The sequence below is a fragment of the Lepisma saccharinum genome, chromosome 1, assembly GCF_977018435.1.
Source record: "Lepisma saccharinum chromosome 1, izLepSacc3.1, whole genome shotgun sequence".
Classification (NCBI taxonomy): domain Eukaryota; kingdom Metazoa; phylum Arthropoda; class Insecta; order Zygentoma; family Lepismatidae; genus Lepisma; species Lepisma saccharinum.
Genome location: NC_139229.1, coordinates 184,367,258 through 184,511,436, shown reverse-complemented (window position 1 = coordinate 184,511,436; position 144,179 = coordinate 184,367,258). Strand labels below are relative to the sequence as shown.

At 37.3% G+C, this 144,179-nt stretch overlaps 3 protein-coding genes across 8 annotated transcripts; 1 reads left to right on the top strand and 2 right to left on the bottom strand.

Annotated features, from left to right (window-relative positions):
• Window positions 1-24,197: 24,197 nt before the first annotated feature.
• On the bottom strand, window positions 24,198-47,628 carry LOC145990650 (protein arginine N-methyltransferase 3-like). The gene is made up of 7 exons (XM_083126265.1): window positions 47,494-47,628; window positions 38,958-39,311; window positions 33,759-34,090; window positions 31,991-32,178; window positions 28,804-29,030; window positions 27,541-27,900; window positions 24,198-24,413 (listed from the first exon to the last, which is right to left on the bottom strand). Exons 1-7 carry the CDS (start codon window positions 47,510-47,512, stop codon window positions 24,304-24,306), a joined length of 1,590 nt encoding a protein of 529 aa, XP_082982391.1. The 5' UTR covers window positions 47,513-47,628; the 3' UTR covers window positions 24,198-24,303.
• A 5,839-nt stretch (window positions 47,629-53,467) lies between these two features.
• On the top strand, window positions 53,468-65,036 carry Vps2 (vacuolar protein sorting 2). 2 transcript variants are annotated; one of them, XM_083126263.1, is made up of 5 exons: window positions 53,468-53,587; window positions 56,209-56,386; window positions 58,377-58,552; window positions 59,635-59,769; window positions 64,461-65,036. In XM_083126263.1, the coding sequence occupies exons 2-5, from the start codon at window positions 56,213-56,215 to the stop codon at window positions 64,642-64,644; spliced, it is 669 nt and encodes a 222-aa protein (XP_082982389.1). In that variant the 5' UTR covers window positions 53,468-53,587; window positions 56,209-56,212; the 3' UTR covers window positions 64,645-65,036. The 2 variants fall into 2 exon arrangements, with proteins under 2 accessions (XP_082982389.1, XP_082982390.1); XM_083126264.1 differs by having other exon boundaries at window positions 53,487-53,587; window positions 56,113-56,386.
• Window positions 65,037-87,319: 22,283 nt separating this feature from the next.
• On the bottom strand, window positions 87,320-141,743 carry LOC146004999 (ETS homologous factor-like). Of its 5 annotated transcripts, none has more exons than XM_083144115.1 (9): window positions 141,529-141,743; window positions 108,054-108,124; window positions 106,895-107,027; window positions 104,600-104,875; window positions 103,319-103,471; window positions 98,863-98,970; window positions 98,131-98,332; window positions 96,520-96,658; window positions 87,759-87,853 (listed from the first exon to the last, which is right to left on the bottom strand). In XM_083144115.1, the coding sequence occupies exons 2-8, from the start codon at window positions 108,120-108,122 to the stop codon at window positions 96,550-96,552; spliced, it is 1,050 nt and encodes a 349-aa protein (XP_083000241.1). In that variant the 5' UTR covers window positions 108,123-108,124; window positions 141,529-141,743; the 3' UTR covers window positions 87,759-87,853; window positions 96,520-96,549. The 5 variants fall into 5 exon arrangements, with proteins under 5 accessions (XP_083000260.1, XP_083000241.1, XP_083000250.1 ...); XM_083144124.1 differs by lacking the exon at window positions 141,529-141,743 and adding an exon at window positions 138,262-138,384; XM_083144108.1 differs by lacking the exon at window positions 141,529-141,743 and adding an exon at window positions 116,355-116,553.
• Window positions 141,744-144,179: the final 2,436 nt, after the last annotated feature.

Genomic DNA, 144,179 nt, shown 5'->3' with positions numbered 1-144,179 from the left:
TTTCTAGCACTTCCGTCAACTAAGGCGATGGGGGATGATTAATGAAGTTATGAAATGGATGATAGATAGGACATGATGATCTATGCTTAACACAAAATTCTAAGTTGGGGCTAATGCCCATCGATTTGTCAAGTAGTTGTTTTTAACTCTAATCTTTTCCAAGGAGTTCTGGGTTGACAGCATGTGTGTTGCACGATGACGATTTGATGAAAACCACCACTTCAGTGAACTTTCTTAACAATGACTCTAATATCAGTAAAGAGAACATTTTCTTACGAGTAGTTGTTATTAAGAAATCAATTGCTGAAACTTTTTCTGGAGGTCTCACGGCACCCAGCTGTTGTTTAGGGCCGGGCCTGAGGGTATGTCAGTACTCAAGCGTTCCCGAGAATCCACGTCCATCAGCGACAATTTTGGTATTTGGGTTGCATAGACTTTAAGATATTATGATATCGTAGGTCATGTGGCCCACAAAATATTTTCTCCGACTGTATATCCCTACATATATGTTTACATATATACAGGGGTGTTTTAAAAGTCCTGCATGATTCTAAAAAGCTATACATAATGTTAATTTTCTTAATGGTTTGATAGAGAAAATTATGACATTTGGGCCCCCCAAAACTAATCAACCTAGCTACGTGCCTGCTCGCGAGTAAATCGACTCTGGTGCAAAAGGTCGACTGTGCTGATCATGTGAATGTGCACGTCCAGAATATCGCCTTGGAATTTCCGGACAGTTGACCGAGTATATTGTAGAGAATAGTCACATTCAAAATTCAGGATATCACACAATATCACCACATCTGAGGACAGTGGAGGGTTAAAAGCAATAGTGTCAACTGGTTCTGTTTCCAAGTGATGGGAACTTGTTCCTCAGTGTTAAGAAAAGTGTTTCAAAAAGATTTATGAAAATGTAGAGAGGAGATGCAAGTATGTACAATATGTGTAAAGAGGGGGGGGAGGGAAGGGGGAACTTCATTTATTAGAAATCGACCATTACTTTAAAATGCTCCTCATACACAAGACAATAAGAAACTGAATCACACTAATAAGTTCCAGAATAGTCCAATGCATTTTATACATATGGAATCAACGATGCTGCAAGTCTCACCAGAGACGTCACTGCAGTGGCCTTCCGAAACTTCCCCATGCCTGTTTTTAAACAATTTAGAATATCCACGTTATTCGCTATATATTTTAATCTATGGCTCACATCTCCTTAATCTGCAGGTTTATAGCCATTACTTTTATCAATTATCAATATTATACATATTTTATTACATTGTATCAGACTTGGGAGGTGTGGAGAGAATGATGGAAGACCGAATGCCAAGAAGAATGTTAAGAAAAAAGCTTCACCAAGAATAAAAGGCAGACCAAGACTTCGACAGATAGATGATGTCGCTGCAAACTTGCGGACGATTAAAATTAAAAGATGGAAGAGAAGAGCTGATGATAGAGTGAAATGGAGGCTGCTTGTAGAGGCGGCCAAAGCCCACCAAGAGTTGTAGAGGAAGAGAGAGACTTTTACAATTATCAATATTATACATATTATATTTCATCTAATTTTTCTTCTGTGATGATCTGGGGGGATTTTAAAATTGCCTTTCTCAGAAAGCCAGGTTTCTTCTTACCCACCTCTCTCTCTCTGCTAAATAGTTGTCCTACTTTGTTTAGTGTGTGCATTTCAAAAGTGCTTGTTTGCAGCATCAGAAGTTCCATTACCAAAATGCATAAATGCATAACAATCTTTTTGGCAGCCAAATCTACTAACAAAGAATAGTAGGTAGATAACTGAAAAACAATAGACTAGTGTTATGCTGACAGCATTGTTGTAGAGCCAAGATCGTTCTTTGTTTTCATCAAATGTTTCACATTCCATGGTATTGTTTTTGGATCTCATTTAGCAGCTTTCCATATTTCCCTTGCTTTCTGTTTTCCCGAAACTGAAAATTCTAGAATTTGCCATCCCAACTTTTTGATAAGCATGGAATTTCTAGTTGCCCACCTGCCTGACAAATAGACATTTGGGGTCCACTGGAAAGCCATCCTGATTACCCCTACATTGCCTGGCAGTCAAAGTTTACTGGCACTGTGAGCACATCCTGTGGACAGAAGCAGATTCTTCCATGCCTGGGTGGTGTTACGTAACGGAAGAACCTTTCAAAACATGCAATGAAAGATATGCTGCACTCTTAAAACAGAATTCGATTTGGCACACCACCACATAGTAGCAGTGAATTATGCTCCATTCTCAATCTGGACTCCATGCATAAAATGTAAAAACTACATAAATAAGCTCTAATCAAACATTCACTTTTCAGCACTGAAAATCCCTCCTCTATCCCGCCACTGGAACGTACCATCCAACTTTACATATAACTAACAAATTTCTTATGACATTAAGTTGAACGACACAGTTGCACAATTGCAAAATTGCACAGCTGGGCCACAAGTGATACCCTCCCACCCTACGCACGCCTACCACCCTGCCCTACCAGTTCCCACCCACGCATCCCACCAATGAAGTCAACCAGGAAAACGCCTGACGACTAACTTCTCAGCTTCCGAATGCTCACCAAAAAGCGAACTGAGTGTAGGTCAATCGAGGGACCCGGAGAACCCACTGGGATCCAATATTAGTTGCAAATAGATATTTGGCATATCCATCCAACCAATTATCTCACTTTGTGACTTAGAGCCCTCCCTCCACTCTGCACGCGGGCCACCCATAACCCTCCCAAACAGCTGGGCACATGTCAATTGTACACCCAACCAACAAGCTGATCAACATCATCAAGTTGGCGCTCCCTCCCTATCCCCACTGTGTCATTTGGATTAATCTCGAGATTATCTTAATTACTAAACTGATCAGTTTTCAAACATTTATGGACTAAGTGTAGGAAAATTAACGATCTACAAAGACATAATTCAGTTGATGATGCACCCACCACTCCCCACCAGTAATCTCAACAATGCTTATGACAATGATGTGTAGCTGCTCAGCTTTCTACACTATCAACACTGCACTGCAATTGAATAAATATTACACAATCAAACTATGTTACTACATACACATGTCTACTAATACTAATAGCCCACCACTAATCCCACCAGTAAGATCAGTATCCAGACATCACTTGGTGACTGATCAAGTTTCAAATATTTATTCATTTTTGAGCAAACCATGAATAAAGAAATCAATAGACACCTACTGATGCCTGGGGAATTAATTCAATTGGTTAATCTCCACTAGCACTTAATAAATATAGTCACAAGCTCCCATTTTACATACTTCTGCCAATTAATACTCACAGACTTTCATGTAGCCTACTATCATGCTCAAACATGTAAAGAATGTAAAGATGTAAAGGATGTAAAGATGTAAAGAAACTGGCAATGAGGAAACTGAACATAGAAAACTGATGAATTGTAGTCCCCCTGAACTTTTGTTGGATGACATTTAATTTTAATCTCTCGTGCTACGACAAGTTGTGTGTACTAACATTGTATTGTGGTTATCCAACTATAATCAACATGTTATGTGAAGAAAATATAACTAGCAGTTGATAATCACTAGAGGTCACATTTTAAAGGGAAAAAATTTACTCTAAAAAGGACAAGAAAAGGGAAAGTTATTGCCAAAAGAGGGAATGAAAAATCTATAGTTTATATTATTTTAAATGAAAGCACAATATGTACCATTCATTTATAAAAAGGGACACATTAAATTTTGTATGAAGTAAAGTAAAAAATGCAAGAAATTTAATGTATCTCTTTTTATACGAATATGAATGGTATATATTGTGTTTTCATTTAAAATAATATTTTTAGTGGAGTGCAAAAATAAACTGTAATCCTTTTTCATTTCCTTTTTTTGAAGGAAAAGTACAGCAAATAATCTTTTATCTGTTTCGACGAAATCTTCCTTGAAACAGCTTATGACATTCCACTTTTACCTGGCTTCACCATTTCACTAACACTCAATACTGTCTTCACTGTCACACAGTAAAGTTAAAACTATTCTAAAAAACTTCACAATAAAAGTCTACATCTAGGAGATAAGTACACTTTCAACTCAACAGCATGCTGCTTACAATGCGTTTGTTACTGCTTAAACCCAGATCGCATTCTTGCATCAATCGCTGCAACATATTTCCAACACTTGTGGGACAATTGTTGAATGTTTTGTTTAGGGAAAATACAGTCATACAAAATATTTGATATCTTGTCAATAAAGGGACGAAGGAAGATGTTTTTTAAAAAGGATAAAAGGGGAATAGAGGCTAAAAAACTAGTCAATAAAGGGCCCACCCAGGAAGGAAAATGTTTTCATGAAGGGGGAAAAGGGAATGTTGGCTGAAAAAGGTAAATATGTAATCTTGTTGATGGAAGATAATTATCAACTTCTTGTTATTTATTCCATGATCTGTGTTGAAAAATAAAAATAAAGGAATTCACTTTAAAATCCATCTCTAATAATCACATATCAATTATCACTGTCAATAACTCATTCAAATCATCTTTTAAATACTTGTCAACTAAATACTGGCTCACTCAAATGCAAGACATAACTGCTTTCAACATCTACAAATAAAAGATACTAAAGAATTTCCTTTTCTCATAGTTTTCTGGAGAAGGAAGCAGTGACCGAAAGATGTAACTGCTTCCTCAAGTGAATACTGGAAAAGGTGTATACGCACAATGAAAGTTATGTTGTTGATTGTCATCATCATGTTTGACCCCCTGATGGTCAGTTTTGTACTTGGTTAGTTAATTTCACTTTTCTGCCTCTTTAGGTTAAAACTGATGAAGAACATAAATTAGTGATGTGACAAAGTAGGAAATTTACTAATTCCAATATTAATTCCAATATACACATCATCAGCGCAGCCACTGGAAAGCAAATTCAGCCTGTTTCATTCTCATTTATCAACATACATCAATTCCTTTGCAGACCTCACCACCTAATACTAGTTGCTTTTATTTGTATTTCACTTTACATTTCGTTTACAAAAAGTATATAATACCTATCAATTGGTTCTGATAATAAATTGACAATTGTGTGAAATATTTCCATTGTCTATGAAATCCTTACATTGTTGGTTATGTTATAGACATAACCACAGGTTTCTTTTTCCAATGTATGGATTCAACTAACATTGATCCTCATTATTGCCACATAGTTTTGTTATCTTTGTCAAATTTTTCTATAATTAATGTTTTATTACATGAATAAATGTTGTATTCAAATTATGTATTTGGCAATTGTTACTATATAAGTCAAACAAGTGGTAAAAATCCTAAGTTGTAGACTCAAAGGAGAAATGAGAAAAATTATTAGCAGAATTTTTAAAACTGTTGGATATAAATTATCATTTCAAAATAAAACATTAAATAATAATACGAGAACAACATTTTAATAAGTGAAATATTATAAATGCAAATGCTCCTCATACACAAGAAGACAATAAGAAACTGAATCACACTAATAAGTTCCAGAATAGTCTAATGCATTTTATACAGATGGAATCAAGGAATGTCGCCAGTCTCACCAGAGACGTCACTGCACTTCCGAAACTTCCCCATGCCTGTTTTTAAACAATTTAGAATATCCATGTTATTCGCTATATATTTTATTATATATATAGCCATTACTTTTTCAATTATCATTATTATACATATTTTATTACATTGTATCAGAGTTGGGAGATCTGGAGAGAATGATGGAGGCAGACCAAGACTTCGATAGATTGATGATGTCGCTGCAAAGTTGTGGACGATTAAAATTAATAGATGGAAGAGAAGAGCTGATGATAGAGTGAAATGGAGGCTGCTTGTAGAGGCGGCCAAGGCCCACCAAGAGTTGTAGAGCCAGAGAGAGACTTTTTCAATTATCAATATTACACATATTATATTACATTGTATCAGTTTCTCTTGTTACATCAAAATTAAAATAATATAGACTGGGCACCTGCAGGAATTTTTTCAGGGGGATAAGGGGGATTGACAGAGTAAGATTTCATATTTTGCCCCTCATAGAAACTTTGAGTTGGTGTTGAATTGACTTGGTGTTTTAATTCCACTTTATGCATAGTAAGGCTAATTGGGACTCGGCCTCCAGTTTAAAGTGGGATCCAAACAACTATGTGCCTCCACCGGGTATCAAACCTAGGACCCCTTGATTACAAGGTGACGATGCTACCACTGCGCCATCGGGGAGGCCAATTCATAGAAACTTATTATTATTATTACAGTAGGTATCGTTGTTTTTATTATTACTACTACTTTACAAATCATAAAATTCAAATTTAATTGAAAATACTTTGGCACTTGTATACAAGTTCAGACTAAAGTCTACTATTTAAATAGAAACTGGAATAGGCTTACTTCCTTCCTTTCCAAAAACATCTATCATTTTGTTGATGAACAGTTATGTGTCTTTTTGTACTATTTCACAATGCACAGGTATCAAACACAAGACGATTTAATCTACTGTCCTTCATGGCACCTCTGATCCATGTTTTTACATGGCGAAGGCCATTGCTATGTTGGGACCATCAAGATTGAATGTATAATTCAGGAAATTGTAAAATCAAGGTTTCACTGTATATAGAAACAAACTGAATTACTTCTATTTGTTGCTGAATATTGTTCCAAGAATTATTTTGTCCTCATATTGCAATTGTGGAAGGAAATGATTCTTTTCTTTCCTAGAAAGAACCTACATTGTTAGCATTAACCATTTGTAGGTTAGTTTGTTGATTGACTTTATTTTACTTTGCTTCTTGTGCCACTTTTGGCTAATTTGCGAAGATAGGGATGAGTGATGATATGATGAAATTGATGAATGGACATTCACAAACATCTATGCCTAGGCCAGGATTTGAACCCGGGACCCCTGGCATCCTAGCGTAATGTGCTGACCACTCTGCCACGGGTGCCAGCTTTTGTAGGTTAGTGACTTAGGATTTGTTGCCAACTTGAACATCCCCTACATTCATTCCCATTTCTTTACATAGTTCACTATTTGTTAATTATGCTGAATTGGTAAATCAATTTCTTGAAGTACTAAGTCATCTTCCCTTCCACGTTCCCTGTCAGACTGCCAGAGCACCTACACAAACACACAATATGACTTAACTAATTAGCCTAATAAAGGTAACTTAGGATCATTACCAAAAATGTTCCCGACTGTCTTCCTGATGGATTTCTTCTGGCGTAGACTACTCGCTGCCCTTCACAACACAGCACATGCCCTGCTTGCCCTTCCCTAGTTGCATCCCTGAAAAGTGAAACATGCTGGAAACTCCAAAATTAGCAAGCACCTGAAACTTATAGACGGAAGCCCATGTGGGTCCAGGAAATGATTTCACACTAAACACACCAAACAGCTGTGAAAAAGTGGGCTAGTAGGCATGTAACACAACTATATTTCAGAACTTTTCTATTCACTTTGGTGAATGTCACAGGGGCTTCCTCAAGGGAAATGTTTCTCAAAAATCTAATTTTTCTTCTGTGATGGTGTGGGGGGATTTTAAAATTGCCTTTCTCAGAAAGCCAGGTTTCTTCTTACCAACCTCTCTCTCTCTGCTAAATAGTTTGCCTACTTTGTTTAGTGTGTGCATTTCAAAAGTGCTTGTTTGCAGCATCTGAAGTTCCATTACCAAAATGCATAAATGGATAACAATCTTTTTGGCAGCCAAATCTACTAACAAAGAATAGTAGGTAGATAACTAAAAAACAATAGACTAGTGTTATGCTGACAGCATTGTTGTAGAGCCAAGATCGTCCTTTGTTTTCATCAAATGTTTCACATTGCATGGTATTGTTTTTGGATCCCATTTAGAAGCTTTCCAGATTTCCCTTGCTTTCTGTTTTCCCGAAACTGAAAATTCTAGAATTTGCCATCCCAACTTTTTGTTGAGCAAGGAATTTCTAGTTGCCCACCTGCCTGACAAATAGACGTTTGGGGTCCACTGGAAAGCCATCCTGATTACCCCTACATTGCCTGGCAGTCAAAGTTTACTGGCACTGTGAGCACATCCTATGGACAGAAGCAGATTCTTCCATGCCTGGGTAGTGTTACGTAATGGAAGAACCTTTCAAAACATGCAATGAAAGATATGCTGCACTCTTAAAACAGAATTCGATTTGGCACACCACCACATGGTAGCAGTGAATTATGTTCCATTCTCAATCTGGACTCCATGCATAACATGTAAAAACTACATAAATAAGCTCTAATCAAACATTCACTTTTCAGCACTGAAAATCCCTCCTCTATCCCGCCACTGGAACGTACCATCCAACTTTACATATAACTAACAAATTTCTTATGACATTAAGTTGAACGACACAGTTGCACAATTGCAAAATTGCACAGCTGGGCCACAAGTGATACCCTCCCACCCTACACACGCCTAGCCACCCTGCCCTACCAGTTCCCACCCACGCATCCCACCAATGAAGTCAACCAGGAAAACGCCTGACGACTAACTTCTCAGCTTCCGAATGCTCATCAAAAAGCGAACTGAGTGTAGGTCAATCGAGGGACCCGGAGAACCCACTGGGATCCAATATTAGTTGCAAATAGATATTTGGCATATCCATCCAACCAATTATCTCACTTTGTGACTTAAGAGCCCTCCCTCCACTCTGCACGCGGGCCACCCATAACCCTCCCAAACAGCTGGGCACATGTCAATTGTACACCCAACCAACAAGCTGATCAACATCATCAAGTTGGCACTCCCTCCCTATCCCCACTGTGTCATTCGGATTAATCTCGAGATTATCTTAATTATTAAACTGATCAGTTTTCAAACATTTATGGACTAAGTGTAGGAAAATTAACGACCTACAAAGACATAATTCAGTTGATGATGCACCCTCCACTCCCCACCAGTAATCTCAACAATGCTTATGACAATGATGTGTAGCTGCTCAGTTTTCTACACTATCAACACTGCAATTGCATAACTATTATACAATCAATTATCTTACTACATACACATGTGTACTAATACTAATAGCCCACCACTAATCCCACCAGTAAGATCAGTATCCAGACATCACTTGGTGACTGATCAAGTTTCAAATATTTATTCATTTTTGAGCAAACCATGAATAAAGAAATCAATAGACACCTACTGATGCCTGGGGAATTAATTCAATTGGTTAATCTCCACTAGCACTTAATAAATATAGTCACAAGCTCCCATTTTACATACTTCTGCCAATTAATACTCATAGACTTTCATGTAGCCTACTATCATGCTCAAACATGTAAAGAATGTAAAGATGTAAAGGATGTAAAGATGTAAAGAAACCGGCAATGAGGAAACTGAACATAGAAAACTGATGAATTGTAGTCCCCCTGAACTTTTGTTGGATGACATTTAATTTTAATCTCTCGTGCTACGACAAGTTGTGTGTACTAACATTGTATTGTGGTTATCCAACTATATTCAACATGTTATGTGAAGAAAATATAACTAGCAGTTGATAATCACTAGAGGCCACATTTTAAAGGGAAAAAATTTACTCTAAAAAGGACAAGAAAAGGGAAAGTTATTGCCAAAAGAGGGAATGAAAAATCTATAGTTTATATTATTTTAAATGAAAGCACAATATGTACCATTCATTTATAAAAAGGGACACATTAAATTTTGTATGAAGTAAAGTAAAAAATGCAAGAAATTTAATGTATCTCTTTTTATATGAATATGAATGGTATATATTGTGTTTTCATTTAAAATAATATTTTTAGTGGAGTGCAAAAATAAACTGTAATCCTTTTTCATTTCCTTTTTTTGAAGGAAAAGTACAGCAAATAATCTTTTATCTGTTTCGACGAAATCTTCCTTGAAACAGCTTATGACATTCCACTTTTACCTGGCTTCACCATTTCACTAACACTCAATACTGTTTTCACTGTCACACAGTAAAGTTAAAACTATTCTAAAAAACTTCACAATAAAAGTCTACATCTAGGAGATAAGTACACTTTCAACTCAACACCATGCTGCTTACAATGCGTTTGTTACTGCTTAAACCCAGATCGCATTCTTGCATCAATCGCTGCAACATATTTCCAACACTTGTGGGACAATTGTTGAATGTTTTGTTTAAGGAAAATACAGTCATACAAAATATTTGATATCTTGTCAATAAAGGGACGAAGGAAGATGTTTTTTAAAAAGGATAAAAGGGGAATAGAGGCTAAAAAACTAGTCAATAAAGGGCCCACCCAGGAAGGAAAATGTTTTCACGAAGGGGGAAAAGGGAATGTTGGCTGAAAAAGGTAAATATGTAATCTTGTTGATGGAAGATAATTATCAACTTCTTGTTATTTATTCCATGATCTGTGTTGAAAAATAAAAATAAAGGAATTCACTTTAAAATCAGTCTCTAATAACATATCAATTATCACTGTCAATAACTCATTCAAATCATCTTTCAAATACTTGTCAACTAAATACTGGCTCACTCAAATGCAAGACACAACTGCTTTCAACATCTACAAATAAAAGATACTAAAGAATTTCCTTTTCTCATAGTTTTCTGGAGAAGGAAGCAGTGACCGAAAGATGTAACTGCTTCCTCAAGTGAATACTGGAAAAGGTGTATACGCACAATGAAAGTTATGTTGTTGATTGTCATCATCATGTTTGACCCCCTGATGGTCAGTTTTGTACTTGGTTAGTTAATTTCACTTTTCTGCCTCTTTAGGTTAAAACTGACGAAGAACATAAATTAGTGATGTGACAAAGTAGGAAATTTACTAATTCCAATATTAATTCCAATATACACATCATCAGCGCAGCCACTGGAAAGCAAATTCAGCCTGTTTCATTCTCATTTATCAACATACATCAATTCCTTTGCAGACCTCACCACCTAATACTAGTTGCTTTTATTTGTATTTCACTTTACATTTCGTTTACAAACAGTATATAATACCTATCAACTGGTTCTGATAATAAATTGACAATTGTGTGAAATATTTCCATTGTCTATGAAATCCTTACATTGTTGGTTATGTTATAGACATAACCACAGGTTTCTTTTTCCAATGTATGGATTCAACTAACATTGATCCTCATTATTGCCACATAGTTTTGTTATCTTTGTCAAATTTTTCTATAATTAATGTTTTATTACATGAATAAATGTTGTATTCAAATTATGTATTTGGCAATTGTTACTATATAAGTCAAACAAGTGGTAAAAATCCTAAGGTGTAGACTCAAAGGAGAAATGTGAGAAAAATTATTAGCAGAATTTTTAAAACTGTTGGATATAAATTATCATTTCAAAATAAAACATTAAATAATAATACGAGAACAACATTTTAATAAGTGAAATATTATAAATGCAAATGCTCCTCATACACAAGAAGACAATAAGAAACTGAATCACACTAATAAGTTCCAGAATAGTCTAATGCATTTTATACAGATGGAATCAAGGAATGTCGCCAGTCTCACCAGAGACGTCACTGCACTTCCGAAACTTCCCCATGCCTGTTTTTAAACAATTTAGAATATCCATGTTATTCGCTATATATTTTATTATATATATAGCCATTACTTTTTCAATTATCATTATTATACATATTTTATTACATTGTATCAGAGTTGGGAGATCTGGAGAGAATGATGGAGGCAGACCAAGACTTCGATAGATTGATGATGTCGCTGCAAAGTTGTGGACGATTAAAATTAATAGATGGAAGAGAAGAGCTGATGATAGAGTGAAATGGAGGCTGCTTGTAGAGGCGGCCAAGGCCCACCAAGAGTTGTAGAGCCAGAGAGAGACTTTTTCAATTATCAATATTACACATATTATATTACATTGTATCAGTTTCTCTTGTTACATCAAAATTAAAATAATATAGCAAGGGCATCTGCAGGAATTTTTTCAGGGGGAGAAGGGGGATTGACAGAGTAAGATTTCATATTTTGCCCTTCATAGAAACTTTGAGTTGGTGTTGAATTGACTTGGTGTTTTAAGTCCACTTTATGCATACTAAGGCTAATTGGGACTCGGCCTCCAGTTCAAAGTGGGATCCGAACAACTATGTGCCTCCACCGGGTATCGAACATAGGACCCCTTGATTACAAGGAGACAACGCTACCACTGCGCCATCGGGGAGGCCCATTCATAGAAACTTATTATTATAATTACAGTAGGTATCGTTGTTGCTATTATTACTACTACTTTACAAATCATAAAATTCAAATTGAATTGAAAATACTTTGGCATTGTATACAAGTTCAGACTAAAGTCTACTATTTAAATAGAAAGTGGAATAGACTTACTTCCTTCCTTTCCAAAAACATCTATCATTTTGTTGATGAACAGTTCTGTGTCTTTTTGTACTATTTCACAATGCACAGGTATCAAACACAAGACGATTTAATCTACTGTCCTTCATGGCATCTCTGATCCATGTTTTTACATGGCGAAGGCCATTGCCATGTTGGGACCATCAAGATTGAATGTATAATTCAGGAAATTGTAAAATCAAGGTTTCACTGTATATAGAAACAAGCTGAATTACTTCCATTTGTTGCTGAATATTGTTCCAAGAATTATTTTGTCCTCATATAGCAATTGTGGAAGGAAATGATTCTTTTCTTTCCTAGAAAGAACCTACATTGTCATTAACCATTTGTAGGTTAGTTTGTTGATTGACTTTATTTTACTTTGCTTCTTGTGCCACTTTTGGCTAATTTGCGAAGATAGGGATGAGTGATGATATGATGAAATTGATGAATGGACATTCACAAACATCTATGCCTAGGCCAGGATTTGAACCCGGGACCCCTGGCATCCTAGCTTAATGTGCTGACCACTCTGCCACGGGTGCCGGCTTTTGTAGGTTAGTGACTTAGGATTTGTTGCCAACTTGAACATCCCCTACATTCATTCCCATTGCTTTACATAGTTCACTATTTGTTAATTATGCTGAACTGGTAAATTGATTTCTTGAAGTACTAAGTCATCTTCCCTTCCACGTTCCCTGTCAGACTGCCAGAGCACCTACACAAACACACAATATGACTTAACTAATTAGCCTAATAAAGGTAACTTAGGATCATTACCAAAAATGTTCCCGACTGTCTTCCTGATGGATTTCTTCTGGCGTAGACTACTCGCTGCCCTTCACAACACAGCTCATGCCCTGCTTGCCCTTCCCTAGTTGCAGCCCTGAAAAGTGAAACAAGCACCTGAAACTTATAGACGGAAGCCCATGTGGGTCCAGGAAATGATTTCAGACACTAAACACACCAAACAGCTTTGAAAAAGTAGGCTAGGAGGCATGTAACACAACTATATTTCAGAACTTTTCTATTCACTTTGGTGAATGTCACAGGGGCTTCCTCAAGGGAAATGTTTCTCAAAAATCTAATTTTTCTTCTGTTAAGGGGGGGGATTTTAAAATTGCCTTTCTCAGAAAGCCAGGTTTCTTCTTACCAACCTCTCTCTCTCTCTGCTAAATAGTTTACCTACTTTGTTTAGTGTGTGCATTTCAAAAGTGCTTGTTTGCAGCATCAGAAGTTCCATTACCAAAATGCATAAATGGATAACAATCTTTTTGGCAGCCAAATCTACTAACAAAGAATAGTAGGTAGATCCAAAAAAAACAATAGACTAGTGTTATGCTGACAGCATTGTTGTAGAGCCAAGATCGTTCTTTGTTTTCATCAAATGTTTCACATTCCATGGTATTGTTTTTGGATCCCATTTAGCAGCTTTCCATATTTCCCTTGCTTTCTGTTTTCCCGAAACTGAAAATTCTAGAATTTGCCATCCCAACTTTTTGATAAGCATGGAATTTCTAGTTGCCCACCTGGCTGACAAATAGACGTTTGGGGTCCACTGGAAAGCCATCCTGATTACCCCTACATTGCCTGGCAGTCAAAGTTTACTGGCACTGTGAGCACATCTTGTGGACAGAATCAGATTCTTCCATGCCTGGGTGGTGTTACGTAACGGAAGAACCTTTCAAAACATGCAATGAAAGATATGCTGCACTCTTAAAACAGAATTCGATTTGGCACACCACCACATGGTAGCAGTGAATTATGTTCCATTCTCAATCTGGACTCCATGCATAACATGTAAAAACTACATAATTAAGCACTAATCGAACATTCACTTTTCAGCACTGAAAATCCCTCCTCTATCCCGCCACTGGAACGTACCATCCAACTTTACATATAACTAACAAATTTCTTATGACATTAAGTTGAACGACACAGTTGCACAATTGCAAAATTGCACAGCTGGGCCACAAGTGATACCCTCCCACCCTACACACGCCTAGCCACCCTGCCCTACCAGTTCCCACCCACGCATCCCACCAATGAAGTCAACCAGGAAAACGCCTGACGACTAACTTCTCAGCTTCCGAATGCTCATCAAAAAGCGAACTGAGTGTAGGTCAATCGAGGGACCCCGGAGAACCCACTGGGATCCAATATTAGTTGCAAATAGATATTTGGCATATCCATCCAACCAATTATCTCACTTTGTGACTTAGAGCCCTCCCTCCACTCTGCACGCAGGCCACCCATAACCCTCCCTGCATGCGGGCCACCCATAACCCTTCCTGCACGCGGGCCACCCATAACCCTCCCTGCACGTGGGCCACCCATAACCCTCCCTGCACACGGCCACCCATAACCCTCCCAAACAACTGGGCACATGTCAATTGTACACCCAACCAACAAGCTGATCAACATCATCAAGTTGGCACTCCCTCCCTATCCCCACTGTGTCATTCGGATTAATCTAGAGATTATCTTAATTACTGAACTGATCAGTTTTCAAACATTTATGGACTAAGTGTAGGAAAATCAACGATCTACAAAGACTTAATTCAGTTGATGATGCACCCTCCACTCCCCACCAGTAATCTCAACAATGCTTACGACAATGATGTGTAGCTGTTCAGTTTTCTACACTATCAACACTGCAATTGAATAACTATTATACAATCAAACTATCTTATTACATACACATGTGTACTAATACTAATAGCCCACCACTAATCCCACCAGTAAGATCAGTATCCAGACATCACTTGGTGACTGATCAAGTTTCAAATATGTATTCATTTTTGAGCAAACCATGAATAAAGAAATCAATAGACACCTACTGATGCCTGGGGAATTAATTCAATTGGTTAATCTCCACTAGCACTTAATAAATATAGTCACAAGCTCCCATTTTACATACTTCTGCCAATTAATACTCATAGACTTTCATGTAGCCCACTATCATGCTCAAACATGTAAAGAATGTAAAGATGTAAAGGATGTAAAGATGTAAAGAAACTGGCAATGAATAAACTGAACATAGAAAACTGATGAATTGTAGTCCCCGTGAACTTTTGTTGGATGACATTTAATTTTAATCTCTCGTGCTACGACAAGTTGTGTGTGCTAACATTGTATTGTGGTTATCCAACTATATTCAACATGTTATGTGAAGAAAATATAACTAGCAGTTGATAATCACTAGAGGCCACATTTTAAAGGGAAAAATTTTACTCTAAAAAGGACAAGAAAAGGTAAAATTATTGCCAAAAGAGGGAATGAAAAATCTATAGTCTATATTATTTTAAATGAAAGCACAATATGTACCATTCATTTATAAAAAATGCAAGAAATTTAATGTATCTCTTTTTATATGAATATGAATGGTATATATTGTGCTTTCATTTAAAATAATATTTTTCAAATACTTGTCAAATAAATAGTGGCTCACTCAAATGCAAGACACAACTGCTTTCAACATCTACAAATTAAAGATACTAAAGAATTTCCTTTTCTCATAGTTTTCTGGAGAAGGAAGCAGTGACCGAAAGATATAACTGCTTCCTCAAGTGAATACTGGAAAAGGTATACGCACACTGAAAGTTATGTTGTTGATTACCATCATCATGTTTGACCCCCTGATGGTCAGTTTTGTACTTGGTAAGTTAATTTCACTTCTCTGCCTCTTTAGGTAAACATAAATTAGCAATGTGACAAAGTAGGAAATTTACTAATTCCAATATACACATCATCAGCCCAGCCACTGGAAAGCAAATTCAGCCTGTTTCATTCTCATTTACCAACATACACCAATTCCTTTCCAGACCTCACCACCTAATACACCCACAGCCCCTAGTAATTGTTGCTTTTATTTGTATTTCACTTTACATTTTGTTTACAAACAGTATATAATACCTATCAACTGGTTCTGATAATAAATTGACAATTGTGTGAAATATTTCCATTGTCTATGAATCCTTACATTGTTGGTTGAAATCCTTACATTGTTGGTTATGTTATAGACATAACCAGAGGTATGGATGCAAGTAACATTGATCCTGATTATTGCCACAGTTTTGTTATCTTTGTCAAATATTTCTACAATTAATGTTTTATTACATGAATAAATGTTGTATTTAAATTATGTATTTGACAATATATATAAGTCAAACAAGTGGTAAAAATCCTAAGTTGTAGACTCAAAGGAGAAATGTGAGAAAAATTATTAGCAGAATTTTTAAAACTGTTGGATATAAATTATCTTTTCAAAATAAAACACTTTAAGTAATAATACAAGCACAACATTTTAATAAGTGAAATATTGTAAATTTGTTACTTCCTCCTTTTTTCTCATTCTTTCATTATTAATAGCAATCAATCTGCTGCCTTCTTAGCAGTGGCCCAAAAAAATTGCAAAAGTCATGCAAATATGGTCCCCTCTCCTAAAAAATTAGAAATAGTAACATAAATGGAGCAAAAATTAGTACAGAATTCTGGGGGGTGCTGTGGAGTAGCACTTTGGATTTGCAGCAAAACCACAGGTCTGTCATAGGGTCAATTTCCACCACCAGCAAAAATAAATTTGTTCATCTGAAGATAAAAGAAGAGATGTTCTCTCGAAACATAGTAGTGTTAGAATAAGTATAGTTTAAAGCACTGACAATGGATAATGTCCAATTAACATTGCATGCTAATATAGAACCATTGTCACGAACATTCAGAGAATTATAAGAAAATGCTATTGTGCACCAGAGTTGCATTACAGTCTACAACATATTGTGATGTGCGTATTACTCACAGCTAAATAATGAAGAACTTTAAAAAAAGATCTAAGATCAATTACTTAAATGTGCGAGTACAATTTTTCGAACAAAACAACATTTCAGAGGTCAAGACTGCCTCCTTCTTCAGGTTAATGCGTATTCTTAGGCACCAAACATGGTGTCACATTAAGAAAGTGTTAGTTGAGGATACAGGTTAAAGGTTATGGTAAAAAACACTTATTGAAAACTCAATGCGGGTTCTTCAATAAGTGTTTTTTTACCATAACCTTTAACCTGTAATTAATCTTTTTAAAGTTCTTCATTATTTTTCATTACAGTCTATTGCTAAATCGGCATTTGAAAAGTAAAGCTGGAATTTTATTTTATAAAATATACAGGGTGGCACACATGGAATCTATCAATTTCAGCTAGTAACCCTGTCTGAATGCAGACATGCATACAGAGAAATCTCCCATGGCTAGGCAGCTACAAGGCACGCAATCAGTCAGCCTTCACCTAAAATTATACTTAAATTCTCTGCCTAAGGAAAGATATGTGGTAGTTTGGAATATAGCTTGGACCCAAGGACGTATTTAGGGAGGGGGGTCCAGGGGGTCTGGACTCCTCCCCCCGAAAGATTTATCATGTACTAAAATTACATAATGAAAAATACACTGCTCTCCATAAATTAAGCAACAAATGGTGATCATCCAATAGAATCCAACACAAGGCCGGAGGGTGTACATATTTTATTTGTAACGAAAGTGACCGTTGTCTGACACTAATAAGGGATATGATCCCTAACGCATTCGTTGCTTTCTTTCAGCGTGCCCACCACTCTTCTTCTCTTTTCTCCAACTGTTTTCTCTTTTACCTCACATTTTCTTGTTGTTGCTTAATTTCTGGAAGGCAGTGTACATTATTTTAGCCTTTGTTGTACAATTTCCTCTGAATTATTGAAAGACAAGGATAATATTGAGATTGGTCTGGAAGCTTTAGCTTCTTCACCCGTTATGGGGCTGAAGGTGAAGGTTTCTTGAAAACAATTGTTACTGGAGATGAGACCTGGATTCAGTACGTCACCCCAGAAACAAAACAACAGTCAAAACAATGGATGCACTCAAACTCACCAAACAAACCGAAGAAGTTCAAAGAACCTTCAACAACAGGAAGGTTATGGCTACCGTTTTTTGGAACCACAAAGGTGTGTTGAGTTTATGGAACCGGGGACTACGATCAGTGCAGCTGTTTAGTGTCAGAGGAGCTTCAAAACACCGTTCAGGCCCATCTCACATCACTGGCAGCAACGTTCTTCGCAGATGGGATCGGAAAGCTCGTCCCACGATATGACAAATGCCTGAATCTTCACGGCGATTATGTCGAAAAGTAACCAGGTATGTACACAACTTTTGATAATAAATTCATTTTGTTACTTACACTTATGGTCCAACAGAGGCTGAAAAAAAATGGCCCTCGTACATGTAACATTATTTTTGTTATTCGATAAATATTCAATTATTCATCTATTTGACATTAATTTCATTGCTAGGGCACTTGCTTTTATGTAAATTATTCCGATCTTAACTACAGGTAAGGTACGTAATGAATATGCACTCTTATATTCTTATACAGTCTTTTTACCTATTAGTGTAATAATAATATAATATTAATATCTGTATTGTAATCAGTATTAATTTTATTTAATATAATTATTTTAATTTGAACATTAATATTATTCCTGACACACTTGGTTCGGACCCCCTCCCCCTCCCGAAACATATTACTAGATACGTGCCTGCTTGGACCATAGAATTTTGGCAGTGTTAAACCATTTGCATTAATCAAAGTGTAACAGTATGACACACACTAATCTTACTTTGTTTCACATTAAGACATAAGCCATGGCACAATAGACGGTGAGGGTCAGGGCCTACCTACCAATTGCCGGCCTCACTCCCACCTGCTGAGGTGGGAGATCATCCAAACAGTTACGGGGTGATGTGTGGTCAGCACAATGAACCCCCCAGTCATTGTTGTAGGTTTACATGACTGGGTTACGCTACTCAATCGCAGCTCCCCAATTTCCTTACAGTGGTGGGGTGGGTGGCCAACGGTCACATACGCAGGCCGAAATCTCACGAGAAAAGTTGTTAAGCAATTAGCTGTCCTGCATTAGTGAAAGACTACAACATAGGCGCCGACTCCATGGGGCTTGGGGGGGGGGGGCTCGAGCCCCCCCCAATGTTAACGATGTGGGGGCAGAGCCCCCCAATAATTTTGCTTAAGAGGATGTAATTTATTATTTTGCTTCTCTTGTAAAGTTTACTCTGAATTGTGCCACATGATCTTAACTTTAAATACACATTTGAAATGTTCTAGACCATCAACTTTGGGGGGCTGAGATCACCAACCCATCAACTTTGGGGGGGCTATGACCGGAGACAGCAAAACACATGACTTATTACTATGTACTAAGAATATAATTTTCATATATTAATCAGATACATAATAAATTTAGCCAACGACTTCTTCGGAAGTCGGACCCTGTGGCCGAGTGGTTAGCACATCGCGCTGCGACGCTAGGGGTCCCGGGTTCGAATCCCGCTAGGGCTTGGTTGTTTGTGAATGTCCATTCATCAATTTCATCATTTCATCCCTCATCCCCATCTTTGCAAATTAGCCAAGAGGCACAAAACGCGAAGTAAAGTAAATCAAATCATAAACATAATCATTCTTCAAGACTGTTTGGGAATCCCCTAAAAGAATGCAAATATTTAGGAATATTATTGATGTGAATGGCCATACTGGACTGCGACCACTTTGCCCTCGTTGAGAGCCTCCAGTATGCAACAGATCTTAAGGAACTATGAAAACCTTCTCAATTTTTTTGAGAAATTTTCTGAAGAAGATTCTACTGACGCAGCATCAAAATGTGCTGGATACCTGGTTAATGCTTCACTTCAAGACCTTTTTCTTTCTCTGCCTCTATTGCCATGTGAATGGGTTCAATAGAAGAGGTAAACTGTAAGATTCAGTTTCCACACATTTATGCTACAGAAGTGGGATGAAAACTAAAATACTTGACTGACATCTTTCAAGAAAAGCGAATGGGTTTTGAGCAGTTCTGGCAGAGGTCAAAATTCACAGAGGGCAAACCCAGCCTCGTTGTTGAGCCAGAATTGCCCCGGCAACGTCACGTCCCTAAGAGACTTGAAAAACCTAATGCTGCCAAACCTCACAAGTTCTACACTCCAAAATAGTATTATAAATCAATATACACTGACATGTGTAACACAGCAAAATCATGTGTTAAACAAGGACATGAATCTACAGGACTACAAAAAGTAACAGCCGTAGAGAAAGAATGCATCTCAGCTGTGAACAGTTGCACAACAAACTTTCAGCAAACGCGACAATTCTTTCGCCAAGATTTGGATGCCGATAGGCTCTCCTTACCCATGTCCATGCTTGGTGATATCGCCAAACAGAAGAAAGTGGTTCTAACTACCATGCGTGACATAAGGAAGTTTCTTTTGGCAGACAGTACCCTCCAGGAGTTTCTGCCTGAAGTTGCCAAATTCATGATGGTCCTCTGCACTGTACCAGTGACGACAGCCACAGCCGAAAGGTCATTCAGTGCTATTCGCCGACTAAAGATATATTTGAGATCCACAATGGGACAGAAGAGACTAAGCAGCTTAGCGGTACTCCACATACATCAAACTGTGCTTGATAATTTGGACCCGAGACCGCTTATTAATGGAGTTCATAAAAAAATAACCCAGTGCGTAGAGCAAATTTGCTTTATTTTTACATCATGTTCATATGTTTTTGTTGTGTATGTCACTTTATATCTTAGTGTACATGATATTTGTTTTTATATTATTGCAAAATTAAATTTAAAAAGTTAAATATTGTAGCAAGAACAAAAAAGTAAAACTTATTTTCCTGTTATTTGTGTTAGCATTTATGTAAATAATTAAATAAAACTGTTAAATATTGTAAATATTCGTTATTTTATGGATACGTCAACACTAAGGTTATTTGCAACCCATCACATGTCTGTTGCAGACATTAAAACACACCCATGTCCTCGCCGGGACTCGAACTCGAGACCACTGGATCAAAGCGAGTTGAGTCGACCACCCAACACGTTCGGCTAGCGAAGCCGGCATAAAACTGTTAGGTTGGCCTCTTAATGTAAATACATACTTTTCAATAAAAATGTTAATTGTTATCTAAAAAAAAACAAATGAGCAGACACAAAAGACATAAAGCGACTTTGAAACATTTTCTAAACGTTTTTCATGTTACATTTCATTTGCATGAGGAATATAATATAATATATATAATATAATAGCTGCTTAAAAACTGCTATACGAAGATGTAATTTTTATTTTTAAAAAAGGGAGGGAGTGAGTCATTCATTTATTTCAGTGATCAGAGCCCCCCCCCCAATAATTTTGACAAGTCGGTGCCCCTGGACTACAATACACACATGGACATAGCGGACAAAGGCTTATGAAAGCAACAGGAAGAGTAGAAAATTGTGGCTCTAAATTTCCTGGCATTTCCTGAATGTAACATTAGTAAATGCTTACATAATTTAGGAGTGACACTGAAGGATGTGGTCTTGTTGGTGCACCACAGGAAATAACTCCACTAGAGGAAGGAAGCCTCAACAGCTGCAGCAGCACTGCAAGCCATGTGTAATTCCTGAGAAAAAAGGTTCGACAAAGCACGTCATAACATTTTTTCATTACGTCTGTTCAGAAATGGCAGTCATATTTCTATCATGGAGCATAGGGTTTTCAACATTTGGAGACCTTTACTCCATTATCAATATCTATGTAAAGCCTCGACACCTGAAACCAGAATTAACCTCATCAACAAATTTTGATGAGCAATTCATGTCATTACAATAACTTCTGCAAATCGCTTCCTAAAATGACATAATTTATTCTAAAATACATCAAATTCATTAAAGTGTGTTTGACACCCACCACCCTTGTCATTTTTTTCCAAATGTCATACTGTACTGTGAAAAAAAGTTTGAGTCCTGAGAATTAAGCCCTTCCTTTGATAATCCTCCTCTAAAAAGTGTTGTTTAAGATAAACAACATGTGCTGTTCGACTAAATTAAGCCAATTTAAGGAAGAGATTTGCAGAAATTATTATGATGACATGAATTGTTCATTCTTAATCCAGAGGTATAGATTTTACCAATCCAGAGATACTGATGATTGTGTAAAGTTTGCAAATGTAAAATTCACTCTGTACCGTAATGAAAACAAGGCTACCATTTCTACACCAAATGTGAAAGAAATACAAATAAAACATTATCAATTTTGAATAGGGTTGAGCTGATACCGATTTCCGATACCGATAAATCGGTATCGGCCGATACCATTGTTTTTGAGTCGCTAGAAGCACGGCCAAAAGAAAAATAAGTTCCCTTTCAAAGGTTCATTCAACAAATTTGTTGTGCATTTGTTAAGTGAACCTGTACTCATGTTTCCGTGAATAGCAAGTACGTGACACAAAGATCCTTATGCAGATAAGACTCGCGGTCAAGTATCTTGCAAATCAAGGGTAACTTGAAATTATCCCCATAGGAGTTCCTTCGAAGTCTACCAAGCTTTGTTCCTACAATAATCCCAATGAGGTTCCGGTAGCTAACGAGGCACCTGGTGTATTGTGGACATCTCTCTCTTTAGAGACCTCCCGCAGTCAAAAGAGTCATGGCCCACGTGATTGGTGGACGTGTCTCAGACATAGTACATAGCATATTGCTGGAAATTCAATACCTGGGCTAAACCCCCTTTTCCTTTCCAACTTTAGACTTTTGTTTGTCCAGACCTGGTTAACTGGGATTCAACAGGCATGTTTTGGTGGCACAGGGATCGCAACAAGGGAATAATTTTCTTTGAACGACAGTAGACGGCACTTACTTTCTGGAAAGTGTAGTGATGTGTTTGGATTTCCTTCCACGCCAAGTGATAGGACTTTGCATTTTTATTTTTAGAAATCCTTTTCCGATAGTATAATATATCAAAAACAAAGTCACGTCGAAATATCACTGTTCTGAAGTCGATCGGCTGATATAGAAGAAACAGACTGGTAACTTTTCATTCTCTCCTTAACTTTAGTTTACTAATTTTTATTCTTTTTGATAAAGGACAAAAAAGAGACGAGATTGGTTTTACATTACAGCTTTACTGTCAGTTTTAGATGTCGTGTCCAGGGCTGGTAAATTGCAAATTATTCTTGCATTCACGGATGATTTAATGTTAGTTTTGGAAGAGTAAGTCCTTAGTTTTAGAGGAGGTTGAACATTGGGGGAGAGGGGGAGGGTGACGACGACGACGATTACCTCGCTCTTAGTTGCACTTAATATTTCTCACATACTTGAAACATCTGATCGATTGTCACTTATCTAAAAAAAATACTGTAGAGTTGAGTTAAATCGTTGGAAGAGAGAATTGTTTGGTGGGTTAATTTATTCATCGCCCCTTGTTAGAAATGCATACGTATAAAATATAATAATAATAAAAATTAGACAAACACACGCACGCGCATGCACGCACGCACGCACACACACACACACACACACAAACACATATATAATTATCCTTTTTTATTTTAAATTGAAATTATATAAGTATCGGCATCAGTGAGGGTATCGGTTCAAAGTGGTAATAGCTCAGCCCTAGTTTTGAACTTTAGTTACATAAGCAAAATCTTACACAAAAAATATATACAGTATTTTTTAAAAAAAATAATTAAAAACTGGAGAATATACTACTGAAAGTTGCATAAAACTGTAGATTTATAAATATGGTTTGTCATACGTGCCCAAATGTAGAATATAATTTGATGGAAAACATTAGACCATGATAAAGAGAGCACACAAAATAAGAACAAACCTATGATGAATATTCACACAACCAAGATATTTCCACAGAAAAACATTTCATGCCTTTCACTGGTTTGTTATTCTTGAAAACAAGAATATAACATAATAAGCTTATGTTTACAACTATAACTTCTAAAGCAGCATATTAAGTTATGCTGACAAATTAAATTAAAAGCATACAGGTTAGATTTTTCTATGAGCTTTAATGCAATTTTATCAACAGAACAATTCTCTCTAAAAACAGTATAAAAATTGTAATTTACCAACAGCGTCCCATGTAAAATCATTATTACGACAGAATATAATTGAAAGTTCTGGCACCTAGGGTAATCCTAACTTCCAAAGAACGAACTTCTTTCCTATGACGTCTGCAAGTTAACGATCCTTTCAGATTCTCACCTGGAAAAAACAAGATCACTCATAAAGCATCCAAAACTCAAAGAAAATTTCTCACTTCTGCACAATGAAAACATTGAAAATACTGTTGTGTCTGTTGAATTATTTGGCTCCTATTGCACAGTAGAAATTTTGGTGTGTGTCATTATAACACATGGCAAAAATTCCTTAGATCCTCGTGTAAATAGCCTTCACAGATGATGCAACAATTAAATTAAATTCAAGCAATCTTGATATCTTTACTGGCAGATAAACCAAGCATAAGTAAAAGTTACTACTGAATTCTGGGGTGTGCTGCAATCATTTCATAGCAATGACTCATTTCTCATGGTAAGGATGTCGAATCGACCCTTCCTAACAGAAATATGTATGACACATCAATGGAAAGGGTATGAATCAAGGATTCCAGAAATGTAGGATACATAGTGTGGAAACAATGGGAAGTGGGAAAAAACGTAGTATTAAATTTGAGAATCCTCCATTATAAATGAAACATAATCAGCCTAATTTATGTGCAGATGCAAGACTAAATGCCTAATTAGTAGGGGCATGCATATTTCATTTTTGACGAAAAAACGAAATTTTAAAAAACACATTGTAGTGTTAATTTTTCATGTTTTTGAAAGGTGTGAGATGCATTTTGTGACCATGTTTTGTCACGAAATAATGCGAAATGAACTGCAAAAAGCGAAATTAACTCAAACATGAAATTTACCATTTATATACAGACTCTACACTTTCTGAAGTCTGAAGTATCCTGTGAGTTATGCAATTCGCGGAAAATTGATTAATTCTGTTGTTAATATTGGAGAAGCAAAAATTGACTCCTTTACACAGAAATAAACTTAATACTCTTATAACTACATAAATGTGCTATTAGAAGTGAAATGTTAATTCTGTGGAATAAGTGTAGTTTTTTAATCAAATTTAGGATTATATTCACAATTTTAAAACCAAAATGTCTTTTTATATACCACTTATCATCCAATTTTTCACCGCTATAACACCGATATTTCATTTTATTTACCGCTTTTGAACCCGAAATTAACTCTGTTTTTGTACCGAAATTTTGCTTTCTATTTACCAAAAATATGTGCCTCTACTAATTAGTTATGTTAGGCATGTTGAGTATAGTTTTCTTAGCATAAATAATACATTTACAATGTATTTATGCTAAGAAAACGACACACAACAGAAGCGGCAATATGACAATAAAATACCGAAAACCCATATATTTTCCATACAAATTGAAGAAAAACAACTTGAATTATCTTGAATTTTCAAAAGATGACAGTGTATGGTAATAGAATTAACCTTGATAACAGAATATGACCAATATATCTACAATGATGATCATGATGAAGTTTCCATTGCTGTAACTGTAACATTAATGAAACTAAAAATAAATGTCTGTTGAATGAAACTTGTATTCTCCTGAATTTTTAGGGCTGAGCTGATACAGATGCCAATGTATCGGTTGGGATTCATCTACCGATACTAAGCCAATACTTTTCCAGCATATTGGTCTATCATGGGGTACACAAAAATGTCGAGCGACACTTTGCAAATTTAAATAATCCTGGAAATTATGCAAAATTCAAACTTCCTTTTTATTTTGAACAAAACCTAAATTTTTGTAATTACATGGTTTGTATTTTAATATTCTGACGGAATTATTGTACAGCAAATTTCTTGGTAAATTGATGCTTATAATTGGAGAAGATTATTTGCACACCAATATTGATCAATATTTTGAACAAATTTTAATTATTGCAATTTTAAATTATCGGTATCGGTGGGAATCGGTAAGAGTATCGGTATTGGTTCAAAGTGGCTGTCCTAGAAATGTTACAACAAAAATTATGTTTACATGGTTGTAACAACCATACACTACAAAGAGAAATAATAATGACCATGGTTGAGAAAATTATAACTATAGAATTAACATACTGTTGTATGAATTTTGTGGGTACATCCATAAAGAAATGCTTCTTGTTGACTGAAAAGTATTTGTCATGTAAATCTGTACACTGGGTCGATAAATGCACTCAAGAAGGCATAAGTCAATCTGGAGGTGATCATTTGGATTGACAGGTGAGTAACAATAGACAGTCTAGACTCTGCAACAGGTTGCTCTCATGGCTTATCCTACTGAACTTCCAAAAAAAGAGAGCTCATGGCAAATTGTGCCATTCATATCCAAATATTTTAATGCTAGAAGTTCCAAGGCGTTGATTAAACTGTGGTCAAGTGCATGATTTTTGACAGAAATTATATCCAGACCTATTTCACAGCATTTTTTCATTAAACCATTTGTGACCTATTCACTGACTTACAGTTGCCATTCTGTAATAGCTGTAATAGTCAGTTCAACATCAGAAAATTTTATATATCAATACTCTCAATACTACAGTATAAATAAGATATACAGCTGAACTTCGATTATACGGTAACTAGAGTACTGCATCGGACGACTTTTGCTCACTCAAACTCGTTTGAATCTCCCACACTCGAGCATGCTACCCTCGAACGTACCACACTCGTAGTGGAATGATTGACAATGTCCTGTATTGTAGAGCTTCCTAATATTTCGTATATTTCGCTCGTTCGGTCGTTTTTCACTCGAGCGGAAGAACTATCAATTCTGTGTGCCATCTAGCATTGCCTGTGCAAATTATTTGCCGTTTGAGCAAAAAAAGCTCATTGCAGCACTCTAATGGTAACACTATTGAGCCTTGTTTCCATGTTAGAAAAATAAAAAACAGGATGACCAAGGCAGTTTTTATTCAATTATGTGTTTTTCATGGAACTGTGGCCTAAATGTAGAAAAATATAGTGTATATCATAATAGAGTAAACACCTTATAAGGTTTATTATTTAAAAAAATGAACTGAAACACAATGAGAATATCTTCAAGTTTTGTTTTCATGCGCAAGAATTTCGTAAACACTGTCATTGTAGCGCTGGTGTAGTGTTAAAGAAAATGGCGACTTTCACAGGTGCAGAAAGAGCAGGCAATTTAAAAAATAGAAAAGAAAGGTTTTTTATCTTCATTATTAACCTTGCCAATATAATATACAACAAAAGTAACTCTTAAAATATAAGAATATACCTAGCCTAAAAAACATACCTGCAATAACTTTAATTGGATCATTCACGAGAAAGACTGTTTGCTTCCAGTGGGTTGCTTCAGATTCCGGCCCAGTAGAAAATGATACAGGATGGTCTAGGTCAAAAAATATATCAAAGTACCCAACAAAAGATGTCAGCACTGCACTCCTTGTTACTTCCAACACAAATTCACTTGAAAACTCAGAATCCTTTACCCCACAGGTCATTAAATTGAACTCCTTAAGGGTAACTGGTTTCGTAATCAACACTTCTGGTTTTACCACTTCGACCGATGGTTCCCGCACAACTTCAGTTGATATGCTGGTCATTTTAAACCCATACACATCAGACCAGAAGGTAATCAACTGCTTGTGTCTATCTGAAAGGAAGAAATAAGAATGTAAAAAAAAAAACCTAACTAAGATACACAGATTACATAAAAGTTTACTCTAAAAAATATTCAAGTTATGCAGCAAGAAAGACAATCAAACAAATCATCAATTCTCCTCCCTACCAATTTTTCAAATATGTTTTTCTGACAAGAGCATTTACTTAGCCGTAACCCAGACATCTTTGCAATTCTCATTCACATATTTTTTCCATCAATGTATTGTCAGTTGTGAACATAAAAGCAACACAGCTTTGTAGTTACAAGTGTTTTTTTTTTTTCATAGAGATGGGCCTATAAAAAACTTTGCCAGATACTAATAAATAATAAGTACCAATATCAAATTTACCGATACCGATTACTGATATAAAATTCCAAATGATCCTTGAAGAACCTGAATGGTTCTTTGACCTCCATAATAAATGTGCATTTCGAGGTGACTGCAGTGCAAAAAGATGTTGCACATTTAGACATTTTACTTTCTTAAAAAGAAGGGCATGGAGATATCCATAAAAATTGGCACAATTCTGCACTAAATTATAAGATTTTAAAGATACATCAGATCAGTAAAATAATTGGTAATTCTACCCATAAATTGATACACTAATATGCCTATATCTGTCCCATACCTAATGTTTCATATTAGAAGTCAAAGATTGTTTTTAAAGTGCAATTAATGCTCAGATAGGTTAATCAGGGACCCACAGTTTAAAGTGGAATCCAGCCCGCTGTGCAATATGTCTCAACCAGGTATTGAATCCAGGGGGCTCTTAATTACAGAACAAGAGTGTAAGTGACTATGGTGGAGGCCCTTGTTCATATGAAATAATACCACATGGTGACTGGTTGTTCCAGACGAAATACTCTTAAGAAACAAACAGAAATAGAAATTACCTTCATCTCCACATCCCACTAAATGCATTGAACATCGGTTGGGTAACAGAATTCCTCCCTTGTCTAGATGATGATCTCTGGCATAGATCACGCTATCCAACATTCCCTCGAACAGAAGAAAGTACCCCATCCACTCGGAAACTATGATATTCACCTTCTCAGTCGGCAATTTGGTATCTTCCAGCCTTCCCTTTATAGGAGTTATTTTCTCATTCAGATTATTTTCTCTGTGGGGTAATGAAATGAAAGATCAATTGTAAAGAACAGAAATCAAACTCACAGGGGGAAAGAAAAAGTATTTTTGTCAGACATTATGTAAGTTTAATAAATATAAATAATAATGAAAAAGATACAGGTTGTAGAAGCATATGTGAGAAAAAGATTCCTATAATGTTCATTTTGAATTATTATAAGCATGTAGTATTTACTGCTTGGAACCTGTGGATTTGCAGCCTACATACAGCACCCCCCATAATACATATCTCTTGCACTTAACCACTATTTTATTTTTGAATATGCTCATAAGGGGAGTGAAAAATGAAAATTTTCAAAATTTGAGTTGTAATAGCAAAATGATGTTGCCCTTTTGCTTCCAAAAGACCACGTTTAAAATTTCACCATTGGTATGAGCCTTAGAATAGAGATATTGACATGACATTTTTAACTCGTCTCTTTGAAGGAAAAAGGCAACATAATTTTGCTATTATAAGTCCCAATTTTTACCTATGTAATGGATTTTTTAGTGCCTATAAATGTCTATTTTGAGAGTTAGTGACTATTTTAGTCAGTAACTGCTTTTGACAAACCTACAATACTTGTATTGCATTTAAATTTAAATACGTCAGAGATCAGTATGTGCATAAATGAATATCTGGAGTCATGTGCTGTTTGTCTCAAAAGGGACCAGCAGATATAAAAGGCGTAAGGCCGGTTCACATGCTATGTCATACGGTACATCTTGCTTGTGCATGCACGCACTGTGCATGCAAAACATAGTGTGTGGACCGGAAGACTGGGTAAATTTTAGAACTACACACACGCGGAAATTGTCAACCAAAGACTGAGCCCAAGAGCATAGATGTCTGCACAAATCTCAAACATCTGCGCAAACAAGTCTGTGCGTCTGGACGCTCCCCTCAGTCTTTTGTGCAACTATCACTCGCTCAGTTTCCCTTCTACCCTAGTGCTGAAACACTATTAACAAAGTTCGAAAATCTTGCTTTCTTTTTTTCTTGATAAATTCGTTTTTGTGCAACAATGAGCAATCTTCGCCAGTGTTCACATGAGTTTTAGCAGAGTTCATTGAACTCTACAAGAATTTTCATGTTTGTTGTGAGTAAAATCAAAGAACTACAGTAAAGAATTAGGCCTAGGAGAGCTTATTTAAAAAATACAAAGAGGTTGACATTTCAGCAAACAGAAATACAGTAGTAAGGGAAATCAATTCCATGAGAACTGTTTACCGAAAAGTTGGCCAAAGTGAACAAACCAATCAGTTCGATCTGGTGCTGGGGATAATGATGTTTACAAGCCAATGTTAAGGTATTTTAATTAATTTGGATTTTTGACTGATCAAGAAACTATGAGAGAGTACGAATTCTTCTCTGACTTACCAGGCTAACTGCAACGATAATTTTGTTGATTTTATTAAACCAATGTAGTCTCCGACAACGTAGTGGTAACTCTGTTGCCATATAATCAAGGGGCTCAGAGTTCAATCTCTGGGTCGGGCACATTAAACACTTTCAGTTATAGGTCTAGTCCGGATTAGCCTAGCTTAATGTCTGTGGTGGAGTGGTTATCATATAGTGCTATGACTTCAGAGGCCCCAGGTTCGAATCCCTAACCTGTGCATGGGTGTCCATCAATTTGATCATACATCACCCAGATCAATTTTCGCAATTACCCAAAAATAGCAGGAAAGCAAAGTAAACTAAGACAAACCACAAATGGTAACAAGGTTGTACTTTTTTCAATCCCGCAGGAAGTGTGTTTTAATAACCTGGCAATAGTCCCAAGTTCGAACCATGGTCATAATCCCATCATCACTTAATCACTTCGTCATCCATTCATCGCGATTAATCCAAGAGGTAAAAAAGCGGCATAAAGCAGTGCAAATATAAATAACTTGTACATTGTTATTAATTTATTATTTATAATAGAAATATTTTAAGCAAACTGGATTGTAAATACATTTTCATAAGAGAATCATCAAGAAAGGGTAGTTATGTTAACTTTTGATTTTTGAACATTGAAAAGTATTCTACAGAATTAGGAAAACTAATCTTACTGAACTATTGGAATAGTTTTTGTAGGTAGTTATAATATAATATTATACATTTACAATGAAGGTTTATTTATTTATTCACCACATGTATAAGAGGACATGGGCAATAAAGCACAATGTTTCTCACCACGCACTTCACGAAGTAGTGTCACGTGAGAAAATTGGTGCATTTTCAGTGCCTGAACCATCCTGAATGTCTCGTGCTCTTATCCCTTAAACAGAAACATCGGTCTGCGAGACCTTTAGTGTCTTGTAGTTCTACAGTGTGGCAACACTTATTGAGCTGTCTCTCCCCCCCTCCACAGTACCTTATTATCAACCACTTGCCTACACTCTGCACATGTTACTGCTCAGTTTGTGACTGTTTGTTACGAGAGACTTGTTGTTGTTTGAAAACGTGCAGACTGGGTGTTTCGCATTACGTATTCAATGCCAAGGTTGGAAGTGATTTACATAATACATTTTCTTAGTTTTGTTTCCATGTAATTTTAGTTTTCAATAAGTTTGAGTTACTAATCATGATTTTGCTCTTTTATTGTCTAAAAAACTTTAAAAAATGTAATAACAAATATTAAAAAATAAGGTCTCTCAGACCGGATGTTTCTGCTTAAGGGTTAAGACATTTAATTTGTCTTCTTTTTGGAAGACAAACTGCAAAAATTGACCAGAGTAGCACTTCTTCCATAATGGACTTCGTGGAACTGAGTAGGAAACTCTGTACAGCAAGACGTAGGGTGTGGACACACCAGAACTGAAACATCTCTTCCTGTACAGTTTTGAACTGCGCAAGCAAGACGTACTTGAAGACGTAGTGTGTGGACCGGCCATTATAGGCGTTGGTCTGACATGGGATCAGCAAGAATTTAAAAGTTAAAAGCAACTGCATGGTTATGTGTTTACCTAACAATATCCATTGTGTGATATATTACATCTGACTGGTCTATTGCAATAACCTGCTTAGCTCCTGCAGAGGCAGCAAACATGGACAAGATGCCAGTGCCACAGCCCAAATCCAGAACTGTCTGATCATGGAACACTTTTGAATTGGAACAAATAGCTTCTTTATACGAATTAGTCCTTACTTTATCCTGAAAAGATACATTAAAAACTGCATGAATAATTTCCTTGGATACAAATTCAATGGGTGCATTGGCACTTGCATACACTCAACAATATTAAGTAATCCAGTATATTTGTATGCAAAATTATCAACTATGAATGCATCAATATGAATTTCTTGTGACATGGCAGTAAATAATTACAGAGAAAGTTAGTACTCACGTTTTCCACAAAGCTGATTACAGTTTGTTCTATTCATTTTCATGGCCACTGTCACCTTCCTTGTTGGAACTTGTGTGGTTGCTTGGCATGCAACAGTCTCTTTCTTGTGTAATTTGACAGCAGGCTAACTCGTTGAAACAACAGTCGTTAGCACTATTAATGATTTGAAAATTATCCATTTTGGCATGGTGGTTAGTGTTCCTGTCAATTAAATTGGTGAACATGCGCACGTTCTTGGCCAGAATTGAACTATATTGTAAATCTTGGCTAGTCATTATGGGAGTGTATATTATTTATTATTGAAATCATTGTGTGTTTACACTGTTTTATCACAACACTTTGAAGAAGTGGGTTAAACCTTTTGACATTTTCAGGTTGAACTTTCCACAGATATCTGTACCAATTTTAGCACTTAGTGTGGCTCACCACTGTGATCATAAGTTTGTTATTGTGTATTTAGCTGCTTTGTGTGTTACTTTGAAATTTGGAAACAATGTCCAAGTATTAACGATATTTTGGAATGGATCAAATCTGGTAGCACTGGCTAGAAAAAAAATAATAATCCCATTAGTGTCATAAGCCCTCTCTTAGAAGCACATCACTGCTTGATTTCCACCCACTGGCTTGGAATTGGGTTATTTGCTGTTATTCAAATTCAGGGCCAGATTAAAGGGGGAACAAGGGCACTTACTCAAGGCACTGCATTCATATGGGGGCAAAATTGCCATGTTTTTCTTCTTCTTTTTTCAGCCAGAAGGAAGAGTTAATATCGAAAAGATACATATACTGCTTTCAATTATCTCATTGTAATCAAGAGGTTTTCAATTTGATTATGTGTTGAAGCACAGTTCAGTGGTTCAGAGGTTGTGGTCCTGTCCCAATCAGGCAATGTGGACATAAAGTGTAATTAAAAGCCGGTTTTGTCCAACAAATTGTATTAACAAATTCTATTTGAAAACTTCTTGTATTTTGCTACTTATCTGTCAAAATTCCCTCTTCGGTGAAAGAAAAAATCCACATAAAAACATGCCCATGGAGACCAGTGTGAATATCGATCTTAATTTTTCAAATTTTAATCATATATTTCATGTTAAACTCTGACATTAATATCAATGTTTTATTTATTTTTTAAATATTTACCAAAACTTAAGTATATCACAAAAAAGGCAGATCCTTATGCCAGAAAGAATTAACTGAAATTTCTACATTTTTACTGAAGTTACAGAATATTTCATGTTTTTCATTAAATAACAACAGATACAAGAGACTAGAAACAATTAAGGAAGATGATAAATAATATCAACATATCAGTATCACTCCTGCCATAAGTACATCATAAAACTGTAAATATTTCCTTCAAACTACAAGGATATTGATAAATACCTACTGACAGCATCTCGTGGTGTATTCCAAAATGGGCATAAGTACTGAAGTAGCCCTCGTCTTCCTCCACAGTAAGAGATTTCACAGTGTTTTCTAATGGTTCCACATATGTGCTATGTACCACCTGTTGTGTAACCTGCTTCATGTGTTCCATATCCTTCCCCATCCTTTCAAGCACTTCATTCTTCTCCCGAATATCAGCTTGTAAAGTCTGTATTCTTTTCTGTAGCTGTTCATAGTGTTTCTCCGATAGTGTCACACAACCATCCTCCGCATTCACTATAAAGTAATCCTTATCACAATTCAATGGTGCAGGAACTTCCAGGTCCTCAAAATCTATTAAAAATAAAAAAAATCTGATATTACTTACTTATATTTACAAATATTATTTACTTATTAAATACACACTGTAAAAGTTTTATTAAAAAGTTGGGTGAATGGTCCGATATACCAACAGCAAAATGAGCCAGGTGTGCGTGCATGCACATGTCTATCCAGAGACATGTCGAGAAGAGCCACCTAGCATGGAGAACACGTGGCCATCAGGGTAAACCTGCTGTGTGTGGCAGTCAAACATAGTCAGTGTGAGAGGTAGTGTCACAGTGCAATGGAGCAACGAGTGAACATCCAAGTTCATCCTCAGTCGTTTCCTTCCTGTTGCAAAACAATTTGGACAAGATGTAAACACATTTTCTGCTCATGGCTTCCATCCTGTACACTTGAACCAACATTTGATGCACCTGAGGACGTTTTATGTTTCCCCGCCTGAAGAGCGTCATGAAAGGTGCCAAAAGTGTGTTGTGGTGGATGGCGATTATTTTGAAAACCAATAAAGGTAATTTATTTGTATCCTTTGTTTTGTTTGTTTTCTGATAACATTCACCAAACTTTTTAGACACAGGGTGTATGATTGACCAGTGCTCGAAAAATATTCTTCAGAGCTAGGTGCCAACTCTGAAAATCAGGTGCCAGGAAACCACCTACTAGCAATTGTGCATACTATAAGAAGCAGGCACCCGTGGCAGAGTGGTTAGTACATCGCCCCACGATGCTAGGGGTCCCGGTTTAACTCCAGCCTGGGCATGATGTTTGTAAGTGTCCATTCATCAATTTCATTACATCATCACTCATCACTTCGCAAATTAGCCACAAGTGGCACAAAAAGTGAAGTAAAATAAACTACAAAAATCAATCACTCTATAAGAAGCTGAGAATCACCGTATTCAAAACATCCTTAAATCATGTGAGAAAGTGGGAAATGGGGGGTTTGGGAACAAAGAGCAAAAAATAGTTACTGATTCTATGGAATGTTTAAAATGTAGATAAAAAAAAATCATTTGCTAACTTTCGCTGTACTGCAATTTGAACTTAGACTCTTCAAAATGTCGTACATGCAAACTTAAAAAATGGCAATATTATAGCAAAAGATCACAGTCGCCATGCGACCGGGGTTCTTCGAGCCCTGTGATTGACCCATTGATTTATTCGCATTTCTGCCACTTTTGGCTAATCTCGAATATGAGGATGCCATGCTAAGTCAGGATTCGAACCCGGGACCTCTGGTGTCATAGCATGCTGTCATATTGCTGTAAATACAACAGATCATTAAGGAATGCAAATTATATTATTTTTTCTTATGTCAACATATTGCCAACTGAATGCTGTTTTGTCGTATCTTCACTTTTCGTCGGAGATGAGTTGATGACATTATTGTGATCCTTAAAGATTAATTAGTCAATTTCCGAAGCAACATATCTGGCTGTCAAGTGGTGTGAATTATCAAAATTAATAAAATGTTTGCACAAATCTTGTAGCGAATTCAAAATCCACATGTGTTAAGTTTAATCAACTCTCCTGCAAATTCAGATCAGATGGACATACAGCAACATAGTATTCAGCTGGCGATATGACCATACCATCCACAATCTTGTCTCTGATTCAATGCAATTCATTTCTCATTTTTCTAATTTGTTTGCCCCGACTATTTCTTGAATGATATAAGATATTGAAGGGTCTCTTGAAATTATAGAGCTTTATTAATTTGTTATTTTTTTTAACTGCAATAAAAAGGCACACATATGCTAGTTGCCTAATGTTTCAAAATCTAATCCGAGACAGATTAGCCTACATACAAATATTATTATTACAATTAAAGCAAACATCTACAAATAAATAAAAATGTATTAAAAAATCAGCCTTATAATTGTTTGCATAACACATTCACAAACTACGTATTTGGCACTAAATAAAGCAAAATACAAATAAGAAAATACATCATCTTACCTGCCAATGTACATTTGAATAACTTCAAGAATTCAAATATTGATGATGTGAAGTATTTCATTCTTTAACATGAGAATGGTCGCAACGAGTCACCATTACCTGCATGCTCACATTTTCACTAGCAACCTAAAATATTCTTGACATGACACCCCTTACTCTATCAGTCTCTCCTTTCTAAATTACACAATAGCCATCACTACTCGGTTTTGAGTGCAACAGGTATCCACGAAAGTTCTGTGCAAGTACGTCATTTCATGTGTTTTTCATCGTGTTTGTGTAATGGATCAACAACAACCAGACCAAATTCTTACTATACATACCGAATTAATCTTCTTCTGAGTTTTATTCTAATTAGTAGGGCTTGGGTTTGTATGTAATTACATACTCTTTTCCTTTCTAGATACATACCATGAACAGGAAAATGTCAACGAATTATATAACTGACATGATTTTGCATAAGTTTTACGTTACATACTTTTACATACGTATCTGCCAGGATATTAGATATTTTACATACAGGGTGGTCCAAAAGTCACAGAACTATCACATATCGTGAGAAATAAACATCGAATTGGAAAACGAAAAAATACATGTTTAATAAGTGAAAGAAAGCTATTCAATGATATCACACTTGATTCCCTGCCCCCTGGGGGTGGGATGGGAGGCAACTCTGAAATTTTAAATGGAAACCTCAATTTTGTATTGTACAATAGGAAAGAGGACTTCATTCCAAGTCCAACGAGCTATCAACCATCCTCCTAGCTCAATTAGGAACGGAGATATGGCGATTTAAAATTTCCGTGGGGAAAAAAAAAATAATTGAAAATTTTCATAAAACCCAAAATTTTTTCAAAGGGACTGAGCTAGACTGAAAGCGATTGCAGATTCGGAATCTGCACATCAAGACCTTTCAATAGAGTATATGGTAGACCCCCTTCCATATACTCTATTGAAAGGTCTTGATGTGCAAATTCCGAATGTGCAATCACTTTCACTCTAGCTCAATTAGGGGCGGAACGTCGCTTTAATTTATTTATTTATTTATTTTTGGCAAAAATTTAAAATCGACATATCTCCGTTCCTAATTGAGCTAGGAGGAAGGTTGATAGCTCGTTGGACTCGGAATGAAGTCCTCTTTCCGATTCTACAATACAAAATTGGGGTTTCCATTTAAAATTTCAGAGTTGCCCCCTGCCCCAACATTGAGTAGCTTTGTTTCATTTATTAAACACGTATTTTTTTGTTTTCCGATTCGATGTGTATTTCTCACATCCTTTTCCCTATGTTTTCGATCTCTGAAACATGAAGAAAATGTGTAGCTCATGTGATGTCATATTATCACTGAGATGCTTAGTGCTTACCATCACCTGAAATTGACTGCCATGTCGACAGACAGGCTGGAAAAAAAAAAAACGCGAACTGATATTTATCGAAAGATGCTGGAATCCCTCCCCCCCTCCTTCTGGATATATATTTTCATTTCGCTTTTAGGTTTAGGCAAAGCACCTTCAAACACTGCATCCGTGGACAAGAAAGCTACCTTCCTGTATGTGGCGAATTACACAATATGTTCCCTTGCACAAAAAGTACAAAAGTAGCTATGGATTTTCATTCGATTGTTCTTTCTGTAGATGTTTCCCTTCTCAATTTGTTTCGAAGGTTACAAAGAGCTCTCTTACATATTTATATGTTACACAATAATTTACGATGTAAAAAGTAATTAATATTTGACAAAATTGGTTTCTTAAATATGTACACATTGCTATGTTTTTTTGAGTTTATAAATTTGATACAAATTTTATATAATTTGAAAAACTTATGACCTTAAAATTAAGTTGAATATGTGCAAATAAAAAAAAATATCTAGCAGAATTCTTGAAATTGCTTACTCAATTGTTTTTAATATTACATATTCTCTGATACTACATATTTTTTTGACAATACATACTTAGGTACATATCTTATCAATTATTGTTACATATTTATGTACATATTTTGTACTTTGATATTACATAAAAATCCGGAGTCTACTAATGAGAAAGCCAGCAAATGAAAAAATAAACCGTGTGCTGTTTAACCCTTGTTATCTCCAGTGGGTTTGATGGATATATCAGTCTTCAACCTTCTCTGGTTCAAAGCTCCTGCGTATGACGAAGTACGAACCTGCTTCTTTCAGTATTGAGTTAATTCGAATTTCTGCCACGAGATGTCACTCTTCTGAATCTCCAGTGTGCTTAACTTGGTGAAATAACCATGAGATGTAGACTCTGCTTACAGGTTGGCACTTTGCTGCCTGTGATTATCATGCACTTGAATATAATGCAGTATATAATATGTGCTTGGACCCAGGGTGTTTGCCAATTCAGGAGCAGAGTGAGCATTTTTCTTGATTGATTGATTGGATTAGGTTATCTTACTGTCACTTTTGTGCTAATTGCAATGATTAGGAAGAGTGATGATAAGATGAAATTGATGAAGGGACACTCGCAAAGAACACCTATGTCCAGGCTGAGACCACTGGCTTCTTGCATTTCGAAGTCTTGCTTCTTTCTACGATGGCTCAAAGTAGCAAAAGGAGTCATCTATCTTCTTTGAGTATAGAAGACTCACTTTGCATAGTGATAAGGAATTGTAATTTTTAAAATTAACCACTACAGAAGAGATTTAGCATGTGCAAATTATCCACTTACAGTAAATAAATTTGAAGAACTACATTAAATCCAAAGGGCACAGAGAAAATTCAATTTAGTTTGCAAATATATTTTAAAGCATTTGTAAGATTTCATTACATTCCTTGTCCACTAATTTAAAAAAAAGTGAGGTATATATTGTTTGACAGGTATATAACAAAATGGGAATCAGAAAATATAAGAACAACTAAATACAGATTGGCACTGTTCATTTAAAACACACTACTCACCAAACATAAGCCATGGATCATCCTGTATAACAGGTTTCATGTATGCATCATTGTCCCATACTGGTTCCTTATAGCTCATTATCATATCTGGTTCCTGTTTGTGGAATCTGATAAAGTTTACAAGTTTAATAAACGAGTAACAGTCCATATTGTGGTTCTCTTTTAACTGAACTAAATTAAAATTATGCTCTTTTCGACAGTGAAGAAGAGCATCTTCTAGTTTGGGAAATGTTTGGACACAAAACAAGCATGTAGTGTGTCTTGCAATATCTTCTTCCATCTCATCCCACGTGTCTTCGTCATCATCTTCCATATCACAGTCAGAGTGATTGTCTGACGACAAGTCTGGAACATCTGCGGCATAACAAAAATTTTCAGTAAAACATATTTATTGGAATGAACGTTACATGTTATATACCCATACCAAAAATATATATATATATATACCACGTGAGGCACCTAAAAGTACCACCTGAAATAGCGAAGAAACCAGAAACAGTAGCGATGTGAGGTTTGCGGGAAACAATAATATCAAATGGGACTCGTAAATCGGAGGTATGGGGTGGGTTGAAAAATATTGACAAATGGGGCATTTGGAGCAAAGTCATATTTTTTTAAATGGAACAATATACAATAACATGCATAATATAAAAGAGCACACAAAGAGAAACACAACGCCGTTGGTCTCATGCATCTACTGCACATAGGAACAAAGATATGGCCATGTGAAAATATGTAAACAAACTAACAAGTGGCTCACTTGACCGTCAGTACCACGGCATGTACAAGTATGAGATGTCGGAAGCCATTGGACAAGATGAAGACAGTACGTGTTAAAGGAAGAAAAAATACAGTAGACATCGTCAGCACCATGTATTTGACAGTGTTACAGCATAATGAAAATGACCATGACAGTATGTCGAAGAACCACTGCGTAAGAAGCGAAAACCTGTTAAAGTGTGTGTTCAAAGTGGTGGCTGTCAGCTGCGATACAGGCAACGAGGCGCCCATGCAAAGATCGTTGCACAGAATGTAGCATCTCGTAGGGAATGTCCCTACAGGCCGCAGTAATGAGGTGTTGCATATCCTCTGGAGTTGTTGGCACATCCCGATAGACAATGTCCTTCAGCTTTCCCCACAGGAAAAAGTCTAACGGTGTCAAATCTGGGGAACGAGCCGGCCATTTGACAGGCCCTCCACGTCCAATCCAACAATTTGGAAATGTATTTTCCACACATGCTGTAGCGCATCTTGCACTGTGAGCTGGGCACCCATCATGTTGGTACCACATTTCCCTCCTTGTCTGAAGTGGTATGTCCTCCAATAGTACAGGCAGTTCATGTTGTAAAAACTGTATGTATCGGTCAGCATTCAGTGTCCCTTGTATAAAAAAAGGGCCAATGAGATGTTCACCCACTATACCACACCACACGTTCACACTCCATGGGCGCTGGCGTTCCACTTGGCGAAGCCAATGTGGATTTGTCACCGACCAATAGTGCATGTTCCTTAGGTTGACATTTCCATGATTGGTAAAAGTTGCCTCGTCAGTGAAGAGGATACGTGACAAATCGGGTGTGTCGTGTCGTAACATCCATGTACAAAACCGAACACGGTCCACAAAATCATTCCCGTGAAGCTCCTGATGGAGGGAGATATGATATGGGTGATACTTGTGTGTGTGCAGAATGTGCAATACACTTCGCTGACTCATCCCAGCATCCCTGGCAATTTCACGGGAGCTAACGTGCGGATTCACAGCAACAGCGGCGAGAACATTTGTTGCACCTGCCTCACCTGTAGTTGGCTTGTTCCGCACACGTGCTCGTGGTGTTACACTTCCAGTGTCAATTAATTTAATAAATAACTTACCAAACAGACGTCGAGATGACTGTCGTCTGTCCGGATATCTCTCTGCGTACACACGGTAGGCTTCTGAGACATTCTTTCGGCATTCCCCATAAATCAGGATCATGTCCGCTTTTTCTATGTTTGTGAACACCATAATCTTCGCTCTTACCACTACGACTGCTTGCTATGAACTAACACGATCTCGTGGACCTGCTATCAAAACTTGCTCTGCGTAAAGGCAGTTCTGTCAGGCACCTGAGAAGTCTTACATGCCGTGGTACTGACGGTCAAGTGGGCCACTTGTTAGTTTGTTTACATATTTTCACATGGCCATATCTTCGTTCCTATGTGCAGTAGATGCATGAGACCAACGGCGTTGTGTTTCTCTGCGTGTGCTCTTTTATATTATGCATGTTATTGTATATCGTTCCATTTAAAAAAAATATGACTTTGCTCCAGATGCCCCATTTGTCGATATTTTTCGACCCACCCCATACCTCCGATTTACGAGCCCCATTTGATATTATTGTTTCCCGCAAACCTCACATCGCTACTGTTTCTTGTTTCTTCGCTATTTCAGGTGGTACTTTTAGGTGCCTCACGCGGTGTATATATAGCTTCACTCACGTATTTCAAAATCATACTTTTCATTAATATATAAAACTGGCATGTGTGCATATTCACTTCAACAATCATTATAACTAGAATATACACAGAATAATGGAACCATGACCGGGGTTGGGCTGGGTGGGCCTAGCCCAGTTTTCCCCATGAGGGTTTTTCACAAAAATCCACAAAAAAAAAACTGGAAAGATAATTTTTTGAGAATTTTTTTATGAGGATCATCTATTGCCAATATTTTGAGAAAGGTTGTAAAAAAAAGCTTAGTAGTTGTTATACTATTCTAAGTAATTAATGTCGTACAAGTTACAGTGGGTCTTATCAGGAAATTTTCCAAAAATGGATTGTTGACGGAAAAAATAAGTATGCATTCCCAGAATATGGTTGAACAGAGCTTATAATTTTGAAATAATTAGTGTGGTAGCACTTTGGTTATCAGCTGCTTCCTCAAGTGAGGAACCATTGAGGCATATTATAGTTTCACCTGTGATAATCATCAATTGACACAATAGATTTTTGCCTGTATACTAATATTTTAATAAGGCCATTTTATACAAAAACACCTGGATATCATTTGACAAATTTGTCTAAAAAGAGTATGGTTTGAAGCCATGTTTTTCCTACCAGACAAACATGTATTCAAATGTTACTGGTGGTGATGGTACAGTCACGGACAGTTCTGGGTTGTGATGAATGCATTGACTTTCAATGGAATCATTACAACCCAGCAGTGTGCATGACTGTAAATGTTCTGCAGTGTGGACTACAGTGAAAATAATTGGCAGTAAACTGGTTTTAATGAATTTAAAGTTCACTTGAGGAGGATTTGGTAATTAAAGTTTGGGCAATGGTACGAGTCTTCCCTGCATTTTACCTTTTTTAAAAAAGAAATGGATACATAGAATAGTTTTTCCTTGATTGACTGATTTGGTTTATTTTATTTCACTTTTCTGCCACTTCTGGCTAAACGCTCACAAATAACACCCATGCCCTGGCCAGGAATTTAAATCCAGGCATCATAGCATGCCGTGCTAACCATTCCGCCATCGAGGCCAGCTTGTTTCTTTCTTAGCCAGAGAAGAGGTGGGAAGTACTCTGAATTATAACAATCCACTTATATATCGATGTATCCTATATTTTTTTTAGTATAATGTTAAGCCTATCAAAAGTGGTGTCATAATTAATAATCTAGGGGTGCTGAGGGGGTGCAGAATAAAATTTATGGGATGTGATGTTGAAAATAAAGAAAATATCAAAATATACATGCATGCTTTAACCACTACATAAAATATCATCAACATTTAGCAGACTTCTATGATAAGATGCCTATAAATCTGAAGAATACTAGTGACTTGCTTCATTTTTGCTTGATTTTATCACAACCACCACAAGTTGGAAATTTGAAATGAAGAAAGCTTGTTCATGACATGTGTCTTACATGTTAAGAAAGTGGTCATAGAGGGAAAACACAAACACAAGCTACAGTCATATTGAACTACATAGTGAAATGAAAAAAAAAATCATCCATACCCAAAAAACACAATTTTTGAACCTTTGAAATGCCACCAATAGAGTTACAAAATTCAGTTATTAATCTAACTTGTGTGTTAGGTAAAAAAAAAAAAAAAAGAAGTTTACTGGGTAACGTGAAGTACTGCTATTTGAAAAGGAAAATAACACATACAAAACATATGAAATCATGGAGTAACCTAACCTTCACATAACCAAATCATTGTCACTTTTCTGAAAATGTTCGATTGCTTTGTTCCCCCTCTGTCTTATACATTTATTTACATCTGCCTCAGATGTTACGATGCAAGGTGAACTGCACAGCAATTTCATTTTGATTAAATTTCCTACTGCCACACTATCCTTGACAATGAACTGTAACACTTCTTCACGAACTTTGAAACTGTCCATTAACAGTTTTTGAAAAAAAAAAAAAAGTCTTAAATGATACATTTACCAGACTTACGGGTAACAGTTTCATATATCGAAAACACATTTCTTCATTTTTACAGAAGAAACTACTTACGGAAATGAGTTTCTCTAAGGTTTCCAACGTTCGTCGAGGTATTTTCTTTCATCGAGGAATCTATTTGACAGGGGAAATCATATATTTTTCAAGAGAAATATCTCACCGACGCACAATTGCCATTGCTTTCCCTACGTGAACTGGATGCTGCATATGCTTGATGACGTAACACCCTGTCAAAGTTTCGAACCCCCCCTTTTTTTTTAACTATACTTGCCTAACATAACCTTATCGGAATGGTTCGTCGGGCTATCTATCAGCTACCCATGTATAATGTACAATTTGCACACGTGACGAACACGATAGTAGGTATTTTTCGGTCAAGAAGGTTGGAAACACTGCATACGGTAGTCAAGTTTTGCCTGCCGTGATAAGGAAGATAAAAAAGGAATAACAAAAATTACTCTCTATGTGAAAAATTGTGTTTCTTTTCGTGTAAAAAGCATAATGGCACCTTCACCTATGTTCCGCAATACACAATTGATAAGTAAGAACAATGTGAAACACAAAATATGCGATTTTAATGTGTCTCCGATCTATGAAACAGGTACCGACTTACGTAGAATGATTAACAGAATGACTGAAGATGACCGGACCCCTCTCTGATTTTCTTCATATTTGGCATACTCACTAATTGATGCCTCCTAATCACGAATCTTAAGTTAAAAGTTGTCGGAACGTCTAGAAATTGCAGAATAAGCGAAAATAAGGCGTTAGTTTTCGGAATGGAAACCGTCGATGTTCGCGATTTTTTTTTTTTTTGTTTCACAAGCATATATATATATATTCCTGATACTACCATGACACCAAATTTTAACTATGTTTGCCTAACCTAACCAAAAATAACCTAACCACGTCGTCAATGGTTCATGAGGCTAGCGCCAATGGTTCGCAATTATTTTGCAATTTCTAGATCGTGATACTACCACGACATGGAATTTTAACTAACCTAACCACACGTCAACGGTTCGTGGGGCTAGCGTCAATCACAATTATTTTGCAATTTCTACATGTTTCCGACAAATTTTAACTTCAGATTCATCATTAGCAGGTCTCAATTAGTAAGTATGCCAAATATGAAGAAAATCGGAGAGGAGTGTGGTCATCTTCAGTCATACCTGATTAACTTGTGTTAAATAATTTTCCAAGCATGACCTGGTAATGCCTTGGAAGCAACTGAAATTTTTATTGCAGTGCAACTTGTGAGAAAAGAGGAGTAACAAGTAGGTGGAAAATAAAATTGTATCTTATCAGCAATGCAAAAAGAATGAAGAAACATACAACAACTCACACTGGGCTATAAACAATTGTCGAAAACCACAAAACAGTTAACTGAATAAACAAGAGAAGAAACGATTCTTAACAATGCTGATCTTTTTAGAGTTTGCTACCAGTACAGAAAAGTAAGTGAAGCATTTGTTTCAGAGCAGAGGTAAATGTCTGTTACATCGGACACACATTAAAATCGGATATTTTGTGTTTTGGATGGTTCGTACTTACCAATTGTGTATTGCGGAACATAGTTGAAGGTGCCATTATGCTTTTTCCATGAAAATAACTTTGATTTTTCACATTACGAGTAATTCTTTTGGTTCCTTTCTTCCATTGCGCAACATACAATACGGAACGCACAGCTGTGGATCATCGCACGTCGTGCTTGTGTTTTGTCGATTTGGAGTGGGTATGCAGTGTTTCAACCTTCTTGACCGAAAAATTCCTAGTTTCGTGTTCATTATGTCATCACAAACCATTGACGGATAGCCCAAAAACATTTACAATAGCCCCATGAACCATTGACGGATAGCCCAGAAACCATTCAAGATAGCCCCACGGACCATTTCCGGCAAGGTTAGGTAAGCATAGTTAAAAAAAATCTCGTAAAAAAAGGCACGTTTGGAAACACTGGCGAGACTGCGTGACTTTCGACGCTCGCGCCATCTGTAGGTACATAATGGAAACAACGGCATAAGTTGTCACTTTGCACAAAATGCAAGTTTATTATATCAAAAGTGCTTATTTCTTGTTGTGCAGCATTCTACGGTGAGAAAATACCTCCACACACTTTCAAAATGCTACAGAAACTCATTTTCGTAAGTAGTTTCCTCTGTAAAAATGAAGAAATTTGTCTCCGATATAACAGACATTTACAAGAGCAGGATCCGAGTCTGTGTTGCTGTTTTGAGTCCACTTTATGCACAGTAAGGCTAATCGGGACTGGACCTACAGTTTAAAGTGGGATCCGAACCACTTGTCTTTCCACCGGGTATCGAATCCGGGACCCCTTGATTACAAGGCAATGACGCGTTACTAGTTTACTATCCTTCGGACAGATGTCTTCATTTCGGTAACACTTTCCTATACCTGAGACAGATTTCTTCAAATTTACAGGAGAAAGTACTTACGGAAATCATTTTCTGTAGCGTTGTTGATGTTCGGGAATGTAATTTTGATTCATTTTAATGCGAATGCATGTGGTTTTGTACGAAAATCTATTTCCGACGTGCTATTGCTGCTGCCGCCATTTGCTTCCTGCACGAGAGCACAATACGCTCTCGTATTGTCCGTATATACTAAATTGAACGAAAGGAGTGCTAATGGAACCAAACCTAACAGGCCTAACCTAACCTAGTAGGCATACCTCGTCCCCGTGATGGTTTGTGGGGCTATCGTGAATTTTTGGGCTAACGTCAATGGTTTTTCTGGCTCAAGGAACGATCAACGGTAAGCTATCGCCATGTTGTGTGTGGAAATAAACAAGAACAGTAAGTACTCGTAAATGTAAGAAGTATACATTACTTTCCTAACAAATTCAATTATTTCACCTAAATAAGTGTTCCAGAATGCAGAATAGTACGTTAGCAATGTAAAAAAGTGCGAAAGAAATGATTCCCAGGTGTCTCAGGTATAGTAAAGTAGTACCTTCATTTCTACAGAAGAAACTACTTACCGTCATAAGTTCCTGTAGTATTGTCTAACATCTGGAAGGTGTTTTGTGTGATGTGGGAATGTTTCATAGCGGAAATTCAACCATTGACGCATAGCCCCACGAACCATTCATACATAGCCCCACAAACCATTTCCGGTAAGGTTAGGTTAGGTAGGGTCACAATAGGTTACAATAGTTAAAAATTGGTTTCGAAAAATATATGCGTAGCCCCACACACCATTCTCGCCTAGCCCCACACACCATTCCTGCATAGCCCCACGAACCATTGACACATAGCCCCACAAACCATTTGCGGAAACGTACGTTCTTCACTTACAAAAACACTTTTTTTTAAAAAAAAAAAAAAAATTGATCAAAAAAACGTGAATACACGTTAAAAAAATGATCCGCGAAGCAGATAGGTAAGTACAAATGTCAAACATTGACGAAACTCAGAAGTTACAGGTGTCCGAAGGATAGTAAACATTTACCGTTACGGGTGTTTTCGGTTGAAAATAAGCTTCAAAATAGAGGTGCAGAAGAGGGTGTCCAAATAAAATAAGGGGTGCAGAAGCATCCCTTCTCCCTCCCAAGAGCCTAATGCACTCGCTATGACTTCTGCTGGCTGGTCATCTTCGAGATTGGTTTCATGAATGGTAACTGAATGCAGATCATATTTTTTATCATATATAAATGGTACATGTCTTTTTCAAGTGGGTTTTTAAGCTAGGAATTTATGAGCAGTGAATCTCTCTGTGTAATATTTCCATGGGATGTATATTCGGCAGTTACGTACAGTGTTTGTCTCTAAAAATAACATTATATTTTTCTAGTGACTATGCTTTTATGGCACCGTTCAAATGATTTACCGTATGAATCAGCGACTGATTGAAATAATGTAAATATTGAGAAAATTGTTCTATACCCTAAAGACCCTAGCTCTGTAAATACATACGTTCACGGTCTGAAAACGTTTACTTTGTCGAATAGTGGAATAGATCAGAAGGTAACGTGCCAGGGTTACAGAGAAAATAATCTACTAACGTCCCAAGGTTAGGAGAAAATAATGTGCACACATGTTCTGTAAGACACATCAAACCCACCTTCATCTACCAATGCCATGATGTATATTCACTCTACTCCATAAAATATAAAATGAACGTTTATTTAAACGATACTCTCATCAACACACACACTATTAGCGATTTTCCATTCCTGTACACCATGCCTGCAACATGTGCGGGGAAATGCAGGGGGTGCTCGTTGCTATGTGAAGTACGTATGCATTACGTCATCTGGGAGGATCGGGTTTGACGGTGCTCATTGCTATGTGCAGTAAGTTTGGTGCGGGGTACATTTAGCTACTAACACGTCGCAAAAATCGGAACAAGCAGGTTGTTGATTTTGTAGCGTTCCATTTATTTTTATTGTATTTTTGTACTTGTAGACTGCAATCATGTCTAATTGTGCTGTAGCAAGATATGAAAACTATAACCAGAAAACTAAAGGAACTGACATAAAATATCATAATTTCCAGTCGATAATTGCGTAAGTAAACAGTGGATTCATGCATGTAGACGAAATGTAAAAAATGCAAGTGTGCAGTGCCAATTATTGTGAAGAAGACTATGTGCGAGATCTAAAAGCAGAATTTCTGTATTTTCCACCAAAGAACGTGCTGAAGCCAACTGCAGTGCCATCGCTAAAATTACATCCAATTACTTTAGTACCAAATAATCGAGGAAATGGTGTAGTTCTCCTAAACACTTATCTTCACAATATGCTTCGCTTGTAGGACGTGCTGATAAGGTTTGCAGAGCTGTACGCTACGAAAGACACGCAATAAGGAAACGTGCCCTAAAGAAGCTAAAGACTATGCTGCCAGAAAAGAGAAAAATATATAGACGAAGGTATATGCACAAACTGCAAGCAATGTTTCGTTGTTTGAAAACATATTCGATGGTTTACAAACACACGTCTGCATAACGAAGCAAATAAATTAAAGATTACAAACAACCTCTATCAACCTGCTTTAACTGAATAAAGAAGTCCAAAATCTACAACGTAACCTAACCGACAGTAGCACAAGAAAGTCATCAATATCTTGAAAATGTGTTCAACTAGTGCGAAGTACGTAGTGAGCCTAACTGATTTGTTATGTACATTTTATGTAAGTCGGATTTATAATTATTAACAAATTCATTTAACACAGACCGATGTTGATTGTGATTTGTATGTTCACATTATCGTGAAGAACGTTGTCGGAAATATGCATTTCGAAGATCGCGTACTAACTTCCAAGCTATTAGAAATTAAATTCACTTAGTACATCTTCAATTCGAGTTACATAGAGTTGTATGCACGATGGTAAATATTGCATGAGTGAATATTACACCCATCATTAAAATGTTTCAACTTTGTTCAATTTTGGTATTTCACAAATATATTGTGAATAATTTTGTACCCTTGTACTCAATATAAACCAATGGATGTTACATTATTTCTTTGTAGTACATTTCTGTCAAAAAGAGCAAGATCTAAGATTAGTGTAATGCAAGTTACTTCGTTAATGTACAAATGTGTGTCGCATATCAGCCTTGGAGTATATTTTCGGGTTATACAACTCACACACACATGGGAATGGAAATGGAAAATCTGCGGACAAAGTCCTTTAACGAATAATAATTCGTACACTTGCACGGTCAATCATTGTGAGTTCACGTAACTTTTCTCCTTTATTGTTTAATTAAACTAAGATATTTTCATCGATATTCTCAAAGCGTTTCATTTACCGTGTGATCAAAAATCTATTTCTATAGGCTTGAATTAGTAGGTTAAGACACTTAAGTTTGATGTTCCTAGTACTCATCAAGTATTTCGAGTAGGTTAACTTAGTTAAATTAGTACTTGTATACTTTGACTCATCTTCAGCACGCGTTTGTATGTAAAGTTCTTAATACGAAAAAATACTTCTTAGAACTATGACAACGATAACTTGCAGCCAAATTTGAACCAGAGAAATTACAAATATCTGCAAATTACAAACTGGAATTGCGTTTTCAAAGTCTGAAACTACTATCTTACAAACTATTTCATCATTCTTCCTCCACATAAAACTTTTCAAAAAATTTTTCCATGTGGAACTTTGATCCGTACGTAAATTATTGTACAGTAAATAAATATATGAAGAAGGTTGGGAATTCTTTCGAATTTAGAGTAAGTATCAAATGCAGAGTAAAAATTTATCTAGATTGTATATTGCTTCTTTCACTTGATAACTTCAAAAATAAAGTTGCATTATGGTGAATGGTAAAGATTGGATTTTAAGTATATCAGTATAATTTTAATACTTTCTGATGTTATGTAAAATTTGAAATGTTCCTGGAAATGATTGCAACGTTCTGAATGAATAAGAAGGAACTATTTAGTCAGAACACTAAATATTAGGCATTTGTACTGCGTTGTGTTAAATGTTGTAAATAGATTATACCGGGCTACTATCGCATTAGAAATTACGGTTATTCAAGTTTGGACTCCAATTAAAAGTTAATCAGTAGAACCACATAAAAACGAGTTACATCAAAATTCAGCTTATTCAATTCTGTGTCAATCTATAGTTACCAATTTATTTTTTATTATGCCTTCTATTTTTATTATCGTGAGAACAAAATAGGATTATTTTTTAGTTTGGCAAACTATCGCTCTCTTTGAGATTCTATAAATAAAGAACGGGTGTTTTTTTTATTTATAGATTATATATTATATAATTTATGTATTTATTATCCAAACTCTAATATCCATAATTTATAATCCGATAGTACTCCTGTGACTTTCTGTGAGCCCGTAGTACCTCGGAGGCCTCTGTCGATCTCCTTGGCGTAGTGCTTAGCACATCGCGCTTCGACGCCAGGGGTCCCGGATTCGAATCCAATCGGGCAAGATATTGATTTGTCCTTAATGGGAAAATTGAGAATTTAGTAAATGTGATAGTATATGTGAAAACAAATATTGATTGATTGATTTGCTTCATTTTACTTCGCTTCTTGTGCCACTTTTGGCTAATTTGCGAAGATAGGGATGAGTGATGAAATGATGAGTGAACACTCACAAACATCCATGCCCAAGCCAGGATTCGAACCCAAACCTCTGGCGTTGAAGTGCGATGTGCTAACCACTACGCCAAGGAGGCCGGTTTGTGGAAACAAAGAAAGAGATAGAAGGGGGGGGGGACTATCCCCTAAGGGTTTTCCTTTTATATTTAAAAAAGACAGAAAAGCAAAAATAAACCAAATCTGTCAATCAATTCTTTCTTTGTAACTCTTTCACTATGCAATTCTTCTTTAGCATGCAACGTTTCTTATTAAAATCATAATACGATTTATGAAATGATGAAATCTGAAATTATAATTAGAACACGGACAACCTTCTTTGTAATATATCGATGATGTTTCAGAAAAATGAATTTTTACAATACTTTTGCATGTGAAATTTTCCCCTCTTTTAAAAATAGCATGTTTTAATTATGTTACTAATCATTAAAGGAATACCTCAATACCATCCCGAAGTATGATAATTAATATTTACCCCTCAAAGTAATGAAACACTTTCCCTCTCTGAAACTCGCATAGAAATGATAGCGGCCGTTTGCTTCTGCCAAGCCCCGAACGAACATAACCGAAGGGGCACCGAGCATAACCGATCCTCCCACATGACGTCACGCGTTCGTGCATGATCGGCAATTTTCGGATGGCGCTACCTTATAGTATATTAAGTTACCTTGGGGGAAATGCATTTCATTTGTTTATCTCATAGACATACTTATCAGGAATGTTTTTCCTACCGTGGTCTTCGCTCCGGCAAGTGTATAAATAAAGAACTATCTCTACAGGAGAAATTTCAATAGGAATATATAAATATTTAAAACTAAATTATTAAAATTTCGGTAACCACCAAACGTCTCTAATTCCCTTATTTTCGTATTTTTCACATTGATACTTACATATTCTGCATTCGTAAGGATTCTTCTATTTCGCGTTTCGTTTTTTGCAGGCAAATAATCTCAATTTTCGAAATATGGAGTATTTTTTATTTTCTTCTCTTTTGCTTGCATTACACGCGATATGGCGGAGAAATCTTGACTAGCGTAGTCCATGATCAGTGGTTATGCAGTGTTGCGACCTTCTTCATAGCAAAATATCTAGGTACTAGTATGGAGAATACGTAAGTATGAATGTGGAAAATACGAAAATAAGGGAATTAGAGACGTTTGGTGGTTACTGAAATTTTAATGATATGGATAACAACATAGGCCTTTAGCCTAAAAATAAACTTCAGTCTGCTGACGTCAGAACGCAAGGTAGCAAGAGTGTTGTGCGATAAGTGATTGAAATAAAACAAAGCAACTGAAACCATTGGCGCGTGGATAGGTTAGTAGGGCCACGCAAAGGTTTCAATAGTGAAAAAGAAAGCCCCACGAACCATTGGCGCGTGGATAGGTTAGTAGGGCCACGCAAAGGTTTCAATAGTGAAAAAGATAGCCCCACGAACCATTGGCGCGTGGATAGGTTAGTAGGGCCACGCAAAGGTTTCAATAGTTAGAAATATAGCCCCACGAACCATTGGCGCGTGGATAGGTTAGTAGGGCCACGCAAAGGTTTCAATAGTTAAAAATATAGCCCCACGAACCATTGGCGCTAGCCCCACGAACCATTGGCGCTAGCCCCACAAACCACTGGCGCGTGGATAGGTTAGTTGGGCCACGCAAAGGTTTCAATAGTGAAAAAGATAGCCCCACAAACCATTCGCGCTAGCCCCACGAACCATTGGCGCTAGCCCCACGAACCATTGGCGCGTGGATAGGTTAGTAGGGCCACGCAAAGGTTTCAATAGTGAAAAAGATAGCCCCACGAACCATTGGCGCTAGCCCCACGAACCATTGGCGCTAGCCCCACAAACCATTGGCGCTAGCCCCACGAACCATTGGCGCGTGGATAGGTTAGTAGGGCCACGCAAAGGTTTCAATAGTTAAAAATATAGCCCCACGAACCATTGGCGCTAGCCCCACAAACCACTGGCGCGTGGATAGGTTAGTAGGGCCACGCAAAGGTTTCAATAGTGAAAAAGATAGCCCCACGAACCATTGGCGCTAGCCCCACGAACCATTGGCGCTAGCCCCACAAACCATTGGCGCTAGCCCCACGAACCATTGGCGCGTGGATAGGTTAGTAGGGCCACGCAAAGGTTTCAATAGTTAAAAATTGGTTTCGAAAAAAATATTCGTAGCCCCACACACCATTCTCGGATAGCCCCACGAACCATTGGCGCTAGCCCCACGAACGATTCACGGATAGCCCCACGAACCATTCACGGATAGCCCCACGAACCATTCATAAATAGCCCCACAAACCATTCACGGATAGCCCCACGAACCATTCATGGATAGCCCCACGAACCATTCACGGATAGCCCCATGAACCATTCACAGATAGCCCCACGAACCATTCACGGATAGCCCCACGAACCATACATAAATAGCCCACGAACCATTCATAAATAGCCTTAGAGATACTGGGCGAAAGGGGGGGGTTGTCACCCCCATCAACCTCACATTGAGCACGCCACTGATCCTGTGCACGTCATGTTGTCGCAAGTTCGTAATCAGAAATGATGAACAGTAACTCACGTTTATTTACGTTCTAGAACTGTTACACAGTTACAAAACCGCGCATTTGGAAACACTGACCGGTTGTTACGTCATGAAACGCTCGCAAATATTTGGTTCACGTAGTAGACGGACATCAAGGGAACAGCTTTCATGCATCGGAGCGATATTAATGTCGAAAATTACATGATTTATCGGCAAAAAAATTTCAACGAGTTGAAAGCAAACTTCCAAGACCTTCCTAAAGTATAAATAAACCCATTTCGGTAAGTAGTTTCTCCTGTAAAATTGAAGAAATACGTTTTGGGGATACGAAAATTTTACCACTAAATTAATTCACACATGACGCATCTGTAATTAAAAATCTAAAATAAATCGAATGTTGTCGAAAGTTATGACGTCACTGTAACTGTGATGCAACTTCCGTATCCGTAGTAAACACGGGGGTCGGGGAGGAAAAGTGGGATTCGGTGCATTGCAGTTAGTGAATCATTTAACTGTTTGATTGTGGTTGGAATTTAGGAAAGTTAAAATAGGTAATTACGTAGCCAACTTCTCTGCGTTACTGTGCAAGCAATATTTTAACATGCTTGCAATTTTGAAGTGTCCACAGTTTTTGTATGTGATCAATAATTCTAAATTTATTTCCTGCAGGCCGTGGAAACTTGTATATAATTCTGTCAACCAAGCTGGTATTTCGTCTCATACTGTAGATTGGAATTCCCTTGCAGTTATAGGAAATAGCAATTCTGGTAACCACGATGCAGATCGTATTTTATGTAGGTTTGAAAAATATTTAGAACCAGTGCAGTTCACCAATGTTGCATATCATCCACCAGAAAATACTCTAAAATGGTGCTCTTCGGTCGGGCACACACGGTCTACTGTGCTTGTAATAGGAGGTGATGGCACAGCATCCTCTATTTTGACCAACATTATTAAATTAGAACTTGCTCCAGAACCGTATGTTGCAGTTTTACCAGCAGGGACAGGGAATGATTTGGCCCAAGTTCTGGGATGGGGGACAAGTTTTCAGAAGCACATCAACCCTGTAAAGATTTTAAAACGTTTACAACAAGCCAAGGAAACGTTCCTAGACAGATGGTATGTAGAAACCAAACTGTCAGATAACAGTGAAATTACCTTGCCAGGAAAGACATACTATATGTATAACTATATAAGTATAGGAGTAGATGCAAAAGTTACTTTGGATTTTCAAACAATACGCAATTCATCTTTTTACAAGTTTGGAAGTACAAAAGTTAACAAAATGTTGTATTTTTGCTCTGGAATGTATGAAGTCATGAAATGTTGGACTGCTTTGAATGATGATGTTGAAGTATACATAAATGAGAAAAAAGTCCAGCTTCCTACAATGCAGTCGTTAACCCTTTTAAACATTCCTTTCTGGGCTGCAGGAGTTCCATTATGGAATATGGGTCAAGAGCCTAAATCATACCAACCCCAAAGCATAAATGATAATACGTTTGAAGTTGTGTGCCTTGGTTCTTTATTTCATACAGCATTGGTGCGGTTAGGTGTCTCAGAACCTAAGAGACTTTGTCAAACTTCATGTATTAAAATCAAACTTTATAAAACTTTGCCTGTACAAATTGATGGGGAAGCATGGGAACAACCCCCAGGGGAAATATATGTGACATTTCATAGTCAAGCAAGTGTTCTATGCCTGGGTCAATAGGGGAACTAGGAACAAAAGTGTTCCCTATCAACATTAAGAATGGAGCCAATAAATAAATACATATTCTTTGATGTGTAAATGCATAGGTTGTTGGAATTTTTCCTACTATGTTTCAAAAAATCCCCCACCCCCTTTCTGCAGTGATATCACAGCAACTGTCTGAAAACAGCTGTTACATTTTACTTGATTACTTTGGGAACTTCAAGTTATTGAGAAGGTAGTGTTTTCTTGTATAATATCCATAATATAATAAATATAGGTGTGTAGTTATATTTTTATGTTGATATATCTGATATGTATACTGGTAAGAGATTAAAAGGTACTACTTTACTATACCTGAGACACCTGGGGATCATTTCTTTCGCACTTTTTTACATTGCTAACGTACTATTCTGCATTCCGGAACACTTATTTAGGTGAAATAATTGAATTTGTTAGGAAAGTAATGTATATTTCTTACATTTACGAGTACTTACTGTTCTTGTTTATTTCCACACACAACATGGCGATAGCTTACCGTTGATCGTTCCTTGAGCCAGAAAAACCATTGACGTTAGCCCAAAAATTCACGATAGCCCCACAAACCATCACGGGGACGAGGTATGCCTACTAGGTTAGGTTAGGCCTGTTAGGTTTGGTTCCATTAGCACTCCTTTCGTTCAATTTAGCATATACGGACAATACGAGAGCGTATTGTGCTCTCGTGCAGGAAGCAAATGGCGGCAGCAGCAATAGCACGTCGGAAATAGATTTTCGTACAAAACCACATGCATTCGCATTAAAATGAATCAAAATTACATTCCCGAACATCAACAACGCTACAGAAAATGATTTGCGTAAGTACTTTCTCCTGTAAATTTGAAGAAATCTGTCTCAGGTATAGTAAAGTGTTACCGATTAAAATTAATGCAGTGTATCAACAATCATAAAACCAAATGGAGCATTCCAACTTTATGTGTGTGACATTTTAAATGGTTCTAGACATTATTGGTTGATTCAATACTTTGTTTTTCTGCTGCTTTTGGCTAATTGTGAGGTTCTAGATGCGAGATTGGATTAGATATTAATAATTAATTTATTTCATAGAATTATCAAGTACTTCGTTGTGTCTGCTAGCAAATGGGAAAAAAACTTGAGTATGAAGACATAACCTGAATGCATGAAAAGCTTTAACAAAAATGTGTTACTTATGTAACACTTTAAAAATGTAGCACAGTTTGACTTCATTTGTCTGTGAGGTAAATATTCTACAGGTGATGATAATATGAATAGTGGTATAGAGTATACTGCAAAATTAGATAGATTAATATAAAAAATATATAATTAAAAATTTCTAAAACAATACTACTTCTTTTATTACAGGCAAACATCTTGAGATTGTCCTATCTGTAGATATAATGCTCATATAGTTTATAATTAGAATTTACCATACCATACCCTGTTTTATAATCCCATCAGCAAGATGCCTTTGGAATGGCTGTTTGGTCGCAAAATGACTCCGGAGGAGATGCTCCGGAAGAACCAGAGAGCGCTGAACAAAGCCATGAGAGATCTGGATCGGGAGAAAATGAGGATGGAACAGCAGGAGAAGAAAGTTATTGCAGACATCAAAAAGATGGCAAAGGATGGCCAGATGGTATGTGTACAGGGTGTATTAAAATCAGTTTTGATGATTTAAAATTAAAACATGCTTAAAAATTGCTTGTATGTTTTTTGACACCATACATATAGATAGATATATATGTGTTTTTATAGAAAGGCTTTTTCGGGTAAACTGCTCTGTAAAATATTTGAACAGTTTGATTAAAACAAATAAATAATATATGTAAATATACATTTTTCTGTTTCTGATACCGTGTACATATATATGAACCATCTATGGAAATGTTTGTGTTGTGCGTGTTAATGAAACTATAGTAATTTCAGTATTTTTTTTTCGTATGAGCTTCACCACATCGGTACATATGTTTTGTTTCCTTTCTTAGAGCCTAATAAACACCATTAAATGATCATGAGATGAATGTACCGTGCGTTCATTTCGATCTGCAGCCGAGAGATCGGGAGAAACGTGGCGGGCGGCGCTGACGGAGATGCCGACATTTGCGGCCTGTAATGCCCGCTTATTTTTATAGACATATGCAGACATATGCAGACATTTATATAAATATTGCAAAACGATCACTAACCTGTGTTATAACACGCAAAAGTTCTTCTGTAATTCATCCAAGTTCTGCTCTTATATACTCAAAAAAATACGCTTTAGAAACGATGTTAAGAGCCACAGATAATAAAACATTTTAATCATAATTTTGACCAGTAACGTCCTGCTTAAGTTTATATCCTTGAAAGAGTTTTGTGCCGATGGGGATCGTTTGGAGGTTTTGAATGTGCAACACTGTATCAAGATTACGCTGTAGAAGAAACCGTTAAAAGTCAATAGTGTTCGTGAGCTTCCTTGCAATCCGAAATCTCCGAGCTCGAGTTTTTTTGTTCCTTCGCGACTAGATGAAGACAGAGTTGTAAATGTAGTGGCAAGCAATGTAAACCAAGAGCGTGTTAATTTCGTACTGTGCGCAAGAGTGTTTGTGTTATTGTAGTGTGTATGTGTGACGTGTCAGTGAGACGATTGGAATGCCAGCCGCAAGATTCACGTTAGAACAAGTGACACGTACCTACGTGAAAACAAACTCGTGTCGAGACGTGTGTAGGTAATTTGTACAGAAATTCCCATGCGTTTCAACTCCACACAGAGATACGGTTAGACATCTTGTCCTTAAATTACGAGAAACTGTATCGTTAAATTTTAAAACACCTAAGCAAAAACTACGGATTCTAACCAAAGCAAAACTCGATGATATTGGTGCAGCGTTAGAACGTTCTCCAAACAAACCTCTACGCCGTGTTTCACAAGAGGTGGGCGTGTCAAAATCATCGGCACATACAGTCACTAAGCTACTAAAATTAAAACCATACTCTTATAACACAGGTTAGTGCTCGTTTTGCAATATTTATATAAATGTCTGCATATGTCCATAAAAATAAGCGGGCATTTCAGGCCGCAAATATCGGCATCTCCGTCAGTGCCGCCCGCCACGCTTCTCCCGATCTCTCGGCTGCAGATCGAAATGGACGCACGGTACTTTCACCAAAAGTGATTCTGATATCTACTAAATCCTTGAGTACATTAGGCTATTCTAAAAATAATTTATTTAAAAGTGATTTTTTCAAAAAAATCACCTGATTTAAATCAACCCAACTTATATGTGTGTATCCCTTTAGAATCACAGCATCGGAATTTTCTCATACCGTGTAATGTCATGTACATGTGTCCAAAAACTGCTACTTCCTTGTAGAGTAGGCGGTCACACTTTATTTATATTTGATAGCAACAGGAGATACCTTCTCTTCCCCTTTATTGTGAAGTTAAAAATTTAGTGTATTTATTGAGACCTAGGTCAAGTGATATGAAACATATTGCAGTAATGTTTGCATTATAGAATATTCTTATGATTCTGTCTACAAATATTTTGTGATAAAAGAGGAATAAACTTTGAAATTTGTTATGTAAGTTACCACATTACACTCATAAAATAATACTGAAAATAACAAGAAGGTTTAAATTGCAGGATGCTGTGAAAATAATGGCAAAAGATCTAGTCCGCACTCGTCGATATGTGAAGAAGTTTATGTTGATGAAAGCTAACATCCAGGCTGTGTCTCTAAAAATACAGACTCTGAAATCGCAGAATGCTATGGCCCAAGCAATGAAGGGAGTAACGAAGGCAATGCAAAACATGAACAAGTAAGAAGAGCAATTATTATTCTTGTGAACTCAAATTTAAGGTTTCATTGTGTTGAAAGTATAGTAGAATTGGATATTTTTAAATTATGCTTATGTTCTAAAATTGTTCAATCTGCAACTGTAGTTAGAGCTGCTGCATCAAATTCTGAACAAGGAATTTGCACTGTATGATGTGCATTCACAGCTGTGCATAACATGTGTTCTTAAACTCCAGCCAAGGCATCTCAGGTCTTACGAGTGGCTTACACACTCGTCACAGGAAACTTCATGTTGACGTCACTATCAAAGCTGTTCCAAGCTGTAGTTTACGAACAGCGAGACAGTGTGGTGAATTGACTGCTTGCCCACAGAGAATTCTTTGTGTTTAAAAAGCTGTTAACTTGCTTTTGGAAGTAGTATTGAGTGTAAATGACACTAAATCTTGCATTTTATAAGGCTGGGCTAAATGCATAGAAAAGTTTTGATAACTTTTAGAAATTGGCACAGAAAATAACCAAAACAATCAACAATTAACTTTGTCTACATATCAAAATTAATTATTTTTGTAGCATTTGATTGTATGGTGAATTTAATTTAATGTACCATGAATTAACACCGAATTAGTGGAAATGAAGTAGCTTTTAAAAAAATATTTCTTTGCAGTTCAGACCAAAAACTACTTTTTCATTGTTTTGTTCTTTTTCTCTTCGGATACCAGTTTTTGCATATTTTTTGCCATACATACATCTACGAAATGAATTATAAAATAATACTAACTACAACTATTTCTTCAGTTGTCCGACTTACAAAGGCATCAAATAAATTATTGTCGGCAATTGAAAGAAAGCTGCTGCGTTGTGTCTTCCGCTAGTTTTCGTCTGCAGTCAACAAACTCAGTCTCATTGAGAATGGCTTACAAATCTTATGAGCCACGTTAACCGGATACGTCACTGTGATGTCATGGAACTGGATGTGGGCGGAGCTGCTGTACTTGGATAGAGTTCTAGAACAGATGTAGCCAGCTTTGTCTGGAATTTATGAAAGTGTGAAAACTAACATAAGTCTTTTAACAAATGATTTATTTGTACTTTCATGCTTTTCAGGCAATTGAACTTACCACAGATCCAGAAAATTTTGCAAGAGTTTGAAAAGCAGTCTGAAATTATGGAAATGAAAGAAGAAATGATGAATGATGCTATCGATGATGCAATGGGAGATGAAGATGATGAAGAGGAAACGTGAGTAACTCTGATATTTTATTTTTTTAATCTTTTTTTAAAAAAATACTTGTTGAGACTTCATTTATACAGGGCTAGCATAAATGATTCATTCGTTTTGAAAAAGCTATATTTTCAAAAGTATTACACGTACACACATAAAAGATATATGAAAAGATCCACAAACTCACCAAGTTTATACACCCTCTACAAATGTTCGATATGTGCCCCTTTGGTTACACGACACACGTCCAGACGATACTCGAGCTCATTCCATACATTTTGTAGCATAGTCCTGTCAATGGTCTGCACTGCAGCACTGATGCGTTCTTTGAGCTCGACTAAGGATTGCGGTAGTGGGCGTACGTAAACAAGGTCCTTAACGTACCCCCACAGGAAGAAGTCGCAGGGCGTTAAATCAGGAGATCTGGGAGGCCAGGGAAACAAAGCTGGGTCATCCTCACAAATACGCCCAATCCAGCGATGCGGAAGTTCATCGTTTAGGGAGTCACGAACTGGGATGTTCCAATGAGGGGGTGCCACGTCTTGTTGGAAGACAAAATCCCTGAAGTCAGCACTGAGGTAACATTTACCGGTCACAGTTTGCTCAGAAAAGAAAAACGGCCCTTACATCTTTGTTTGTGACACTGCACAGAAAACATTCACCTTTGGCAAGATAATGATCTCGTGTTGCCACCTGGAATACACAATACAAACTTGGTGAGTTTGTGGTTCTTTTCATATATCTTTTATGTGTGTACGTGTAATACTTTTGAAAATATAGCCTTTTCAAAACGAATGAATCATTTATGCTAGCCCTGTATTTTATGCAATTTGCTTTATTGTAGGTTGTCATTTCACTTTAATCAGTTTGTAGTAGTGCACACATTTAAAATTTGCTAATATGCACCAGTTTAAACAGTGATGTCATTGTTTCACTGTGGGTGTTGCAATGTTCCAAGACCAGCACAGTAAGAAAAGTTTGCTAAAGTTTAAAAGAATGTTAAGTTTACCATAGAAATAAGAAATTTAAAGTATTATAATAGTACTGAAATGTTAATGCAGTACTTAACTTGTTGAAAGAGAAAGAATATCCTTCTCTCTTTTATTGTTGCAAACTTGTCAATAACACACTGGTTGAAATCTGGAATTTCCATTATTAGGTCCTATTCAATAGTAAGCATTCATTGAATTTCCCAAAAATGTCTTTATTCTCTTCGTGGTTGAAAGATAACTTTCAGCATGCACTGAAGTCAGTGGAATTGTTAATATCCGTTTCAGTATGTTTTCACTGAGTCATTTTGAACAAGAAAAGGGAGTAAACTCACTTTATCAAGAAAAATATAAATTGTGCACATTTTCTTCACACCCTCTTCTGAGAAACTTGAAGTGTATTGTGAGAACTTTGATGACATAAGTAGTTTAGATGCCACAAGTTACCCTGTAAAAACAAAACTCCAGTTACATCAGACACTTCTTTTGCTGCTTGTTTCCATTCACTGGTGACAGTTTCATTCCCCCCCCCCCTCCCACATTGTTTGTTGGCTTCAAAATTAGAAAATAATCGTTTGAGCAGAAGCAGAGTCAGTTTCATGTTTCTGAAGTTGACCAAACAGAATTTCCGCAAGTGGCATTATTTTACCAAAGAAAGTTAGCTGAAAGTTGAAATCATTGCTGGCAAGAATTTTTCTGAGTCCAGTAGTCTGATAAATTGTATTTGTATTTTTATTCATCCATTTGTACTGAGTGATATCTTTTCTGTGCACAGAAACTGTGTTTATGCTTCTGGACATGAAATTCACTGGGTGTTAACTGGAAAGGGACAGTCGCTTTTTCACAACTGAATCGAGAACTGCAGCTAGTAGGGAAAGAAAAGAAGATTCTAACTCCTTTTTACAGCTGATGTCTTACTCATAACTAAATTTACTCATTGAAACATAGCAATGTGCATATTCACCATTAGGACACAGTGGCCTCTACCCCACCAGATGCTGCCTTACTCATAATTGAATTTAGTTGGTGAGCAAAGCAATTTTTAGGATACAGTGGCCCTACCCCACTGGTTGCACCAGACATGTTAGATGCTCCCTCATAAGTTTGAGCAATTAATGTTTGGGCATCATTATTTGGAGGCAAAATAAAATTCCAAAATTCCTTCACTGTGTATCTGAAAGCAACAGGCATTTGAAACATATTTGATATGAGTGCATTTCATCTGCTATAATAGAAAGAAACCCTGCATCTTAAATTTGTTTTGATGCTTCCTCCTGGTATACCTCAAGCATAACATGAAGTAATCCTCTTTGGGGTGTGTGTTAGTGGTTGTCCTTTCATCAATTTCACCTTTTTCACAATTCATCCTCATCTTCGCGATTAGCCAAAAGTAGCAAGAAGGAAAGTAAAATGAAGTAAATCAAACAATCAATCTTTGTCAGTAAACTACATACAGTATTAATCCTGCTGCAGTAGCACACCCCTGTTTAATTGTCTAAGCAAGCACTGCATGATTCAAAACACGTTACAAAATGCCACTCACTACTCACTGTCCATCACATGCACAATTGAAGATGAAGAGTTCAACATCCAAACCAAAAATCAAGTGCTGGAATACACAAGAAGGAGTGAATGATGAACAAGGGGTCTCTTTGTTCCTCCCATAGGGGAAGCTGGGAGAATTGAGAAAAAGGGGGTTGCAGTTCTGTCCTGCTAGTCACTGCTCATTGACGTCTCCAGCAGGAAAATTGACAAGATACCAGAAATGTTGAAGTAAAGATTTGCGGAAAAGGGGAAACCTTATAAAATGTGCAAGAGGCAGTGAAATCTACACATTTAATTTTTGCATGTCCATGTGCCTATTAAGCTTTGCTGGCTGCTCACATGAATATTACCATTACAGATTTTTTCATGAAAGGATTATAACACTTTATCTAGGAATTTGGGGACCATTGTAAGGAAAAGTTTAGTTAAGGAAGAACACTGTCCTGGTGATTTTTGCTGATGGCTTGCAATTATAGGGATAGGGAAGGCTCGGCAGTACATTCTCGCCATTCCAAGCTGTGTGGAATTCTGGGCATGGCTGGTTGTTGCAGGAGCTGGGCAACAATCAATCGTGTATGCAGACATTGTTATTTTGCAAAATCTTGCTTGTTCTTTAAGTGGATCACAATTTGCCTCCCTGCCTTGCAATCAAGGTATCCCGTGTTCGATACCAAGTGGCGAAAGAAGTGGTTTGGATCCCACTTTAAAAACTGTAGATCAAGTCCCGATTAGCCTTACTGTGCACAAAGTGGACTTAAAACCCCAAATGAAATTCAAAACACCAAATCAAATCAAATTTCACCCAATTTCTTTCCTTGCTGAAAACTACAAAATGATGTCTGTATTCATGTGTGAGGGATCTAGTAAGAAAAGTATATAACTATATTATTAAAGAGTTTTTCTTTGGAAATATCTTGTTGTTACTGCTACTGCCTTCCACATTCAAAATTTATGTTCTGAATATTCTTCCTGTAAGTAATAATAAAACATTACAAACAGGAGCCCTTAGGAGGAGATCGATTCACATTCAAATTAGGGCTGCCCTTCTGAGAAGATACCTAAAAGTCGACCTCACTTCCACATAGTATACCATGAAAACTGCAGAGTTGCAGGCCAACGATAATCTGGTGTCTAGACCCACACCCAGTAGCTCTGTGGGATCTGTTGTATTCTATCCATGAATTTTTGCAATTGTCCCCTCCTCATTTTTATCTTACCATGACATAAGGTCAAAATAAGATAAACCAGTTCAATCATATGCAAATTACGTATTTACGTTTACATGAAATGAGAAATCTCACCGATTGAGGTAGTGGAGTCCATTGTAAGTCTGTGGGTTGAGACTTCCCTTGTCTCTGCTAATTACTCCCATGCCAGGAGCAAGTACATGAAGGAGAACATATGTTATGAATGTGTAAAATAGCATTATGCTTAACAATGATGTTACAGAAAAGAGTGCTACTATATTTGTAGTAGGGATGGACTGATTTAAAATTTTGGCCGATGCCGATAAAGTTTTGATTTAAAATTTACCAATAACTGAAATTCTGCTAATCCAGTATAAAATTTCAAATGGTCCTTGAAGAACCTGAATGGTTGATCAACTACGCTAATAAATGTGTTACCAGATGACTGCAATTCAATGCATATCTAGAGATTTACTTTTTAAAAAAGTATGACATGGATATATGTTTATGTCCATAAAACTTATTGTAACAAAATGGTAGAATATTGTACTAAATTGTAATATATTTATAGATAAATCAATTTGGTAAAATTATCGGTAACTGATATGCCTATGTTGACCGATACCACTGTCCCATCCCTCATTTGTAGTGAACATGTAGGAAGGGAGAGTAGAAACACTTTTTCAGTGAATGTCTTGAAACTTCATTATCACAGACTTTTCTCTTTTTTTTTTTCCAAATGGCACAATTATACACTTTGCTTTGCTGTCAAATTTTCTGTGAGAAATGTTCCAAATTTCCTTAGTTTTGAGGTCACTGATATCGGTGTTAACAGTCTTTTTAACTGTTACGATGAGTTTCTGTTTATTTGAATTAAAAATAAATAATATAAGTGGTTGTAATCATAATTTGAAAAGAAAATACAATGCTTGTTGGAGCATATGTTTTTTCTCTTACTTTAAAATTTAAACCCATTTCTCCTTACAGTGATGCCGTAGTGTCACAGGTGTTGGACGAGCTTGGACTTCAGCTAACAGACCAGTTGTCTGGTTTGCCTCAAACTGCAGGCTCACTTTCGACACCCGGCGCAAAGGTTCCTGTTGCTGCCTCCCCAGTCTCTGATGCTGATGCAGATCTGGAAGCGCGTTTGAACAATCTGAGGCGAGAATAGTTTCACTTGCCAGCAGAATTTTCAAGTTTCCAGAATGATGAGCATGGAGAGGTTTGTGTGAGAATGTAATTTTTGTAAAAACTTTTTTTTTTATGCCTGCTGTGAGTTAATTTGATTCTCAAGAGGAATGGGAGATTAATTGATCAAGAAAACTAAAGATGCTATCTTGTCAGAATTTGTACTGCTGATGATTACATAGTAATTTTATTTTTCTATAATTATCGGCATTTTAATTGATGGAAAGCAATCTGTTCTTTTCTTGCTCTGACCAATTTATGAGTGTCATTTTCCCTCATTTACACATTTCTGTTCATTTTTTTATTTCCTTGAACTGTATATAATGTGTAAATATTGAAATTTGTAATTTGATTGAATAAATCTGTATTTTATAATTGCAGTTTTACTCAGCAACATCTAAACCAGGGCCACCCAAACTATGGCCCATGGGCCACATCCAGCCCACCTTAGTGCTGATAGCAACCTATGATTTTATTTTGAGGTATTATTTTTAGTAGAAGTAAAGTGGCCAGGGACAAATTGCTGAAGTAGTAGTTGGCTCTGTATACAAAGGAAGTTTGGACACTCCTGATCTGAACAATCAAAGAGAAAATATAAGTCTTTTTAATTTAACATTATTATGGAAACTTCTTTCTTGAGCACCATCCAATTATTAAGCAAGAATATGTCTGCAAGAATAGGATGCATCAAACATTCATTGAAAATGTAATGGTCTCGGTGACCTGAAAAAATTAGGGAAATTTTTATTTTTTAATTTGCCAGCCTAAGAGATCTAAGAGCACTTTGCACTTCTTCCTCCAACTACCATATTGATTAGAGATATGTGCGTAAAAATACTGCTATATTTCATTGCAACGTGTCCTGCACACCGTACATCACCATCATCGTCCATCGTATGTAGTAGCCATTTACCACATGCAACACACTACACAGCTGCGACAGATACTACACACATGCAGCGAAGCGATGGCAGTTGCTTTACCCATTTTGCTGCTCACTTCTGACGGGAGTATGAGAACTCTTTTTACACTCAGGGCTTGCTGGGTTGTAAATTATGGGAAACTCGATGATGAAACTTAAACATAAATATTTCTTTGAATAAATGGCCCGTTGAAACATGCTTTAGCCAGAACTAAATTACAATTCTTATAATTTACAATGACCCTTTTACAATAAATTCCTTCCCATAAACTACACTCATTTACAATGGCAAGAATGATAAATATTATAATGTTGCTTGGACAATAATTAATTACAATACTTAGACAATTTATTAGTATTAATAAAATTTTGCCCCTTCTTAATTCTAATTTTATCTTATTTTGGTGCTACTACTATTCTTAAAGTGGAATTAACGTACATCAGCACATGTGGGACTAACAATTATTTTAATCTAAGCCACTAACATTTAACGTGTGCAAATAACATTTATTTATCTCTATTTCTATCATGCCCCTTCTTTCTTTTAACACCTTACCTCTCTGAGCAAGGAGGAAAGGGGGGGGGGGTAAATGAACTAAATGTGAAACAATTGGACACTTTTGCTATCAGTATATACATATAGTGGGTACAAACATACTTTCGAGTGCCTTCCCAGGGTACGCAAGTGACGGTACCAAGGATCAAACCAGTCTGTATGGCTGGGTACCTCCTCACAGCACGAAGCCGGGGTCGAATCTGGTTCGTATACCTTCCGCGCAGACTGAGGTCAGGCAACTGGTGCTCAGGTACATTTTGCTCATCGCAAGGCTGGGATCGAACCGGGTTCAGATCGGGCTGTTGGTGGATCTCTCAGCCCAAGCTGAGGAGCCAGCCCTCGATGTGCTCCATTCGGTGTCCACAAACCAACTGTCTGTGTGACCTCAATCGGGCTTCTTTTATAGCATCCTGCTCCCGATCATAGCGCAAACAGGTGGCGATTGTAGGAACTACTTAGACTTACTAGGGTTGCGCTGACCAGCTGCACACAGTAATAACTTCCACTGAGGTGCCTCTAGCGACATACATGAGAACTCTGTGCATAAGGTATATTTGAATACAGCCAATGTTATTAACTTAAGGCATTATCATAACAGATCACAAAATCCACCATATTACAGAGAAGTGCCATTACAAAATCAACCAATGAAAATACAACCTTGATAACTTACAAACTTACAGACCAGGCTGAATACCAGGATGTTACATTATTTATGTTCATTTATTGCAGCATTGTTGAATGTCAGTCAAGAATGTCGAGAAAGTCAAGAAATTATGCTTGTGGTCAAGAATTTTTGCTATTCTTTGCAGTATAGTGAATTTACATTGTTCTAAACATGTACTGGGATTTGATAAAATTTAATATTTGGAAATCTAAAATTGTATTGAGTTGTGCTTACTGTTTGTTAACTTTTTTTTCTTAATATTTACATTCTTGTATGCATGAAGTTTTGTAAAGTTATTAAATAAAGTAATGTGGCCATTCCCCATCCAGGATGAAGTCTGAAATTTTTCATGCATTAATATTTACAGCAAGTCTAAATCTCTTCTTATGTAGAAAATACAACTTCAGTTTTAATCTGAACCGGCCTTTGGGGAGAGGTTTTTCATTGAATAAAAATATATATTTTCTTAATTTCCAGCTATACCTAAGTAAGGGGCGATTAAATAGAATAAACATTAAGAAAAAGGAAAGGAGAACAAGAAAATGAAAGATAAAGTCAAGAATTTTGGATTTGTTATTTTGGTAGATACCCTGATCAATGTGATTCATTTCAATAGCATACAAAGTTGAAGACCTAATGCTTATTTATTACTATGTTATAGAACCATGATGTGTTTCGAAGGAAATTGAAAAATACCTTGAAAATCGTGAGTCATGGAATTTGGTTTTGCAAAATGAGTGAGGACCCTGAAGCATATTGATCTATTGCTCAGCCCATTCTAATGGTATATTTCCATGTCTGAATCAATGTGACATGTTATTTACACCTATAAGCATAAAATCGAAATTAGTTAATTTACTTACGTAGACGACGTTTCGGTGGCAACTGCCCTTTTCTTCAGGTCATAAAGTCGGCTATTACGTGCATACGTAAAGCTTCATCATTTAGAAAGGATCAAGGTACATGTATGGGCAGGTTGAATGTTAGGATAACTAATGACTAAAACATGGTAAAACTGTTAAAACCAGGGCTCGACAAATTCCGGTCGCCAGGTTGCCATGGCAACTAAAAATTTCAGCCTGGCGACTGATCTTTTGCTGTATTATGTACGAAATTGTGATGATTCTAAGTTCAAATTGCAGTACAGCGTAAGTTAGCAAATTATTTTTTTTATCAACGTTGTGAACATTCCATAGAGTCCGTAACAATTTCTTACCCTTTGTCCCCCAACACCCCTTTTCCTGCTTTCTCAAATAATTTAGCGATGTTTTGAATACCGTGATACTCAGCATCTTATACAGAGTGTTTCAAAAGTCACACAACCCAAACTTTGGAAATGTATATAATGAAACCGTAAGAAATATTTACACTGGGTTTTCTGCATTATAAAGCCTCATCCATTGAGATATTTTTCAATACTTAAAATTATCAGTTCACTCCATACAGAAAATTATATAAGTTAATAACTGACGGAAAGCAGCATTCGTTTTTTTCCAGAAATGAACTTCTGAGTAAGAAAAATATGTAAGAAATTATCGAAGGGTCATAATTAGGCACTTGATGACTGATGCCATGTCAGTCTGTCATTTGCGACAAACATTGGTCATGTGCAACATTTGATGATTTTTTGACTGGCGATTTTATGGGTTTGAGTGAGAAATGCCATTTTTGGGACATATATCCGTATATGGCAACAGTAGCAGGTCGAAATATTGCCAACAATCCCATGCAACATGTGTCTTAAGTATTGACTATACATTTACGTGAAAAATCGTAAATCAAGATTTTGTGCCGAAATTGGACTCTTGAAAGAATCCAAGGCTGCCCCTGGTTCCTTGAATTCTCTTCGCTCACTTTCGCCACTACTGTTTCTGTTGTTTTTTTTAATTGATTCAGCATGGCGTATTCATTGGAGCAGTACGTGTGCATTGCTGAAGAGTATTTTACTACTCATTCTTACACTCATGTGCAAGAAGTTTTCCAATAAAAATCCCTGCTTCTACTGTACCTCACAAAGCAACTGTTTTACAACCAGTCAAACACCAACAAATGATCCCACAAATTGTTTAAGAGTTGGTATTTATTGTTGAAAATCTGTTCTCAGATATTTTCAGCAAAGTACCAATGCTTTTTAAAATAATGTAATTGCTTTTATTGACATACATAAATGTTAACATAAATTTATGAACCCAGTGATAGCCTACCGGATTAGTTTAGTGCAAAAAACCCAGTGCAAACATATATCTTACGATTTCCATGATATACATTTTCAAAGTTTGGATTGCGTGGCTTTTGAAACATACTGTAGTATGGACAATTACTAGTAGGTGGTTTCCTGGTGCCTGATTTTCAGAGCTGACACCTAGCTTTGAAGAAAATTTTTCGAGCACTGGTTAAAACCCATAATGTTACACTTTCACAGCTCCATGTTGACAGGAACAAGTATGTTCAATTAAGGGGTCCCAGGTTCGATACCCGGTGGAGGCCCAAGTGGTTCGGATCCCACTTTAAACTGTAGGTTCAGTCCTGATTAGCCTTACTGTGCATAAAGTGGACTTGAAACAATAAATCAAAGTATGTTCAATTACTATTAAAAATTGTTAAAACTGGTGAGGTTACCCTAACACTGATACACGTTGACAGGAACTGGTATGCTGGAGGTTGCGAGTGAGTCACTTTTCCTCCTTCCCCTTACGCCCCCCTTCCTGCTGTTACATCATTTCAAAGGAGAAGTCGCCTATGATACTTTCCTCCTGCTCAACATCTGGGTTAACCTTGAAACCGATTTCTTTATATTCTTGATTATTCCATTTCTTTAATATTCCTAACCAAATTTCATCAATATTCCCGTCATCCCTATTCAGCTTATTTTCTCTATCTTTACATATAAATGAGGCCTCGTAAACATTCCTGCTTAATAATTTGTCTTCCTCGCGTATAACTTCCCAAGTGATTATCTCATGCTCCTCTTCTAATACATGCTCCGATAATCCCGTGCGGGGGTTTCCATCTCTAATATCTTTATCGTGCTCTTTCCATCTAATCCCCATACTCCTGCCAGTTTGGCCCACATATTCTTTCTTACACTGACATTTGATTCTATATACGCCCTTTTTTCCTTCTAATTCATCACCCTTTCTGTTCCCCTCCCTCTTGTAACTATTAAAGTGTTTTTCTACGCATTTAGGGGCTTTCATCCCACATTAAATTTTGTATGTTTTTGTTACTTTTTCCGACACTCCCCTGAAGTACGGGATAGCCACATACTATATTCCCCTTTTTCCTCATTTACATCCTCCTCTTCTTTTTCCTCCCCCTTATTTACTCTATCTTTATTTTCATCCTTAGAGCATATTTTTCTCGCCCTACTTAAATTCCTACACAATTCTTCATTTTTGTACCCATTCTTTCTACCGATTTCAAAAATCCACCTTGTTTCATCTTCCAGCATCGTCTTACTATTACATAATCTTAGGGCTCAGATAAAGAAGTTTAAGAAGACATTGTATTTGGTCCTCATAGCATGTGCTGATTCCTTATTTATATACTTATCTCCTGCTAAGGGCTTATGGAAGATGCCCGTTTCGATTTTCCTATCTGTTTTGTTGATCTCCAAATCTAAGAAGCTAATCCTATTATCCTTCATGTCCTCTCTCGTGAACTAATTCTTGCCTCTTGTTCTCCTAAGTTCCCATACAGGCCATCCAGCACCTGATCTTTCCCAATTACTAAGATGTTGTCTACGTATCTCCTGTAGTACTTGACTCCATTACTTACTGCGTTTAAAGCTGCATTATACTTGAAACTATCCCTGATATGGGGTTTCCCATTGCTACACCTTCCTTTTGCATAAAGATTTTATCATTGCAGTAAAAATAATTGTAACCTGTACTTATTAAACCACCTCACGTACTCCCACGCAGTTATTACATCAGTACCATTCCCCACCAGCCATCTGTGTAAGCAATCTGCAGCCTTCTCTCGTGGTACGCTGGGGTAAAGGTTGACTATATCAAAACTAGCAATTCTGTCGTCATTTTCTAATTCAATGTTTTCAATCTCCCCCTTAACCTCCCATGCATTCATCACACTGAAAGCCGTATATTTCCGTACTTCCTTAATTCTTCGTACCAAGATCTTAGCTATCCCGTAACCTGGGTGGGAATACATGGGTATTATTGGTCTTAAAGGGACGCCATCTTTATGTGTTTTAGGAATGCCGAATCCCACAGGGATAGTTCCTTTTTTACAATCTCCTATTAGCCTTTTTTCTCACTTCTACTCAAAAGTTATGCTAATTTCAATCTCTCTTTTTGTATCTCTCTTAATCTTATTAATGGGGTCCTTACTTATCTCTATGTAGTCATCGCCTGTAATAAAACACTCTTCTAATTTATTCCTATAGTCTTCTTTACTTATGGCGACCATCCTATTTTCTTTGTCTGATCTTATTATAAATATGTCATTCCATTTGTATTCATGTCCAGATATTATTAGAATAATTAAATCAAGAAGACTTAGGTGGGCAGGCCATGGGAGAGGAAAGAGGAGTTTACAGGATTCTTGTTGGGAAACCTGATGGTAAGAGACCTATAGGAAGGCCAAGACGAAGATGGAGGAACAACGTTGAGATGGACCTAAAGGAAATCGGTAGAGATGGAAAAGAGTATATAAATCATAAATCTTGCTCAAGATAGGGACAAATGGAAGGCCTGTGTTGCTTCAGCCATGAACCTTCGGGTTTAAGAAGGCTAGAGAGTTAGTTAGTTAGTTAATCTCTTTCTTTATCTTTTACTATTTTTGCCCCCTTCTTTATCAAACCCTTTTTCATTCTCTTTCCTGATTTGTTGTTCTACAATGTCGTGTATCTTACTCCTTAATTTCCTTTTGTCATCTTTATCATTCTTTCTGCAGCGATGATAAACTCTTCTTTATCTATTTCAGCCTTTCCTATCGCAAATTTTTGGCCTTTTTCCGTAATGATGTTTAAATCCGGATGCAATTCCGTATCAGTTAAATTAAATACATTGCTTTTCATTTTGCCTGCTTCCTCTCGCCTATCCACTTTCCTTATATCTCCTACCTTTGTGTTCTTCCTTATTCTAGTTAACTTGTTTTGAATTCTTATCCTATTCTCATTCTTAGCCGCCTCCACATATTTGTGGTGTCTTTTTTCTATTCAATTCCAGGTTATCCTATCCAATGTTGAGCTTAACTCTAAATGTAGTTCTAAGCATTTTCTATTTAGTTTATGCACCGTACCATACGCTTCTCTTATGCAACTATTAACCATCCCCATTTGACACTTCTTTTTCTGGTTGTGTCCCCTCATACTGAATGGAGTAAATCCCTATACCTACCTATACGATGAACTTCCGCATCGCTGGATTGGGCGTATTTGTGAGGATGACCTAGATTTGTTCCCCTGGCCTCCCAGATCTCCTGATTTAACGCCCTGCGACTTCTTCCTGTGGGGGTACGTTAAGGACCTTGTTTACGTACCCCCACTACCGCAATCCTTAGTCGAGCTCAAAGAACGCATCAGTTCTGCAGTGCAGACCATTGAGAGGACTATGCTACAAAATGTATGGAATGAGCTCGAGTATCGTCTGGACGTGTGTCGTGTAACCAAAGGGGCACATATCGAACATTTGTAGAGGGTGTATAAACTTGGTGAGTTTGTGGTTCTTTTCATATATCTTTCATGTGTGTACGTGTAATACTTTTGAAAATATAGCCTTTTCAAAACGAATGAATCATTTATGCTAGCCCTGTATAATACGGTTCCTCTATCTAAGAACTCACCTCTCCTCCCCCATTTTCTTGAGGTAAATATTATTTTAGTAACCCATAACAATAATTCCGTGGATTTTATCTTCAGTGCAAATTTAACTTGTTAAAGTAAATTTTTTCTCTGACTTGAAGTTAGAAATGCAAATTCTATATATTTTTATTCCAAATGATATACCTGCTTTAAATTATTAATGAATATCAAGAATATCGCTTATGTCTTCTAATGCACCTATAGTATAAAACTTCACATTCACCTCAGCAATGCACCAAAGAAACATGCATTCTCGCAACATTCTTTGCGAGCAAGAAAATTTTTATATCCATCTCTTTGTGGCTTTCAAGAATATTATTTTAATGGGGTCAATACTTTCTTAGGATCCCAAGATAATTAATTAGTCTTTTCCAGCTTCTTTTTTGGCATGTTCGGGGTCTAAACGTCGCTAAATACAGTCTTCAAAATTTAATGTTCGAACACACTCTCCACTAGTGGCCACGGTGGCTCAGTCAGTAACGCGTCTGACTACCATGCTAAAGGTCCCGGGTTTGATCCCTGCCTGGTTCAAATCCAGGAACTTTTCTAACGGAAGTGGCCCCGGCGCCCACCCATCGTTGAATGACATGGGTACCTGGGGGAAACCCTGGGGTTAAAGGCAGTCAGGGGCATGATGCTGATCACACCACCCCCACTCACGACCGGATCAAGAAAGTGTGGGGCGTTACCCCCACACCCGCTATATGCCTTCATGGCATGGTGCTAAGCACAGGGGAGCACTTTTTTTTTTACTCTCTCGCACTACAGAAATATCTTGACAACCTAAGATTTAACACTTTATCAAAAGCTTCCCATCTCCCCTTTAAATTTAATACTCAATCCTAACACCATCATTTCCGAGACAATTTTAAACTTACTGTTGATATTGAAGAGTGGATATTGCCTCCTCCAAAAAATTAATTCTCAGTCTTCACACAAGAATTTCACAACAGTCTAAGACAATAGTAATACCCAAGAATTGAATACCCCCCCTCAATTTAATGCTCAATCCCCCTCTAATCTAAGACCTAGAGTTGGATACTGTCCCCCCAGAACCCACATGTAAAATAAGGCCTAATATTTTGGAGGTGGGTATTTCTCTCACCCCCCCCCCTCCCTTCAATAACACCCTTAAACACTTTCTTTTCTTCATTTCATGGATTAAATATGGTGCATTGAAGGTGTAAAATTTTACATATATTTTGGAAATATATATAAATGTTGAGTTTTATATTATTTGAAGGGAAAAATCCCCCAAAAAAATTTAGATGGCGCAGCCTGTGCCATATCTCCCCCTGTGGGCACCTCTGATTTCTCCTAAACTTATCAAGGGTTTTCAGTTGTTTTTTTTTCCTTTGTTTATTGTACACATACCAAGATATAACATACTTGAATATCAAAACAATTCACTTTGTAGTAGTCTTCTTTATAGACAGTTCTATAAAAAGTTGATTTTCAGTGAAAAAGTATGCACTGAGAAAAACTAAATATGCTGACCAAGGCAGTAATTTATTTTATTAAAAACATAAACTAAACATAACGTTTCAACCTTCTAGCAAGGTCTTCTTCAGACTCTGTATCAAGTACAAATGTAACAAGATACAAAAACAGGGCATTATATATACACAAACATTACTCCCTCCAGACTATTAGAAAGTTGTTCTGGAACATTTTAGCAGGTGGCTTTCCCTTGTCAACTGTACTTTCACCTAAAAGGCTAAACATATTTACTGCCATATAGAATGTGGTTGGACTTTTTATCTCACGCTCTTTTTCCTTCATTTTTCTTCCTTCTCCTCTCCTCTTTCTCTCTTGTCCTTTCCACTCTTTCTAACACCTTCTTCCATTCTTTGTTTAACTTCAGTCCACCATTCCAGTTCATTGTTTCTTCTTCACCTTTCTTCTCTATTTCCTTGTCCTCCTTCCATTTTCTCACTAGTATTCTCTTCTCCCTTCCTATCTGTTTAGCCTCATCCCACTCTATGTCATGTCCTGTTTCTCTCGTGTGTTTAAATATCGCATTTCTCTCTCCCTTAAGTCATACATCATCCCTATGTTGTTTCAACCTGTCTTTCAGCCTCTTTTTCGTTTTTCCTATGAACACACACTGACATTATTTACATTTCACTTCATAGATAATCCCTTCCTCTTCCTCTTCTCTGTTTTCCTTTTTCTTGTTAGCATTCTTCGCTATTCCTAAGATGCTTCTCCCCCTTCCTGAAACAGGACATGACATAGAGTGGAATGAGGCTAAGCAGATAGGAAGGGAGAAGAGAATGCTAGTGAGAAAATGGATGCAGGCCAAGGAAATAGAGAAGAAAGGTGAAGAAGACACAATGAACTGGAATGGGGGACTGAAGTTAAACAAAGAATGGAAGAAGGTGTTAGAAGGAGTGGAAAGGACAAGAGAGAAAGAGGAGAGGACAAGGAAGAAAAATGAAGGAAAAAGAGCGTGAGATAAAAAGTCCAACCACATTCTATATGGAAGTAAATATGTTTAGCCTTTTAGGTGAAAGTACAGTTGACAAGGGAAAGCCAGCTGCTAGAATGTTCCAGAACAACTTTCTAATAGTCTGGAGGGAGTAATGTTTGTGTATATATAATGCCCTGTTTTTGTATCTTGTTACATATGTACTTGATACAGAGTCTGAAGAAGACCTTGCTAGAAGGTTGAAACGTTACATTTAGTTTGTTTTTCGTAAAATAAATTACTGCCTTGGTCAGCATATTTAGTTTTTCATATCATGGAAACAAGGCTTAATGGTGTTATAATTGCACTGAGAAGCATTGTTGCTGAAAATCGGTTGTCACCAGTCCTATCGACACTAATTGCTTAAAGTGTACAGGATATAGCAATTAAAAATAAACCATTTTCTTCCATGTATGCCTATTAGGAGCATGTCTGAATAGGCCTTTTGTGGCTCCGGACTGTTGTGCATTTTTGAAAAGAAATATTTTTTTCATGACATTTTGGAAATCTGAAATCCCATCAAGCCCATAATAGGCACACATGGGGGGGACTGTTGGTAACCAATACTGCTGGGTTGTAATGATCTTGAAAGTGATTTGGGTTGTTACAACCCAGAAGTGTCCATGACTACAAGAATTTAGGTAGGACAAAGTTCCACATGCATATAGCTCCATGCCATGAAGGCACATGTAGGGGATGTGGGGGTAGGGCCTCACAAATTTTTGATTTCTGCAGTTTTGGAGGTGATGTGATTAGCACCATGCTCCAGCTGCCTCTACCCCCCTACCCATTAATTTGAGGCTGGGTGAACCCCAGAGCCACTTTATGCAAGGACAAGGCTGGAAATATTCCAACCTTACATCACACACCACAGGAATCAAACCCAGGTCTCCAACATAGCAGTCAAGATGCCCTACCAACTAGATCACCATGGCTCTTGAGAAGCATTTCTCCTGAAAATTACAACCTTATTACATCATGTTTGTACTAAGAGAACCAACCAATTTCTTCCATGTATGCCTATTAGGTGCCTGTCGGAATAGGCACAAATTCCAGAATTTCCTGAAAGATGATTTTAGAGGACTTTTTTCAAAATATTTGGATAGGGCCCACATGACAATGAAGATGGGTCTTTTGTGTTGATTTCCTGCAAATCTCAAGCAGTTAATGTCCATAGGACCAATGCAGCAACAGATTTTCAGGAACAATGCTTCTCAGGCTGAAGTCATTTCTAATTACCAAGTAATCTTATCTTTGGTGGTTTGTAGGTACACTGGGGAACTTTAAAAAAAAGATCTCCCTCCTCTTAGTTAGATTGGAAGATAGTTGGAAACACTTCAGTACTCCTGTATTTGATAAGAAAGTGGGGGAAGGCAGTTGCAGACAAGGCCATCAATACCCTATGCACACTTGTTTCTGGAAAACTTTCTGTTGGAGTCTTGTCAAGCATTATCTGGGCAGTTTGTGGAAGAATATTGTGTTCCTAACTCTCACTCACACACACTAATTGATGTTATGGCTGGGAATGAACCAGATTAGCAATGTGGAAATAAAAAAGTATAAAAAATACTAAAATTCCTGGCGTTAGTAGTGGGAAAGGTAAGGTAAAGTTCCTCTTGCGTATAGCACCGTGCCATGAAGGCACATTTAGGGATGTGGTGGTAGGGCTCTGCATATTCTCGAGCTCGGTCATGTTGGAGGTGATATGATCAGCACCATGCTTCCAGCCACCTTTATTCGCCAGGGTTGTAGTAGAAATGAGAAAATAGAAATGTTTTACATTCTGTGTATGAAAATGTATTCTTTGGATATTGTCTTCAAAGTATCTGTTAACATCCTAACCCACAGTTTTTTTTTTTAAGGATAAACTAGTTGAAGGCTGCAAGTGGTTCTTGAGATGTAATGAACATATCACAGAATGCGCAATAGCTTAGCTCGCGTTCCTCGAAAAAAGAATGATATACAAATTTATTCTACGAATGCTTACGTCATTGTGACCATGGAGTGTATTTTGCAGACTAACGAGGATCTGGCATCTAGACACAAGGCCAGTATAATGGTCTGTGGGGTTTAAGCTGTGTCCTATCCATACCTTTGTGATTGCCCTTTCACAAATTACATCTTAACACACCTTTCATCCTCATCTATGTTGTTATCCATAAGTGGATGAAAAGCGAAGTGAAATAAATAAATCATTTTGTTAGTGTGTCCCTGCATTTTTCAATTTTTCTTCGTGATCGAAAATTTATGTTTCACTGATGTAATGCATCACTATAGTCATGTGAATTATTTTCAGTCATTAGAGTGTGCTTAATCGTTCCGTAAAGCATAGACTTTAACGCTGTTGTCCTTAGTGTAATCGATTGTAACTGTGTGGTAGTTTTGATGTAGGCAAAGAATGGTTAAGAGTAAATCCCATTTGATTGTTCGAAATTTAAAATATATATATATGGCAAATTTCTCTGTGTATTACCAAAATACACAGAGCATTAAGAATAAGCTTGGCGACTGTGCAATTTTTGCGTTTGAACTCATGGCATATGACTGCCTAATTTTTACTGAAACGTGGTTGACAAAAAACTTTTGTGACAGTGAGCTGCCATTCGCAAGCCATTTCACCATATATCGGAATGATCGTGCGACTCGTGGTGGGGGCGTTATGATCTGTGTTAACTCAAAATGGCCAACCAAAGTACGCCACGACTTAAAACGGAACTGTGAAATACTGTGGGTGGAAGTTTCAGTGACCGGTGCCAAGAAGCTTCTCCTTGGCTCTTACTATAGGCCACATAAAAACAGTCCTTTGTTCCTCCTCGAAGAATGTCGAGATTCTTTGCTCGCGGCAGTTGCCCTGGGAGACGTTGCGCTTTTCGGCGACTTCAACCTCTCAATTGACTGGCAAGACCCTGTGAATGGAACAGCGAAGTGTATGAACGACGCATGGTTTATTGAAACTTTCATCTGTGGTTTAAACCTGAAACAACATAATTTGTTCAACAACAGGAAGGACAGCAACCTGGATTATGTTCTGTCCACCCTAAACGATATTAGTATCACGCCACGTAAGAACCTCCGAACCACGACAGTTTGGATGTTTCTATTCTCATCCCCCCACCCCCTAGAAGAGGTCATCGCCCCTCCATCCAGAACAAACGCTACCTGTGGAACCGAGCACCGTGGGAGGAGATAAGACTTTCCCTCGACTCCTTCCCCTGGTGCATCTTGGAAGACGGGACCGTCGACGAGGCAGCTGACCTATTTACAGGTGTCATTCAAGCAGCAGTGACGGACCACGTGCCTACAGGGAAAATATCTTCTCGTAGATTTCCGTGTTGGTTCGACTCCGAAGTGCGGGATGTACTGGCCAACAAGACACGAGCATGGCAACTTTGGAAGGGCTTCCCGAGTGAACACACGCACAATACCTTTGCGGCTCTGCGACGACACTCAAAGTATCTCCTTCGAAAAAAATATAAGGAACATATAGACAATATCACTGCAACAATCCCGGAAAACCCAAAAAACTTTTTTAATCTAATAAACTCAAGGAAAAATAACAGTAGGATTCCAGCTGAAATTACGCATGATAGTGAAAGTGCTATAGGGGACCGAAGGGCAGAACTCTTCAACGCTTATTTTCATGGTAACTTCTGCCCCCCCCCCCCCCCCCCCGTCTTCCCTTGCAGCGATGATTCGGAGCAATGTTTAGTAGCGATATTCAACCATAATAAACACGATTTTTTCCGTCGATATATTACAATGGATGAACCATGGCTCCATAACTACACTCCAGAGTCCAATCGACAGTCAGCCGAGTGGACTGCACGTGATGAACCGAATCCAAAGCGTGGAAAAACGCAACAGTCGGCTGGCAAGGTTATGGCATCAGTATTCTGGGATGCGCATGGTATTATATTCATCGATTATATATTCATTGATTACCTCAAAAAGGGCCAGACCATCAACAGCGATTATTACATAGCGTTGTTGGAGCGTTTAAAGGATGAAATCACGAAAAAACGGCCCCATTTGAAGAAGAAAAAAGTGCTGTTTCATCAAGACAATGCACCATGTCACAAATCAATGAAAACGATGGCAAAATTATATGAATTAGACTACGAATTGCTTCCCCATCCACCATCTGGCCCCCAGTGACTTTTTCCTGTTTGCAGACCTTAAAAGAATGCTCGCTGGAAAGAAATTTAGCACTGATGAAGAGGTAATCGCCGAAACTGAGGCCTATTTTGAGGCTAAAGAGAAATCGTACTATAAAAATGGCATCGAAAAATTGTATGACCGCTATAATCATTGTATCGCCCTCGAAGGCAACTATATTGAATAATAAAATCGAATTTTGTCAAAAAAATATTTTTTACTATGTTAGCCTACGAACTTTTCAGCCCAACTGTTACCTTCTTTTCGCAGATGACTGTAAAATTTTCAGGGAAATCTCCACTTCCGACGATACTCATCTTGTTCAGAATGACATAGCAACATTTACTTCCTGGTGCCTGACATGGGGCCTTACATTACATCCTGACAAGTGTACTACTCTCACTATCTCTCTCAAGAAGAATCTGTTAAAGTCATCTCACTCCATCTCTGGCAATAACATCAAAGCAGTATCCTCTCACAAGGACCTAGGCATTGTTTTCGACCAAAAGCTCACATTTGAGGAACATATTTTATGCACCACAAAAAAGGCCATGCATCTCTTAGGTTTACTCTACCGTTTCACTGAAATTAGTGACATCTCAGCCCTCACTTTGTACTTCAAATCATTCATCTCCCCAATAATAGAATACTGCTCTCCCGTCTGGTCCATGGCATGTCCCACTCACCTCTCCAGATTCGATTCAGTCTTTCACTTCTTCCTAGCTATAGTCCGTCACAGGGTTCCCTCATTACGCAATTTTTCATCTCCGCATCTCCTGTCTTTTCTAAACTTACAAACTGCTTTTCAGCGACGTTTGCAGAATGATTTCAGTTACTTATACAAAATTGTGAATGGTAAAATCCGCTGCAACACAGTCCTTGAGGAATTCCACTTTAGAGTACCTATGCGCACAACTCGCAATACAAGGTTATTTTATACTAAAAAACCTAGACTAGAAATTCAAAAAAGATCTCTCTTTTATAGACTTGCAGCACAATACAATGATCTCCCCTCAAGTATTGATATATTTTCCTCCGAGTTTGCCTTTCGGTCTTCTATCAGAAGAAATACTTGTAATTAATATCACATAGTGCCATCTCTTACTTATTTTTTTGTTCATTTGCTATTCACTTTTATGTTGTTTTGTTACTCTTAATTATTTCTTATTTATTTTTATTTATTTATTTTATTTTTTTTATTTTTATGCTTATTATAATTATTGCTTTCTCATTGTTGACAATTTCAGTGTAAAATGGCCACCTGTGCTGTATCTGAAATTTTCTCAAATAAATAAATAAATAACTTCGACATGACGCATATTAACTGTTCTTAATTTGCTATCAAGGAACGATTTCTCCTAATTAAAAAGGATTCTGGCATCCGTGGCAGAGTGGTTAGCACAGCTTGCTTAAACACCGGGCTTGGTATTGTGTTCATTCGGTGTTCATTGTGAGTGTCCCTTCATTAATTTCATCATTTCATCACTCATCCTCATCGTTGCATTTAGCCAAAAGTGGCAGAAAAGCGAAGTAAAATAAACCAAATCAAACAAACATAAATGAGAAACTGAAGGGATAAATATCCCATTACCTTAATATAAAATATAGTAACCACTTTGTTGACATTACAGTCATTTTCACAGAGTGTAGCTGTCTTAGGGTCATATGTTCGAATTAGCTGACCTCAAAATATACGAAGAGTGAACGAATAATGGAAATGGGAATGTCGTAAATCCTGTGGACACAGTGTGATTTTCGTGCAAGGAAGTGTTCCTGGGACATCAACTAGGTCGACGTTTACTTATTACGTTACGAGGGTATGGATTTCTCTCAACAAATGTTTATGCTCATGAAAATTATTTTCCTTTTTGGGCAGGTAGCAATACCCATTCTCTGTGTGAGTGTATGTTCATGTCTTGCAATAATTAATTCAATGCAGTTCTATTAAAATTAAATCTACGTATTTATGAAATACGTAATATTCGCATAATACTCACTTTCCAGGGGGATGGCTCTAATCCTTTCTCACTCATTGGCAGAACTGTAGTTAGTATGGGATGAAAGCTTGTAAGGATCATAATGATTATATATCGTAATCGACTGGCAATAGGAAAGCAACCCCTCTTTAAAAATATAAGATTAGATTTTCTAAACAAACCATAATGTAATAATCATAAGATTTTCTGTGTGTAATGGAGAAAGAGATAGATTTGAACAGGTGTTCTCGGATTATCAGCCAGGTTCATTCGATATGACGATAACATCGAATTAAGGCGAGGAGATACAATTACACACCAATTGTGCATTTATTTCAGTATCGCCAGAATGGGCACTGCTACTAAAACAAACCCTGGGTGTATCCAAGAGTATGAATTTCTCTCCATGTTGCAAGTGCAAACATTTTGTTATGTTGATTATTAAGCTGGACACGGTTTGAAAAATATGATGAATTATAATTTGTATTCCTTATGGGGAATCAACTTCAACATCAAGTTATGGCTAATCAAATGGAAGTTTCGACTTTTCCGCTGGTGAAATTCATCTTCAAACTGCCCTCTTCCCGTTGACATCTCTTTCTATTCCATCGGAAGTTTTATATTCACAAGAGAATGAATCAAATCATACTCCCATATGATCAATGCTTTTATCCTTGCCTCCTGGCAGTGTTGCCAAACCTAATGGGCATAAAAGAACTAAATTTCACCTTAAATGGAGTTAAAACTGACTCTCATGGAGCTAGATTTACGATGGCTTGATAAAGTAAAGTGCCTTCTAGGGTAATGTTAGTTGTCAAAGGGGGTGGGGCACTGCTATTATCATTAACTCTTAATTGATGACAATTTATTCTTGGTTTTCAACATCTAGATCCGCCGGCATCACCCATCTCAATAATCCACTGATGGTGGTATGACATCGAAAGTAAAGAATTCCCTGACGACAGTATTATGTCAATTTCACGTCTAACATTGAGCTATAAAGAAGTAGCTGGGGAGATAAGAGAGAGTGGTGCGACGCAGCCAATATAACAATATCACGTCACGTGCAAAATGTATAATTATGACGAAAGGTGGTCTATGTGGGTCGGAACCAGAGATTGCATCATAGTGGGGCATGGGGGGTGAGCGTCCCAGTTTACAGCCGAACGAGTGCACGAAAGATTGATTGATTGATTTAGTTTATTTTACTTCGAGTTTTGTGCCTCTTGGCTAATTTCCGAAGATGGGGATGAGTGATGAAATTGATGAATGGACATTCGCAAACAACCAAGCTCGATTCGAACCCGGAACCCTTGGCATCGCACTCAGCCACAGGGTCCGGTTAGAGTGCACGAAAGAGCCAGATCTGTCTCCAAGAGAGCTAAGTTGGCACACTGCCATGGACGGAAGGGCTTGGGAAGACTCCCGTGGAAATTGTATCGCATGCCCTTAACCTTGCTGATGAACGAGAGGCCTCCCCGATGGCGCAGTGGTATAGATCCACCAAGCTTTCTGAATCCTCGGAAAATATGCAAACTAACCAGCCTCCCCCACCCCCTTCTTTCAGCCCCGGTGTTTGCTCTGGGGCTGGTCAGGCAAGGACCTTCCCACTTCCGCTGACACAGTGTTGCTAATTTTACTCTCTTCAAGAATTCGAGGAGTTTTGTTGATGTGCGTAGATGTGTTTTTGAGTAAGTGTAAAATGTCGAAAGTTGTGCACAGCAGTGAGCGAAATTTGCTACTACGAATCATCGAGAAGTGTGAAGAAGAGAAAAGAGACGGGTGGAATTATCCTCGCGATCAACCCCTAAAGAGAGCAGTATATCTAACGGGACAGTCGGAGTCATTGCTTAAAAAACTGAAAAGAGAGAAAAAAGATTTACAAACCCCTGACCAGAAATTGTCAACTCCTGGTAAACGGAGACGTGCTTGACAGAATAAGATTGTCATTGACATGTCGTATATACTGCGAAGGAAAATCCATGAAATGTACGTAGTGAAAAGAGAAGTTCCTACAATATTGAAACTTTTAGCTATTGCTAAGGAAATTGTCAGGGGGGCAAGAAACATTACGGAAAATTGTGAAACAAATAGGCTTTAAATTTAAAAAATGTAGAAACTCTCACTTAGCTCTGGTTGAACGAAGCAACATTGTGGTTTGGAGAGCAAGATATCTTCGTGCGATCAACAGATTCCGCAACAAAGGGAGGCCTGTTGTTTACATTGATGAAACTTGGATTCATCCTAATTACAAAGTAAAAAAATGTTGGCAGAGTGAAGATGTGTCAGGTGCCTTCACAAACAACAGTCCGGGGCAGAGACATTTCATAAGTCACGCCAGGGGTTCCTATTTCAGGCCAAAACAACTTCTGGCGATTACCATAACGAAATGAATTCCGAGAACTTTGAGAAGTGGTTGGAACAGAAACTTATTCTGAATCTCCCACCTAGATCTGTCATTGTTATGGATAATGCCTCCTACCACTCAATTCAAACCAATAAAGCCCCGAACACAAAAAGTAAGAAACTAGAGATTCAAGAATGTCTATTAAAAAATAACATCACTTTCGATATCGAACAAACAAAGCCAGAATTGTTGCTGAAAGTAAAAAATAATCTTCCCGATCCGGTATATCGAGCTGATACAATTTTGAAAACCCACGGCCACCACATCCTTTGACTTCCAGCATATCACTGAGACTTGAACCCGATCGAGTACATATGGAGCACCATAAAGCGTAGAGTTGCCTCACGAAACGTAAGTTCAAATTTGAGAGAAATAAGGGCTCTTACCGAAAGTGCAATTGACAGTGTCACAGTGCAGGAATGGGAATGTATGTGCCAACATGCCATCCGTTTGGAAAAAGAATACCAGAGGAATGATGGAATTCTCGAAGATGAAGTTCAAACGTTGATTATAAACCTGGAATCGGGATCCGAAAGTAGCGATGTAAATAGCGACAGTGACAGCGAAAGTTCGAATTCGGACCTCTCTGGCATACACACCTTATAATCTGCCTCCAGGCCAACCGGAGGCAAGAACCCAAAAGCAAGTTGTTGTTTTTTTTACATATTTTTTTTATAGTTTACATAATTTAGAATATTAATCTTATGTGTTTAAATTGTTGATATCCTTCTGCGAGACAGCTGGCGTTTTTAACTTTAGTGTCCCCCTTCCTCCTCTCTCTTATGCTATGTTATTTGAATTACCACATCTAGAAACGAAACTTAATATTCGGTCTGCATATTTGTTTACTTGCAAACCTTTCACGGCACACGCCCACTTCTAGATTTGGCAACACAGGGGGGAAAACACGTGTTTCTGCCATCCCTTCCCTTGCCCCAGAGTTCCCGAGCTCCCCTCCTAAACATTCAACACTAGCGCCACTTGTTTCTGGCCAGGGTTTCAAATAAGTTGGTGTATCTATAGCGTCGTCGCCTTGTAATCAAGGGGTCTCTGGTTTGATACCAGGTGGAGGCACATAGTGGTTTGGCTCCCACTTTAAACTGTAGGTCCAGTTCCGATTACTGTGCATAAAGTGGACTTAAAACACCAAATCAATCCTATGTTCGGTTGATTGACTTGCTTTATTTTACTTCGCTTCTTGTGCCATTTTTGGCTAATTTGCAAATATGGGGATTAGTGATATGATGAAATTGATGAATGGACACTCACAATCCATGTCCAGGCCAGGATTCGAACGCGGGACCCCTGGCATCGTAGCACAGTGTGATAACCACTCTGCCACTGGGGCCAGCCTCTATGTTCGAAGCTTGGGTAATATTTAAGAGCTTATTGTGTTCGTTCATATTTACTGGTCACTCCAACATTCATCCTTATTGTTGAAATTAAACAAGAGGGATATAATATGGTCGTAAAAATAATGCCTGTCGCATGCCGAAGGAAACGACCTTCTTTGCTCGTTTTCTTTTTATATTTGTTTTAGAGCTAATGACAATCACAATAACAAAACGAGAGAAAAAACTAAAAATGAACAACCAATTTTCATTAATGAAGGAAATAAATCACCAGCTCAGAACCTGATTTCTTGAGAGCTCAAAATGGACAACAAATATTTCTTCTGAGGCCGAATGACCACAGAAGTAAACGCTGTGCTAATTCCTTGATGACTCATGATTAACATTGCTCTCCTGTGTGGTGTTTACGACTGACAGCTGTGCAGCTCTTCCTTATCTTGCATACAGTTTCGGCATTGACGCTGCAGTATTTCGAATTCAGTACTGGTTTTTGTTGGGATTTTTTTTGTAAAAGGTGAGGCATCAGTGATGGCTTACTAAAGATTTCCACTGTACATGTTTGTAATATGAAAACAAACTTTTTTTTTCCCCATGTGCACCTGTCTGGGATAGGCCCGAACATCAAAATTAATATTTTTCAATTGATTTTTTGGGCCTTTTCCTTTTTTTCAAAATATTGGGGCAGGGCCCACATGATGAACGAGAGTCATTTGTCGTGATTCCCTGCAACCTTAATCTATTAGAGAGAGTGAGTGAGTGAGTGTGTGTGTGTGTGTGTGGTGGGGGGGGGGGGGCCGATGCAAGGACTGAATTTTCCCAGAATGTTACAATGCTTGTTCATAAGTAAATAACCCATGACACAACAGCTCGTGAGGGGCCAGAGACTACCTACAAACTGGCAGCCTCGCTCCCAAAGAGTTGAAGGATCATCCAACCAGTTGCAGGGTGACTTGTGGTCAACGCGAAAAAACCCCCAGTCTTTGTTGTAGATCTTAGTCACTAGGTAATTCTACTAATTTGTAGCTCCCCAATTTCCTCACAATAGTGGGTGGCCACTGGTCCCATACACAGGCAGATATTTCAGGAGAAAAGTTGTTAGTCTTCCCTCAGGAGACTCGAACCTGCATGCATCCCAGAGCCCAAAGCCTTAGACTGCATGACCACGGTGCAGGACTTGTTCATAAGTGCATTATTAATTGTTAATATTTTCAATATTAGTATGGATCTATTTTCAGTATGACTTTGCACTGGGGATATAACAGTGCTACATGACCATGGCAATCTTCCAAGTAAGGTTATTTTGTAAATTTCAATTATTATTTTTTTGTGTGTGTGTAAACCTTCATTACTGGGTGCCTCAGTAGCTCAGTTGGTAGAGCATCTGGCTACCACGTGGAAGACCCAGGTTTGAATCCCGGGGTAGGTGATGTGGACCAGGAATTTTTCCAGTCATTTCCCTGTTCTGTCTTTCTGGTAATAAAATAAAATAAAATTTAAAAAAAAGGTTTCATCTCTACAAGTCTCATTCTATGATATTTTTTTTTTAAAAAAAATTGACAGCAGTGCAGATATGAAAAGCACACACATGAAAACGTATCATCCCAAGGTGCTAGCCAGCATCAGAAGCAGCAGTCTGCTAAAGGTTAAGTGCGTGATTAATTTGACTTTTATCCAAATTATCCTCGACATATGTGCACTTCTTACTCAATATCTAAAGAGCAATATTTGCTAATGGGTACCAAAAATGATATTAAGTTTGAATCAGATAGTACAGTTGACGAAGTCATCTCGAAAACTGCCAGAGCTATAGAAACAAAGTTTGTTGGACTTTATGGCCAAATGGTAGCTCAATACAACAAGCTCATCTCCTTGATCGGTTTGTCCATTTGTCTGTTCTATGTAACACTAATTACTGAAACACGCATGTCCTTTATTATCACAACCTTATAACTTGATCCATGCTAAAGAAAATCAGGTGCGCTTTGTATGTAACAACCATCTGTACTTCCCAAGATATTAAATTTTATTTAATGATAGTACTTCATTTCAAACCACATGCTGAAAATAACTCCGGCATTGAGCCTTGGTGAACCTTCAGACTGGAGCGACAAGCTCCACATGTTGCTTGTAGGCCACTCATATGACTGGAGCAGCCTGTCACTTAGTCTGAAAGCTGCCTAAGGATTACATGTATGTTTTGATTCAGTTTATAGGTTACCACCAAGATTTGTGTAACAAAATCTGTATTAAATGTTTATATCCACAACCATTATCTTTGAACGAAAATATTTGCTGGTGCCATCAATCGAACAAGAGTAAAAAAAGAACGAACTTTCAATAGAACTTTATACAAATGTGATATATATTACACTTCATGTAGCAAATACTGAACATTTTACATTTAACATACAATAATGAAATAACAATTAATATTTATCAGTTACACAAGCACCAATCAAAATATTATTCACATGTATCAAAACTTCCGATGCAGAACAAAAAAAAAGTTATGCAAAAATTTTCAATCACTTATGGTATAAAGTCTTGTGCCATAAGCTATTTCATATAGCTAATTCAGTTTTCACTACAGCAGTTCAAAATAAAACATCACTCGCACCTTTTTTTGGCAACTTCACTCAAAGTTTTGCAAACTTTTGTTGCTTCCTTGGAGTTTAATTTGTCTCTCACTCAGCACTTTCCTTGTGTTTACATGAGGATTTTAAGTTGCCGTAGGCACAAGTTACCGTCACATTGAATAACTCATGGCAGCTCATGTGGCCTCCATTTGGTAGCCTTTGGTCCAAATTTGTACACCAATCTTCGTCCCAGAACTGGTTCCAGTATGTTGTTTTTGTAGTTGTGCCTGCAAGACAACACATTATTATGAACTCAGCACTGTCTTTGCTAAATGCTTTTCAGTAAAATTTTAACTGTTCTAAGTTCCTAGTTCATGGATTATAAATGCAGTTTTTTTAGTATAAAAATACTAGGTTTCCCATTTTTTCTTAAAATGCTCCATATGTATTACCATGCAGGAAATCTGAAAGTTGATGTAACTTTTACAACTAGAAGAGTTTGTTGGAAAGTTTTAAGAAAAAGAAAATGAAAGAAAAATCTAAAAGGGAAAGCACAATAATACCTTTAAAAAAAAGGAATTTACAAAAAGGATGAGTTTTTTAAATATCTTACGCATTACAACATCTCTTAAAAACTTGTTTCTTACATTTTAAATCACTTTGTAGGCAAGGTAATTCAAATGGACTTTAATAACTATATATAAGTACTCATTATCACAATTTTAAATTATTTGTGAATTTACTATCACATGTGTACAATTTAATTATTCATAATAAAACAAAAAATCATGCAAGCATGCACATTTAAAGCAAAATATTAAGAATCACATGCAAGTATAAAATCATACATCTACTATGAAGTCAAGTAGAATGATAAATGTTGTAAAGAAGAAGCTGCACTTCTGTCACTTGGTTCATATCCAAAGATGATACAATCAAAAATTTGTTCTTGTAAATTTTTGTATCAATTTAAAAGAAATTTCTACTTGTATATTCACTATTTGGTATTTTGTCCCCAGCATTGATATATTCAGACCCAAATTCCAGTAATAGATTTTGATACATCCCAATAGATACTTTAAACTGACTTTGCAAAGGACCTTCGTGTTCATTTTCTAAATCAATGCTGGCTGATTTGGAAAGTGGTACATAATTTTGAGGTAAACACAAGAATGAAACTGCATGGTGAGATGCATCCTCTTGAAGTCGGCCGCCAAGCAGCTTTTCACCAGTTGATTAGTGATACATTTCCAGTTAGCAGAGTTGAAATGCTGACTTTGTGAACAATTATCAACAGAATACCCATAATGTATTAAAACAGATGTGATTTTTGGGGATATAAAACATTACAAAGAGCTTTCAGTCTTCAGAATTTATAGCACACCTGTATAATCAGATCCTACCTCAAACTATTCTGAATATTATCCAATTCTAGGCTCTAACAAAGCTGCTGAAATTTTCAATTATATTCTCCTACTCAGAAAAGAAAAATTGTCTACAACAAGGAAAATCTTAAACAAATTTTGATATTCGCAATTAATAGGTTGGTTTATTAATGTCAAATATACAATATAAAAACAATTTTCTTTTGAAAAAAATACTAGTTTATTTTTCTGCTGGCCCATTTAAGGTGCTTCCTTCACATGAAAAATACACAAAAAGAAGCACTTGGAAAATATTTAATGGGCATGCACATTTGACTTGGATCAAAATAACACTTGATTATATCACAGAAAACATTAAGCAATCTTCAAAAACGAACAAGTACAAATCATAAGAAACATTAAAAAATACAAGTTATGAGAATCACAATGGTAGATATATTTAGTGTACATGTTCAAGAGCTCAAGTAATCAAATTGATTACTTTAAAGTGGAATTCCAGAAAATATTTACTGTATTTCCTCAAGAGAAAAAATGCTGAAGACTGGTCTCTGATTCACAGTAATATGAAACTCTTGGACCCTAAATGCAAGTGTAAACATGAGGTTTGAGGTTTCAGCATAACATGCTGTCAGTCTTAACAAAGACGTTCTTCGATGTGCACAGTTTTTTTCACATGTTTTCAATCAACCCTGCCATGACCAATCTCCTATTCTTATCCAAGTAGCTTCATCAGTTCACTCTAACTATTCTAGAATAATACTGTGTCCATCATTTGGGATCTATCCAGAGATAACTTAACAACAGGAACCCATCAAAGACAATGCAGGAATAGCATAACTCACTATTTCAACATCAGTACATTTCTAGTCTTACTATCATCATTCTGCATCATTTGTGCTTATAGATTGTTCAACTATTTACTAGCAATTAACATTCATGATGAGAGTTTTAGTTTTTAGGGTGAGAGGACAGGATTTTACTAACTTTAAATGTAAGGACACAAATATGGTTATTAGCCACCATTGCGTATTTCAACTACCATGATTCAATCCAGTTATCTTTTTAACTTAGACTGTCAATCCTCTTAACTTCAATTACCTGAATAAATCAATACAAGAATATTATATTTCTGGTCTCTTGTTTCAATTATGGATGACCACTTCTATGGGAGCTGTTTCTGTTATCAACCTGACAGGGATAATACAAAGTCTCTGAAGAGCAAAATTAACAGTACAAATATCCATTTGTCTTCTTTCATTATTCATGACGTAGACAAACACTGTGAATTTGATTGAGCCCTCTTAAATAATATACACATATCTTTACTTCACAAAAGAAATATTAAACACATTATGCTTTAGTGCCTTTTTAAAAAATGAGACCATTTTATACTGTAAATGTTAGTTACACAATTATTCACTTTCACTCTAGTTCAGTCATTCATTCACATGAAGCAAAAACTGATTAATCACAAAAGACTGGATAAAACATGTGCCATTTAATTTCACTTTTTCACTTCCAATAAATGACTGTTTCACTTCACTAATGCCTGTGTTTGTATAATCTCTTACTGAACAATGACACAGTATACTACCCTAATGTTCTAATCTGTCTTTCTGGTGAGAGTTCTAATCTGCCTTTTCTGCCGCTTTTTTATCTTACATTTAGGCATAAAATAGACCAAAAAGGTATCACAGATAAGTCACTGGAATCAACAAGTTCATGACAACTCATTCGGTCTCCATTTTGTTGCATTTGGACCAAACTTGTACACCAATCTTCGTCCCAAAACTGGTTGCAATACCTTGCTTCTGTAGTAGTACCTGCAAAATGATACCTTGTGTTATACACTCCGGGTTTTGACTGTGCGATTTTAGTAGTTGCCATGACACTTTCTCTGCGTTGATTTCATTAATGCATCTGCCACATTATACCATCAAGGGGGAATAGGAATCAAAGATTTTACACATCTGTATGCAATCATGCATGCAGCATTGTTTGTCTTGCAGTCCAGCAAACTGCATGGTGCTGTATTGTTCCATATTTCAACCTATGTGTGCAACAGAATAAGCAACAATAGAAGACAGAATCAAAAGAACTAGATGAAAGGAAGGGAAGCAACAAGAAGATGGTGGTGGATAGGTAAACAATTATGGCTGAGCAGATACCAGCAGTACCAGTTCAAATTTTATCACAGATACTGGCGGACACTTTTCCAGGAATTTTGTGAAGTCTGCAAAATGCCATGCAAAAACTTTCATGGAGTCAAAATATCCTGAAATATTATGAAACATTCAATATTTACATGTATTTTGCAGCAGCTGTGCCTATAACACAGTGCCATCCTCTGACTGCCTTTACCCCCCACCCAGATGCCCATTGATTTGAGGCTGGGTGAGCCCCACAGCAGCTTGTCTCCATGTGGCAGTTACCCTATCGACTAGACCACCACAGATCTAGAATCTTATATAAACATTGTATATAATTTTAAATTGTTCCAATGTTCAAGTATTGGTATTGGTGGGAATTGGCTTAGAATGTTAGCAACACCATCCAATTATCCTGTTCAGCACAGAACAATAGGGTTACTGCATATTGAATGACAATAAGGACAATGTAATATAGTGTGTGCCTTAAGCAGGTATCTCCGTGTTGTTGAATTATTCTAAAAACAACATATCACACTAAGCGTGTCGTAATTATTGACACTATCATATTAGTGGTTCCACAGGTTTATATAAGTGTTGGAATAGATTTGCAGAATGAAAAATAGAGTACATGTTGAGTAAGGTAGTGAAAGAAAGGCTAAAAATTAATAAATCAAAACAAGATGAAAACTTTAAGGCAGAGACTGGTATCTTCCAGGCTGTTCATTACACTATATCACTGTGCACTCTCCGAGCACACCTTTCAAGAGCTTAACCCCTTAATTACTTGATAGGTATATGCACTTCATGATGCACGGACATACTATATGGCACATTCTACTGAATCAGATTTTTTTGGCCCTATACTAATTTTCTCACACTTGAAATAAAATTGCACAAAATGATCCCTGAATATTTTTAACCATCTGGAATAACTACTGATTATCTCTCTAGATGAGAAAGAATTGTAGTTGTCTCATTGTTTCCTTCTTAATGATTTCAACCCATTTCCTGTACACCTACAGAGACGTTTCAAGGTTTCTACGGTCTGTTTTCAGATTATTGAAAATTTTAAAAACAGCTTGCTGCAGCTACACCAAGAGTTTGGTTCTCTTCAAAAAAGAGAACCTGAAAACATACAAAGTCAACTGGAACCAGAAAAATGGGGGTTTAGTTGCTCTGTTATGTACTTTCCTTTCTGCATCATCTTTAACAATCTTTGAAACATCATGATAGGTGTGTATTGGAAATAGGCTCCAAAAAACCTAGGAAAAAGCAAGTACTAACAAGTAGGCACTATTTTTTTTTTAATTAAAGAAATGAAATACAGTAGAAAGAAACTTTGAGTACATCTGAAGAATAAAGAAATATTGTAAATAAAAAAAGCAGCAGAAAAGGCAAACATACACTCATCCTAAATATATCATATGCAACACAATTTACAGAATGTGATATTAATGTTAGTTTCATTGGGATTTTTATTACCCCCAAAATCATAATTTGACTTAACTTTGCTTCGTACTCACCCCACAAAATACTATGAGATCTCTCTCATGCTGATAACTAAAACTGAAATCAATGTTCAAGATGCCACAAGAAACTTGATTGTTCAAATATTTTTTTACTGATGGCATTTTAGTACTTGATTTGTTTTTACATTTATTTCATACCACTTTCCTACCTCTCTAGACTAATTGCAATGATGAGGTAGCTGACAAACAATGCCTATGCTCGAGGTTGGACTTGAACCTGAACATTTGGTGAATTGACCACTTATTTTACTTGGTTGCCAAGACAGCATTTTGAACCTGTTTTCACTCTGAGTTCTTCTTTACACCATGCATCAAATAAAAATATCATCTTATCATTTCATGTTGTGGTGAAAAATTTAAGATATAAACTATTCATTGTGAGCGAGTTCTTCTTTACAACATACATCAAACAAAATTACCACTTATTATTATTATTTCACTTACCAAGTTGAAACATCTGAGATACAAACTATCATAAAATCTCATGCTACATGCACATTCAAGAAAGCATAATGAAAGCTGCATGCGATTATATATTTGTCTAGTAAAGGCCTCAACTACTCCGAAAATGAATCTTTTTAATGACATTGCTGTGATTATCCCATTACCAAGTATTAATCTACAATGCAATAGGTGATTTTTTTGTTGTTAAATAACAGATATTATTTGGATAATAGGGATGGGACAGATTAGTTAGTATTCTATTGGTGTTGGTTGATAGGTATATCTTGGTTTCATTTTGTATATAAATTATACCAGCCTGATATGTGAAAAATTCTGCCATTCCCTTGTTTATGAATATAAAGGTACAATGCATGTGCTCTAATTTTGTTAAATAGATATATAAATGCACAAGATTCTTTTGTCTAAAGCAAAACCCATTGCAGGCATCTGCTTATATGCACACTCAGGCATGAAATATTTCTAATTCAATATCAGATCAGGTATGAACAAATTTTTCATCTGTGCTTTATCACTATCTGCTAAAATTTCATATCTGTTGTATCTCTATTAGAGAAAACATTAGGATGAACACACATTCAATAGAGATACAATTTTGCATATTGTAAATTGTTCAACTATTTTTTTTTTTTTTAACTTGTGTAATGAATTACAGCCTCCTGTTCATTTTCATATTACAACTTTTTTTGCTCTGCAAAAAGATTTTTATGTATTTGAATTTCTTTTATGGAAAGGTCTGCAATTATTCCTTTATATTCAAAAGTTCAATAACAAAATGACAGAACTGTGGGCACATTTATAGGCTAGTTACAGAAGTATGATAGGCAATATTATTGGCATTTTTAGCAATTTAGCATATTATCAATTCAATACTGATGAAATACAAATTTATCAGTCCCATTCCTATAAAATTTGAATTTCTCTATAATAAGTTATAAACAAGTAAAAACAAACAGAAAGTGAAAGGCAGGTAAATTCAAACAGATACTAAAGAGTGTGTGTGTATGTGTGTGTGTTGGGATGCAGCCATCAATACCTTATAAGTATGCTGTGATCATCAGAATACCAGTAAAAATTACAACATTCCTACAATTTGAAGTCCGCAAAAAAGTGGTAAATAGGATTATGTAGAAATCCTGAATATATTTTCAGTTATCAACTTTTCCACAAAAGCTTATTGATGTGATAAAATAACAGCCAACCCCCCTCCTCCTTGAAGCATGAAAAAATAACCATTAGACCAAATATCCCATGACATGGGGAAAGTATGTCTCATTGCCAAATATGTTTTTTCTTAAAAGGTAACCTGATATCTTGCAATATTACAGAAATTAAATGCTTATTTTTCAAGTAGTACTGTGCGTCCATTTCGATCTTCAGCCGAGAGATCGGGAGAAGCGTGGCGGGCGGCGCTGACGGAGATGCCGACATTTGCGGCCTGTAATGCCCGCTTATTTTTATGGACATATGCAGACATTTATATAAATATTGCAAAACGAGCACTAACCTGTGTTATAACATGCAAAAGTTCTTCTGTAATTCATCCAAGTTCTGCCCTTATATATACAAATAAATACACTTTAGAAACGATGTTAAGAGCCACAGATAATGAAACATTTTAATCATAGTTTTGACCAGTAACATCCTGCTTAAGTTTATATCCTTGAAAGAGTTTTGTGTCGATGGGGATCGTTTGGAGGTTTCGAATGTGCAACACTGTATCAAGATTACGCTGCAGATGAAACCGTTAAAAGTCAATGGTTTTCGTGAGCTTCATTGCAATCCGAAATCTCCGAGCTCGAGTTGTTTGTTTCTTCGCGACTAGATGAAGACAGAGCTGTGAATATAGTGGCGAGCAGATGTAAACCAAAAGAGTGTTAATTTCGTACTGTGCGCAAGAGTGTTATTCTTGGTTACTTGCCGTTACTTGTTTGTGTTATTGCAGTGTGTATGTGTGTTGTGTCAGTGAGACGATTGGAATGCCAGCCGCAAGGTTCACGTTAGAACAAAGAATTTTTATGTATGACACTTACGTGAAAACAGACTCTTGTCGAGATGTGTGTAGGCAATTTGTACAGAAATTCTCAGGCGTTTCACCTCCATATAGAGATACGGTTAAGACATCTTGTCCTTAAATTACGAGAAACTGGATCGTTAAATTTTAAAACACCTAAGCAAAAACGACGGATTCTAACCAAAGCAAAACTCGATGATATTGGTGCAGCATTAGAACGTTCTCCAAACAAACCTCTATGCTGTGTTTCACAAGAGGTGGGCGTGTCAAAATCATCGGCACATACAGCCACTAAGCTACTAAAATTAAAACCGTACTCTTATAACACAGGTTAGTGCTCGTTTTGCAATATTTTATAAATGTCTGCATATGTCCATAAAAATAAGCGGGCATTACAGGCTGCAAATGTCGGCATCTCCGTCAGCGCCACCCGCCACGCTTCTCCCGATCTCTCGGCTGAAGATCGAAACAGGAACAAATGTGACAATTTTTTAGCTTCTTTCCTTTCATTATTATTAGTGTCTTTGTGAAGCAAGTTTATGTTCTTGACAAAAAGTTAATTCAAAGCAATATTGTGGCAAATAAATTAGATTATTGGAATGCAGCATATCAACTCATAGGTGTAACTCTGAGGGAGCAAGAGGGTAATTGCCCTCCTCACTTCCCCTAAAAATTATCAGGTTTATTAAAATTTAACTCCTTAATTGTGGAATTTATTGAACAAGTCACTACTGGAAAATGTAGGTTTTTCGTCAAATTCAGTATACACCCTCCACATTGTGCTGCTGTAGTGCGGAAGGTGTATATGTACACTTTATGTTTGTTTCAACTATTTTCGATTTACTGTGGCATATATAGTCACACAGATGTTTGGTGATAGTTCTAGCTGTAGTAGAAACAAAAAATAGTAGCAAGAGAGGAAAAAGATGAAAAAGAAGAAGACCAAACTCATTTTTCCCTTCTTTCATTTAGTCTTCTTCTTTTTGTCTTTTTCCTCTCTTGCTACTATTTCTTGTTTACTTTTGTTAAACTCCTGGAACATGAGGAGCAAAGTAATAAGGAGTAATATTTTTGATTTCGCAAATGTAAGTTATTTAGCAAATATTCCTGGATGCAAATTTTATGGGACCAAACAATTTTGATTATGCCTTCCCCCAAGTTAGGAACCGAGTTATGGCCATGTATCAACCAATGGCAAATATTAGAGAAAGCATGTACAGGATTTCGATTACAATTTTTTTTTTAAATATTAAATTTTCTGAATTATATTAATGGTATGATTTCAACTCATCGATGTGTAATCAAGTTATTTTGTCCTGCCACAAGTTTTCACAATAAGATATATCTTCGAAATTGTCAAGTCTTTGCTAGACATTGCTTTTGCGTCATGCAAGTACAGAAAAAAAGGAGCACCTTTAGGCCTTCACCAAGATGCAACGGGTTTTATTGGTGTATGCCACATTTTACAGCAGGGCCAAACTTATAAACCAACTTCTTAGGATATCTACCAGTTTTAGGGACTTGTTCGAGAATACCAGTAGAATAATAAGTCCTAGAAAAAAACAGAGTAGCCTTTTTTTTTAGTTGGCTTTGATATTGAGATGTGTGCAGTTTCAATTTTTTTTCTCCCGTATGCACGTTATTATGCATGGTAATTTCAGAGCCAAATCAACATTGGTAGATACAATGTTGAAAACTGGAATCTTGTATGCGATGTAAAATAAGTCCTTCTTTATTGCTATACTTAGCACAGAAAGAAATTATGATCAGGAAAAGAGGAGCAACAAGCATGATGAATATGTAAATACTCTAGTTTGTTTCTTCTTTTTTATTCCCTTCTTCCTGAAAATATAATTCTACTTTTGAGCTAATTGCATACCATTACAGATGTAAAAATAAAATAACCCGTGCGCAACAGCTAGTGAGGGACAGGGCCTACCTAATTTGCACAACTAGTAAAATTCAAGTGACTACATATTCTTCCTGGTTTTACACTATATCATTATTATTTGGGTAGTTATGTTACACATCATTATTTGTTTAAATTTTCTGTAACAGTCTTTTTGTAATATTGATGATAGCTATATTCAACCTTTTAATACGGTGAAAAATTCACACACATATATTTGATAAATGTACGGGAATATCACAGAAATGTACCTTCACCCCAAGCAGATCATCAAACCAACACCAAGCCAAACACCTATTTTTAAAAAGCTTTTCAAGAATTTTCCATTAAATTTTAACAAATATAATTGAATGTTTAATCATGATTTTACCTTCAGAATTACATTTGCGCTTCATGGTGTTTTACCTATCTCCACTACCTCTTATAATGTGGTACTTCACATAGATACTTAACACCAGCATCAAAGCATTGTATATAATTAAAGAATGTTCAGTTTTCCCCTAACATGTTTTAACAAATTGTGTAACCTTAGATAGCAGAAGAAACAAATGAAATGTTATTATAAGCAACAATTGCTACTAAATAATCCATCTCTACTTCAATAATGCAATGAATGTTGTGCTGTAGTTAGGTGAAGGTCACAATTTCAGGAGAAAACAAACACAAATCTGTCAAATTGTCAGCAAAGTTTTCATGTTCTATGATTATTAAGAAGAAACTGGCCCTTCATCAATATATTTGGGGTTTATTGCTTTTTGCTTAGCAAGGCTACATTTTTATTACTCACTAAGTAACAAATTTGTAGTTATTTGTATGAAATAGTCTAGAAAGAGTGTACATGTTTTGTTGCATTTGGGGGATGTTTTGAATAAATAAATGTAAAAACACAAAATAAATGTGAAACACCCTGGCAACATTAAGTTTTCTGGTGCAGTTTTTTACACATTAGGTTAACACTCACTTTGGCAAAGCAACTATGAGTGCACTTTTAACCAAAACAAATACATATGCTTAACAACATCCAACTAAGGGTGAAAACTACTTTGCATAAACACACACAGGTGCACACCCACACACATACAATCAAAAAAGAAAAATAAACATATAATACAGACCTCATGGCACGACTCAGCTTCTCGTACGTCATTTTTGGGTTGTCTTTGATTCTACCCCACAGCTCTGCTACTTTCTCACTTCGAACAAAACGGAATACACCTTCATTTGGATTCTCCCAACAGATTAGACTAGGGCAATACTCTGGATTTTTCAGGAGATCTCTGATGAATTCCCACAAACGACCACACTTCTTGTCTTTATCTTTAAGAGAAAGGAACAAAAATTAAGATTTACTTTCACTATCAATAATAACAACTTTACAAAGACACAGCTTAATTCAGTGAGGAGGTTCAAAATGAATGATTGCAAGTGGCAAAAATGCAATTAAGACTTTTTGTTCCGTTCACTCTCAAATGATATAGCCGCATTTGTTTCCTATTACTTTTGGTACGTTATTTTATGTTATTGAAATTGGCAACCAGTTTTCTAATGTGGCACGGTAATGAGGTACCAATTTCAAACCCTGTTCTGTTGCTTGATTCAGGTTACCATTTGAAGTTGATTTCTATTGTAGTTCAATTCACTTTTATATGTAGTCGTTTAGAAACCAACCTGGCTCACACCGGTTTGAACTCAGATCATGTAAGAAATTAAAGGTCAAACAGACCATCAAATTTGAAATGCTACACCTAAATGATATCTTAATCAAACATCGAGGTCGCTAGCTGATGAACAAAAATTACTAGAATTAACATGCAGTCTTTATCAGCTGCTAACAGACTAAACCTTACCTCTACTTTTTCGTGCTGATTTGTCCTTTGGCGGCCTTCCAGGACCACGTGTTTTCCGAACTATTTTGTTGTCTTTTGATGCTTGTGATCCTCCTTCTGGCTCTATATCTGCAAATAGAGGCAAATAATTATAATACATGCAGTGAGTATGTGCAAGTTATATATACAGACATAATAATAAAAAAAAAATTAAAAAGTCAAGAGCTACTAGCTAACTTTTTCTTAGATACCATATATTAAGATCATGCTGGACCTTTGGCATGAGGGCAAGAAACTTTATCTATGTAGTTCAGATACATTCAAACTGCTATGATGCTTCCAATTGTGAAAAATTGCATCTATTTAGAATTATTTCTGGAGCATTCGACAAATTTTCATGTGGTTTTCTGCCAGCCTCCATGGCAGATTGGTTAGCACAGCATGCTATGACACCAGGGGTCCTGGGTTCGAATCCCGACCTGCGTATGGGTGTTCTTTGTGAGTGTCCCTCCATCAATATCATCACTCATTCTCATCTTCGTGATTGCCTATTTTATATCATAGATATCTAGACAACAGTAAAAGAAAACCACATAAAGATTTGCTTGAATGCCTAGAAACAATTCTAAACAGACATAATTTTTCAGAATTTAAAACATCATAGCAGTTTGCATGTATGTGAACTACATACATAGCACAATTTAGGATTTCAAAAGCAGAATTTGGGATTTCAAAGTGTTTTTTTGAAAGGAGAAAAAATTTCGAAAATGACTTTGCTGGCCTAGGACAAAGTTCCAGGATGTCCTTAAATACATTTGTTTGCATCGCATACTGTCATTCACTATTTCTTCCCATTTAATTAGCTCTTGAATTATCCTCGTGATGTTTAGTTCCCCTCTGGCAATCAGATTATTACCATTTCATTACACAGGAAATTGTTTATAACAGAAATGTCTTAAAATTGCTGAAATGTTGAATTCAAAATTCCCAAGCTACCAATTTTAACTTATATCAGAAACTAGTCTTGTTACAACCCAACCAATCTATTAAGGTTACCACATCCAAGCATCATTAATACCTGCAAAGCAAATAGTAGAAAGCTACAAAATCACAGTTTACTCTTTCCAAATAAGTAGGGTGACCATAATATTTTGACCCTAAAACAGTACATCCCAAACAGGTCAGTTTACTCCCCCCCCCCCAATTAAAATCATTTAGGCCCAATTATGGCATAATTGTTATTATTAATGTATTATTATTTATTAAAGTAGGGATCACATAAATGATACATCATAAAAAATGTGTGAAACATGATCTTTCGTTGTAAAAAAGACTGCATGACATACATAGTGTTTCTGGTCCCTTCTAATCTATTTTTGATGTTAGTCCTGTACGCTGAAGTTGACGAGAGCCAGAAATATTTGAAGGGCTCAGGGGTATAACATGGTAAGTGACATTTTCATAATTTCTCAGTTCATCAAGAGAAAAGGTTATTAGAAGCTATACTGTAGATAAATTGTTTTCGTGTTGTGTTACCAATTTCAGAAGGCTTCACTGAGTCCAATGCACATTGTATGACATGGCAATTTCAGTCGAAAATTGAAGGATGGCACATTTTACTTTGTAACTCAAAAATTACCAAAATGTCACTTACCATGTTTTACACCAGAGCCCTTTATTTTTCAAAAGAACCAATCTTCTTCATAACAACTTTATTCTTAAACAACCGTTCATAAAACTCCTCACACATCTGACACACAACGTGATATTTAGTATTTTGAGTTTGAGTCAAGACGTAGGATTTGGATTTCCCAATAGGCCTCGGCCTAGAGCGGCACTTTGGTAGGGGAGACAAGATTGTTTGTTTTAAATTTATAAGGAATACCTAATTCTCGGATTGCCTTCTCTTTTTCTCCGGACACACGAATGGAATGACTTAATTTAGTTGTATTGTAAATATAAGTTAACGAAGAATATTTCTTAAGAGAGATAAGCTAGCAGGGCTCGGAAGTAGTTTACTAATTTGTTGTTCTAATTACCGACGTCTTTGTTTTCAATGTACAGTATTGTGCTGAGCTGGGTCGGCGATTGTAGCAAGAACGTGGAGCCTGTCACGTGCATTTGAAAGACAACACCAGCTTGGCTGAGTTCCAGGAATGTTGTTCCTTGTTACTACCGGCATTGGCTGCATATCAAAAGCATGTGATTTGCGTTGAATTGTTGAGAATTAAACTGTCGGTGCAAGCAATTGTACTATTCTACTGTTAGTTGCTCGAGATTCGAGAATATTATTCAAATAGTAGGTGGTGTGTCTCATCTCGCGTGTGTCAGTGTCCGACATGCATTTGTTGGGGTAAGTTTAATAACTTATGAGGTGCTTATACTGGGACATACTTTGTGAGGTACGTCTGTCAGACCGCTCTGAATTTTTTCACCCCTGCATCAACATAAATTACCAATTTAACTGTCTGATATTGAAGAATAATACATTATGGGTATTAGTGACTGATTTGACAGCAATTAGTGCCAGAATGTAAGTTATGTAGCTACTATATTCATTAGTCCATTCATCTACAAAAATTATTATAAATGTGAACATATTCATTTCACTTGTCGTACTGTCAAAAATATACACAAAAAATAACCTTTTACAATATATTTGGCAACTAGTAAGTGCAATTTAACTACAGAAAGCAAAAAGTGTTCAAAAATATTTTTTAGTTTTTCTAATTCTAATAGAAGACTGCACATCACTCTCCATAACTCTCCTTGTGAGGTACGTCAGGCAGACCGCACTTGGCAATAAAAAAAGCTTCACTCCTTACACACGATAAGTTGGCGAGAAACTGATGCTCTGAGGAGGGCCAAGGACACTATTGCATAAGGTAGACAGGTGATGACACTAGCTTGAACGAAAGGCGGTAATCTGAAACTTCCAGTTAACTCACAAGTTAAGGGTTAAAACGTCATTACGCTCAGTATGAGTGATCAAAGAGTAAGACTCAGTGGGTCACAATACAAAAAGAGAAAAGCGGAGAAAGATGAAAAGCAGGAAGCATTTCTGAAGAAGGTTCCGAAAATCAGTTCTTTCTTTATACAGAAATGTAATCAGGAAAAAAGTTAGGAAAGTGCCATTGATGAGACCAGTGTGTATTCGGTCAATTCTACAGATGTTCCTCATGCATCCAATGAATCTCAGGCATCAGTCATCAGTGGCGGATCACCTAATGATTCTTCAGTTCAATGGCAAACTCTGGTAAAATTGAAACTAGTGGCCGTGTTAGTGTAAGTGTTACTGAAAAACACAATCTAGTGCCAAGTACAGACCCAGCATTGCGGAAAATTGATGAACAAATTCGTGACTACGTAGCTGTGCATGGCATCAAACAGAACTTGGAAATGGATTTCAGTAAATCTAAGAGGACATACGCTGATAAAGATAGATACCTTTCTGAACATATCTTTATCCGAAATTTGAGTAATGGAGAAAAACAAATGAGACATTGGCTGGTTTATTCAGAATTCAAAGCCTGTGTTTTCTGCATTACACGTTTGTTGTTTGGTGACCGAAAAACGGAAATATCTTTTACTTCTGGGTTTAACGATTGGAAAAATGCCTCAAAAAGGGTGCAGCAACATGAAAATTTACCTCAACACAAAACAAGTGTGACGAACCTTAAGCTTTCTGTAAGTAATACAGAAAATAATGATTTTTTTCATTCTTGATAAACGGTATGGGGGCAGCAGAGCTTGTTTGGCCTAGGGGCGGCAAAGAGGTAAATCCAGCCCTAATTGCAGGTCTGAGTTGAAACTATATGCTTATTGGTCATGGTTATTCATTGCTCTACAAATAACTGAACACTCGGACGCAAGATAACATTAAACTGATATCTGTTCGAACATTCTCGAGGTTTGATTGTTATGAAGTGCTTGAAATGCAGCTCAGCTGTTTTGCCACAGTGCTGCCATAACGCTAGTTTAAAAATTCCATTTTTTAAAAAAATTAAGACTATTTTCAAGCTAACTCTTAGACTTTTATAAAACAGGACAAATAGTGGTTTTATAAGAATGTCGACAGGATGACCATGAAACAGGACTGTCCCAGTTAAAATGGGACGTATGGTCACCCTACAAATAAGGGGCACAATTTCACTAATACAAAAATTCCAAAAATTTTCAACCATTCTGATTAGTTATGAGGACAACAGTTATTACCCTACAATTGCACAAAGTCCAAGTTTTGCTTGAAAATATTCTTAGATTGATTCAATTATGCAATTTCACTTACAAGCAATCATTCAAGCATTTTACATTCATCTTGAAAGGTAATTATTTTTTGGTTACATACAGGTTAATATCCTGATAACGAAATGACTGACATGGCTGATAACACTTTCTAATAAGTACAGACTCATATTTCATTTTTTCATTTGACAAATTGAATAAATTTTTACACTGCACTGAATACAATACATACTTGTAGTAGACTCTGGAAAACTTGGTATTCTTCTTTCATATATGGCACCAGCTTCAGTGGAACTGTTGAGTAAGTTTTCCAAGTTATGCAAATCTGGTTCATTTGACAGAAACATATTTCTTTCTGGACTCTGGAAGGTATCAAATGATGGCACTGCAAAGGAAGAAATGTATTAATGATATTGATAGTAGTTTTGGATCAGAACCTACATTATGTTTTTATCTACATATGTCATTGCTAATTGGCATCCATCATGTTAGAGATGGACCAATACCCATACTCATCCCAATCTTCACCAATAATTCTACTGATACTTGAATAGTTAACAATATAAAATTTGCTCAAAAAATGTATAAAAGATAACTTCAAACTGATATTGAAGCATTTGGGGGGGAGGTCCTTACTTGCTCCCTCCCTGATAAAAATCATGTAGACATCTATAGGTATGTATGTATGTCTATGAAGTATGTAGTTTCTTTCATTTGTTTTCTAAGATGGTGATGACTACAAGTGAAAACTTGTGTGGTGAAAACTTATTATCTTTATCATCACTACTATTATACAGAGAAACTAGTACTCACAAAAAACAGTTGCGGATAAGTGAGTACTAGTTTCTCTGTATTTATATACTACCGCGTCTCTCTTTTCCCAATTATGAATTACAGTAGAGCATTGATTATCCGAATACCGACCAACCGAAAGCTTTCTAGTCGGCAAATTCAAATGTAGTTCCGCTAGCGATCGCTAGTGCTGTGGTGCTTTGCCCCTCCCTGCCAACTGGTGTATGTGACCAACCTCACGTCGTCAGTGGTGTCACTAAAGAGGAAGTGCCTAGCGATGACGACCGTGCTGAAAAAGGACCATCCAGTGAAGAAGCTTTTCACTGCCTTGAGACGGCTATGAAGTGGTTAGAACAACATGAAGAATTTGATGCTGTCCAATTGCTGTCTTTAAAACATGTGCGAGATTTAGCGGCAAAAAAATGAGTCTCAGCTCTGAAGCAAAAGACAATTCTGGACTTCTTTTCCTAAACTGTAGGTCTACTTTACTGTACTACTTTATGTAACATATGTATTTGTAAGACATGTGATACAAAATATATACAGTTTTGTGTTCAATATCACTGTTTCTTTGTTTTATATTGCTCCTATGACACTGGTACAACTTTTTTCGTAAATGCTCAGTTATCCAAAAAATCCGTTATCCGAACACCCACAGTCCCGAATTGTTTCGGATAATCGATGCTCTACTGTACTACTATTATTACAACTTGCTACTTACATGTATTCCAAGGTGATGATGAGTTCTCATTATTAATAATCGATTCCAGTGATTTATACAGCATGTGACCATAATTGGGATCAATCATTTGGAAATCACCTTCTAACAATTCACACAATGAGTTTCCATCACGTGAGCTAAAAGCAGACATGTTTATGTTTTCATAGTCCACACTGTTTTGCTTCGCTACATAAATGATCCAGTTGATGACATCATACGTTGTCCACCGTTTCACTAGTTTGTTTCTCCATGCATCAGGAGGAGACTTTATATCATCTGCAAATAAACAGTTTCACAAATATTTAAAACTGTTCATTGCACATGAAAATATTAGGAATTAGGATATGAACTCAAATATTTGATTAGAGATGTAACAAAGTTGCCAATATACTATAAACATTCTTGCATTTATTACAATTTTTGAAATTATAACTATCTTCACAATCATTGGGTTCCAAAAGGGCAATGACACTTGACTTTCCCTTGGTAGAAAAGGTTTAGCATAGTGTGGGGCAAAAGTGGCAAAAAGTGGGGGCCAGCTGCCCCACTGTTCTTCACAGATGTTTACACTGATATAGAGTAATTATTGGTAATTATATACAAGATAGAATTGAGTATCAGAATCCGTTTAAAAATAGGATTTTACAGATTCCAATAACAGTTCAGGACTTAACATGTGCCCATTTTGGTCAGTTATACAGTGGATATAGCCTTCTTCACGTCTCTATATAATATAATAATTATCCACTGACATTTGTAAAACCATAATGACAAATTCATAGGTGTTTAGCACAAAGTAGTGAAAATTTTATTGCTAAGTGAAAAATCAGACAAGATATAAAATATATTAGCTGTATTATATACATATAATCTGGACTTCTTTTAGAAGTGATGGGAAAGAATATAATTTCCTATTGCACTACAACGTTCCCCCCTCCACCTCATGTGAATAATTGGTACTGAAAGAATACAATAGTAGGAAAAAAAGGAGATACAAGAAAATACTAAATTAAGGATTTATAAAACCATAATTATACCCACAATGCTCTATGGCATAGAAAGCTTAATGATCCAAAATAAGCTAAAAGTAGATTAAGAGCAACAGAGATGAAATACCTCAGAAGACTCGTAGGAAAAACCAGACGAGATAGAATCAGGAACACTCAAATCAGGGAACAGCTACAAGTATAATCAATTGAAGAGATAATAGAGAGAACTCTGGCTGGTATGGCCATGTCATGAGAATGGGAGAAGAAAGAAAACCGAAACAAGTAATGGAAGCAAGACCAGAAGGTGAGGAAGCCCTCTGATAGAATGGGAACAATACCTGTCAGAGACGGTTACTAAAAGAGGGAAGACACTAATGGAACTTAAAAGAATGGCACATGATAGGAAGAGTTTTAGCAGATGGCTGAAGGACCCCGATGTCTAACAGCACGAAGGGGAAGAAGAAGTAAGTAAGTAAGAAAGAATTTCATGAATTAAGATCAAGATAACAAAGTATTCAATTATGTAATAATAGCTTTCTGATCCTGAGATATATTACAATGGGGCTGTTCACTGTTGAACATTTCCAGTAGTGGTGTCATGCTAGTTGTGTTATTCCAGAATTTCGTTCAGTTATTTGGTGTCCTTAAGCTTTACATTGGAATGTCATGCAGTGTGCCATTCAAACGTTATTTTCATTTTATTTTTGTGTAAAGCAATAATAAAAAGTTGTTTTGTAAACGATTTAGATTACGTAGCAAGTCATAACTTTGACATTCTTGCTATTTCTTCTTGAAACTGGGTTCGATTCACAGTGGGAGCTCAAAAAATGTCAAGTGTTTTCGCAGCATCATAAGCAGATTTGGAGCGCTACTTGAAAAGAAAAAGTAGGGGGATTTGGTCTCAGAAAACGGCAGCAATGGGACTCAATGTTGTGCCCACACGGCACACAATGAAAAAAGCTGCATGGCAAGCCTTGGCTCTCAAAGACCTGCTGCACCACAGAGTTCAGTTTAATTTAGTTCAGTTCTTCACTTTCCTTCTTTCCACCCATGTGCTTTGTTGAATTATATTGAATAGCATGTTTCTAGAGTACTTAAAAAGGAATACTTCAATAACCCAGATGTCCCTCTTGCTTGACTACTTGTGTTTTGTGAACAAAATTGTGCTCCTTGTCCTTAAAACACCTAGGGACATTTTTATTCTGCTTAACTTTTATGGCATGTTGCACAATTAGTAAATACAGTGTAACAACTTCTCTTTTTTTTCTGCTACCATTTTAATACAAGAAACTTGTGGTGAACATACCGTGGTCAAAATATTTCTGCAACTCCATCGAGTCCGTCGAAACACTGTCTGAATAGTTGTTGTTCATACTGTCAAATGTTTCTATCCAAGGTAAAGCATCATCACACAGGGAGTAATTTAGTTGACAAACAATCTAAAATAAATAGAAACAAAAAACATAAATAATAAAACAATAGTACAAATATTTATATTGCATTAATCAGTGAGAATAACTTCAGCATTTAAATAACTTCTTTACTTCATAGTTAATATGTTTACTGCTTTTTCTTATAATATACAATTTGGAGCGAATTTACAATATAGAGAAAGTCTCCAATTTTGTTAATTTTCGGTATACTAACTAATTTTGACCTCCTTATCATGAATCTGTTGAAAGAAACCGGGGGTCACGTCTGAAAATTTGAAAAAAAGCCGATTGAATTTTTATATATATAGGTGTATATGCGTAGTTTTACGAACAAAAATGTAATATCCTGTCATTGTGTCCAACCACGCCGTTGTTTTACAAGAAAATGATTTATGATGTTCAATTCTAGTACGATCCCTATTTATTTGATGAATGTAGGGGTGAAATGAGTGCTAATGGAACCTAACCTAACAGGCCTAACCTAACCTCGTGTGAATGGTTCGTGGGGCTACCCGTGGATGGTTTTTGGGGCTAACGTCAATGGTTTGTGGGGCTACCTGTGGATGGTTTTTGGGGCTAACGTCAATGGTCTGTGGGGCTACCCGTAGATGGTTTTTGGTGCTAACGAACAATTTTTCATCAAAATGTACAATTTCCAGACGTGACCCCCGGTTTTTTACAACAGATTAGTGATTAGGAGGCCAAAATTAGTTAGTATACCGAAAATTAACGAAATTGGAGACTTTCTCTATATTGTACATTCTAGCCTACAATTTTTCCAGCATTCAGCTTTCACAGCACTTTCAATTGCTACAGAATGATGCATGATGCTAGAAGAAAGATGCTTTGGTACAACATTATTTTGCTATGCATATAAGTGCTATATTACAGTCAAGCAAATGTTTTTTTCTTGTAAAGAACTAAGCAGAGAACAATCAATTGAAGAAAATGTTTTATACAACCTTGGATAGCTAAATTCTGGCAACAGTAAAAGTTAGTATAATTCCTAGAATTAGGTTGAAAAGTACTCACATCATACAATGTATTGTTAGATTCACATAATGGTGCTATATTTTCCTGCCTTGCATCACACAACATCATGACTGAAATGAAAAAAATATATATATATAAATTTCCAGAGGATAACAAGTACTATATTTCACACCAAAAATTACTACTACAAAATACGAACTTTTGTAAACTATATAAATGTGAATTTTGAATATTTTTGTAGATAATATACAACAATGAATTACCTAGGGGTCTCATAATTATGTATGTGGAGGAAGGGGAGCTAGGTAAGGTGGGCAACCAGCCAACCATTAACATTGCCAGTTGATAAGGCTTGAATAGAAATAATATATCATGATGGAAGTGATTATTTGATTTACTGATTTATTTAATTTATCTTACTTTGCTTTTCTGCCACTTTTGACTAAACATGAAGATGAGGATAAGTGGTGATAAGATGAAATTAATGAAAGAACAATCACAAATCCCACAGAGGATTATTCCGGCTAAGCTCAGGTGCCACTGTCGTTATCCTGCAAAATGCAGCTCAGGGTGACATTTGGATGCCTTCAGAAAATATCAACCCTTACACCCTGAAAGTGATTACTATTACACAATAATAAATATTATAAACCAATAAAAATAAAGCCATTTTATTCTATGTTATTATTACCATCTTTATACAGGCCCGTAGCTAGAATTGATCTCCAGGGGGGGGGGGGGCTCACGGGTTATCAGGGGGGCTTTGTAAACCAATTCCGTTTTTCAAAAATTTAAGTATTAAATGAAGGTAAATTGTGTGTGTTGGGGGAAGGGGTCATTACGTTACATAAAATTTATAAATATCACACAAATACTACATTTTTCTACATCTTTTAAAATATCTATTGAAGTGTTAATTGACTATTACTGAAAATCATCCCTTACACACTCCATACTGCTCTAGATGATACAGATATTTATATCACACAAAAAAATTTACAACATTCAATCACAGTGCATACAGTAAATTCGATTCCCCGGCTGAATCAATGAAACTGCCCTTCATTCCCGAAACTTAGGAGCACTTGACCCTTGATGGTTCCTGCGAAGGAAATTTGCATGATGACAGTCACAGATTTCTGAATAAATGGAGGCTGCAACAGGGGCAGTGAAGGTACAGATATATATAGAAGCTCCCCTATGAAAGAACTTACAAAGTCTAGACAATCTTCTAAATACTTGCAGTTACTTAGACTTCAGCTCATAAACAAGATGAGCGAATGTAATAATAGCTGCTGTGCTGTTCACGTTCTGTGGATTTATCCTTAAAGTCATGAGCTGTTTACATTTTTACTCTTCACTGCAAACAAATTATACAAAATAGTTTTACCTAATGCCAAGGGGGCTGATGGCAGTGCCAGGGGGAGCTGACAGCAGTTTCGGGGGGGGGGGGGCTGAGCCGCTCCTGGCCCCTGCCTGGCTATGGGCCTGTCCTTATATCCTTGCACCAAATGAGTGACTATCAAATTCCTTTTTTTTTAATTTTACACAGTGTACTGAAATGAAAGCATATGTGTGTGTGTGTTAAGGTCCACACACACACACACACACACACAGTGGCACAGCCACAGGGGGGCATTCCCCCCCTACCTTGGACTGAAATGAGTTTTAGGGGGGCAAGTGGGGGCAAACATTGAAGGTCAAGTGCACCTGCATGGGGCAATTACTGCCCACAACTTCAAATTTTATGCAAATAAAAATACTTTTCATAAAATTTTCTTGCTTGCAATGCCTGCGGGAGTCTGCTTTGGGTGTCGAACGATCTAAATGAAAAGAAGTTGTAAAATTGATTGATTGATTTGTGGTTTTAAGTCCACTTTATTCACAGAGAGGCTAATCAGGACTGGACCTACAGTTTAAAGTGGGATCCGAACCACTGTGCCATGTGCCTCCACCGGGTATCGAACCCAGGATCCGTTGATCACAAGGCGATGATGTTACCACTACACCATCGGGGAGGCACAAAAGTTGTAAAAGAGAGAATGCATTGGCGTCCCGTGAAATTATTTGCGTCCTATTAAATCAATATTGATTACAGCCTGCAAGAAAAAGTGGATCCAAAAAGTGGATCCAAATTAGCCAAGAGTGGCACAAGAAGCGAAGTATAATAAAGCAAATCAATAATAATAATGTTATAATAACAACATTATTATTATTGACTTTATTATTTTTAGCATTATTATTATTATTGAAATTATTATTATTATTATTACTGTTATTATTATTGGTACGTTTATCCTAGTACTTGCCCCCCCCCCAGACAAAAATTCGTGGTTGCGCCTCTGCACACACACACATCTCTCATTCAAGAAAAAGCTCTGAAAGTTGGGAGGGCACTTTATTCAAAGTTTATGGTTATAACTTCTCCCATAAAAATCTCATGTTGGGAATTTTGAAAACTATGAAGCCATTGGTTCTTTGGATTAAATGTTAGAATATGAACACCTAGTTTCTGCATTTTACACTCTTAATTCTTTCAATCAAATACTAACTGAACTTTGTTTGTGTTATTAAGTACAAAAATAACAAGCTTTCTGCTTTTTGTAACTTTAAATGAACTACATCATTTTCCAGGGTGGAAAGTCGAATACCAATTTCACCCCCCTCCCATGTAGGCAACCCAAACTTTCCTCATGAGTGGCAGATTAAATATTTATTATATATAAAATGTAGTTTGTTAATATTGCCCCACCTCTCCACCTGGTTAAGCTAATTTTAGGGATGGACTGATATGAATTTTTTGCTGATATTGATCAAGTATGGATATCGAATTTATCAATACTTATTGATTAATCTGCCCTATCCGTATTTGCTAATAAATGTTATTTTAAGTGTATTTGTTAAAGCCTGGTCAAAGGAAAAGGGACGTATCCCCCCTTCCAAACATCCCTTCCCGGCACGCCACTGTGACAGGAAACTTGTAATTCGATGCAGCAGGTTCCTCTCGGGAATGCGGATTCGTAGAATCGAACTCCGATTAAGGCGAGAGCAATTATCGATCTACGTGAGCAACATACAGAATAGTTTGCCAGCAGTTAAGAATGGATACAGCCTAATTTAATGCCAATAGTTTCAGTAATCGGTCATTGAATTTTGCCACTCAGTAGCGATAGACGATAGCGGATATTAACGACCGTTTAGTCTCGCCGATTATGAAAATGAAAAGCCATGGTGTTGAGAGATGCATTGTGCAATATCGTCCATATGAAATACCGGGAAAATATCGGTATGCCATTGTGAAACACACGGACGTCCGCAGGATTTTTCCTTTCCTGTTAGCTGCAGGCCCATGTTCAAGGTATAGCAAGGAGCTCTTGTTCCTCACTTTCAACTACGAAATATTTAAATGTGAACGTATAAAAACCGACGTAAGTATCAAACGATATTTCAGATTTTTCAAGAATTTCGATTTTCTTCTCCCTCCCTGTCGTCGAGTGTGTTTACGATAACAAAAAGTGCTGCTTAAACTTTGAAATTATGCTAAATGTTTCTAAATTGTGCTAGGATTTATTATTAATTACTTTTTTCGGATAATTGTAATTCTGCATCTACTTTTCTAGAGTATTGAACTTGCGTTACTTATTCTTAACAGTTATGTAATAGTATAAATTTTCCCCAAAAATTGTTTAAAATTGTGCAACAAACATGGCTTCAATATAGAACTTAAAAAAGGTTTGAGAAAATTGTTTACCTCCAAATTTATACCGATTTCCTACCACAAAATCTCCTGACAAACTAAATCGGGCAGCATGAAGAAAATATAGAAGATGGATCGTGGCATGGTTGTAAAAAAGCTTGACGCTGAATCGGGTACTCACTTTCGTTTGAAACATGTCCGCTGATGAAGTAGAAATAAAATTTGGACATAATATTATTTCTATTTCCTGAAAACATATTCCATTGAATTCGATTTTTCCTCTCTCAGGGAATGGAGTTTGCAGATTTTTACCACTATGTCAAAAGCAGGGTGCTAAGTGCCAACAAATATCAAACTGTGCTTGATTTAGTACCATTTTGCTGGGATTGGCAACGCTCATTGAGGAACAGCTTGTTGGTTCCTCAGTCCTCGCCGCCCCTCCCTTCACTGCCCCTTCCACCCTTACCCATATGTCTGTAAGATGACCGCCGTGGTTCCTCAGGGAGCGGCAGAAAGCCTGTGGCCATCGTCTTTCGGCTGCTGCTGGTGCGTGCGAAAGCAGTCAACTCTTGACAGTAGCTAACAGCTAATCTAGTCAATTGTACGTACTACATTGCGTTCATAATTTTATAACGGATTAAACTCCTAACTCAAAATAACTACAAATGAACTGTAGGAAGTTCCTCACGTCCTAAAAAGGAGGAATCGCCCCTGGCCCAAAACCGCGGACCTACTAAGTCTCTGAAGAAATCTGAACGTTATCTTTCTCTTATAACGTTAAGCAACCACCATAAGAAGGGATATTCTGAAATTCAGTCCCTAAGGGGGCCACGGGAAGAAGTATAAACCTTCATTATTATTTCAATATATTTACAGCCCAAACCCTTGGACCTGGAAGCATGAAAATATGAACAAAAATCGTCAACAGATGGCGCTGCGTGTATTATACATCTCGATAACGGGATGATGAAAACACTTATTATTTTTTTCGAATGCTAGTTTCTGACCAACTGATACTGTACTTAACTAATGCTTCATACCTACACTCTGTCATATAGAGCGACCACAAACAAAAGAATCTTCGGCGAAAAGTCTCCACGCACGTTCACCTTCTTCCGTTCAGCTCGGGCCATAAGGAAGCATGCTTCACTCTGCCCCTCCCCTCCACGTGGGAGTACGGTGCACAAGAGTCCCGGGTCTGCGCAGGCTTTTTTGATTGTGGTTCCACTGTAGGAATATGTAGAACAAGGCCGTGCAAAACGGGAAAGGGGAGAAAGCGAGTGGGCGAAGCAAAGCTGCAGCCGCGTCCCCCCCCCCCTTGCAAAGACTTGTTTTCGTTCGCTTGCTCCTGAGATTCCCGATACAGAGTGTGTGTGCTACTCGTTCATTGCATCTTAACAACGTGGCTTGAATTTGACGATTTGGTTTTGTATTTGATTTCGAAATATAATACAACGCTAAATCCCGGGTTCAATCCCGGCCTGGGCATGGGTGTTTGGTGCATCGCGTTTCCTGTTTCATTTTTGCACGTTTTTTTTAACCACCCTGTGTAGTGCTATATTAGAAATCTGTGGAGACAGTTGCCTGTCATTGAATCTTGCCTTCGTCCTGCTAGTTGTTTTTTCAGGTCAGGAAGTGCACGCGTACAAAAAAAATCTTGCTCGCAAATGCTGGACAGCGAATCTAGTCTGCAGGCAGGAAAGGTTACTCTTCTTCAGGGTAAATATGACCGCGCTTATAGGATCAAATTACGCATGAGCAATGCTCGGGATACTGTTGTTGCCATGGAGCACGCACTGAACTTTACAGAGCACTAGCTGTGACAGTCCATAGTTATTCGAATACAAACTTCAAAAGAAGGGCCTTCCCGATGGCGCTGTGGTAGCGTCGTCGCCTTGTAGTCAAAGGGGTCCCGGGTTCGATACCCGGTGGAGGTACATAGTGGTTCGGATGCCACTTTAAGCTGTAGGTCCAGTCCCGATTAGCGATTAGCCTTACTGCGCATATAGTGAACTTAAAACACCAAAACAATCAATCAATCTTCAAAAGAATTCACTGTGCGTATCCTACAAAAATGTAAATATCAGTTCGACTTTTTAAAAACATTCACTTCGTTTGAAATTTCGATAAATATATGGTTTAATATAAAATATAAGCATACAAATTTAAGCTTTAAATGTTATTTCATATATCACTAATATCCATGATTTTGGTTAGTCTTTTCGGATTATACCATTTATCTACTATACCGGGTGTCCCAAAAGTCGCTTGACCGAGAAATAAATATTTGTATTTGAAAACAATACTTGTGTTATTAAATCAACATTTTTTAAATTTCATACAAGTAGAATTTATTACACATTTTTTTTTAAAAAAAACAAGAGTTGCTCAAAATGCTGCCCATGTAGTTCAATACAAATATTTATTTCTCGGTCAAGCGACTTTTGGGACACCCGGTATATTAAGTGATTTTTTTTTTATTTGGTATTTTAAGTCCACTTTGTGTAGGACTGGACCTACAGTTTATAGTGGGATACGAACCACTATGTGCCTCCACCAGGTATCGAACCCGGAACCCCTTGATTACAAGGCGGCGGCGTTATACTACGCCATCGATGAGACCCTGTTGTAATTAAAATAATGTGGTGGTAAAATGTTATAGTATGAAATGCGTGACTCTGTGGAACAGGTTGAGTTATTAATAATTCTGGAATGTAATAACAAAAAATCGAGTTTTTCAGACTACGTACTGGTCTAGAGGGTTAGGACTTAAATACTTTGGAGAGGGAGGGGAATTAAGAGAGACGTTTATAGCACAATTAATGTTTATCCAGATTTTTTCATCTGGGAAAAAGGGGTGTAGGTTCCACTTTAGAGGAGTTAGAACCACAATAACAATAAATTGGGCCTTTGGGGGGGTTTAAGGGGGGTGCTTAGGCGTGTAGATAAATTACTGAACATAGGAAATGACACCTCTAACGACGAACGCAAAGCCAAGTTTGATGCCTAAAAATTTAGCACTCTATCGAGATATGTACATATCTACAACTAAGTAAGTTATGAATCGCCAGTTAACATAAAAAAAGCACCGCATTTATTTGTGGGGTTTTCTTGTTTGGTAGAACGGGACAGATCGACTTGGGGGCTAATGCAGGGACGTTTTGAAAAATCTGAAAGTCAGAACCGAACATTTAAAACATATGTATCAGGTTTACAACATATTACATTGTAACGCATTGTAAATTGTCCCATAGAAGAAATAAGGCCAAATACGAAATTACAAGACAAAAGTTCCATTGTTGTGGAGGAGCGCACGCATCCGAGACAAAATCGATAACTTTTTTGCTAAAGATTCCTTGCGAGGTCAAGACAGTAAGTCTGCGCGCGAATATTAAAAAGGAGAGTACACACGGGGGGTAGCAAATTCACGCTTACGCCCTGGGAGGTGGGGGGGGGCAAACTTGCATCATCTTAAATTAATATGGCCACTTCGTTAGCTTCTATGGATCTTGTTTCAACGTGTCTTTTAGATGTTCACTCACCTGCGATTTTGACTTGAAGATGGGGAGAATAAAATTTTAATGTTCTGAGGTAGGTTGAGAACTTGAGATTCAAACCAAATAGTATAAATAATTGAAATCCCCAAGTAAATATACTTTAAAAAAGAATGTGATGTTAGTAATTTGTTACTTATACGTAAATGGAGGGGAGTGCTATTTACAGAGAATTTTGGAAGGGCGGCATTTTTGCATTCGCCTGGTGAGGGCGACATCAAGCGTATATACAATGTGGATAATTACACTTGCGTACGTGAGGAGAGGCGTTAAATTATATTCTGCCTCTGGTCGTAGAAAAATCTGCGACTGCTCGCAACGATAAAGATTGATTTGGTTTATTTTACTTTGCTTTTCTGCCACCTTTGGCTAATCGCGAAAATCAGGCTGAGTGAAGTTGAAATTGATGAAGGGACGGACACTCGCGGGTGTTCGAACCGCGACCCCTGACGTAGTAGCGCGCTGTGACAGCCACTTCGCCAATGCAACGATGAAGACGAATAATGATTACTCAAGGAGTAAACACATGCAACAAACATGTTCTGGACGGCGAGATCGTCAGGAGTTTATGATTAGTGGCTACACCACAGACTGATCGATATTACATTAGCGTTTAGCCTACAGGCACCCTTCACATCAGGTGAGCTTGTCATTGATAAAGAATAAAATATGAGAATTAGAAATTTTACACCTGTGATAAAGTATTATATGAGCACGTACGCGCTCCTAAAAAATCTTTATGCGGACAAGAATTCGTCTGCTGGAAGAACATTTTTCGAGGATTTATTAATAGAAAATTAAAATGTTACCCTCTCTCTTTGGGCGCGCCTACGTATGGACACATATTTGATTGAGTGCTTAATTAAAGGTTTTATATTGTTTGCTCATTTAACGGACGAGAATTAAATAAGTTAATTGAAAACCTATCTCTTGGGCTTTTGTGATGTGGGTTTGGCACTTTGCGAGCACCACGTGGGTGTCAGTAATTCCAGTACCAGAGAAGAAAAATTAAAATGCGCAAAAATTACGATCACAGTTAAAAACCTACACTCATTCATTTTACTGCTTCGAAAAATGTCACAAACTCACCGCAGATTTGAACTCCAAAGCACCTACAAACTGAAGTCGTCGCTGCACTGTCACCACCGACATCACTCGCTCCTCTCGAAGTTCATTCAAGGCAAAACGAGTTTCGTTACACCTAATTCCTCGGCACAAGTCGTAACTATTTCCACAACACAAGCACAACCCGTCAACAGATAGTTCTTCCTTCGCAGCAGCGATCATGCTGCTATCTGTTGGGGTTTTCCCGCACATTCGTGAGAGCCAATCCTCACCCCAGCTGGCATAACCATGGTAACGCTGACGTCAATTAAGTATTGCGTAACCGCACATGAGCAATGCGTTGCCAACCTCTATATAATTCCACACTTCTTGGTTCCTCATATTTAAAGGCGCGGCAAAACTTGCAGCGCCAAAGGTACAATCAACAGGTTTCAGATTCGACTCTTGATTCCCATTGCCTCTGCCCCTGAGGTTTGCCGAATTTCAGTAACATTATTCCAAATTCCCCGTTTCGAAAGATTGATTAGAATGGTTGGTGCCCTTAGGTGATTTGCTTGTTTCACCAGTTTCATGTGATCAACAATTAAATGCAGGAGAAGTCTCCCCAAATTAAAAAGAAAACGAAAATAAAACTTGCCGTTTGGAGATCAACATATCAAGAAAATGAAATACATCTGAGGACCAAAAAAATGAAAGCTGATGCTCCCACGCAGCCTAATGGTTAGAGCTCTCGCCTTTGGCACGAGAGATGGCGGGTTCAGTTCACGGTGGGAGCTCCGAAATTTCGGTGTTGACCCATCACTGCGAGGCAATAGTGGCGGACACAAGACTCGGCAGCCAGACTATTGGACTCGATCCGCTGACCACACACCAACCAACGAAAGCTGCTTGGCAGCCCTTGACCCTCAACGAACTAATTGCTTCACCTTTTTCTTCTTCTGTACAAAGGCATTCAACATTATTGTAACAGGATTATTCTATAAGTTCACAGTTTCCAGTAGGAACGTTTCGCAAAAGAAGTTTCAATTATTCAAGATATTTTGAATGTGGCACAATTTATATATTTGGGCCAGCATTTAGTTTCATCTTTAACAATATATACTGGGTTTTTATTGTTTACTAAAGGCAGACGATAACCTAGCTTTTATAACGTTAGCAATGTAGTTACCTAGGTTTTTTTTTTTTTAATTTCTTGTAGTGCTACCAAAGCAAGCTATAAAATTCAAAACCACTCAGAAGGGTATGAGAAGCACATGTTCTATAATACATCTTGTACTAAAATACACAACCTTGGTTTGTTGGGAGCAAATTTTAAAAAAGCCCGAAAATAACAAGAATAACCGATAAGCTGTTATCTGTAGTGTTAAAAATAGCTTTTTAATTTTACACAAAAAGATCAGAACACTCAAAACATGTTGCTACAAAAACAACTGTCATGTCTCCAGATAAGTTAAAATGAATTGTCATGAATTTGGGGGACATTTAACTGCAACTTAAATAGCAAAATTAACTACATATAACATAAAACACAACGAGTATTTTCAATGTTATTTCATTGATTAGACTAAATATGTTGCGACTGAATAATGCCTAAACGTTCTGGTGTATGTTCATAAATATCTTCTAACCTCTGACCAAGTAATGGCCAACCAATTTCGCTGGTGACAGCCACGAACAAAAAGTTCAGATGGACGATGGCATGGGTGTCTCGGAGAAATTTTTCAAATGGGGGTTAAATTCAAAAGTTCTGTCCTGAAGGGTATATCACGTGACGTCATATGTATTGGTCATTATAGGAGAAGAGATGTGCATCTAATTACGGGAAAGAAGAAAAATAAAAGAAAAAGATAAATAAACTAAGTGAGCGAAAGAGCCAAAAAGGAAAGAGAAATAAAAAGTAAGATAGAGAGAGAGAGAGATAGAGAGAGAGAAAGAAAGAGTAAGGAGGAAACGTGATAGAAAAAGAAATGATAATAATAGTAAAAGAAATAAGCATAAACCATAAAAAAAAAACAGTTTCTCGAGAGCAAAAATCTAGAAAACAGAAACGAGAGAGAAAGGAAGACAAGGGACACAAATGACAGGAGGAAAGAGTAAACAAACAATTTTTCCTTATTCCAGAGAGAGTCAAGCAACCCCCTTGTTTTCGAAGTTCTTTTCTGCTGTGCCTGTACAGCACTTACTGTAAATAAAAGCTGAATGTTGTCAAATACTTACACCTTGTGCAATATGTGCATTCCTTGTTGTGTTTAAGTTCGCCGGCATGTAGGATGAACGGTTTATTCAAATTGGGTTTGTTCGCCTATCTATCTTATTTTATTCCAGAACCCTAGTTTACTTTTGCACATTCACTGTACGTGGAACATTTACATAACCAAAACTATCGCGGGATGGGGGAGATACACACCCACAAACACATTTAGCCAGTCTGCGTTGAAGAGTGAGCATAGCGCGCTACATCCCAGGTTCGAATCCCGGTCTGGGCATGGATGTTCTTTGCGATTGTATCTTCATAAACTTCATCGTTTCATCCTTCATCCTAATCTTCGTGATTAACCAAAAGTGAAAGAAAACCAAAGTAAAATGAGCCAAATCAATGATCAAGTTCAAACACATTGCGAAATGAATTAGCCAAGTAGAGGAGCTTATATAATAATACAACGTGTTCCATATCGTGATCCAACGAGGGCCTCCCCGATGGCGAAGTGGTAGCATCGTCGCCTTGTAATCAAGGGGTCTCGGGTTCGATACCCGGTGGAGGCACGGTTCGGATCCCACTTTAAACTGTAGGTCCAGTCCCGATTAGCCTTACTGTGCATAAAGTGGACTTAAAACAACATATCAATCAATCAATCGTGATCCAACGCTGGGGATCTTTTTAGACTATCCCTCTTACATACATAATAGAATGACTTTGTATCCACTCTATGCTGTCGCCTTGTAAACAATTGTTCCCATGTTCGATCCCATGTTAAGGCACATTGCACGGTGGTTTGTAGGTCTAGTCTCAAATTGGTCTATTTGAATACAAAGTGAGCTAAAACAAACTGGGAATTGAAGACTCCTTTATTACAAGGCGACAGCGTTAGCCACTACGCTACCGCTGCTTGTTTGTTTCGGTCATTTTACGTCGCTCTTGAGTTAATCGCTACGGTGAGGATAAATGATAAACTGTGGAAATGGGACGAAAACAATTATATATCCGTGTCTTACCCAGGGTTTGAACCTGGAACCTCTGGCCTCGTACCCTGTTACTTTTCCAATATTTTTTCGGAGAAAATGGGACAAAGAAGTTTTTTTCTGGGGGGGGGGGGGGATCATAACCCATACCATCAACTAACTTGCATGACCCTGGTCATATATTTGAAATGCTGCGTTCTGGAGTTAAGGTACGGGGGCGACACCTTCCTTATCGGCAAAAACAAACAAATCTTCAGTTAATATGGCAGTAAATAAAGATAACTTCAAAATAAAGATCATTCGCCCGAACAGGTTGCTTACAAGAGAATGGCAACCTTCGCAACAGCTGCGTTCAGAAAGTTTGTATTGAATTATTTCTTTACGCAAGTAGACTTTCCCAAGAAACGATCCAGGGTTGAAATTAGAATCTGGATCACTGGGAAACCCCGTTATTACAAAGTGATTATGTTATCCGGCAGCCACGAAGGTTATCTGGGACGTCAATGTTTCATTCTAGTAAGATTTATTCGGCCTGAGTCGGCAACACTGGCAACCATGGCAACCCCAATATCGTCGTGTAGTTGTTTTGTTTGATACGTGACCTTGGAACTATACAGTAGAGTGAACCAGGAAAACTGAACTCGCTTCTCGCTTCTGATTGGTCGAGACCCAGACCGCGTAAAGATAGGGATACGTGCATGTCTTTCCCGGCTGCCGTGTTAACGCGTGGCCGAGAAAGTTGCAGAACGCAGGTTCGCAGTGTAAATATGCGAGAATCGGGTGGAAATGCAGCGAAAATAGATATATTTATTCAGGGTCAACACTCCTGTTCAAGTTCGTTGCTCTTCCGCATGCAATGTATGGGAAAATGCACGAAATTTAGGACAATTGGAATGGAAGGAAGTCGATTTGATCACCCAGCACGTCCGCCAAGTCCGTTTCCGAGAATCGAATTACGTCATTCTTGGCAGAATGTTGTTTCCCCTCAATGAAACAACTCGTGAAAGCAAACCTGCCATCGCGGCTTTGTCCCCACAAAGAGTTCCGTATATTATGCGTGCGATATTAAAGGCTCCCATGATCACATCCGGGTGATGTATCGGTATCGGCCGATACCATTGCTATCAGAAAATATTATTGGTTGGATTTTATTTACCAATACTGGCGGATGTCGTTCCGGCGCTTTGATCGTTCGCAGAGTCTAATTATCCTGGAAGTTATGCAAAATTCAAAGTTTCCATTGATTTTGTACCACTATTATGTGAACGAAACTACATATAGTTTCTGATAACGTAACAGGTATTTTTATATCCTGATGTCATTTTTGTAAATTTTGAAGCAAAACTCTGATAAATTGATGCTCATAATTGGAGTAAAATACTCACTAATATTAATCAATACTTGGAACAAATTTGTTAAAATTTTCAAGCATCGTTAGGTGCGAATCGTAAGGGTATCAGCATCGGCTCAGCCCTAACGTACGTACAGTGACCGGCAATAAAAATGGGGCAACAGTCCCGGGTTCGAATCCCGGACTGGACATGGATGTTTTTGTCACTGTCCTTTCATCAATTTCATCATCACTCATTCGCATCTTCGCGATTAGCTAAACGTGGCAAAAAACGAAGTAAAATAAACAAAATCAATCAAATAAAAATGGGACACCTACATTCCGAAATACTCGCTTCCCTGTAAGACGTTATGTGTGTTGCCTAACTCTTCGGCAGTGATAGAAGTTGTATTAAAATCCACGTATCGCTGTAGAGGTAAGCAACGCACATCTTGCAAAATAAGCTAGCATTTCCGGATGTGTGAATGCGTTACGTTTTTATTGCTGGTGACCGTACATGGAAAATAGAAATATGGAATTCTACACACTTTTCCGCCCTGAGTGAACGTAATGTTTCTGGAAGACTTGACATTTCCAGGCAATCCCCCCTCCCCCCCAAAAAGCAATACGATGACAATTGAATTGAATAAACTGAATATGATCATAACATTTTCATGATGCTAGTTTGAAAGTTTCATTCTTCATAACGCTGATTCTGCATTCTAATGAAATTGTTCATTGAGAAGATTCAATACATTATTACAGTATTAGTAAATTACATTTGTGGAGGGAGGGAGGCCCAGACTCTAATTAATGGATAAAGTAAAGGTGAACGAAGTGAGGCGCTGATCACATTACCTCCATTATTGTCGAGATGGAGAATGTGCCTTCCTTCATGGCACGTACGATCCACCGGGATAGCTGAATCATTTCTTAAAAGGCAACTCTTCTGTTATTTATTTATTTATTTTTCTTACCAAATTAAACTTTTAAAATATATTTTATCCAAGCACTTCCGAGTGTGATTTAGTGCCCTGTTTACATTTTTCCAGGGGTGGTTTAAAAGGGTGCGAGAAGATGAACATTTGGAGAATTAATTTGAGACTTGAGGACAAGTGGGCAAATTTTACACCTCTGCACAAACGATTTAAATTAAATATACCTTAATAACTTCTTGCTAACTTGATAGGGTTTAATTTCTGAATGTAATCTTATGCTGCTATTAAATAAAATATGCGTTTTAGAGCCTAAATTCAAAAGTGGCTTAAGTAGAACTAAGTGTTCGTTGAAGGTGAATTCATGAACTATATAGGCTGTTCTAATGACAAATGCGCTTACATCTTTTCGGTGCCTTAAATGAGGCAAGGCGCTAGAGGGCAAAGGAGGACATGTAGTCCTTGTGTAGGCTATTTGAAACGTTTGTTATAATTACTAACTTTATTGGTTCGCTCGTGGCATGAAGATACCTAAAAACTAGGAATATATTACATTAAAATCTATATACAACAGTAGTTTAGACAGGTGGAACTTCAAATGTCGAGATATACAGTAGGTAACATTGTTATTCGTACACATAGAATTTCCGAGGAAAAATGTCATATTTACTAGTAAATGTAATTATTTTCATATGTACCTGGAAAATGAAGGTTTCACCAAAAAATGTCAATAAAAATGTATGTTCAACGTGTATAAACATAGCACACACTTTGTGTCAAAAGAGAAAAACACGCTGTTTCATGCAACATTGTTATTCGTACAGGCAAGAGTTTCAATCTTCCTCGCATACAGCGCCACCTCTATTCGGGCGATTTCGTGCAGTTTGCAACTTCGTAACAAGTTTAAACATGCAGCCGCGCTCCCCGTCAAGCGGAATGTTGGCGTAGGTATTCGCGATTAAAATTACCACCTGAGCGCTAGTGTCGCTTCCAATATGGCCGCTCTACGTAGGATAGATCTTTGTTTACATTCAGTAGCAGTACGTAATAGCATAGGTAATAGCAGCGTGTTGTCATTGCTGATATGGAAGAAACGTTTAAATTACGCGTTATATTTAAATATTGTGAATGCGATGTGAATTCCAGGAACTATAACGAAGGTGAAGCTGTGCTGAGAGCGAAGCATTTAATTATGATAATAAAAATAACACGGAAAACGCACACTAATGTATACGCACGGGTTTTTCAAAGCGGTGCTGTTTCATCTACACTGCACTTCGTTTATAACTGCCTAACTGGGGCTCTCAGAAATTATTTGAAAATAAAGCAATTCACCTGTATTGCAAAGCTTGGAAGGAAATAAATGAAAACATGCTGTTGCAGTTTTTTCCCCAAAGAGGCAGGCTGGTTTAATAACAACACCGGATAATGATAATAACAATAATAACAATTTCATTGAGGCTATTTTCAGTCTTCACTGAAAATTAACATACTGAATGAAACAGCAACATTAGCATGCCAATTATGTTTTTCTGACTTACCTTTATGATTACGGACATTAATTAATTCTCAAACTATTTTCATCTTTTCACTTAATCGACTTGCACCTGTTCCAAATTACAGTAGAGCGTCGATTATCCGAACGTCGGTCAACCGAACGACCGCTTAACCGAACTGTGTACTCGCTCGCACCTGTTACTCTCCCACCCTACCGTCCATCATGTAGGCTTGCTTAGACAGACCAAAATAAAGGATTTTTTTAAACGTTAATTTTGTGTACTGTGTGTATTGTTCATGCAAAATGCGTATGTAATATGTACATATTTTTGTTTAATAAACTGTACCACATACTACTATATATTCCTACTAAAGTTGCCTTTGTACGTTACTTTGTAATACTTAAAGAGATGCCTGTTTTTATGAATAAATTTACTGTACAGTACTTCTTTGTGGCAAATAAACATGTACAGTTCGATTATCCGAACAAACCAGTTTTCCGAACACCCATGTCCCCCAATTACTTCGGATAATCGACGCTCTACTGTACATAGATAATACATTGTTTTCGAAAAAATGTTATATTCATAAAGAACACTTTAACACTTACTTTCATGGCAATAAAATCGTCTTTCCGAAAGATTATTTCGGAAAATAGAGTGAACAGACTCGTACATTCTTCGTAATTTCCTTGCCGCATTTAAGTTATGCCGATCTTGTCAATCAGTTGTTTTCTCTAATTTATTTAAACATTTCATTTTGTTGATTCCACGGGGTGGAAAACACATGTAAGCTTTTCACTTGTCCTGAACCACAAAACGATTTAGAGCAAAAAACTGAACAGTATACGCTACTTTTTCGCATGTTCCCCATGCTTTGAACGGCTTCAACACGGCGAAGTGCAGCGAGGTGTCCTACGTGGAGTGATTCCTGAAAATCTCACCAGATGGCATATCGGATAATTTCAATCGCGAATTGTTCTAGACCTATCGTCTATCTATCAGCGTGTTCGAAATGGGCAAGGTGAAGGAACTTAGTTCTGATCTGAAGGATGTTATTATAAATTGGGCTCTTAGAGGTTATTCGTTAAGAAAAATTGGACAAACAGTCAATAAATCACACTCCACAGTTCAATACATAGTAAACAAATTTAGAGAGGAAGGTTCAACACAGAATGTGCCGAGAAAACCAAAAGAGAAACGGTTGAATAAACGTGATGAACGCTTTACTTTAAAAAGAGTGCGAGAAAAGCCCGGAATAAGTGTTCCTCAGTTACGACCATTAGTAGAAAATTTTGCTGGCAAGATGATGTCCAATCAAACTGTCCGACGTGCTTTGTGGAAGTATGGATATCATGGCAGAATACCACGAAAGAGGCCGTATGTAAATAAGGTGAATCGCAGGCAGGGACGGCGCCAGAAATTTTTCACCGGGTGGGCAGAAGCTGTATATTTATAGATTAGGGTGGGCAGGTATAAATGTAAGGCCATATACATATATGTATGACATACATGTATATGTATCCCCTCCCCTCTTACACTCCCGATTTCCCTTTTCTTTCTTACTCTTTAATGCCTTGTTATATCTTTCTCAGCTTGTTAACTCTTTCTCCGTTTCACCTTCTCTCGTTCCATTCTTCAAATGTTTCTCTTAAGTGGCACACACACACGCCTATGTGTGTTTGGTGTCTTTCATCTTTCTTTTCTAATATATTCTCGCATCTTGTACCACTTCTTTATCTCCGATGGATACAATTATTTCAAGGAAGTGTTTGTGTGTGCGCAGCCATACGTTCTAATCACATTCTTTCATTCACGTCAATGTAGTGAAATAAATGTGAATCGGTTGCATCACATTTTGTCATTCAAGTGTAAAAAATACATGGCACATACTCAATTTTATATAGTTATCCGGCCACAGTGATGGAAAGTGTGATTGTAGACAATGGTGAAGAATTAAATTACTTTCTCGTAATTTAAATGCATGTTCCTGATCATTTAATTTTCATCATATTAGTTTTTGACTGAAACTTGGGGGTTAATGATCACTTTTCTTGGCTTACAAGGTTATTGCAACTGACAAATGTCTGAATGTATGTTTGCAGTAACGGCGATCGTGTGCCAAAACTTGGGGACAAGGACAGTTTACTTTTTTGGGTAGAAAAGTCTTAGCATTAAGAGGCAATAGTGTGGATGCAACGAGTGGCATAATGTGGCGGGGGGGGGGGGGGGGGCTTTCCCGACTTGTTCCTCCTAATTGCCGCCACTTGATATTTGGATTAAAATTAATGTCTTATTGGGAATGTGCGCACACACTCGAAAAAAAAATCTTTCTTCATTCTGCATAAAGCATCCCAAGGCTTATGAAAGGCTATTTTGACAAGACATCGCCCAAAAGTAATAATCAAGTAACAATGAAAAAACTGTTAAGAATTGAATAGATTATTTCCTTGCTAAGTTGCTATTCGTTTTCTGAAGTTAGTCTTCGTTACTCATGCGGGAGAAGTGATGCACATGTGGTTAGATAAACACATGCACTGAGGTAACAAATAGTTTACATTTTGTAGAATGTGATTTTGGACACAAGGAATTCATCGAAATTGATCACTATAACCGGTAATTCATCTCTTTTTCACAGATAATTTGGGTTGTATTGCGCGATCTTTTCGAAAGTGCTCAAATGTCAACCTCTATCCTGCCAAGCATACCCTGGAAATCTTGCAGGTGAACGAATCTCTGGCGCCTGGAACCTCAGTCAAAATAATAATTTGTGGTGGGTTGTATTTTCAGTGTCTGCGTGCATTTGTTTTCGTCCTTCGTCACTTTTCGCCTAATCACCATTGAACCTCATCGTCGCCATTAGCCAAATTAGCAGAAAAGTGACTTCACATAGAACAAATCAGTCGAATCAGCAACAACTTACTCTTTCAAAAGTGGAGTTTCATTAGTTCATATCCTTCGAAAGTTGAGGTGGTAGTTTCAATTTCATATTGTTTTATTCTTGGATCAAGGCAGCTAACTCAGTGAACAATAACGTTGTTTTCCGAAAGTCTCAAATATTTGTCTCTGGCAATACACCCTCTTAAATGTGGTGATAAAATGACACGTTTCCTGGAAGTTCTTTCTGAATATTTTTTTCTCCAATGGCATAACGTTGCCTCCTTATAATGAAGAGGTTCTGGCTTCTACTGCTACCTCCCGATTAGCCTATCTGAGCATAAAAGTGGATTTAAATACAAACAAACAAAATTTCCAAATTGATACTTCGTGACACCTTTCTTCTTGACTTCATCTGCATCTACAGATTCTGTCGACCTTTTTGGCTGAACCTCTGATGCTTCTAAAGTTTCAACCATTCTCGTCGTGATTGATTAGTTCTCTGATGCCCTCAAAACAAAGCTTTCCTACCAACCCCTTTCTTCTTTTAATTCTACGTAAGTTAATCACAAGAAAAATGGCATGATTACGTAACTGATAGGCTATTATCAATTCAATAATTCTGTAGCTTTTCCAAACCCACATAACTGTTACATCACAATTTATACACCTCGGTATTGTAGTGATTATTGTGATTACTTCTTATTAGTATTTATTAGCAGAACGAATACAAAGTTGTTGTTTGTATATCACGTAGACATTTGAAGATGACATGTGTGTAAAAATTGTAATGAAATAAAGAAAGATACACTTCTGGAATTTCAATGTAGACCTAATTAAAAAGTCGAAATAATTTATTGTGTTGCTAGAGGAAGCAACGCTAAGATGGGGTTTTTATTTTTATTTATTAGAGATTATTTTAATCATGCGCAGGCCAGGATTTATATATGTGAAGGCCCGGAGCTTACAACACGAAGACCCCTCTCCAATCCACTCCACAGTTTCAGTTATAACTTTTCGCTAAGCTACATGAGGTGGTTAGTTATACGTATTTCTACATTTTTCATCACATCCGAAGTACCTCATTTTTTTATTTATGCTGTACTTTTCCAAGCAGTTTTCCCCAGTGAAGGTCCAGAGCTGCAGCCCTCAAGGTCACCCTAAATCCTGGTCTCATCTTGACCAAACCCTGCATAATTTTGCACCTCCTAAGTCTACTATCTGCTTCTAATCATAGAAGTATTCAATTGATGACAGTTTATTTTGTTTCAAGTTCTCTAGTAATTCTTTTTGCATTCTAATGACAAAGTTAAGACAGCTTTTTATGGGATGATGATATGTGAACATTTCTAGTATACATAATCTTCATGAGTAAAATATACAAGTAATGAATACGAGAATATATACTTATTTATTGAAACATTCACATATCCCCAAGTGTATGTACTTAGTGAATTTGATTGGGTGGGCAATCGGGTGGGCACAGGATTTTTTGGGTGGGCGCTTGCCCACCCGTGCCCACCCCTGTCGCCGTCCCTGATCGCAGGAATATACTTTCATTCGCGAAAGAGCACATTCACAAGAACCAGGAATTTTGGGATAGTGTCATATGGTCAGACGAGTCCAAGATTAATATATACGGGTCAGATGGGATAAATAGGGTCTGGAGAAAATCAAATAAAGACAATGATCACATTAATACAGTTCCAACAGTTAAACACGGTAGTAGGTCATTAATGATTTGGGGCTGTATGTCGTCCAAAGGTCTTGGTACCATCCAGTTTATTGATGGTATCATGAATGCATATGTCTATTTGGACATATTGAAGAACAATGTAAAGCAGAGTACCTCAAAAATGGGCATGCCGCCTATCTACAGATTCCAACAAGACAATGATAGTAAGCATAAGGCGCGAGTTAACATGAATTGGCTAATATGGAATGTGCCCAAACTACTACAAACACCAGCTCAAAGTCCAGACTTATAAAAAAAATCCCATTGAGCATTTATGGGCAATTTTGAAGAGGCGAGTCCATAAAGCAGGCGTCAAGTCCAAACAAGAGTTGAAAACTGTTGTGCAAGCCGAGTGGAATAAAATAAGCCTTGAAACATGTCAAACTGGTTAATTCTATGAAGAACAGGTGTCAAGCAGTAATTAAAGCCAAAGGTAACGCATCAAAGTATTAGAACTGTCAGTCAATTTGCTCTGAATATAATACTTTTTTCCTTTTTTCTTGTATATTATTAAGTGTACGAATAAAAAAGTTGTACAAAAAATGGCATGTTTCTCTTTCAGTTTCATTTAATTTATTATTGTCGTTGGTTATACAGAATTTGGGTAAGATTTTATGTTCCTAATGATATTAGTTATTGAATTGTAAAGAAACAATTTCAAAAGAGTGTACTTCCTTTCGGATATTAAAGCATTTTCTTTGAAAATCAGTGTGTACGAATAAGAATGTTACATACTGTAGCAGAAATACCTGCGTAGCTATTCTAAAATACAAATTGTAAAGTACACCTATTACCCTGCATTAATGGAACATTAATAGAACATGAAAACGGGAAAATATTGCTAATGTGGTGATTAAGAAATTAATGGCATAGACATTGCAGGACATATGTTTTGTTACTGTCAATATAAGCACTATTCGATGTGAATACACCAACAATTTACTTTCTATATTTGTATTGGCTAGTAGGGTATATTGTCTAATTGTATGAAAATAAATTAAGTTGACAATAATATAATCGATTAGTTTTGTATTTGTCAACAACCTTTCTAATGAAATATTACTAATTTCGGGATACTGGTAATATTCTAGTGGGAATTGTTTGGTGGAGAGTTCTTCCCTTAGTTTTGGACAGAAATGGATAGGTGGGGGGATACTTGCATGACCTAACTATGACAAATGAAACTGATAGGGGATGATTTACGCAAATTTCACCCACCATCCTTACCCCACTTCGAGTACAGCCCAAGTCTGGCAGAAGCCAGTGGAGTGCTTGTCGATCTTATCAGTTGGAGTGCAGAACTTCCAAGAATGTTGTTCACTGCCCTGCGGCAATACATTGGAGTATTTTCCACCCAAGCTCCATGATGGAAAGAAAAAATCTTTCACAACAGCAACCTTCAGGGTAAATCCACGTTGTTTTCGTGAAATATGTCTCATTGTTTGTCATTGAGTTATATTAGAAGTTTGGCTACATACGTCAGCGCGTATGTACACTTCTGTTCACAAAAAGTGGCACACTAGTTTCAGTTGTAGTCCAGCTTCGTGGCCGGAAGTACAGCCCAAGTAAGTGTTCGGAAAGCAGCAGTGTTGCTTACTATCAATCAATTTAACCATATGCAGGGAATTTTGGATCTCTCAGACTCAAAGAAAAGGGCTAACGGAAAGATTGCAGCATAAATATTATTTAACTGGAATTTTCACGTCTACAATCAAAGTAATGTAAATGTGAAATATTCCTGAAATTTATTTTAAAAAGAAACTCGTATTTGGACGTTCGTGACGAAGTAGAATGCGAGGGCCCCGGGTTGGACTTTAGCCTGAGCATGGTTATTCTTTTTCAGTCTCTCTTCATCGTCGCGAGTTGCCGAAAATGGAAGAAAAGCAACATTAAATAACGAAAGGGAAAAAACAATAACAATAAGCGAGACAGAAATAGTGCTGTTGCAATTCCTGAAAATGAATGCAAATAAGCTCTTTTGGAAATAGTGTTGGGTGGCCGCGGTGGCTCAGTCGGTAACGCGTCTGACTACCATGCTCAAGGTCCCGGGTTCGATCCCCGGCCGGTTCAAATCCGGGAACTTTTCTAACGGTGGAAGCGGCCCCGGCGCCAACCCAGCGTCGAATAACATGGGTACCTGGGGGAAACCCTGGGGGGTAAAGGCGGTCAGGGGCGTGATGCTGATCACATCACCCTCACTCACGACCGGATCAAGAAAGTGTGGGGCGTTACCCCCACACCCCCTATACGCCTTCATGGCGTTGTGCTATGCACAGGGGAACACTTTACTTTTTACTTCTTCTTTTTACTTTTGGAAATAGTGTTATCCTAGTCCAGGAGAAGGCTTGAAGAATAAATAAACTCCTTCCCCATACACTTTGGCAAACAGAATCGCAAAGTTGGCACTGAATATGAGATGGGAAAAATAATAGAAATCCTAAAGGAAGAAGAGTTTATGTCACAGCCAGGGAAGCACATGAGAGGAGTTACCCCCCCCCCCCCCCCCCCCCCCGCACATCAGTCATCCAGGCTATTAAAAATAAGTCAATGGTTGTCCTCTGATTTAACTTTAACAGTAAATGGAATGTTTGTAAAATAAAAATTGTCGGGCTTTACTTGCTTTACACGTGCACGTTGGTTTCGTAATGTAGAACAAAAATGGAATTGTGACTCTCGTAAAATTCTTACCGAATGAATGAATGTCTCCGTAGATTCCAGAATAATGACTCTTCATTTTGAAATAAATAGTTTAAAATAATATATATATATATATATATATATATATATATATACATATATATATATATATATGTGTGTGTGTGCCGTTGGTTAATGAGATTCGTCGTCACATAGCAGAATCCGCTATATTGACGGAAACTAGAGTACGGTTATCATTTAGGGTTGGAAACACTAACCTTTCACAAAAGCACGATTTCCCAAAGTCTTCATTAATTTTCATGCACAAGCTTCACTTGTATTTGTCAGCAATGTGTACAGCATATGAACGCTATCTGATGAAGCGTATTGCTTTCAAATTAATGTAATTAGCGAGAAGCGATATCAAAATTTCGAGCTGGACAGGAAAAGATGTTATCTTATGGATAAATTACTCGAATAGCTCGGTTTCTTCACCGTGGCTTGTGGCCGGCCATGTAGGTTAAAGGCCAGCTTTGTAAGCTGAAATCCTAGGTTCAAATCCCCGTTCTCCATAATATTTTTTCTTACCAAATGGGTGCTACATAATGTATTTTATTCTCGTCACACCAATTGCAGCCTGAAACTTTGTTATTGTTTGCGTGCCAATAAGAAAATATGTATTGAAACTACTACTCGTTCAGAGAACTTGACTGTTACTCAAGACTACTTGAAATTGAGATTTTTTAGTTGCTGCTAAGCCTCGATATTTAAAACAAGTGCTAAAATTGAAAAACGTTGTGTGATAAAACACACCGTTAATATTCTGAAAAAGAAAACCACTGAAATTAAGTGAGTAAGTTGTGAGGAACATCAGCAGATGTATTTTAAGATGTTCCGTCATTCACGTATCACTCTCCTCGTTTTATACATAGATATTTACAAGTGACCCACTCGATGAATGCTCACACCTTAAGAGTAATTTTTAGATGGGAAAGAATGAAAGCCTGATCCAAATTGTGAAGTCAAGACGTGCGCAGATTGTAGATGTTGGGATCCATGGCGTCGCAGCGCGATGTGCTAACCACTCGGCCACAGGGTCCGGCAATTTTTGAAGTGAAAAATATCTTCTTTACTACTGATAATTATAGTAAATAATGTCACATTGTTTTGGGTTAGAGAGCGGGGCGTCTCAAATGAAACTAAATATCTTACTATTTTAGACACAGATATTATTTTCATGGTAGTTTCTACATTTCATATTTTTTGAGGACACATATGGGGATGTCCAGGCACCCCCGAGCGCACGCCTATCTCTCTTGTGTAAGTACAAACTGTTTGCATACAGTTTAGGGGCAATGTTTCTTGGTCTCGACTGCGCCTCTAGGTTTAATATTCTTCTGATTAACACGTTGATGCTCAAACACTGCACGGATAAAACTAACGAAGAATAATTTGCGTATATTTGTATCTTTTGAATTTTCTACCGATTATATGCCTTTTTAGGATAATCGCCACGATGAGGATGACTAATGAGTTGACCACTACTAAAAGAAACCATCCCCCTTTCGAAAATCCTGGGTACACTACTGTTCGTAGAGCTTCCAGAGATAAGTTCGTTTCAGGGTCCAACAATCAGATCTGTAAATTCTATTATGCCTAAAATTGCCTATTTCGATTAATAGTGCCTATAAAAATGAATCAATTGAAAAAAGTGTGTTTTGGTGTTCTCCGGTTTAGGTTTTCCCACAGGTAGATTAAAAGGGCGCAGAAAGATGAAAATTGTAGGCACTAATTTTTTTTTAAAAAAAAGAATGGGCATTAACTTGTATAAATATGATTAATCAAAAGCTTACAATTCACAAGCTTACACCTAAAAAAACCATTACTTCCGTAACATTAACAACTGTCATTTCGTAATATAGATATATTTTATAACTATTTAATAAACATGTATATTTATACTTTTTTTTGTTTTTAAAAACGTTAAATATTCTCCTGTTCTATAACCTTCTGTTAATCTATGTCATCAGTTACTGTAGAAACTACTCTGCAGTAACGATACCTTTTCGATCTTTTCATAAAAAATATTTTTAAAAAAGTCCCAAATTCGTAACATGCGGTTGGAACATATTTCCAGTGATCAGAACGCTACACTTTTAAAGTAGCTTCGCTACAGCTACAACTACATTTACCAAAAAGTAGCTCTCTACGCTGCTGCTGTTCGCTACTCGCTACATCGCTACTTTTGCATTTAAAAAAACTGAAATCAACCATATGTATATTCAAAACAAGCCCCTAGTATGATAGTTGTACTTGCTGGAAAATAGATTCTATTATTTATTATCATGATTCCCGTCATTCGATAATTTTGAAAGCAGTGTTACTTCAGTTACTTATTTTTACATAGTGTTTGAGAATATCGTACAAGTGGTATATCAATTCAAATTTTATATATGAGTACTGCAACTAGGGTGTTACCCACATTAACGATTACAACTATACACAAATGAAATTTGGTAGGATTTATTTATGTTTATATATCAATATATTTTTCTTGAGAATAAGTATTTCATTTCTAATAGACTGATCAGTACCTTCAACCAAAAATATATATCTCACTGTCTCTTTGAAGGATGATAATTGTCGTGAACATGACGGATACGGTTGGCACTATTGCTTTGTCATGGAAGTGGAAAATGGATCGCTTGTTTTTGCACTGCAAGTTGTGTTTTACACAGTAATTAAAGACATGCTGCTGTCTTTTACACCATGGATAACCACAGGATTTGTTAGGGGTGGCGCAAACGAGACATTTTTTTCCAGGGGTGCTGCAAAGGAGGCAAGTTTCTCCCAAAAATAGCGATGCAGCTCCAATAAACGTCACATAGGCTATGTCAGTTATATAGTTGTTAGAATCATTCAGATACTAATTAAATAAAATACACAGATATCTATAATCTGCGATAACAAGATATTTATAATCTAGATTATCCGTATTTCCATGTAATAGACTGTCTTTATGAACCTCCTGCAAAAGTAAGCGTTATTTTCGATTATTTTTTTTTACACTGTTGCCACATTCAAAATTTACCTCAAAACGCTACAACTACAGGAATTTTGTAGCTTCTCTACAGGTACAGCTACAAATTTTGTAGCTTGCTACAGTAGCGCCGCTACAAGTAGCGCGCTACTTCAGACCACTGTTGCTCACCATCATTCATCATTCTTCCTCATTCTCACAATTTGCCAAAAAGTGGTAGGAAGCTACTCTAGATAAGAGAATTACTGAATAAACCATTCATCCTCATTGCCATGATTAGCGAAAGTTACAGAAAAGCGACGTAAAAGTAGGAAAAATACATAAATTTGGAAATTGTATATTAACTGAAGAAAATTGTAGTTTCTGCAGGAAAGTCAATAACTCGTACTTATTACAATATCACAAAATATATTAAGGAATATGGCGTGTATACCCGAGTGTTCTAAACGTATCGTAATTTTAAAATTTGTGAACAAATATGACGAAAATAATTGTAAATACAGAAAGTGTATGTATGTCTATCGTTCTTGTAATAATACTTTCTTGCTGGTGAGATCCTACGTATATACCGACAATGATCAATGCTGTTAACGTACTGAGCCATTGATTGCTGGTACTTGTTACGGGCTGCTAATTTAATAACTAATTAACTCAATTAACTCAACTGAACTGAGCTTAGCAACGCAACAACGACGAATCTTTCGCCTCACCTGCTGGGCGAATTAAACACTACATGAAATATAATACGGTCAGGATAAGTGCCTAACAGTCGGAGTTACCGAGAATAAACCTAGGAGGATTTGATTTTAAATACCTGAAATGACGTTACATAATACTACGGTGTTTCTGAATATACATATATATTAAAGCACAGATAAATACACATTACATCTTGCCCTCTTTCACTCGATCTCACATTCATTCTCTCATTCTATGGCATATTGCGACAATATGACAAATACAAAGGTTAGATTAATTGCTACTTTGACCATACTCTTGCTATGTCTTGGCTACATTGCCTTTTACAATTTATCGTTTAGGATTTTAAGTATAAAGTGAATAATTGTTCCTTGTGCGAACCCCTTCTATCTTTTCTGAAGGTATAAATATATTCAATGAATTATTGTTTGCTGTTAACATAAACTCTCATCTTTAACATTTGATTACTCCGCCGGAAAACAGATGTCTAGGGTTGCCATAGCACTGATTTAAGTTAAGCAATGATTTGATTTACGCAGATTCGCGGTAGATAGTCGTCGTCCTTCTCAAACACGCACATGGTTGGATCTTACCTTAGCTGCATTCCCTCTGACCTGGGTTGGGCGGAAGTGGTCCTACAGTTCTGGAAGACATCTGCACTCCAGTGTTGCACTTCGCCGTTATCCTGGTTGGCGAAAGTGGATCGGTCGGCGGCTCCATCTGGCCTCATCGGATCCTGGCTTCACTCGTTCACTGTCGACTCCATACGACAACTTGCGCAATAATAGGTCAGTTCTTCGCGGTCACTCGTAAGTATAGATACGTGACTTGGGCGATGAGACGAACATACGCGATGAGCCATTCGCGGTTTCACATGGATATCAAAGGTCATTAACTTTCACTACTTTGGACGTTGTTTCGGACGATTGACACGGGTGGACGTGTCTGGCGTTATTCTCACATAACCACACGTATGTGCACGGATGCGTTGACGGCGAGGGGGAGAAGGACCCCCTGATTCTACTTTGCTCTACTCCATGGCTCTGAAACACTCACTCGAGGAAAAACAAATCCAGACTTCGAGTCTGCTTGCAACTCGCAGCTCGGTCGCGCGTAGCTCACACTCCGGTGGTGATTGTAGGCAAAACTGTGCAAAACTGTTCCAAATCATCCCTTTTATTCCAGATTTGAACGTAGTGACGCTGTACCCTCTATGATCAGGTGCTTGTTTATTGTTTCTGGTGCTTTGACCGTTGTCCTCCTATCCTGGCCAATGCTCACTCAGGTCCTTAACCCCTGGCAGCAGCCCCTCGCGCAGAGATTAGGCTAACTCTTCCTCTTTTGTATTCAGTCACGAAAAGCAGGAACAACTCGGTAGGGTAGCGTCTCCCTTTCAATTCGGCGATGAATCTTTAATAAATCATAACTCCCGTATTTCTGTTCTGATTAGGCTCAAATCTTGGAATCAGTACTTTGATGATGTGTTCTTCCGCTGGTTGAAATCTCATCCAATTCGGTCCATTGGTTTAGAAGTTGCATTTTTCTTGATATTCCCATAAGAATGCATGTAAATCCGAATTCGGGCGAAAACGGTGGTTGAGCAAGCTAGTGCTGGCTAAGACAGTTCGCTAGACACCTGTATTCGCGACGGATATTAATATTACCAATTGCAATTAATTCCTACTAACGGGCAATTAGATTAATTACTTGTCACTCAATATTTGACCGTTATATACTATTGCTTTGTCATTGTAGTAGAGAATGGATCGCTCGTTTTTGCACTGCAAGTTGTGTTTTCCGCAGTAATTAATGACATTTTCCTGTCTCTTACACCATGGATATCCAGCCTCGCTGATGGCGCAGTGGTAGCGCTTGAAATCAAGGGGTCCCGAGTTCGATTCCCGGTGGAGGTACATGGTGGTTCGGATCCCACTTTAAACTGTAGGTCCAGTCCCGATTAGCCTTACTGTGCATAAAGTGGACTTAAAACACCAACTCAATCAATCAAACCATGGATATCCATCCACAGGATTTGTTCCGGGTGTAGCGCAAACGAGGCATGTTTCTTCCCAAAAGTTCGCGATGCTCTAAAAAAACGGGGCTGTTGGTCGGAATATATTCACATATGTCAGTTAGTTATCTGGATATTAGAATTATTCAGATACTAATTAAATAAATTACGCGGATATCTTTAATGTGCGATATCAAGATATTTATAATGTAGATTATTTGTATGTAATAGACTTTTTCTTTATGAACCTCCTGCAAAAGTAAGCGTTATTATCGATTTTTTTACGCTGTTCTAGATTCAAAATTTACCTCAAAATGTTGAGAAGAAATGTAGCTGTAGCGAAATTTTCGCTACAACTACAGGAATTTTGTATCTTCGCTACAGCTACAATTTTAAAAATGTAGCTTGCTACTTCCGACCACTGCCTATTTCCATTAGTAATTTCTGCAGAAACATTAAGTTAATTCACTTGTCCTATGCAGGTAACCTGCTAGTCATGATCATGAATCTTTTGTCCTAATTGATGCTGTACAAGATTTAAGTATATGCAACCCAAAATGTTTGCGAAAACCGGGAGAGGGCTGGACCAGTTACTCACCTCTTAAACGTGGCAGTGAGTAGTACTGTTTCTATAGAAATTCGCTGAATACAGATTTATCTAGGTAGGCTAGTTGGACCATCACCAGATATTTATAAGTCCATTGCTTATAAAAGCTGACTGGGGTTGTCTTTCTGAAATAACTGATACGTAAACATACGTTTAATTTTCAAAACTGTGATAAAACTCCTATCACCATAGACAAGGCTGGATAGGAGTAACAATTTAACAACAGAAAGATAATCAAAAAGTGTAAGTGGATAATTGACAAAAAAATAAAACTGAAAATGTCATGGTAATTATAATCAGAGAAGTTGTAGGGTTTGTGGCTTTAGCACCATGAAAAAATCTTAACTTTGTATTTGTCTTCTAAGTTTAAATACTGTGAATTATATTTGTCAGAATAAAATTAAGTCATATAATTTCGGAACCTAATAATTCTTCATATTTTTACGGTTTAAAGTCCAACCTAAAGAATAAAAATCATTAGGAATCTAACAATATTGAATTACTTGATAAAAATAATGCACGCATTCTGTATCACTTAGCATATTGAACTTAAACCTGTAGTCCGGGGCCCTCTGGGGTGCCACATGCCGTCTCAAGGGGTCGGCGAAGGTTTGAAGAAATATTAGCTTTTAAACTTGTTGTAGACTAGAAAATAAGCCAATATTTAAAAAATGTATATGTCCCACGACTTGTTGGAGGTGAAAAGTGATACTTACATCGATTTTATTAATAGGGATTGAGTACAATACACGGATAGAAATTGAATATAATTATTGTATTAATTGTATTGCGTGACTGAAACAAAAGACTCTTGATGAGCAACTTTAAATAAATATTTGAGGTACTTTAGAACCTCGGGGTTGGCAAGAACAGAAGCTGTTTAAAGGTTAAGGGGTCCGTGGTAAGTACGAGCGTCATTAGCGGGGGGGGGGGGGGTGCAGTTCCAGAATTTACATAATTATAACGGTACATCGTTACTTTACGTTACTTGACAAATTCGGAGCTGGATGAATTATTTGTCAGGAAGAAACGATGGTTTTCTGTGTTGTTTGTAAACTTGTGCGTGTAACGTTCCACTGGGAAAACAAGCACTACAGAGAACAGATGTGATATTTGTGTAAACAGTTAAATGTCCTTTTTGTATTACAAAGTAACGGTAACGAGTTACTTTTTGGAAGTAAAGTAACGGCAACTGTAAAGTGCTACTTGTTCTAAGTAACTTAACCACTCTGTCCGTAACTCAATGTAACCACAGAAAAGGCTTGTCTCTGATGTAACGTTCTTATGGTGGTAAGTGAAAGATTAAGTACTACAGTCGGGCTAAGTCGAACATTCAACCAGAGGGACCAGCCAGAATGTTAGGATTTCTCCTTTTTCAACTCACCAAAGCAGGAACTGGTCAAGATATGGTGCGTTCGCGCCGCGCTGCTGATGGCAGAGTGAAGTTCACTCAGTTGTTGCACTACAAGAGTCACTTTTTACACTTCAATCTTCAATGCAGAAATACTGTACGCACCATCTCACGAATGTTATCAGCAACGTTTATTAAACTTATGATAGCGTTTATCGTCAATTGGGGAGGGACACGGCGACCAAGTGTACACGCCTTCTCCTGAAGAACTTCCATTCAACACTCCTAGAGGCGAGGAAATTCAAGCACACACTCCAAAACTACAAGATAGGTGGGGGAAAGGCACGCCCTGCGTTGGAGCGAAGTACTTCATGACAATGTAAGGTTCTTGCATTCCAAATAAAACGACATGAGAATATCTACTCCAGCATCGATACAATATCTTCCTTTCAGGGCCTCCTCGGTGGTGTAGTGGTATCGTCGTCGCCTTGCAATCAAGGGGTCCCGGGTTAGATAGCTGATGGAGGCTCATGGCACAGTGATTAGGATCAAACTTTAAACTGTGGGTCCAGTCCCGATAACTCTTTCTGTGCATTAAGTGAACTTAAGAAAATAATTCAATTCAATAATTCCTTTTAGACACCCACACAAGATGTAAAAGAAAGTAAAATTGAAAATAGCAGTGCATAATTTCCTTACTATTACATTTGCCATCGTCTTCGCCTGTACTTACAAGGGGAGAAGAGGGGCGGCAGGACTAATCATATAGGGGTGCTGAAAGGGTGCGCAATGAAATTTTGGGGGTGCGATGTTGAAAATAAAGAAAATATGCATGCATGCTTTAGCAATCACATGAAACACCAATCAACTTTCAGTAAGCTTCTATGATAATATACAAATAACTAATGAAACTGAAGACAGACTAATTGATTTATTAGCACCCATTCAACTTTTACAAAACTTTGGAACTTGCTTCATTTTTGTTTGTTTTGACCACAACAACCACATGTTTTGCAATTTGAAACAAACAAAGCTTGTTTAGGCAGGCCAATGACATACATTGTGTTACAAAAGAAGAATAAGTTTTTAACAACGATAATAGAGAAAGAAAGGCAAGAGCAGCTGAATGATAATTGTAAATACTGTCCCCAGTAGAGGAAAGTGGTTTTCTTTCAGATTAGGATCAATGGCTTGTCTATTGTAGTAGATAATTCAACACTAAGCATTCGTGCTCAATATGACGACATGGTTTTAGTAAGTCATAACGTAATGTGACAATGCAAGAGTTAATAATGTTTTGGGTTGAAAGTAGGTTTTGAAGGGGGGTGCCGCACCTGAAGGGGAGAGGTACGAGTGCTACCTGACAATACAGGAAATATTAAGGTATTGGCGTGCAACGTGGTCTTGTTTTAATCCCGACAATGCGAATGAAAGAACTGATGGAATGGATGACGAGACACAGTAACACACAGGGCCGCATCAAGGTTTGTGGAGTCCCCTGGGCAAAATGTTTCGTGGGGCTTCCCCATATTTTTAGCAGTTGAAATGGCAGACCTGATTTTAGAATCAGTAGTCATTCACAACAGAACATATCGCAGGTAGGTTTGCAGGGAGAATAGAGCAGTAAAATAAAGTTACAGGACGAAAATTGTAGCGCTATAGCAGCAGTAAAATTCTGCGTCTAAATGTCTACAGACAGTATATTATGAAGAGTGAACACCGTAATTACAATATATAGTAAATACTAAGGGGTTCAGATGGAAACAGAGAGCTGAGCAGTACTGTACTTACGTACATAATTTATTGTAAATGATTATTTACAATTAAGAGTAAATATGTCACTACACATGAACGGTACATCTACTGGACAATTACCGACAGGGTCATTATGGAAATTGTAGTAACTACACTTGCTTTAAGAAAATTCGTAAGGGCTTAACACTTATAGTAAACGCACTTTTATTGCATTTTTCGCCGAAAATTAATCTACTATATCATCGAAGTCCAATTCACGAAGAAGTTCATGTTCAATGTTTAATAAACAAAGATTGGATAAGCGATCCTGTCCCATGGCAGCACGAAGCCTGTTTTTCACTAATTTCATTTTTGAGAAAGAATTTTCTCCGCTGCAGTTTGTTACCATTAAGACCAAATGTATTCTAAAAAGAATTTCGACATTGGGATATGTACTGCGGAACGGGTCCTTACATACAATATTATACATAGACAGTTCCACGAAAGAAAGTTATGTACGTACGATTATTTATTATCTTAAACAAGTTTTCTTTATTTTTTAAATACAACTTATTATGTAATTTTTCACAAGCATAGCGAGCTGGTTAAAATATTTTTTTGGTGGAGGCCCTTCACAGCTTCCTATTGGTGGGGGCCCCGGGGCAATTGCCCCAGTTGCCCATAGGTTAATCCGGCCCTGGTGACACATCCATGCCTTAAGCAGTGTTCGAACCTATGACCTCTGGCTTCGTAGCACGTTGGCAACCACTGCGCCAAGGGGTCCACTAGGATGTTGTTAGCTAAACGGTGTAAAGAGCTCATTCTGGTGCCCCAATGTTTACAAAGTTCAGAGATTTGCAGAATCGTAACTTGATGTCTAACTTGGATGGGGTTGAAAGGGCAGAACACGAATCTCAGGTTACCACTAACATGTAAATTATAATAAACCTAGAACTATGGGGAGTGCCCCTTGCCCCAACAAGTTACACGTATGGAGTTTGGTGTAAATTTATTTACACCTCCTCTCTCTGTGATGTAGTGTGGTTAGGGCAACGCGTTGCGGAGGTACTTTAATATTGGTTAAGTCGCTTTTCTGCCACTTTTAACTAATCGCGACGTCGAGGATGAATGGTGATCTGGTTAAATGGATGAAAGGACAATCACCATGAGCAGGATACATAAACCTTGCATGACTGTATTGGCTGTGGGCCTAGGCGCCAGAGCCTAGTTTACCTTTAAAAATGCAGTTATCAGTGTGTTTCTCGCCAGATTCGTTTCATGAATTCACGATTAAGTGAAAATGACAAAAATAATGATTGGTTGGTTGCATTGTTCCCTTCTTGTAAACCCAGTATTTACGCTAACGGTGTAATATGAGGAAACTTTTTTTTAACTTAATTTTACGACCCTTCTCTACCTGTACACGATGAGTTTTTAGAGGCAAGCCACCGAGGCGACTGAAATGGAAGAATCGTCCGTGGCCTTCGTGAAACATGCCAACCCAACTTGGCCCTGATAAAGCGAGGATCGGTCGCGAGTAAAACAATGGAAATCGTTGCTGCTTACCTGTTTATTTTGATTCAACTTGACTCCAACACCCCCAGATGGCAGGGACGCGAAAAAAACGCACAAACTATCCTTCAGTCCAAGGCGCACTGCACACAAGGTTACCAAGTACACTTCTCGTTCACGTAAAATTCGCGCATTCCACAAACACAAGCACATACGAACTATTGCGAGAGCTGGCACTAGTCTGAAGATTCCGAACAGCTGAGAAACCTTGTCATGGTATAGTGAATCCCCGCGATTTGTTATCCGCGCACGAGGGCACTTTCTATTGGTCGCATAGTCTGTGACGTAACTCGGCTGCAGCTTGCGAATACTGAAGCGAAAAAAAGGGCCTTCAAGGCTTCCCCTGCTCGTGCGGGGAAAACTTTGCACACGCTGCAGGAAACATGATGATATCGACAACCACAGGCAACACGTCTGATACAAATGGGCAAAATCAGCAGCGTCGGGGCAATGTTGCCCAAAATTTGTCTCTCGTTTTGGAAGAGAAATATTTGATGTGGATTGAACCCACTTTATGTTCAGACAGGTTGATCGGGACTGGACCTACAGTTTAATGTGGGACCGAACCTAGATCCCTTGATTACAAAGCGAGAGCGTTGCCACTATGCCATCGGGGATACCCCTATTCTGGAAGGAAGGGGAATTGTGCCCTCTCCCCGTGGGTATTTCTCTAGAGGGGGGAATCCGTTCTTTTATTATTGTTGTTGTTTCTCTAGCCCTTTAGGTTTGTGTGTTAAAGAGGAAAGCGGAATCATGGTTGAAGAATGAAGAGCTATGCCGAGGTCGTAATTCGAAACCCAAACTCTCAAAGGGAAGATCGTGAACGCTGTTCACGTTTACTTTGAGGCCTGAGACAATATAAGGAAGATACGTCTCATGATCAGTACGTCTAGGGACACCAGTGATGCGTTGTTTCAAAAGTGTTTTCCATGCTTTTCTGCCACTTTTTCCTAATCCCGCAGGCGATGATTAGAGATGAAATTGATGAAGACACACTCACAAGGAACACTCATGACAAAGACGGGACTCGAACTCGAGGACTTACGTGGCGAGATCAAAAATCGACAGCTTAACGCTCTACAATAAAAATGGCATCGGTTACGTTTGAATATAATGTATTTGTATTCTTATTTTACATACTTTTTCTTTTACCTTTAGAGATATATCGCGGCAATGAATGATGGATTGATGAAGGACGAAAAATGGCCATGCTTTTTCCAGGATTCGAACCTAGGTCTTATGACTTCATAATGCGTTATGACCCCCCCCCCTAAAAGACTTATCAAGTTCCAAAGTTAAATAATGAAAAATATATTCGTTTAGCCTTTTTTGTATAATTTCGTCTGACCTTATTGGAGGACAAGGATTATATTGGGATCATACGGCTTTGAAGGACAGGAAGGACGTATTTAGGGGGTCCCAGTGGCGTACGCAAGGGGGGGGTTACGGGGTTTAACCCCCCCCCCTTGAGCTTGTGAAATATTATGAAATATGCTGTAGAAAAAAAAAAATGGCCAATTTTTCAAAGATCTGGGACAATAATATTACTATTACTACTTCTACTACTACTACTACTACTACTAATAATAATAATAATAATAATTTGAATTATTATTTCCATGCAGCATGGAGAAAAGCACAACATTCCAAACACACGCGTCTTTCAGAGTGATGCCTTGAAAATAAACACGAGTTTATGAGGTTAGGTTAGGGTAACTATGATTTAAAAGAAAAAAAATGTTTTGTATCTCAGTTGCAACAATGTTCAATGCACTGGCGTACGCAGGATTTTTTTTTCGGGAGAGGCTGGAATAGTAAATGTGTATAGCACATGGCTTGGTTTTGGAGGGCAGGATGCATAATAAAATATTTCGTATTTTTGGAGCTTTCAGTCTATTAAAATTGTATTCAAAGACAAAAATGGTAATCGGGATTCACTTTAAAAGAGGTTTCGCATTTACACATTTTGATTTTTTAAAGTTCTATACGGATTTTTATTTGAAAATTCTGATTTTCTCAAAATTTCGGTAGGGGCTAGAACGCCATCGGCCACCGCTCTACCTACGTACGCCAGTGTTCAACGAACATGTATTTTTTTTTGTGTGTGAATAATGAGAATCAACTAAATAAAGTTATTGGTACGTTGTAAGAGGCTAATGTATAGACAAAGGCTAGGCGGACAAGAATACAGTCACCAGTTCGCCTTCCCATTGTATTTTTTACCGCAGCACGTTTAAATGTCTCTCTTTAAAATGTGTTACCTTGTAGACTAGACAATTATTCAAACGACTTAACTATTGTAAAATGTTTTGTTGGTAAGAACAGGGAGACAATCCAGATGTGAATTATCGGGGACATTTATGCAGGGAGGATGCCGGAAAAATTCCAACCAATTTCGGGAATCGAATCCAGATCTCCCGCGTGATTGTCACTTGTCAGACGCTCTACCGACCAGATCACCTTAGCTCCTTGGATGAGTTTCATACTTTGATTATTTCAATTTATTTTAATATATTTTCTTGTATTTATGGATCTTCTTCACCCTTGAAATGTCTCACCAGACAATTATTTCGTAACAAAGAAACAAAAAAATGCTTCCAGGATTTGATAAAAATCGAATGACTAGAAAGTAATTTCGTTCTAAT

Coding starts and splice junctions, on each gene's coding strand:
- LOC146004999 (XM_083144115.1), bottom strand. CDS start 108,122: ATGATGTTGTGTGATGCAAGGCAGGAAAATATAGCACCATTATGTGAA. Junction 103,472..104,599: donor ATCATCACCTTGGAATACAT/GTAAGTAGCAAG, acceptor CTTCCTTTGCAG/TGCCATCATTTGATACCTTC. Junction 98,971..103,318: donor TTTTCCAGAGTCTACTACAA/GTATGTATTGTA, acceptor CTCTATTTGCAG/ATATAGAGCCAGAAGGAGGA.
- LOC145990650 (XM_083126265.1), bottom strand. Junction 32,179..33,758: donor TACACCACGAGATGCTGTCA/GTAGGTATTTAT, acceptor GTATCTTTTCAG/GATAAAGTAAGGACTAATTC. Junction 24,414..27,540: donor TCCAATTAAAGTTATTGCAG/GTATGTTTTTTA, acceptor TGTTTTTTCCAG/GTGAGAATCTGAAAGGATCG.
- Vps2 (XM_083126263.1), top strand. CDS start 56,213: ATGCCTTTGGAATGGCTGTTTGGTCGCAAAATGACTCCGGAGGAGATG. Junction 56,387..58,376: donor TGGCAAAGGATGGCCAGATG/GTATGTGTACAG, acceptor TTTAAATTGCAG/GATGCTGTGAAAATAATGGC. Junction 59,770..64,460: donor GAAGATGATGAAGAGGAAAC/GTGAGTAACTCT, acceptor TTCTCCTTACAG/TGATGCCGTAGTGTCACAGG.